This window comes from Crotalus tigris, unplaced genomic scaffold (assembly GCF_016545835.1).
Source record: "Crotalus tigris isolate CLP2741 ecotype Arizona unplaced genomic scaffold, ASM1654583v1 scf7180000017591.2836849, whole genome shotgun sequence".
Classification (NCBI taxonomy): domain Eukaryota; kingdom Metazoa; phylum Chordata; class Lepidosauria; order Squamata; family Viperidae; genus Crotalus; species Crotalus tigris.
In genome coordinates this window covers 821,701-965,879 of record NW_024096497.1, presented here as the reverse complement: position 1 = coordinate 965,879, position 144,179 = coordinate 821,701, and the positions used below count along the sequence as shown (strand labels likewise).

The window sequence follows — 144,179 nt, the reverse complement described above, 5'->3', positions numbered from 1 at the left end:
AAGCTTGGCCCTCCCCAAGCAATTCCATCAAGAGACACATTGACCTACAACCAGCCTATGGGCCCCTCAGAATCTAAATCAATTGCATAGCCAACCAGAGCCCCTCAACCAACCCACACAAGCCCCCCCCAGCACAACTCCCAATGACCCTCACCTGATGTAATCTCCGCATCTCAAGACCCATCACAAGACTTTCAGTGATGACTCACACCTGACCCATCACAAAACCCATTACAAGACCTTCACTTGACACAGCCATACTTGACCCTTCACATGACGCATCACAAGATCCTCACTTGACATACCCATACCTACTGACCACACAAAGCCCTTATAAACAGAAGAACATTGACAGTGACATCCCCTAAACTCCACTGAAGATGTTACCTAGTCTGGTAATGAAATGTTCAGAAACCAACCCAGAAGCTCAGAGAATGAACCTTCACTCTCATCCTACACCCAAGCTATAGATATTCGCTACTATTCCAAATAGATAATAGTCTTAGCTTTCCTGATAAAAATATCCCACCTTGTTCTATAAGACAAGAGGAGAATACTTTGTGGCCTCTTCTTCATGCAAAGTCATCTGACAGGGCCTGGAAAGCACACCTATCCCGGCACCTGCCCTTTAGAATAATCTTCTGAAGGTAGAGAGCAACCCAACTCTGCAAGCTTTGAAATAATAATTGAAAACGTATGGTGCACAGAACGCTGTTACCTTCCCCCTGAATGGCACCTATTTATCAACTCGCATTTACATGTTTTTGAAGTCTAGGTGGGCAGGAACTGAGATAGGAATGGGAACTCACCCCATTGTGTGGCACTAGAGTGTTGAACCCAGGCAGTCAGCTTTCCAACTGAGGAGGCTCAGCTGCTGAGGCATCACGTGCCCTTGAGTATCTTTTCGGTACTAATGGGTTTTTATTGCACACTGCTCAGAATCAGTGCTGAGTTGGTCCACTTTTAAAATCTAAATTATAAGCTGAAAAGAAAGGGATGGGTAAGAAGGATTGCACTCAGGCTTAGTCTAAAGATTAGTCTAGGTTCAGAAGGGACTGTTTGCCTGCTGAATTTAACCCCGGCAAACAGACTGATGTAACATGTTGCCGAATTGAATTTTGAGAGGAGATGCTTTGAGAGGAACATCAAATTTAATGTGTATCCAACAATGGGATTTGAATCAGTGATGTCTGGTACTAAAGATGATTAAGTTATCATATCTGATCCCAAGGAGGATTGTTGAAATTGCCCAATAATTAAAAAGACTGTCCTGAATCTTTCATCATATAATATTACAGGGTGACTCTCAATCATAGCAGGCAAGAAAATTATCTTCTCCATCCATATTGTCTATGTCAGGTCTACAAGTATTTACAGCAAGGGAGAAGGAAAGAAGGAAGGAAGGAAGGAAGGAAGGAAGGAAGGAAGGAAGGAAGGAAGGAAGGAAGGAAGGAAGGAAGAAGAAAGGAAGGAAGGGAAAGAAAGAGAAAGAGAAGGAAAGAAAGAAAGAAAGAAAGAAAGAAAGAAAGAAAGAAAGAAAGAAAGAAAGAAAGAAAGAAAGAAAGAGAAATGTAAATTTAGTAAAAGTAAATTCTGGAGGACTTTTGAGGCCATATGGACCAAGACTACTCCATAATACATATAATTTTGAGCACAACCTCCTCCTGGGCCTTTTAACAAAATGATTGGCAATAAATAGGCAATTATGCTTTAATGTATGAAAATAAACTGATTCTCCTGCTAATACTATTAAACTCAAGAAATGACCCCACAAATTTACCTATTCTCCTCTAACTCAAGTCCAACGTGAAAGGGTCCCGGTTCATACTTGTGCAGTGACTCAAATATTCCAGGTAGCTTGGCAAAGGCAGATGTTTGAGCTTAGGATAATTTTGGCTAAAAATTCCTGGCAGCGCAGATGGCCAGTGGAAATGATGAGATCATTGCTATCCATATTTCAGAGCACGCAAAGTCTCCTGCTAAGATATGAACCGATTACATACATGGCTTCATCTAGTTCCCATTGATGTCAAAGGAGAACCTTGCAGATGGCTTGCCAGTGTTTGTGCTCATTCAGCATGTTACTTCATGGCACTCAAATCTTTTTCCATTATACACTCTCATCTTTCATAGTTCATAACTTGGACACAAATATACCCTTGGCAAATACGCTCAAGCCTGAAGGCAAGAGGAGGGGATATGCTCTTGGATATTTTTTTTTCTATGCATAGTGAGAAAGTGCATAAGACTTTTTTTAAAAAAAATTAAAATTTGGATATTTACCAGTTCTTTGGGATTTTTTTAAAAGAAGTCTTATTCAGCTAAATAATGGATTCGCTTTTCCATTAATGTAAAAAAAGATCATGTTACTATTTAACAGAACATAGAAAAGCAGTATTTAAGAATGCAAAAAGAAGTCCTCCTTTTAATGAGCTGCCAATATATATTGGCCAAGATCCACAGTTCTAACCAAATTAAAATGCTCAGTGCTGTTTTCAGAATATGAAGAAGGACATCCTTTTAATCTTAATCTTGCCAAAAACTACATCTTTGGGTTCCCATGTAATATGCTTAGTAGAATCATCTCCACATAGCCACTTCCCCTTTTACTTTCTATATGAATAATATATAGTAATTTTGTTTTCAAAGGTAAGTTTCATTTCTGACTTTAAAGGGTGATGCAGATAGATAATTTCAGATTCTGGATTTAAATGCCTTAAAAGTCCACAAAATAACAATAGCACTTATACACCGCTCCACAGTGATTTGTAAGCGGTTTATAAATGTCAACATATTGCTCCCAACAATCTGGGTCTTCATTTTACTGACCTCGGAAGGATGGAAGGCTGAATTAACCTTGAGTTGGTGAGAATCGAACTGGCTATGGGCAGAGTTTGCCTGCAATACTGCATTTTAACTACCGTGCCACTATGGCTCCTGCAGATCTTCCCAATACAAGACCCAGGAAGTGTAGGTGCAACAATGTTCAATATGACCTGCTGATTAATATAATGGGAGCTCAAATCCTATTTTTTTTTTCAGAATTAGCACAGCTTGTCTAAAATGCAACATGACAATTTTCATCTGCAATCAATTGAAGTATATATACAGCCAGTCCTTGACTTACAACTATTTAATGACAGTTTGAAGTTATGACAACACTGAAAAAAATGATTTATAATTGGTTCTCATGCTTATGATTATCACAGTGTCCCCGTAGTCGTGTGATCAAAAATTGGTTGCTTGACAACCAGCATGCATTTACAGTGGTTGCAGCATCCTGGGTTTATATGATTGCCATTTCCAACCTTCCAAGGATGCTTATAATAAGCAAAAGTCGTAAAAGTATATGCAACTCACTTAATGACTGCATTGCTTAGTGACAGGTTCAGCTCTCAGTTGTGATTATAAGTCAAGGACAATCTGTAAAATCCACTGAAATCTGCTCCATCTAGACAACCATACGCTATCTGAAAAAAAAACCTAACATTTTATACCCCCATTGATGTCATCATACAGACCAAAAAGAAAGCACAACTACAATTTTTATTCATTGAGATCTGAAAAATCATTAAAAACATTCATATTCAAAGAGCTGCTTCTTAGCAAAATGATAAAAAGCAAACCAGCTTTGCTTTTCTCATACTTTTACATTTAAAGATGATATATAAAGATGGGCCTTGGGAAAGGCAGCCTAGGAAGCATCAGATTGTCAAAACCCTAAAATGCAATCTGGCAAACATTTATCTTTGTAATATCTCTTCCAAGAATCCACTGAAAAGTATGGCCCAATGCCTAGTGAACATTTTCTTTGTTCTCAGTCAAATTTTGCCCCCAGATAGACAGAGGATGAGTTCCAGCCACTGCAAACATTATATTCACCCCTTAGCAAATTGGAATGGTAAGAGTTGTCCAAATTTTCATACTTAATAATTATCTGCCCCTTAAGTCAGCAGAAAACCATGTAAATGGCACTCATTATCAACAGTGTTCCATTCACATCTCAAGACCATGGATAAAGAAACCATGAAACATGAAAACTTTAAAAAATATTTTATCCATTCATTAAAACCTTTCTGCTGTTTTGTTCCAGCATAAAATAACAAAATAACAAAAGAAGTTATATCAGAATCCATTCGTGTTGGGCAGCTATAATGAATTTGAATTACATGAACATCTTGACTGTCTATACCAAGGTATGGTCTCTTTTAAAGCAGATGTTGATTTACAAAACTGGATAATGGAACCATGGATAACAATGGTTACCTGCATCAGTTCCACAAAAGTTAGTCTTGAATCCTAAAGGATTGACCATATGATTGCATTGGTTTCCCAAGGTTATAAAATCAATGTTTAAATCAATGTTTCTCAACTTGGCCATTTGAAGAGGTGTGGAATTCAACTCCAAGAGTTTCCTAGCCAGCATGGGCATTGAATTCTACATCTCTTCAAATGGCCAAGATTGAAAAACACTGGTTTATAATCCTATTACCTATTGTTTGTATTATTCCACAAATCATGCATACACAAATTGTAGCTTGATGTCAACATGATCAATTTTTGGCCATTTAGATGCCACACTATTCTTTGCTTGTACTTTTTGACCACTGGAGATTTCTGGGAGGCAATACTAGTTGATGCACTATCACAGGTAGGTAGATTGTTATAGATTTAAGGCAATATTTCTCAACCTCAGCCACTTTAAGAAACGTGGACTTCAGCTTGCAGAATTTGCAGAGTCTCATGCTGGCTGACGAATTCGTAGTTGAAATCTATGCCTTAAATTGACTGAGGTTGAAAAACATTGACTTAGATTCTTTTGCTTAGCCTGTTAAGTTTTGAACTACTTGTGACCAGGCTATTTGCAGCTCTAGTGTGACTACTACAACAAGTAATTTGTTGCTACTCTTTGTTCTTCTGTTATCCATAGAGCTTTTATGCCTTAATTTGTTTTAAAACAGGAGTAAACAGCTTTTAGCATGAAGGGTAGCATTCCCTTAGGAGCCCTTGTTCAAGGTTGTACAGCGAGCAGGATTGAAGCAAGCTGTGGATGGAGATGCAGCCAAAAATAACTGGCTCTTTCCCCATCTAGCTTTCCTTTTCTCTTTCAGACACCCAATTTTGTCTTCTCCCAAACAAGCAGTAGGCTTCAACACAGAGTAATTGAATTCCCCCTGGAGGTGTGATCTGACTTTTAGCAGGAGAAGGGTTCAAATTAGACCAAGGGCACACAAAATTAATCTGAGGACCACAAGCTCTTTTACAGCTGCAAGTTGTTTTAAACAGCTGCTCTGAATGCTATGTTTCTGAAGAAACATTTCACAAACCTTAAAAAAAGAACACTCATTTACAAAAGCTGGAAGACTCTTCAGCACACATGCACAGGCTTGTCTTATCTTTTACAAACAAGGAGACCCATGTGAAATTGCATTGTGGTTTCAAGAAAACAGTTTGCTCAAAACATGACTGAATCCAAACGCAAGGATTTGCACAGCTCTACACAGGTCAAAATCTTGAGGATGGTAGACAGGGCACTGCAATTAAGACCTCTTCTTTTTCATTGGATGCAAGGGCAGAGCATCAATCATTGTGCCATCCCCATCATCTTGCTGAATGTGAGAGATACACTCAATGGACCCCATTATCTACTGTTTTTGTTGTTAAAGAATCAGCACAGGCAGATTTAGACTGATAGAGGCCTGTTGTTGCCAGCTTCAAAAGGTGGCACTTTTGAACGGGCCGTTAAGTCAGACACAAAGGCAATTAGGAATAGCGTAGTTCTAGCATTGAAGTTGCAAGAGCCTAAGAGCAGAAAAGAGATTGGAGAATTGGCTGCTTTCACAATAACTCTATTTCTACTATTCCTTCCCTGAAAGGATGCTGTAAAAGACTTGCAGGAGAATAGGAGTGGGGTGGATGAGTGGATGGAAGCATTGGTTGGAGAGATTTTAGAAAATGGATGAAAATTACAATCCTTGCCTTCTGCTGACAGAATATCAAAGCTCGGCTCTCTCTTCAAATCCCTTTTGTTCCTAGAAACACACCATTTTCCACACAATAGAAACATTATGGTGGTGAGGGGGAGGGGAGAGATACTGATGGGATGAGAATCATTTAAGAATTAGGATTTTGATGTGGACTTTGAGAGACTAATGGCTTTACCACAGAGATGAAGAAAGTCTGAGTATATAGGGACAATATCCTGAGGAGACACTTTGAATCCAGCTCCAATTACAGCCTTCTAGGAGAGGAGGAGAAAACAAAACAGCTCCCATTAAACTTCTCTCTTGCAAGTGACCCAGTTGTTTTAATAAGCTACAGAGTAGCCTTCCCCAACCAAGTGCCCTCCAAATTAATTGAAATTGCCTTTCTCTGCTAAGTGCCATCAAGCATTTTTGGAGGATACTACATTAGGCATGAAGTAAACCCCCTGCCCAACATTTCATATTAGAGAGGCATCAATAAAGTCAGAATGTGAATTTTGTTAATCTTAAATTTCAGGGGTAATTTATCATTTAAATCAAAAATGCCCTTGGCACATTCAGTGCCCCGAGCTCAGGAACATACTCAGGTATTAAACTATCTTTCAATATGTTCAATGTTAAAATATTTTACTTCATTCTGTATTAGTAGGTTGACTTTGAATGTTCTTTTCTTTTAATTGTAGTCTTTAGTTTCTTTTAATTACCTCTAATGTCCAAGTTTTCAAGGCTCTATCTTATGGTTTTTAAAGAATTCAAAACAAAAGTATTTTACTATAGGAAGGATTCTTTATAATTAATTCCAAAATCCTATTTCAAATTTAACTGGACACTTAGTCCGATTGTAACATTTTAAAGTCAAAGTTGTAATCAACCTTTTGCTGTTGAACACAAGGGGAAAAAATGTCCTTAAACTTGTATTTAAAGCTTTTTTCACTAAGGATTGAAGGAAACTTCCCTGGTGCTATAAAACGTGGCAATTCAAAGGTTCCTAATAGTTGAAAAACAGTTGACAAGCAACTTCTGAAAGTGATTTTTTTTAAAAAAGGTAGGTGAACCCAGTATTCTTTTAGACAAGGTGACCATGGTTTGAGTAAGATGGCTATTTCCTCATCTCCCAGAGATGAGACACTACACATCCTCTCCATGACCTGTTTTCCTTGTTACCTTCGGGGAGGAGGCTTCGTGGAATGTGAAGCAGAACATCCAGATTCAGCCAGAGTTTCATTCCATACAGCATTAACCTTGCAAATTCTCAAGCTTCCTCTTTCCGTTATATATTCAAAATGGACAATATTTAATATTTATTTGCTACGTATATGTAGAGATGTGGGTCTATACACATGTTGTTCATAGTATGTTTAGGTGTGTGCCATGTATGTGTTTTACTTTGAGAGCAGGCAACTAAATTTCATTTCTGATGTGTGCCATTGTGCCCACAGTATAAAAATGACAATAAAGGTTATCATCTTATCTTATCTTATCCCACCAGAAATTGCTTTAATGTAGTCTCTTTGTAAGGAGCAACTGCTTAGAATACTTGTTGGCAATCTCAAGTCTTGTCCTTGTTTGGAGAGGAATTATGAAGAGTCAGTTTTCCTGCCAGCTCTTCTATCCACTGTGGTCATTAGCTCTACTTTTAGTGGATCTGTCTTCTTTTGTCATTTCTTCCACAGAAGTTGAGATTGCTGCCTGTTTTCTATCCATACAATGTGTTGTAAGAATATCTAGATTCTTACATAATTATTTTCACACGAAACCACCTACATTTGTGTGATAAACTGGAATATTATATTCCATATTTATACCAATTCTGAAAAGTGCAGTCTAGAGAAAAACATTTGTATTTAAAGGTCTTCGATGCTTGCTTGGCTTTCAGATGATTCATTTGATGCTAGCTAAAGAAAACAAAACACAAACTTAGGAAAACACTGCACCTCACTAGAAGTGCTATTCAAAAAGATGGAATTATGATAATTTTGAAAGACGCAGATCAGGATGCAGATTAACTCATTAATAAGTTTCAACAGAAATCTTAGGAACTCTATTTATTCCTTTAACCTAAGACTTTCATCAATTTATTAACTCTGTTCTACCTCACTGTTGATTTTAATCCTATTTATATAGTTATTGATTGTGACAATGGTCTGAATTAAAGTTATATGATTCAGACAAACAAACAATATTTGCCTATTCTTGGAAAGAACTCAATAGATGGACAAAAATGTCAAATCCAATCTAAACACCTGGCTGACTATGCGACCAATCATAGTAATAGTTTACTAAACTTTTCTGGACAGTTTACAATTAAATAAATTACAATAAAATGACTAAAAAATAAAGCTAGCAAGCACAAGGGTCTCACTCTCCCTTCAGCCCAACTCATCCCAGGTTTAATTGCACATTACCCAAAGTAAAAGATTTGTTTCTGTATACAAATGTGAATGAATATTCCCCATCTATTAATTCAGTTCACCTCAAAGTATGTAGCCCCTGGATCCGTGGTGGCGAACCTATGGCACGCATTCTGCAGGTGGCACACCGCTGCCGTGTGCAAAAAAAAATAAAAAATTCAATCAATCAATCAATTTCAACTTCTCTCAAGAAAAAAAAAGTTCACGCAAAGTTGGAATTGATTGATTGAACTTTTTAGTCCCACCCAGGCTGCTGTTACCACCACAGCCACGCCCACTTAACAGGCCATGCCCACCCAATTGGCCACACCCACCTGGCACCCGACAATACATAAGTGGGTTTGGGGTTGCAGTTTGGGCACTTGGTCTCTAAAAGGTTCGCCATCACTGCCCTAGAGGCATGAAGAAATTTCCCCAGTCCACGTGGCCATGCTGAGAATTCTGGAAGTTGAAATCTGGGCATTTGGAGGACACTTAGAGAAGATTGTACCAGTTACAGAATAAACTATTCTTTTGTTACAGGGATCAGTTTATCTCCCATTGTACCACAGAACCACATTTAAAAGAAACAGGATTTGTTTACTGACCAAAACAAGCAGCTTTTGAAATCGACCAAAAGTTGTGACCTTGTTGCTGAAATGTGATTTTTCTCAGAGCTGCTGTCAGGAATCAAGCTAGAGTGCACATTAAATCCACTTTTGAAAATACAAGCTATGTTTCCCAGTGTGTTAATAACTTGACCTCATTGACAGGTCCTGCTGTGCGTGGTGAAACTGCGTATTAACTCTCTTTTCCACTGCTGTCTTTGGTATTTAATCTCCACCAGGAATTTTAGAAGGTCAAAGTGCCCTTCTTTGAGGAATGCCATACAAGCAATAAAACAAGAACTATCTGCCAACTTTTTTAAAAGGTATTTTAAGATGAGAGATAATGGCTTAGTTTTTAGTCATGAAAGGAACAAGAGATGTAAACAAAGCACAATAGATGTACTGGAATAAATGTGCCAAACTCCATCCAGAACTGATATATAACCTGAGTGTAATTTGTTCCTTTCCACCCAAATACCCAATTAATTGGGATGCAACAATGGATGCAGTAGAGTGTCACAAAGACTATTGGAAATAAAAATGACCTGCTTGGTGAACTTGTAAAAAACTAAAATAAAAAAGAACTCAAATACATACAATGATACAAAGAATTTAAAGAAATTCAACTGAAACCAGAAGTTTGATTGTTTTTTTTGGGGGGGGGGGCTGGGACTAAGGGACAGCCATGAAAGATTATACATATATATATATAAAATTACTGCTGCGAGGCTACTATATTTGTAAAAATGAAAGGCTTGAAATACCCCTAATGGAGGAATAGATGATGACAGAAATAGCAAAAATGGCAAAATTAATTTGTTTGCCTAGAGAAAAATCAACAATTATATTTTTAATAACTGGAAACTCCTTATGGACTTTTTGCTGAAGAAGGAAAAAAATGAACTGGTGATTTATGGAACTGATGAATAGAATGGGTAGATTATGGAAAGAAGGAAATTATGATGCAGCCTTAAAGAGAGAGGAAGGGTAAAATATTAACATATTTATAACTGCTGTTCAGAAGATTGGAAAACATTTCTTTATTACAGGTTGTCCTCAGCTTATGATGAGAATTTCCATTGCTAAGCAAGGTGATTGTAAAGTGAGTCATACCTGATTTTACAACCTTTTTTTGCCACGGTTATTAAATGAATCACTGAGGCTGTTAAACAAATCATGCAGTCGTTTAAGCAAAGCCACTTTTCCCCCATTGATTTTGCTTCTCAGAAATCTGGTAAGATCACAAATGGTGAATCATGTGTCCCCAGGATGTTGCAACCATTGTAAATACATACCTGCTTCCAAGCAACCAGATTTTGATTCTGTTACCATGAGGATGTTAATGACTGTTGCATTATGTTTTTCAGTAGTGCTGTAACTTCAAATGGTGTCTAAATGAATGCTTGCAAGCTGAGAATTGTAGAGTCCAGGCCATGGTTTTCCCAGTTGCAATGTATGGCTATGAAAGTTGGACCATAAGAAAGCCTGAGTGCAAAAGAATTGAGGCCTTTGAACTATGATGCTGGAGAAGACTTGCCAGTCCCCTGGACTGCAAGGCGATCAAACCATTCGGTCCTAGAGGAGATCAACCCTGATTGCTCTTCAGATCCTAAAGTTGAAACTCAAGTATTTTGGCCACCTAATGAGAAGGAAGGACTCACTGGAGAAGAGCCTAATGCTGGGAAGGATTGAGGGCAATAGAAGAAAGGGACAACAGAGAATGAGGTGGCTGGATGGAGTCACTGAAGCAGTAGGCGTGAGCTTAAATGGACTCCAGAAGATGGTAGAGGACAGGAAGGCCTCAAGGAAGCCAGTATTTTACAAGCCTGCACAGTGGAAATTTACATGTCAAAAAATGAAGGCAAGGTAATTTATATTTTTAAAAAACTTTATAGACAAATTTACATGAACAACTCTGTCTCTATATGCAAAAACATTTTCTATGTTTTATTAGGAAATCCTTTTTAAAAAATTGGGGAAGCGTTTTACTAACTAAAACTGTCATAATTTTATTAATCCATACTTACTTCCCTGCTCTCAACCAACTGAAATACTAAATCATCCCAAAACCTTTTGCTTTTGATGGATTTTGTGGGGCTTGTAGGAAGTCCCTGACTAGATTTATATAGTGTATGCTGTGTAAACATATGATTCCTGTGCAAAAGAACACAAGACCACAGTTCTCCTTGCCTCCTCCTTTTAGAGCTCTCTTGTTCCAAATATATTTCAAAATCCCGGATATTAAGTGATGTCATCATTTTCTGTGATTCATGCTTGCCCCTGGCAGCTTAAATTTCAATGTTATTTAAGGCAGATCATTGGAACATTTCGGTTACTCTAATTAATACCAGTAATGTTTTTTTGCTATTACTGCTTTAATCTTGGGGTGGGGTAGCTATGTGTCCTCTGATAGTTAGTATATTACTGTACTACATTATTTTTATTATGATTATTTCTGGAGTTTGTGCCCTGTGGTATTCAAGGCTAATAGATAAACATACACAAAGGCATAAGCAGAGACAAATAGCTTCAGGCCAGGTCAAAAGAAGTTAAGATGATGGCTTTACATGTGTCACAAGATTGCAGCTGCAGCCCTGCAGTTGAAGTCCTTCTCCCTTTTTTACATGTTATACCCTAAAAATGGGGCAAGTCACAGCCACCATTTTGATTTTGTTGACCATACTTTACAGTCACCCAAGGAATTAGGATACACGGGGTGGGGGGAGATGGCTTGTCATTAAAAGAAAGCAGTTAATATAAACTTCTTAAGAACTAATAGTTATCGGCCACCATGGAAAGTTCAAAGAGTGTGGCAGCCAAAGCTCAATAAGAATTGTGCCATCTTTCTCTAGCAGCAGCAGGAAATCAGGGACTGAGTTTAGCGCCACCTACAGACTAAATAAGCAAGCGGCAGTTCTTGGATAGCCTTGAACCTAAAAGCTAAGCAGGGTCAGAGTTGGTTCATACTTGCATGGGAGACCTTAAGGACTTCAGGCTCTATTAGGAAATTGAGAAACAACCAGAGAAGACAGTGTCAGAAAATCAGGAAATCCTTGAAATTCTTAAGAGTCAAACTTGACTGAAAAAGAAGATTTTGCAGGTCAACAGATGACCATTTATTTAGCAACCATTTGAAGTTACAACATTAGTGAAAAAAGTGATTTACAACTGGCCCTTGCACATACAATCATTGCTGCAACCCCCTGGTCACATGATCATGATCTGGCCATTTGGCAACCATTACTTCAGCACAATGTGGTCACATGGTTATCATTTCATTATGATCACTATCATTTCATTATGATCATTATTATAGGAGCCGTGGTGGCACAGTGGTTAAAGTGCAGAACTCCACAGCCAGGAGTTCGATCCTGATTGGCTCAAGGTTGACTCAACCTTCCATCCTTCCAAGGTCAGTAAAATGAGGACCCAGATGGTTGGGGGCAATATGCAGACATTTGTAAACCACTCAGAGAGTGCTGTAAAGCACTATGAAGCGGTATATACATCTAAGTGCTATTGTTATTTCCCAGTTGGCCTCCAACAAGCAACGGCAATGAGAAGCAACCAAGGAAAGTGTCAGGGCACAATCATATAATCTTGTAACTGCAGCAAAAAAGGTTGTAAAATCGGCTGCAGTCATATAATGCCTTACTTAGCAACCACACCACTTAATGATGAACTTTCTACTCTCTGTTGTGCTCCAGGGTTATCTGTACAATCATGCACCAAGATACTCATAGTTGTATCATTGACCACCATCTATGACACTAATTGCCATAGATCAGAGTAAGATGACTCTGAGGTTTATATCTCTCACTTAGTTCTTTAAAGCTACAGGTAATCCTCAACTTATGACCATTCATTTAGTCATCACTCAAAGTTAGAACAACCTTGAAAAAAGAGACTTATGACTATTTTTCACATGAATGACTGTGGCGGCATCACAGTCATTTGGTCATGTGATCAAATTTAGAGGCTAGGTAACTTGCTCATATTTATGACGGATGCAGTGTCCCGGGGTCATGTGATCACTTTTTTGTGACCTTCTGATAAGCAAAGTCAGTAGGGAAGCTGGATTCACTTAACAACCATGTTACTAATTTAACAATGCCAGTGAATACTTAACTGTGACAAGAAAATTCATAAAACGGGACAAAACTTACTTAACCACTGTCTTCCTTAGCAAGGGAAATTTTGGGCTCAGTTGTGATGGTAAGTTGAGAACTACCTATAGTTCCTTGTCTCTGATAAAACAGAGACGGTGGGGTGTCCTGTGCAATCCCTTTCTTCGATTGCTAGTACAATGAACCCCAGTGACAAGATGGATGAAATGCAGATTCTCTCTATTCTCCAATAGCAACTATAATATTTTTTCTAAATGTCAATGAATAAATGTGATAAGTTTCCTTTCCTTTATTTGGCTACTTGCAAATCTCCATTATGTTTTTTTAAGCAGTGCTTTTTTTGTAAAAAAAACAAAAAAAAGTGCCGGAACTCACACACGTCATACAATCCGCCTTGCCTACCTTACAAAGTTCCATCCAAAAAAGGTGCTGGAACTCCGTTCTGTGCATTCTATGAGAAAAAAAAAGCCCTGTTTTTAAGTATACCAATTTTCCTCCTTAGTCATTTTTTCATCATTTAAATCACTTTTGGAAGGTTGCAGCAAAGCAGCTGAGAGAGAAAGAGAGAGGGGGGGAGCAGAATAGGGCCTTAGCAGGAGTTGAGATCAACCTTCCCCATCCTGTGTTGGCCTCCTAATCCTATTATCTCTACCCCAAATGGTAACTGTTTCCAACACATGTGGAAAGCACAAAGGAAGGGGGAGATAATTAACCTCTTCCTTAGGCTCCTTCAGAAGCTCGTCAGAAATTAAAATAAATCACGTTCAGCTTTGGACTGCTGTTCTTTTTTTTATTCTGTTGAGACAGAATTTTGTTTTGCTAACATAATAATTAAAAAAGCTCTGCTCCCCCTTTTACAGTTTTGCTCTTCTCTCTCTCTGAATGCTCCAGATGTAGGGAGCAAGAGAGAGAGACAGAGAGACAGAAAGAGTAAGCCACATTTAACCTCTTTTCAAAAACTCCTGCCAGTTGCTATTTTATCTATAGCAAGATACCATCAAGGGCAAGTCCAGTGTTGGGAGACTTTTTTGACAGTCCTCCCAAACATCCAATTACCAGCGGACATCTTTTGTTCTCTACTTCAAAGGCACAGCCTCTCCCTGCCACCACATCTGCTCCCAGAGGGACTTCTATTCCAGCAATGGGAAGAGCACAGGAGACTGAGTTTCTCTAACTATCTGAAGAAGACACAATCCTTCTTCTTCTCATTGTACTAGCAGGACTCAACTTGATGTGGAATCTGGGCTAATGGCCTGACAAACAATCCTCCAAACTGGGCAGGTCTTGTGGAATCTTGTGGTTTTTGAAAATCCTTCAAATCCTTTTATTTTCATCTGCCAAGTTCATCAAAAGGAGTTCAAGTTCATGAACCTATTTTCCTCGTAAGTTGATACCCTGTTTTGTTTCTCCCCCAGTGTGATTCATTCTATTAGTAAGAATAGGAGGTGTTTTTTTTCCAACGAAAGGGGAGTCATGTGCTACTTTATATACTGCATGGCACTCAAAAGAGGAGAGAAAAAATTAAATGTTGCTTGCCAACATTCTAAACAATTTATTTGTTTTAATGGGCTTACTTAAAGGTATGTATTCATGCACTGCCTCAATTAGAGAAAACAATTCTAAAAAAACCTCCAATATATCTACTTTTAGTTTTAGAAGAGATTTTTTCTTCTCAGAAAGTTTTGAAATATTTTACTGGTAGAAAAGGCTAGTTTTGACATTCTTTAATGGTTTTGTCCATTTCTTTCACACTGGAGGCCTGACTGGACTGGCTGGGATTTGCCTCAGAGAGATGCTTTGTCCTGAAGTGACTTCATCTTGAGGAATATCAAGATGGACATGATTTACCTTGATTAAAGATGAGCTTCCTGCATGTTTACATTTATATTTTTAGTTCATTATAAGCTGTCCAAAATCACTTGGATAGTGAAATGGGCAGCAGATAAAGTTAATAAACAATCAATTAATACATTTAAAAATATGCAGTGAGCCCTTCGCTGATCAGAAGTTTCACTTTGCAAGGTTAATTTTAAATCTCTGATTAAGTAATGTATACCTTTGAAGATCCCCCACAGTCTTAGTAATACCACTTTATAAAGCCTTGGTAAGGCCACACTTGGAATACTGCATCCAGTTTTGGTCACCACGATGTAAAAAAGATGTTGAGACTCTAGAAAGAGTACAGAGAAGAGCAACAAAGATGATTAGGGGACTGGAGGCTAAAACATATAAGGAACGGTTGCGAGAATTGGGTATGTCTAGTTTAACGAAGAGAAGGACAAGGGGGGACATGATAGCAGTATTCCAATATCTCAGGGGCTGCCATAAAGAAGAGGGAATTAAGCTATTTTCCAAAGCACCTGAAGGCAGGACAAGAAGCAACGGGTGGAAACTAATCAAGGAGAGAAGCAACCTAGAACTAAGGAGAAACTTCCTGACAGTGAGAACAATTAATCAGTGGAACAGCCTGCCTCCAGAAGCAGTAAATGCTCCAACACTGGAAGTTTTTAAGAAGAGACTGGACAGCCATTTGTCCGAAATGGTATAGGGCGGGGGTAGGCAAACCAAAACACTCAAAGAGTCACTTGGACCTGTGTGTGTGTGTGTGTGTGTGTGTGTGTGTCCCCTCTCTCTTTCTCTCTTTCCTCTCCCTCTCTCTTTCCTCTCTCCCTCTTTCTCTTTCTTCTCCCTCTCTTTCCTCTCCCTCTTTCCTCTTTCCTCTCCCTCTCTTTCTCTTTCCTCTCTCTTTCCTGTCCCTCCCTTTCTTTTTCTCTTTCCTCTCTCTCTTTCCTCTCCCTCTTTCCTCTCCCTCTCTGTCTCCCTCTTTCCTCTCCCACTTTCTCTCTTTCTTTCCTCTCTCTCTTTCCTCTCTCTCTCCTCTCCCCCTCTCCCTGTCTTTCCTCTCCCTCTTTCTTTTCTCTTTCTACCTCTTTCCTCTCTCTTTCCTCTTTCTCTTTCCTCTCTCTCTTTCTCTTTCCTCTCTCTCTCCCTCTCTCTCTTTTTCTCTTCACCTTCCCCCCCTTTACTAACAGAACCAGTTCACCTACTAAATCATTTAACTTCCTCCCTTAGAGATGGGCAATCAGGGATTCACCACATTCTGACAAAGAGAAATGCCAACATCTCTCACTTAGCATTGATCCTGCTGCCGGGACCGCAAATGCTGTATGTTAGCAATATCTGGAGAGCTACAGTTCATCCGCACCCTCCTGAAAGGCTCTCCCATCCATTGCAATGTCATGCTTTGAAAGGCCCCTGACCTCCTCTGCTTCAGACCAATCACGCCTAGCAGGGAGCCTCAGTAACCAGTAAGGAAGGGAGAAGGGAAGGAAGAGAGACAGACCATCTCCTCGCCGGTCACTTCCAATCCCAATGTGGTGAATCTTGCTTGGGATTTGGGACTGAGAGGGGGAAGATCCTGGCTCCCAAGCCGCAGGGACTTCCAACCACAGAGCTTGCTTGGCTCTGTTCCCAGCCAGCGCCGCGCACAAAACAACAACAGTAACAAAATGCTGCGGTTGAGACTTGCCCGCCTGCCTGGTTCCCAGGCCTCGGTAGCCAATCATTTGAAGCGAGCAGCCTCGTCTGGAGAGAGAGGAGAGGAGAGTGAGGGCGGATGAGCCGAGTCTGTGGCAGGGATAACAATGGTTCGGGAGATGTTACTATGAAAGTTCCACATCTTTTGACTTACCTCACCTTGCCCCCACTGGTTCTTCACCAGAACAAGTCACCCTCCTTCTCTCTTTCCTCTGCCTCTCTCTCTCTCCGGATGAGGAGAGAGAGAGGGAATGAAAGGCAGAAGGCGGCGAAGGGGCAGGGAGGGGAGGGGGCAGGAGGCGCCCGGGACACCACGGACCAGACCAGGGAGAATGTGGCCAGCTCGGCTGCCCAGGGGATGGCCCGGGGATGGCACAGGAAGTGATGCTCTTGCCGCCCCGCCGCCCCAGGACTGCCACCCGGCCCAGCCCAGGGAGACGCGTAGCCAGCTCAGCTGCCCGGGGACAGCCCAGGAATCGATGTCCCCATCCCGTCCTGGGGAGATGCGTAGTCAGCTTGGCGACCCAGGCACAGCCCAGGAAGTGATGTCCTTGTTGCCACCACCCCAGCTGGAACTGCTGCCCAGCCCAGCCCATGGAGATGCATGGCTGACTCGGCTGCCCGGGGAACGGCCCAGGGCTGTCCCTGGAAGCAATGTCCCCGGCCCGGCCCAAGGAGACGCGTGGCTCACTTGGCGACCTGGGACGGCCCAGGAAGCAATGCTTCTGCTGCTGCCATCTGAGCTGGGACTGCCGCCCAGCCTGGGCCGCAGAGATGTGTGGCCGGCTCGGCTGCCCGGGGAGCAGCCCGGGTATGGCCCAGGAAGCGATGTCCCCGACCTGGGGAGACACGTGGCCAGCTTGGCAACCTGGGGACAGGCCAGGAAGTGATGCCCCTGCCGCCACTGCCCCAGACGGGACTGCTGTCCAGCCCAGCCCGCGGAGATGCATGGCCAGTTCGGCTGCTCAGGATGTGGCCCGGGGATGGCCCAGAAAGTGATGCTGCCATCCCAGCCAGGACTGCTGCCCAGCCCAGCCTGCAGAGATGCATGGCTGGCTCAGCTGCTTGATGAGTGTCCCAGGGATAGCCGAGGGAGTAATGTCCCCCACCGCCACTGCCCACCGGGACTGCCACATGGCCCGGGGAGACACATGGCCGGCTTGGCGGCCTGGGGACAGCCCAGGAAGCGATGCCCCCTGCCGCCGCAACCAGGACTGCAGCCTGGGGGAGCAGCAGGAGGACGAAGGGGAGGAGCAGGCTCTGGAGCCACAGGAGATGGCTCAAAGAGCCGCATACGGCTCTGGAGTTGCGGGTTGATGACCCGTATAGGGTTTCCTGTCTGAGCAGGGGGTTGGACTCGACGACCTCCAAGGTCCCTTCCAACTTTATTATTGATCATCGCACAGTCAGCCAGATGTTCAGACTGGATTTGGCATTTTGTCTACCTATCGAGTCCTTACCCAGGACCTGGGATAGGCAGATGTGGATGTTTGATGGTATTACAGATATCGTCGCAGGATGGAAGCAGTTCCTAATAAGGCCGCCTTTTGCAATTGACTAATAGCGAATTTGTCAATGCCAATGGTGTTCAAGTGGTGCTCCAGTTGTTTTGGGATTGCACCCAAGGAGCCTATGACTATTGGTACTACCCTTGCTTGCTTTTGCCACAGTCTTTCTATTTCTATTTGTAGGTCTTTGTATTTTGTTATCTTCTCCAGTTCTTTCTCTTCTATTCTGCTGTCTCCAGGCACTGCCACGTCCACTATCCAGACTTTTTTGTCTTTCTTATCGACAATTGTTAAGTCTGGGGTGTTATGTTGCAGGTGCTTGTCTGTTTGAATTCTGAAGTCCCAGAGCAGTTTAATTTTATCATTTTCTATGACTTTCTCTATTTTATGATCCCACCAGTTTTTGCTTACAGGCAAATGATATTTTTTGCAGATCTTCCAATGCACCATTGTTGCTACTTTGTCATGCCGCTGCTTGTAATCAGTCTGTGCAATCTTCTTGCAACAGCTTACCAAGTGGTCCACTGTTTCTTCAGCTTCTTTGCATAGGCGGCACTTACTGTCTGTTGCTGTCTTCTCAATTTTGACTTTGTATGCATTTGTCCTTAAAGCTTGGTCTTGTGCAGCCAGAATTAATCCCTCGGTCTCTTTCTTCAATTTTCCTGCTCTTAGCCATTGCCAGGTTTTATTATTATCTGCTTTCCCAGCTATTTTTTTCATGTATTGGCCATGTAGTGCTTTGTCTTCCCATGCCTCTATTCTGTTCTTCATTTGGTCTTTCTTGTAGGCCAGTTTGGTCTCTCCAGTAGTTAGTAAGCCTTCCTGATATACTAATTTCAGTGCATCTTCATCATTGTTCTTCAGATATTCTTCCAAAGCCATTTTTTCTTCTTCAACCATCTGATGTACTTGTAGCATTCCACGCCCACCTATTTGCCTTGGTAGATAAAGTCTATCAATGTCACTGCGTGGATGAAGGGCATGATTCATTGTCATTATTTTTCTGGTCTGCCTATCCATTGCTTTTAGTTCTGCTTGAGTCCAGTCCACTATTCCAGCTGTGTACCTAATGACTGGGATTGCCCAGGTGTTGATTGCCTTTATGGTATTTCCTCCATTGAGTTTGGACTTTAAGATCTTCTTCACTCTCTTGATGTATTCACCTCTAATCTTTTTCTTGACTTCAGTGTGCTTGATGTTGTCAGCTTGAAGGATACCCAAGTATTTGTAGTACTCTTCCTCATCCAGACTCTTAATGTTATTTTCGTGGGGCATCTTGATTCCTTCAGTTTTCATTATTTTTCCTTGTTTGATAGTAAGTGTGGCACATTTGTCCAAGCCAAACTCCATTACAATATCTTGGCTATATATACGGACAGTGTTGAGCAGCGATTCTATTTCAGATGATGTTTTTCCATACAGCTTCAGATCATCCATATAAAGGAGGTGGGATAGTCTGGCAGATGTTTTTGATGTTTGATAGCCATGTCCTGAGTTATTCAGTATTGTTGACAGAGGAAACAGTGCAATAACAAATAGTAATGGTGATAATGAATCTCCTTGAAATATTCCTCTCTTGATATTAACCTCTCCCAGCTTCTCACCATTGATCTGCAACTGTGTCTTCCATTGTGCCATCGATCTTTGCACAAATTTTCTGATGTTTCTACTGACTCCTGTTATTTCTAGGCACTTTATTATCCAATCATGTGGCAGAGAGTCAAATGCCTTTTTGTAGTCAATCCATGCCACATTCAGGTTGGTCTTCCTTCTCTTGCAGTTTTCCAAGATCATTTTGTCTATTAGGAGTTGATCTTTTGTTCCTCTGCTATTGGGGCGGTTTCCTTTCTGCTCAGGTGGAAAGAGATTGTTTTCAACTAGATGCTGTTGCACTGCATCAGCTACACACCAGTTAGTAATTTGAAAGTTGTTGGTAAGCAGGTAATTGGCCTGTAGTTACCTGGTGTTGCCCCTTTTGCTGGATTTTTCATTATTAGGTAGGTTTTCCCAGTTGTTAGCCACTTTTCAATTTCTCCTCCTTGTAGTATATTGTTGAACTGCTTGGCAATGAGTGGGTGTATAACAGTTAGATGTTTCAACCAAAACCCATGCAGTTCATCTTCACCTGGTGCTGACCAATTTTTGATTTTCTTTGCTCTTTTTTCTACCATTTTTGTTGTTATTACTAGTTCTTTCATTTCAACTTCTGTTTTATTTGCATCCACCTCTTTTAACCAAGCCGCATCCGTGTTGTATTTCTTTGGGTTATCCCATATCTGCTTCCAGAACTGCACTGTTTCTTCCTTGTCAGGTACTGACTGATTCCTTGCAGTTTCTCCATTGATGGATTGGTAGAAACGTTTCTGATTGGATTGAAATTGGAGGTTCTGCCTATAGTTTGCAATTCGAGCTTCATATCTACTGATTTTCCTGGCTATAGCTGTTATTTGTTGCTTTATTATTTCCAGTGCTTCCTTGATCTTCCTTGTTTCTAAGTGGTATTTCTTGATTAGGTATTCTTTGGTCTTCTTGTTCTTCAGCTTCTTTTCTTTCATCTGTTCTAGCTTGCTTGCATGTGATCTTAACTTGCTGATCTTATTTTCTAGTCTAACCTTCCATTTTTATGGTGCACTGTTTATTTGTTTTTCTTCTTTGTTGATTTTGCATCCCAGGTATTCAGTTATAACTGCAGCTGTGCTGTACATTAGTTGGTTTGTTTCTTGCAGTGAATTGGTGCTTATACTTGCTATTGCAGTATTTGCATCTTTTAATGCTTGTGCTAGCTGTTTCTTTGAAACAAGCTTCAATTCAGGCAGCCTTATTCTGTTGTTTTTGTGCTGTTCTAGATTATTATTATTATTATTATTATTATTATTATTATTATTACTACTACTACTACTACTACTATACTACTATTACTACTACTACTACTGTTAGCATATAGATCCCTGCCCAATGTTCTAATAATATCCCAAAATTAACTGTTGTTCCCACCCACCCCCAATGTGCTGCCTCTTTTAAACCTCTCCCCTGCTCCTAGCTTTAGCAGAGTTACGTAATGAAGGCTGTGCAGTGTGCCCTAAGCCACTGTTTTTCAAATTTGGCAATTTTTAAGATGTATGTACTACAACTCACAGAATTCCCCAGCCTGTATTCTAGCTGGGGAATTCTGGGAGTTGAAATCATGCATCTGAAAAATTGCCAAATTTGAAAAATAGCACCTGAAACCATATTTGATCCATGAAGCCACAGTTCAAAGGGCAGCTGGAATATCTCTGACATGTTTCAAATTAAGAGGGGCCAAGCTGATAATTTCTCTGTCTTCAAGCCACCAGGAAGAGTAGAAGAAGGAATGAAAAAGCATCTCTAGGATACAGCTTAGGCCCCGTCCCTGCAACTACTTGCCTTTGTTATGTGAAAGAGGTCTTTTTTTTTTCTCCTATGAAAACAGGTTAGAGGAAACTTAGAGGTATTTGGGTTAATGTACGTGAACAGGAGGGAGATTAAGAGGCCCAGTCAATTAAGGTGATCCCTTTAAGGATTTGCCCTTTCACCTTCCTGAGCTTGGATTTAATTTTGATTCAGACTGATGTGACCAAACTCATTCTAACCTGAAGGCTGACATAGGTCAAAAGTTAACTGTGCTCAAGCATTAAAATCCGAAATTCTCATGTTCTCAGAAGGATTGTAGAGGTAAATTATACTGACAAAAAGAAAGAAAGAAAGAAAGAAAGAAAGAAAGAAAGAAAGAAGGGAGGGAGGGAGGGAGGGAGGGAGGGAGGGAGGGAGGGAGGGAGGGAGGGAGAAGTGTGGTAAGGCCACACTTGGAATACTGCATCCAGTTTTGGTCACCACAATGTAAAAAAGATGCTGAGACTCTAGAAAGAGTACAGAGAGGAGCAGCAAAGATGATTAGGGGACTGAAGGCTAAACATATAAGGAACGGTTGCTGGAATTGGGTATATCTAGTTTAATGAAGAGAAGGATGAGGGGGGACATGATAGCAATATCATAGGGGCTGCCACAAAGAAGAGGGAGTCAAGCTATTCTCCAAGGCGCCTGATGGAAACTAATCAAGGAGAGAAACAACCTAGAACTAAGGAGAAACTTCATGACAGTTAGAACAATTAACCAGTGGAACAACCTGCCTCCAGAAGCGGTGAATGCTCCAACACTGGAAGTTTTTAAGAAGAGACTGGAGCCATTTGTCCAAAATGGTATAGGGTTTCCTGCCTGAGCAGGGGGTTGGACTCGATGACCTCCAAGGTCCCTTCCAACTTTATTATTATTATAAGAAAAGAAAGAAAGAAAGAAAGAAAGAAAGAAAGAAAGAAAGAGGAAGGGAGGGAGAGAAGGCAGGAAGGAAGGAAGAAAGAGAAGAATCAGAAAGAGAATCAGAAAAAAGAAAGAAAATCTACAGTAGCAGCAACCTTTGTGGCTGCAATACATTTGAGTTTGATTAAATCAGGGGTGTCAAATTGCTGGCCTACAGGCCAGTTGCATCATATGGAGGCCACGCCCACTCCAGTTCTGGCAATGCAAAAAAAAGTTGTGATATGTTGTGACACGTCACGTGACGCGGCAAGTTTGATAGCCATGATGTAGATGCTTACTGCCCAAGAAGAATGAGGCATACTCTTTGGAAATGGGTGTGCATTGAGAGGTTCCCCACTACAGTGGCAAAAATATAGGTAAATCTAGTTCAATAGTGCAGCTTTTCCAATCTGCGCATCATCCAGAGTAGGTTTCAATACCAAGGATTCCTAGCAAGCATTGACACTGCTGAAAACTCCCAGAATTGAAGTTTATAATTCTAGAGCAGCGGTTCTCAACCTATGGGTCGCGACCCCATTTGGGGTCGATTGACCATTTTACGGGGGTCGCCAAACAATGTGATCCGCCATTTTCCCCCCTCAGGGGCGGCGCCACGCATGCACACTGCAGATGGGGGCGCCGCCGCACATGCACGCCGCACATGGGAGCGCCGCCACGCATGCGCACGGTGCCACGCATGCACGGCACGTTCGTGTGACAGGGGTCGCCATCACACAAACATTGAGAAACGCTGTTCTAGAGGGTATCATAGTTGGAGAATCTGGACTGTTTGTCTTCAAGTTTCTCTAGAAATTGGCTTGCTCAGGCACGCTTCATTTATCTATAGGCCCCATTTGAGTTAACTCATCTGCAGAATTGCTCTCAGTTCAGAAAGGACACTTTGGCGACATATGTAGCAGTGGTGGGATTCAAATATGTGAACAACTGGTTCTCTGTGTGGATGCCGCTTCCGGAAGTACATTCTGGGCCTGGTCAACAAAAAATTAGCTACCGGTTCTACCAAACCGGTGCGAACTGGCTGAATCCCACCACTGATATGTAGTGAATTCCATGCTGGTTTCAATGAACAAGGATAGTGCAGTGAATTTTGTTCTATTTTTTCAGGTAGAAGTTTCCTCTAATATAAGGAGAGGATTGGGGAAAGAGGGTTGTTTTAAAATCGGCCCTTAATACCTCTCAATTTTAGTCATTCAGGCAAGTTTTACTGAGAGTTGGAATGTTCATCCCTGCTACCAAAGTTGTGTTCATGAAATAGCTTTACAAAGTATTTAGGACTTTTTTCCCCCTCCAATAACTTGCTAATTCTTTTGACTGCAGGAATTAGAAGGACGGCCCTTTGAAGAGAGAAGATGAATTTAAAAGCAACACTAAGCTTCAGAAGTAGACACTCTAGATTAACTCCCATTGGCCCCACCTCATGACTAATAGCAAGATAGTGCGTCAAGTGTAGTTCCCCCCTTATAGAAGGCAGCACATTATCTATCTTGCTCTAAATTATAGGAATGTAGGAGCTGTTTTGCTTTTTTTATGTGCATGGACATAAAAAACATAGTTATCACTGCCATCTTGACCTTTTCTTAACCACATCTTACAGACACCCTTGCTTAGAGACAAGTGTATGAATAATCAAGAGTAGAATGGAAGAGCTTTTATCTGCCTGGGCTGTTCTGTGGGCATCCCAAGGACAATTTATGCTAGGGCTGTGATCCACAGTCCACTTCTGATCATATTTCAACTACAGGTTTCTCAGCAGCTTAATAAGCAGAAACTTTGAGAGATTTCAACCCTGCAGAAGCAAGGCTCTACTCTTGAAGAATAAAATAAACAACATGATTTACAGATCATAAAAAGTTTGCAACACCAGGAACAAATCACTAGAACATTGAGCCTCTTAATCCATACTGGATGGTGCTAGATAAGATTCCCTTCCATTACCATGTACTGTTTTATTTCCAGTAGCCCTAAGCAAAGGCAGAATTGGCAACTCTGCAGAAAATGAGTTGCTTTAGAAATTAGTTGGCATTATGTTTCCTACAAAATCAGTACCTTAAATGAGATTCATTTTGTATCTGGCAACACTGAGCTTACATAAACACACACACACACACACACTTTTACTCCTGCATTCTCCAAAGGCTTTCTAGTCATTTTAATTCTAATATTTTATTAGCTTTGGGCTGTTAGCATTTTTTTCTGGTGTCTGAAAGTTTGCATTGTGTCTAGTCCTTGGAAGAGCACATAACAAAACCATTCAAAAACATTGGAGGTTTTTAACAAGAGATTGGACAGCCATTTGTCTGAAATGCTTTAGGGTTTCCTGATTAAGTAGGGGGTTGGACTAGAAGACCTCCAAGGTCCCTTCCAACTCTGTCATTCTGTTCTGTTATTCTGTTATTCTTGCTAGCTTCCAAACCCATCACTTCTGCAGCCAGTTGAGAAGTGATGGTTTACAAAAGGCAGACAGAATAATGGATTAATAATTCTAAAATATTCTAAATTCTAAATGTTCTAAAATGTTTCTAAAATTGTTGCTGTGAGCCATAGCCTGTTCCCCCTCACCTCTGCCCATTGTTGGTTCAGTTCCTGAACAGTTTTAACACAAACTGTATTTCTATGTGGTCATGCAAGACATAGCAACAGAACTGAGATCTCAAATATAGGTTGCCCTTTCTCTTAATTAGACATGGAAAGGACATTTGTTTAAATCATATTTGAATGTGAACTCCCAAGCTTTGCATTTTTGAAACTTCAAAATCTTCCCTTTTCTAGATTCTGCAATGCAATTAAGTGCTTAAAACATTTTAGGGAACATTTTGCTTAAATATGATATATCCATGAAAATTATGTATTAAAAAGGCATGCTATCAAAGAAAATTGTGTACTTTATTGAAAATTGAAATTACCTTGTTTGTTGGTTTCTTTGTTAATTTACATACCTCTCATGTTTCATAAATACAAGCAGAAATACAGGAAATTTTAGTATAATTATTTTTATTTTAAAAAGTAGGTTAAGTATAATACATTTTACAAAGTGACTTCCACAAAACTGAATTTAGAAAAGAAACTGAAGCTGACCACTCTATTTTGCATTGCAGAAACAACTTTAGTGAGTTGGAAGAAACAAAGATGATGCAAAAAGAATCCCCAGATACATTATCTTCAATGAGAGAGAGAGAGAGAGAGAGAGAGAGAGCATTGTTGGCTATTTAGTCTCCTAAATTAGTCTCCTTAGTTCTCCTAAAGGCCAGATAAGTTTACATGTTTGCAATATGGACATATGTTGACTCCTTCTGCACAAGGAAGAGCCTTGTATTTTATAGGCTCTTTAAACTATATTCACTATGCTGTAAGAGCATACAAGCTATACATGAACAATTACAATTTCAGTCTTTGGATGAACATGTAGAAGTGCTAATAACTGTGATATTCCTGATCTAAGCAGAGCTTATTCCAATACCAGGGGGTGGAATCAGCCAACCAAGCTGGAGCTTTGAGGTACTCTCAGTGTTACAGGTTGCATAACCCTTGTTCTGCAATGATGGATCTGGTCCAGGGTACAAATACTAAGCCAAGACTTATGGAAATTAAAAAAGGTATGTATGAAGAAACATTTGAATAGAAGGATTAACATCAGAAGAGTGGGTGAGGAATGAGATATCCAACTGAATTGGCAGAAGATATATAGTTAATTGAAGTGGGAAGGAGAAAAGGAAGTATTAGAGCAATACAACATTTAATCCCACAGTACAGAAGTTGAGAATACCTGATCATTCACATTATTTTAAGGGTCAACTGTAGGCTGCAGATTTTATTTTGACCCATTATTATTTCTCCTTCTCCTCTTCCTTTTCTCCCTCCTCCTTGGAAACTGGCAGGTATTTATAATGGTTGCAGTATTCCAAGGTCTTGTGATCACCATTTGTGACTTTCCCAGTCATTGTCTGAGAAGCAAAAAACATGGGGGAAACCAGATTGCCTTAACATCCATGCAATTCACTTAACAATTATAATGATTTACTTAACAATATTGGCAAAAATTTTGTAAAATTAGGTGGATGTCATTTAGTAACCACCTTGCTTAGCAACGGAAATTCTGGTCCCAGTTGTGGTTGTTAAGTTGGAGGCTCTCTGTATGGGGTAGGGCTTGGATCACATAGTCACAGCCACCATCTTAATTTTTTTAACATTCCACTTCCTTAAAACTAAAATCCCAAATTAAGAATTTTCCATTTGTAGCCATTACATAAGGAAAATGTGCAGTCCATATACCTGAAAGCCCAGGCAACTATTTTTCACACAACCATTGCAACCTCCCCATGGTCATATGATCACAATTTGGATGCTCGACAACTGGGCATATGTTTATAATGGTTGCAGTGTCCCGCAGTCCCCTTTTGTGACCTTCAGACAAGCAAAGTCAATGGGGAAACAAGATTCACTTAACATCCATGTTACTAACATAATAACTACAGTGATTCACTTAACAACTGTGGCAAGAACAGTTGTAAAATGGGGCAAAATTCACTTAACAAATATCTTGCTTAGCAACAAAAGTTTGGGCTGAATTATGTTGTAAATTGAATTAATTAGGTGCTTTGCCTATCACTATAATGCAAGCATATCAAACTGCCAGCCCACAGGCCGGATGCGTCACGCCAAAACCGCACCCACCCCATTGCTGGCAATGGGGGAAAAGTTCTGATACATCGCGCAACGTCACATAATGTTGCAAGTTTAACATGCCTGCTATAAGGCATTTCCTGAAAACAAAAATCTCCTTTCAGTTCATTATAAAGCCTACTTCACTAATCATTACCCAGGTCAGATTTCCACCCACAGGAACACTCTCACTCACCCAGAATACTTCAGTCTCCAACAGATTCATCTGTTACATTCACCTGTAGCAGGTGGTGAAGTGTGCAAGAATAACAGAGTTGGAAGACCCTTGGAGATCTCATAGTCCAACCCCTTGCCCAAGCAGGAAACCCTATATCATTTCAGACAAATGGTTATTCAATCTCTTTTTAAAAACTTACAACTGGAGCACTTACAACTTCTGGAGTGGTTTTCAGCTCAGAAGTACATAAATCAGCATTTATTCTCCACTGCTGATCATATTTTTCACTGTTTGCTTATTTGCCAAATGCAAAAATAAGCACAGACATTATTTTCTCTTTGATTCCACTTTGTTTTTGAGACGTTCTCTTGACAATCTCCTCAGTAGCAGAGTAAACAGAAGAGAGTCAGCTCTGCTTTGGCAGCTACCTTCAATTTGCCGTATCTCCCCCAAAAGTCTGGCTCTGAGTGCAATCTGTTAAAGAAAGCTCACAGTGCCCGGATAAGGGATGATTGCTGTTATTAAAAGCTTTTTGGGGATATTCCTAAAAAATACTCAGTCTGAAGAGGATGAATTGTGCAATATTTACACTGGCATTAAAATTCATATGACTGCCATTGCTGTGGTATTTGTGGCCTTCTGCCATTGTTTACATATTCCAGACATAATCAAACTGCTTTCAAATTATATTATTATTAATGTTATTGTTGTTATTATTTTGCTAGGATTCCCCCCCCCCAAAGAATCTAATCTAGAAAATTTTCTTAAGTCTGTAAATGAAGCGACTAAACATCTTTCTATCAAGCAAATCTGTTTTTCCAAATGCATGTTAAGAATAATATGAAATTTACCCTAATTCTTATGAATAGTTTTCCTTGGCACTTAAGTCACGCAGATGTCAATGGAATTTCCCAAGAAGTATAAGCACTGAGTTCATAAATTCCATGTATACAAATCTTCTGTAAAGACATTTCTGGAAATGTTGGGCTATCACGCACAGTCGATGCCCTTTGTGAGTAAGAATTATGGATACTTAGTCTATCACAGTTGGATAACAATTGGAAGGGGAAATATCTATAAGATAGATATTATATTAGAATCAATTCACATAGGTAAAATGATTATCACAGGCTAACCCTAGGTGACAAAAGTTGCTTATTTCTAACACCACAATGCTTTTTCCATACCCAAGTGAAAGTTTCCAAAACAATACAAGAAGGGTGGACCTTGATGAATCCAAGGCCTATGTTACTCAGCACTTGGGCTCACACAAATGATAGCCAGACATGTCTGGAAACTTCACAAACATGAACAGATGATAAGTTGTTTCCATTGCTTCTCTAGTTATCTGTTGTTAAGGTAGATTGGCTTTGATTCTGGAGATATATCATAGCTGTTGAGACTAGTAATTGCTAAACATCCTATTCAGTACAGTAGGATATATGTTTTGTGTTTAATTGCACAAAATATATTTTCCATTTATTTTCCAATATTTAAATTTTGTCTCAAAGATGCAGGATAGGTAACTTCAAATTGACATTATCTGCCCAAAATATAATTTTATTATGTGAAAATAACGACCAAGGTTTGTGATTTCTTCAAATGAGATGATGCTTTGAATCTTACACTGACATCTAAGAATTTTTTTTCCATGATCCATCTTTATTATTCACAGGGATAGTGTTATTATACAATTAAGAAATGATTATATGAAAGACATCCATAGCAGGAGATCAAAAATTCTAATGGAAACTGCAAGCGCACATAAACATACACTCATGGGACTGAAAGGCACCTTGGAGGTCTTCTAGTCCAACTTCCTGCTCAAGGTAGGAGTCTCGCACTACCCCAGACAATTGGTTATCCAGGCTTTTTTAAAAAACCTCTAGCACTGACAACTGCAAGTTATTCCGTTGATTAATTGCTCTCACTATCAAAAAAATCTCTCCTTCTTTCTAGATTGTATCTCTCTTTGACAAACTTCTTGTCCTATCATCTGGTGTCCTAGAAAATGTTTATCCCCCTTTTATGTGACAGCCCTTCTAGTACTGAAAGACTATTTTTATGTCCCCGCAATCCTTCTCTTCAAAAGGCTAGACCTAGTTCCCTCAACATTAGTCATACAATTTAACCTTCATCTTTGTTGCTCTTCTCTGCACATTTTCCAGGTTCTCAACTCAATCGAGCTCTGTTGCTTTTTTATGTGTGTTGTAATCCCAATTACACAAAGAACAGCCTTATAAAACCAACCCTGGAAGAAAAAAACAAAATGTGAGACTGAAACAAAGCATCCTGCAATGATATTGCCCCCAAGCAAGGCAAAACAGTAGCTAAATTACATTGCCCACCATCTTCATCATTGGCTTTACTAGCTTCGACTATTAGAGGTTGGGACACAATGGTCCCTTGAAGGCCCAAGATTCCCAGCCCTAGCACATAACATCTGAATCTGAAAGCAGAACAATTTCATGGTTTCAAAGACCCTTTAGGTCCGTATTTCTCAACCTTGGCAACTTTGACATGGACTCCCAGAATCCCCAATCAGCGTGCCTTAGGCTGAAAAGTACTTCAGAGTTCCACAGCTAAGCTTTTAAGTTGAAAAATGCCTCAAGTTAAATAATAATTCAGAGTTCCACATCTCAACATTTGTGTGGGGTCATTTGGAAGTCAAACCAGGTCAAGACATCTACAACAAGGAGTTAATATTTCCATTCTGGAATCCTAGGCATTGCAGTCCACCTGGCATTCCTCTTGAATCCCCGCACTTGCCTAGGATTTAACTTGGCCAAAATTTTGAATGACAGATCATTTATTAAAACTCAGCCAATCAAAACAGCCCTTTGGTATGGCTGGGAAAGTAGCACCCCTTTGCCAGAACTGCTCCTAGGCTGAACAGGGGAAAAAAACTGCATAAATATTCTGAACATATATCAAAATAAATATTACCAATTACAGGAAATATGTTTAAATTACTCCCATTAATATTTCAGGGTGGATTTGGCATTGTAGTGACTGTTATAAAATGCCCCCCTCTTATGTGGTTTGATTGATTCTAGAGCTGAACCTTTTCCACTTCGACCCAAAATTTGCAATGAGGCATCAATTTTCCATCTCTCCAATCTTGGCATTTCTCAGCCAGATTCCATCGTCATTTGATATGATCTTTGTCACCAGGTTCTTTTTACTGTGGTAATTCAACAGTTCTTGAAAATATAAGAAAGAAAAATAAAAGGAAAACTTTGAGGGTGGAGAAGGGTACAAATGACAGAGAGTGACAATCTCACCCTGAACCATAAACATCTTTTCTGCTTTTTCCTTTAACAGATTTGTGGGAACAGAGTCACTAAGATTTGTAAAACTTGCTTCACAGTTTAGATCAGTGTTCCTCAGCCTTAACAACTTTAAGTTGTGCTGACTCCAATTCCCACCCAGCATGAGAGTTGAACTCCACCCATCTTAAAGTTGCCCTAATTGAGAAACACCAAAGGTAGAAGCCAGGAGACTGTGAGTTCTAGATTTGCCTTGGGCATGAAAAACTGGTTGGGTGACTTATCTCTCAGCCCAGCTCACCTCACAGGGTTGTTGTAGGGAAAATGGAAGGAGGAAAGAGTATTAGGTACGTTTATAAAAATAATAAAGGTAGGATAAAAATGTTTAACATAGAAATTGGCTATACCTGGAGCAGCAGGTAGAGAGAGACTGGGCTTTTTTCTAATCTTCCATATGGTTTCCTGTGATGAGTAAGGAAAGCTAATGAGAATATGAGGATTAGTCTACAACAAAATTATATGCATTCAAGTAATATGTCATTCTATTAAATCTTTACATTTTTATCTTTTTCCTCCCAACATTTGTGATTGTCATTTTATCCAATAGAAATATTTTTGCTCATACCATTCCCTAATATCCATGAATATAAAATCACTCATTTCTGCTTCACCACCCCAAATTTTTGTTCTGAGAGATAGATCTGCTGTTGAAGTTCCATCTAAACATCCAGTCTAATAATTGTTGATAGATGCTCCTGGTCCATCTCTTTTGCCATTCATCTTATAAGAAATATAAGGCTGTTAGGCAAAAAGAAGAAAGCTTGTAGCTGAGAAGAGATGCTCTCCTTTACCTGCCATAAATGGCTTTTATCTAAGTAACCTATAACATCAGTAGGCAATAAGAGATCTTTGGATTTGTTTCCACATGCCATGAATGGCAAATCCATCACAAGTCCAGATCAAGCAATACGCTTTAGAACTAGGGAAATATTTGGACCAATTATTAGCTGTCCCTGTTAGATTCTTTATATATACATATTATTAATTTCAAATTTTACAATTATAAGTACTTAATAAACAACTCGGTGTCTGGGTTCCTTCATCATTCAGTGGTACATATTAACTTTCATACTACATCATCCAGTATTTCTCAGGACCTCTCTTCTTACAGTAATAATTATTTTTCCACATTATGCAAATATAGTTCTTGCTGCTATTACTACCTATACAATTAAATATGAACATCTTCATCACATATTTCTAATGTTATATATAGTCTCAATAATATCAGTTTATAATGTCTTCTATAGCCAAAACATATCTCAAATGTATTTGCAGTCAAAGTTCCCTTATTCAGTTCATATCCTGTTTTTTTTCTTTTTTTAATTTTAATTTCCCATCAATATTCAAAATAACTTTAACAATTGTCATTTTCCTCTTAATTAGTTGCATTTGGGTAACTAAAAGTTTCCCTTATATCAACCTCCTTAGGGTTTTCACATTTCCCATCTTATAAAAAATTATGTTATCCTAGTTATAAATCACATCCTTCTATTTTATAATGATCCTTTTATTTCTAACAGTTGTCTATTTCTTTTAATCATATTTAGATATCCATTAGATGGTATAATACCTCATCTAATTAGTCAGGACCTCTGTTTTCTTCAGTCTTACCTAGCTTTCTTCCTTTGTCAAATGACTTTGCAAATCAGTGCATTTAGGTCACCAAGTATTTCTTCCTCTGTTTCTGTATATATTATTTGGAATAAAAAAGACAATTTAGTTAAAGTATTTTTGTAGAAAAGCTTAATCCATTTATATTGTATTATATTAAAATTAAACAGTCTCCTTTTTCTTTCTCCTTCAGTTTCTCTTTTAGTTTCTTGTTCCCCAGTTTTCAGCATTTCTCCTAACAATGTCATCCATTCTGTCAATTCTTCTTCCTTGTCTGCAAGTATGTTCTGCAGTCTTGAAAACTAAAATGTCTTTCCATTTCCAATGTTATATCTGGGTCTTCCAAATTTTTATTTATCTTTGCCTATCTATTGGTTTCTTCTTTCAAATACTCTATCTTTATATCAGTTTCCTCTATTTTTTTCTTCTGGTTTCTGAGTTGTTAGTTCATTCTTTACGGTCATTGTCTGAACATTTTTTGCTTGTAGGTTTAAGTTGGAAAGTTGCTCATTTATGTTATTTAAATTATTTTTAGTCTCCTCATGATTTAAAGCAATTAAAGCAATTGTCTCTTGAATTGATTTCAACATGAAAATAATTTCTTTTTGAAGTCTATTTACATTTTCTTGTTGATTATCCATGTTTCTTCCAGAAAGAAATAGTCCAGAAGCAACTTTCTCACTATTTTTTTAATATTTCTTAATAATTCTTGAAACTAAAAGTCAGTCAATATTTGTAATCCAAGCTGCCAATTTAGAATGGTTTATTGGCTCCTTCACACAGATAAAACAGTGCTAGGATTTTTTAAAATCCTTTTTCCCAGCTGCAGTCTGCAAAAATGAAAGTTTCCAGGAACAACAAAGGGCCTTATCTATCTATATCTGGGCTTCGTGCCAAATTTTCTTTAAGCATAATAAATTGTAATGCCAAGGTTCACCATTAGATGTTGTTAACATCCATCTTCCAGATTTTAAATCCAAACCTATTTCACTAACTTTCCAAATAACTTTTTGAATATAAAGTCTTAAAAATACTTCTAGTCTCCAAGTTTGTCAAAGCTATGTCTCTATATTAAGTCCCAATTTAATCTTGTAGTTTTCTCTAAGAAAGAAGAAGAAAGTTATTTGCCACTTCTCTTTTCCTGAGAGAATTGGGTAGAATTTCCCCTTCTCTCTATCATCTGGGGGATTCCTTGCTTTGGGAGTTTTTTTTTCCAGAAGAAAGTTTTAAAGTTACAAAGAGAGGATCATTCTCACCCAGTTCCATCCGTCTTGTTCAGAAGCTGCTAATTAGTGCTTTTCTTGGGTTGTTGGTGGCTTCTGGCTGGCCACATAAATGTGGCCGGTCTTTATTCTGCCTCCTCAGATCAAACAGAAGGGTGCCATCCCTCCATGATCAATGAGAATCCCCTTCTTCTTTGTCACCTCTCTGGGGTGACTTTAGAGCCTTTTTAGGGTCCCCAGGCAGAGTTAAATTGGATGTGGAAAATGGAACCCCATTTTCCTGTGCCAATCATGCCATGATGTCTAGCTCAGAAGTTGGTATTTTTCACTGTTTAGATTCTTATAGCACACAGCAATACCACCTACCTTACCTTTTCCTCTGGATTATATTGGGAATAAATAAATTCAATAAATTAAAATAAATAATAATAAATAGAATGAGAAAAATAGAGACATCAGTGAGATACATGACACCTGTAAGAACTTGTCAGCACCTGCAAGCCTGCCAGCATTGTGCAGCAGCAACCAAAAAATCTAATACAATCCTGGGTTACATAAACAGAGGCATAGAATCAAGATCATGCGAAGTATTAGTACCGCTTTATAAAACCCTAGTAAGACTACACCTGGAATATTGCAACCAATTTTGGTCACCATACTACAGAAAAGATGGTGAGACTTTGGAAAAAGTTCAGAGAACAGCAACTAAAATGATCAAAGGCCTGAAGACTAAAACATATGAAGAATGGCTACAGGTCTTGGGTTTAGCTAGTCTAAAGAAAAGAAGAAACAGGGGTGACATGATAGCAGTATTCCAATATTTGAGGGGCTGCCACAAAGAAGATGGGGTCAAATTATTCACCAAAGCACCAGAGGGCAAGACAAGAAACAATGGTTGGAAACTGATCAAAGAGAGAAGCAACCTGGAATTAAGGAGAAACTTCCTAACCGTGAGGACAATCAACCAGTGGAACAGCTTGCCTTCAGAAATTGTGGGTGCTCCATCACTGGAGATTTTTAAAAAGAGACTAGACAGTCAATTGTCTGAAATGGTATAGGTTCCCCTCCATAGTCCCTTCCAGCTCTATTCTATTCTAAATTTTAAATATTCCAAACTCTGTGCCTGGGATGTCCGAGATAACAGAAATTGAAAAAATAAACATCTTTTTTTGAGGAAAAAAGTACCAGGTGGCTGGAAAACTAAATATAAAACAAAACAGAGAATAGGACATGGGATGATGCAAGCAGCAGTTAATACAAGAGTGTAGCAAACACAGCAAAAGATAAAAAGATGATTGCTTAGAATGAGATAAGAATGGCTCTCTGGGAATTCTAGGAGCTGAAGTCCACCATCTTAAAGTTGCTAAGGGTGAGAAACTCTGCACTAATCCAAACTGGTCAAAGTTATGATAGACCCTCCTCCCCCCCAAGCTACTTATGACCCAGTTCTGAAGTTATGACAGTGACACACCCCTGGTCACATGACCTCATTTTAGGTGCTTGGCAACTGGCTCATCTTTATGGCCAAGTCTTTGTGTTCAAGTGATTGATTTACCTCTTTTTTTCCCCCAGTTTCCAGTCTTTCCAGTCAGTTTCCAGCAAAAAAATGTCCATAGGAATGAATGGTTTTGCTTAATGACTACTGCAAGAAACTAGTCAGATTGGGCCTCAATTTACGACCATCATGGAAACTTAAAGTTCCATTTTGGTCATAAGTCAAGACTATATATATAAGATCATTTACATGGCATATTACAATATGATAGTATTGGCCCTAATAGCAGCAGCACCCAGCTGAACTTGGCTGTTTTAAGCTTGGCTGATTACTACTTGGATGGAAAACCATTAGAAAAATCCCAAGGCCATAGGCTAGACTGGAGTTGGGGGGAAATGTTGGAAAAAAACATAGCAAGACACTTCTATATTCTTGTCTAGACATTAAGGGGAAATATCCCTAAGGTCACCAAAAGCTATGCTTGATTCAAAGGAAACTTTATTTATTATGTAATATCGGTACCACCATATTGGTATACGATAACCTACTACATAGATGAAAAATCAATGTTGTTTCTTTTCAGTTTTCCTTAAACTTCTATTTAATGTGGATAAGCAATTTGATGCTCTACAAATGTGGATTAAAGTTGTCCTCTGGGTCAAGCTGGTTAAAGGAGTTGACTTCCAAAACATCTGAAAATTGCCAGCCTCTAATTTAAGACTTGCATCTAACCACATAAAGTGCTCCTTGCTTTAGATCAGCCTTTCCTATGCTTATCCAACTCATTTAAATAGACTAGCATTGATGATGGTATCTACTTTGCAAAATGAAAAATCTGCAGGAAAACAGTTGAGGTCAGCGAGCACCAAGGACCCCTCATTTCAACCCTGAGCTACAAATAATCTCCTTTATTGGTACATGTAAACATCATGGAATTCTAGGAGATGTAGTCCCAACCCAACTGGAGAGACTTGACCTAAAGCAATAACATCAACAATGAAGTTTAACAGATCAGCAAACAAGCATATATGGATAAATACACCCTCTCTTACTAGCCAAGCACCGAACATGCCCTAGTAATTTCTTTCTTGTCCCATGGTCCAAGGAGACAGCCTTGAATTCATCTTAAGCTGGTGGTGATAAACCTGTGTCACATATATCAACACATATAAACCTGTGTCACTTGTCACAACATTGTGGGAGTCATCAGGAGTCACCAACACCTAACAACTATTCTCACATGATTTTTGAAAGCTCTGGAAACTACACAAGAAAGAGATGTGCTCTTGCACAGCCTCCAGGCTCTTTGGAAGTCACGTGAGAAGAGGGTGTGCTTTTGCAATGATTTTTGCATTTGACTAGCTAAGATCATTGATATTAGAAGTATTTCCATGGGAATCTGCAGTAGCCATCACTGTCAAACAGATAAATGCATTTGTTTGTAACTATAAATCCTGCTTAAGTCACTGTTGTTACAAGGAATAAATCTATCAATTTTTGTCCAAACTGTACTAAATAAAACAATTGTTCTGCAATTTCAAAGGAAAAAGTACCCAGTTTTAACAAAATATGCATTATCTGTTTCTGCTTCCTTTGCATTTCTGACTCTCTCAGGCCAGAATAGTATATATTCAACTGCCATCTACTGGAAAGTAAAAAAAATAAAATAATTGTAGTTAGGGCAAGGCTAAAAAAATGCAGGCATCCAAAAAGCAATCTCTATTTGTATTGCAAATATCCCCCCACCACCACTTTTGATTCTACAATAACAATTGTTAATAGGAAGAATGTGAGTGAGACTCAGTAATGATTTAAACATCCCATGGAAGATATATTCTTAAAGACCAAACCATGCATGTTCCAAATATGGGCTAAGTAGTCTCTGATTTACAACCATCTATTTAGTGACTGTTTGAAGTGACATCATCATCATCATTGGTTCCTTTTGTGTGAAGTGCATAGGACAGTAAGCTTCTCCCAATGAATCTTATCCTGGCAGCGTCTTTGGTATCTTTCCATTTAATGTCCACTGTCCATAAGCTACTCAATACTCCCAATGCCCACTGCAGCTGTAATTTTTGAAGCAACAATGGCACTGAAAAAGTGACTTACAACCAAGTCTTACACTTATGTCCATCACAGTATCTCAATGGTCATGTGATCTAAATTTGGGCACTTGACAACTTACATGTATTTATGAGCTGTGGTGGCGCAGTGGTTAGAATGCAGTATGCAGGCTAATTCTGCAGACTGCCCGAGGACTACAGTTCGGCAGTTCGATTCTCACTAGCTCAAGGTTGACTCAGCTTTCCATCCTTCCGAGGTCAGTAAAATGAGGACCCAGATTGTTGGGGGCAACATGCTGACTCTGTAAACCGCTTAGAGAGGGCTGTAAAGCACTGTGAAGCGGTATATAAGTCTAAGTGCTAAGTGCTATAACAGCATCCTGGGATCACGTGATCACCATTTGCAGCCTTCTCAGCCCACTTCTGACAAGCTAAATCAATGGGGGGAGGCTGGATTTATTTAACAAACACATTAATCAGCAACTGCAATGATTTGTTTTACAACCATGGCAAAAAAGATGGTAGAATCAGGCAAGACGCACTTGACAATTGCCTTCTTTAGCAACAGAATGGTCTCAGTTGTGGACATAAGTTGAGGACTATCCTATACATTCAAGGCTTTTGTCTCTATCTTCCACCTGAGAGAACATTGAATGACCGGTCTGTTGTATGGCAGCCAGGAATCATAGAAAGTTACTCTCATTTTTACACATCATTTCTCATCAACCCACTAACTGGTTTCTGCTTCATCACAAAAAAAGTTGGGGTTTATTTTAAGGTCTTTGATTTTTCTGGGGGCACTGGACTAAAACTAAACCCCATCAAGACTGACACAGCCTGCTATGGTATATAAACAGAAAGCCTTCCAGCACTGAAAATACTACAGTACCCAGCTAGGTAATGAAATGTCTGCAAGCATACAACCAATCTCTGGGAGCAGCAAGGACTTTGTAGTTTAACCCTGAACTATGTATATTTGCTTCTATTGGTATGCAGGAAATATCACTTATACATACACATATGTACATGTTGGAGTTGGAGTGTGTGTGAATGGTAAAACAATGTTTTTTTTTAATTTTCCTTTGTGCTTATTGCCTAATCAATACATTATACTATGGTTTGCTTGCCTTAGATCTAGCATATGTATGAATCCAGCCATTTGATTGGACAACCAAGTTTTGTAGCTGTGAGCAGTGCATAATCCTAGTCAATTTTATTTTATGTTATTATCAAGCAAATTATGTCTTAGCCCAATAAGAGCCAAAGGAAACACTAAGCTATTTTCTGTCTCCCTATCTCCTCCCTCTAGATAATTTCTGTAAGGGCTGCTTATTCATGGCATAATCATTAATAAAAGCAGCTACTTCTAGACTAGAAAACAATATCTAACAGAGGACAGAGGCAGAACATCTAACAACCCATTAGGTCATTTTAGGAAACCGTGGACCCATTCTTTCAGGGATATCTAGGGCATGTGGGTTTGCATGGCTGGCTTAGCTGCTGTTGTGCTCAGCATGGATCAGCAGAAGGAACAGGAAAAATATGGAGAAGCAGCTCAGGTATTAATAAGAAACTGTACTAATAAACTCTCCTAGATGCTAGCCAAGACTCCAGTGGAGCAGATGTAGGTAGTAACCCCATTGTCAAGTCTTGTATATAGCTTTGAGGGAGAAACTCTCCATCTCAGCCTGGAGGAGATGTTGCCAATTTGACCTTGGAAGGCAAGGGAGAGAAGAGAAAATAGAGATATGACACTGTATTTTAGCAAATGTTGCCAAAAGTACTATTGACCACTAGATTCAGTTGATATGCTGAACATCAATTTGGTCTGCTGAAGCAACACTGCATACAGTAGATATACTCCGTGATATAGCCATAAATTCACAAGTCACTAGATGGCGCACAATCCTCAGGCGGGCTTATCCCAGGAAGTTTAGCTATTTTAACAAAGGACATTACTCCCCCCCCCCCCCGCGCTTTTGGAGTGGAGGTAGGGATTGTTGCTTGCCCACATGATTTTCTAAGCATTCTGTAGCAAAGAAATTACACTAAAAGTCGCTATTATGATAGTCACGTGAATGGGAAGCAGTTTAAAGAATTGATCATTTATAAAAATATTGAAAATGCAAGCTGGATTTTTAGCAATTGTATGGATACATTTGTATAACGATTTCAGTAGCAGGACAAAAGTGGTTGACCACTATTACATTCCAGGTATTGCCACCTGCTGAAGCACTTTGCAATTTAAAAGGATCCACTAGAGACCATCAAGAGCCCAGATTTAAATAACGCCTTGAGCTATAGACTATTTCCAATGACACTAATTTGCATATGCTGATTTTACAGGAATGTATGCAAAAGAGGATGCAATTAATCCTGCTTTCAAAAGATAGGTTTCACCCCTTATGAAAAATGGAGGGCCAGGCTGAAACATTGACCAGTGGGAGGAATGCCTGTTATGGCATATTTTAGAGTAAATTCATCATAGAGGAAGTTATTTGCTTGATTTTCAGGCTGTTAATTCCCAAGGCTGGCAGATGCTTTTGTCACATGCCATAAACATAATTAAACCTGCTTTTCCACATAGCTACACTCTCAGTTCTTCTGACTCATTGTTGTTGAATAAAAGTGAGCAGCTAAAAAAAAAATCAGAATGAAGTTTGCTGCTATCAAATGCACCAATAAGTTCAAGTTACTACAATCAAATTAAAAAACTGACAAATTGATCATCTTTAGAAAATAAGCCATATGAGAGAACTGCAAGATAGAAATGGGTTGATCATATTATTCCAATGGCCCTGGAAACCTGTCCTAGGAATTCCAGTGTTGATTTTCCTGGTCAGTTAAGCTAGAACGGCAGCTGTGTCTCCTCACACTTGTTGCTTTCATCAGAATGACCAAAATAGCATTGCAAAATTATACCACAAGCTCTGCCCTTACAGATGTGCAGGTGACATTGTGATACATGCAAAGAAGGGTGCAGGATTGTGACATTGCAATGCTGCTTGCATCACTTTGGCCCTCCTTGATTCCCTTGCAGACTTTTTGTAGAGAATGTGAATAGGAATGGAATTATGGTGTTTCCTTGAGCCCGCTTTTCTTCTTGCAAACATTTCATTCCCGATTTAGATAACATCATCAGGACTTTGGCACAAAGGAGTGCAGTTTGCATGGCAACATGTCCTATTGTTTTGATCAGGTTTGTTGCAGTTGGGAGGGGGGCTGTCTCTGGCTTCCCTGGCAAATTGCTGACAAGACCCCTCTTTGTGCAATCTGTCCCCTTGGTTTTTATTCTCTATTTAATTCTTGTTAATTTTAGCTAATTTTATTTTTATCTTTTTATCAATTTGTAAGTTGCCCTTTCCCCTATGCTGCCTTCATGTGTATGAGAGGGATGAGAGGGGAGGAAGGAGTAGGGAGGAAGTTAGAGGAGAAGGGGAGGGGAAGAGAGTAGGAGGGGAGGAGAGAAAGAGGAGGAAAGTGGGGAAGGATTAGAGAGGGTGGACGCAGCCTGGGGGGAATGAGCAGGCAGTACCAATGGTTTGGAATTTAATTGTATTTTGTATCAATAAATGGAAAATAAAAACCTTTAAAAAAAATAAAAAATAAAAAAATAATAAAAAATTTTAAAAAAATAAAAATAAAAAAATAAAAAAATAAAAATAATAATAATAAAAATTGTAAGTTGCCCAAAGTCACTCCAACAGTGAGATGGATAGCATATAATTTAATAAATAAATAAATAAATTGTTATATAGTTTGATAATGAAATATTTGCAAGAAGAAATGCCTAGAAAACATCAAATTCTCAACATTCCAACCCCGAGCTACAGCTATTCTCCAAAATATTCAGAGGATCATTTTTAACCCCAGACAAAACTGGGTTTATTTGGAGATCAATTAATTCACATCCATACATACCCACACACATCCATACTTATATACCAAGTTGTCCAAATTATTTCCAGAATGATTAGCTATCACTTTCAACATCCACAGTTGAAATAATGCCCTAGTGCAGTGGTTCTCAACCTTTCTAATGCCGTGACCCCATAATACAGTTCCCCATGTTGTGGTGACCCCCAAGTGGGTGTGGCCACCAATAAGAGGGAGTAGGACAGCTAGGGAAAAGGGAAAAAAATGGCGGACAGCGTGGTTTGGCGACCCCCGTGAAATGGTCATTCGACCCCAAATGGGGTCCCGACCCACAGGTTGAGAACTACTGCCCTAGTGTGACTCAAAAAAAAAAAAACCCCAACCAAGGTCTCTGTAAGCCTCTTGTTTCAATGGCTGTTTCATTTCTCATTTTTAAACTGTGCATTTGAGTTTAATATTATAAAATGCAATAAATAAATAAAATGTAATATACAACTAGATATATTACAAAAAATCTGGAGTATACATCATTACCTTTAAAGTTCTATATAGTTTAGAACTGGGATATTTACTGGACTTAAATTTTTTTTTCCCCCAGTTTCTACCCATCCTACGAATTTGGCAGGAAAGACCCATTCAGGAGCACCTTTGGCTAAGGAGCGTTGGCTGATGGGACTTCAAAGAAGAGTCTTTTCTGTTCTGATCCTCTGGAGCAGGGGGTCTTCAAACTTGGCCTTTTATGACTTGTGAACTTCAACTCCCAGAATTCCTCAGCCAGGCACCCTGCTCTGGAACATCTTCTCCCCTGAGATTATGTGCCCCTTCTGATTAGCTTTGAACAGCTCTGTGATTGGTGCCTGGATATGCGACAGAAATTATTTCCTGGTTATATTAAAGGCATTGTATGATTCTCCTGCTGCTATGTGTTTTTTAACTCCATTTTAGTAAGATTTTAAAGTTGTGTGCTGCCGAGAGTCATGTATATGAGATGACCATAAAAAATCAGATAGATTAGATATAGATAGATAATAGACGATAGAGACGATAGGTGATAGATGATAGATTAGACAGTCAGATGACAGATACAGGATAGATGATAAATGATAACGATAGAGAGATAGGGATGATAGATAGCATATACTAAGTTTGGACAGAGAAATAATAAACAGTAGACTAAGAAATGTAGAAAAATAAATATAAGTTTCTGGCTAGACCTCTCTATAAAGATAAAAGTATTTTTAAAGAGATGTTGACTCTGCTCTTCAGTGTACCTGGATTTCCTGGTGATGCCATATATGTTTCAGTCAGGGCCTCTTTGGGTAGATTGTACCTACCACTTGTTGTCCAGCCTCTGCCCAACAAATCAGCCTCATTTTAGCTGCAACAAAGAGGGGGAGCTCTGCATCTGGCCTAAAGAACAGGGATGTTTATTGAGATGTTAGAATCCCTGTGAATGACTGGGCCTGTCATTGGGAAGGAGCTTACATTCACAAGAGCCCTCAAGCAGCATATACTTGAATCATATTCCTTTCCCTCCCTCCCTCCCTCCCTCCCTCCCTCCCTCCCTCTCTCTCTCTCTCTCTCTCTCTCTCTCTCTCTCTCTGTGTGTGTGTCTGTCTGTCTGTCTCTGTCTCTCTCTCACACACACACATACACACACACACACACACACACACACACACCACAACCACATTCTATCCCTCTCAAAGGGACAAACAAAAAGGCAGGAAGTGGGAGGAAAATAATAACTATCCATACAGCCTCCTATTTGGTGGCTGGGTGGAGTAAAAGATGGTCACTGCTGAGTGTTCCCATCATTATGGATCGTGTGTGGATGACACGTGAACTTGGATGAATTGACTAAGGGATACTCACTGAGTGAGCCACAACTTGAAACAAAGCTACTGAAAGAGATTTTTGCAAGCTGCGTACAACTTATTTCACAAGGAGTTTTTTCAGGATTTTCATGCACACAACTTCGCATATTATCTATTCATGAATTATGCGGCCACAGGAGAATCAAAATGTTACTTCTTTTGTATTTCTCCAGTACTCTTAAATTAATATAGATAAGGAATCAAGTAGGATCTTAAAGCATTTTATTTTGGGCCCCTTGTGAATTCAATAGGATTCAAGATTAACATACTACATACATGCTTCCCAAATCTAGTGTCTTCCGGTTGTCTGGAGTCTGCTATAACTATAATTCAAAAAGATATAGATAGTTATAATTGAAAGACTGACCTGTATGATGCTCTGTTCTGAAAATACATTAGTGGCCAAAATTGTGGAAACCTTTTGGGAAAAGTGTACATTTGAGATTTGATGGCTAATAACACCACTTTTTTTTGAATAATACCATAAAATTATATATCAATGGAAAGATAATTTAATCAAGAATGTAATGCAATAATCTTTATGAAGGATTTGCTATTAGAATAGCAGTTATAAAGAAGAAAAGTGAAACACATAGAAAAAACAAGATATACAAAAATTATCACCATAGAAAAAATGAGATATACAAAAATTATCACCATAGAAAAAATGAGATATACAAAAATTATTACCATATCAGTTAATACTTAGTTGGGTAACCTTTAGCATGAATTATGGCCTTACTACGTCTTCCTATGGAGTGAACCAAGTCCTTTAGTTCTACAGCTGTTATAATGTGAAACTAAGATTGAATGATTGCCTCTATTAACTGGGTTTTATTGCTGGGTGGCTTCTGAGTAACAGGTTTCTTTAGTTGGCTCCATAGATTTTCAATTAGGTTAAGGTCTGGACTATTCCCAGGCCATTCCAGCAGTGGAATATGATTATCTTGAAACCATGTTTTGCACACAGCAGCAATATGACATGGAGCTGAATCCTTTTGAAATATAAATGCTTCATTGTCTTGGGAAAGATCATGTGCGGAAGGCTTCAGTTTGGGCTCAGGTATTTCATTAATGTATTTTTGGCCATTTATATTCCCATTAATCACACAAATTCTGCCCACACCTTTTGATGTCATACAACCCCAGATCATAACACTGATAGGGTGTTTCACGGTACATGTAATGCAATCAGGATGCAAATCTTCTCTGATTCTTCTTACGTATTTTTTGCCATTACTTGGTCTCCTCATTCCAAATAACACTATCCCACTATCCCCATGTCCAGGTAACATGGGTTGTAGCCCAGTTTAATCTTTTCAACCTTTGTTTGAGAGATAAAAGTGGCTTTTTTTGTGGAATTCTAGATTTTAGGACAATTGCTGCAGTCTGCGCCGAACAGTCCTTGCACTCAACTTCACACTGCATTGTGCCATTTCATCTTGTATACACCCAGATGATTTTCTTCTGTCACGTAGGCACAGTCTCTTAATTCTTCTATCGTCATTTGCTGTTGTGCACCTTTTCCTGCCTGTACCAGTATGGTTTTGTAGTGACTGAGTTTCCTTATACCTCTTCAAAAACTTAGAAATGCCACCTTTGGTTAAGTTTCCACCAATTTTTCTTCTAATTTCTTTATAACTGTAGTCTTGTTCACTTAATAATACTATTTTACATCACTTTCTGGGTGACCAGTCAACTCTTTGCACCATTACTTTACTTTTATTATGGTTTACAAGCTCACTAAATGAAAGAAGAAGAAAAAACCCCAACCGATTTGATAGCGATCGCATAACACACTGACAAATGTCCTCCTCTCAGCTTCAATATATGACATCAATAACTGAATCCTACTGTGATCTGATTAGCTCATGGCCAAAACAAGATGACACCTGATTGGCTCTCTAAACACTCACGCTCATTGGCTACAATCAGATGAAGGAAAGCTACCTGATATCAACCTAAACAATTTGTGATTCCTTTTTCTGGTTATTTGGTTATAACTTTTCATAGAATACAGTACAGATAATTGAACAAATTTTGTTGCATTACCTTCTTGATTAAATTATCTTTCCATTGATATATAATTTTATGGTACTACTCCAAAAAAGTGGTGTTATTAGCCATCAAATCTCAAATGTACATTTTTCCCAAAAGGTTTCCACAATTTTGGCCACTACTGTATATGCAAATATGTTTTAGTGTTTTCAAGTGCAGTAAATCATCTTAACATCCAGATTGTAATAGTAACTATCCTGAATTTTATATATTTTTTAAAGATAGGAAAATGTTATATCCTGAAAGATCAGATTCAAAAAAGATGGCAGGCCATAATCTCCAGCTTTTTTGCTAGATGTCTTTCTACACTTGCTGGAAACAATTGCTTCTTTTAATCTACAGCTTCTTTGCCAAACAAAACTAACATGCTTGGTCCCCATTAATGTCTAAGTCCTATTATGAGAATAAATTGTGGAGTCTCTTGTAAGAAGAAGGAAAATCAGAATTAAGAATGTATGCAGAATCCATTAGATCAAGCTTCATCTACTGTGGTAGAGGTAGTCTTCACTTATGACCATTTGTTTAGCAACTGTTCCAGTTAAGTGACTTACATATGGTTCTCACTCTTATGACCATTACAACTTCCCCATGGTCATAGGGGAGCACTTGTAACCATTACATATTTACAATGGTTTCTAGCATCCTGTGATCACATGGCTACTATTTGTGACCTTCCCAGCCATCTTCCAACAACAAAATCAATGGAGAAGCTGGAAGGAAGTTGCAAATCATGGTCATGTGATGTCTCAAATACCACAGATGATTCATTTAATAACTGTCAAAAAAGGTTGTAAAATCAGGTGTGGTCATTCAATGCCTCACTTAATGACCACATCACAATGATGAATTTTTTGTTTCCTATTTTGGCTGTAAACTAAGACTACTTGGGCAGCAGTGACATTTGATTATATAAATGTTTCTGAGGAGATCATATACTGAACATGAAAGCAATCAGTGCAGGGGCCAAAAAATTGAGCTTTCTTGATGTAGAACTACAGTGATATATATTTCTTTGGTTTTGGGGAAATAGAAAGACAAAACAAGACTCCTTAGACATTTAATCAGCAAGAAGGGTCACAATGCTTCCATATATTACTAAAAGTTGGATCACATTCTGGTCAGCAAGAGAAATCAAGTTCATTGTAGCTTTTTCTTTTCTGTGATAAATAAAACAATTTTATTTCTTTCTAGGTGGCAGGGAGTAAAGTCTCCTTGTGACTTATAGTCCCCCTGTTGGCTTCATTTTAATTTTATGCATTTAATCTATATAGTACATTCAAAAAGATGTCTAGAGGAAAAGGTCCAAATATCAAGATGGCAGCCACAATCATGTGATCAAAACCTTTCTCTCTTTTTTTATGTACATTGCTGGATGTAACATTGATTCAGCCAGCCAGCAAAGTATCCCTATGTTGCATATAATAATGTGCTTATTATAAAAATTTAATAAAGTCAGAGTCTTATTCAAAATAAGACCTTAAATTTTTATAATAATTTAGAATATAGTTTAAGTTTACAGCAAGTATGATCACTAATTTGCTGAGCACTAAATTATTTTTCTTCAAGTTGAAAAAAAAATCTTTTAAAATACTTTTAGCATTCTTGGTTTCTGTTCTCATTTGATCTTTCTATGAGGAACTTAGATGTGTTATATTTCTAAAACATTTGTAATTAAGGATATTGAAACTCTGCTTTTTAGCTATTGCAGAAAATTATGCTCAATTGTGGCAAACAAGTCCATCTAGGTTTGTTTTTAAAAATTAAATATTTATCCTTCATTATTACCTTGTCTTTGTAACTCAGCACTATTCAAAGAGGTCCATAATACATAAAACATAACGTTAGTTTCACTATGAAATACAACTAGACTGGGGAAAAAGTTTTAAATAATAGCAATTAGATTCTTTCAAATATTCAAATGTCTAATAGAATAAATAATTTGAGCCATTATTTTAAAAGCATATGGATTCTATGGTTTTCTAAAAGTTTTTCACTACAGATGATAGGATGCATGGCAATTAGATATAGGTTCTTCTTTGTGGTGGCCTCTGGCATAAAATTTGTTTTCGTTTCAGTACCAGGCTGAAAGATTTTGGACTTGTGGAGGTTTTTCATTCTATAATTTTTTTGGCTTTTTAAAAAATCTGGTCAAGCCATATGATTTGTTACCTTAGGTTAATTATTTAGCTTTGTATTAATTCAGTCTGAAAAATATTGCCCTGAAAAGTAAGATATTAATTACCACTCTCCTGAAATCCTTAGAAGAAAATAAGGAAGATTTTCCAGGATGACATTTTTTTGGAGCAGTACAGCTATGGAATATACAAAGATGAAGCCTGAGAAAGGATAGTGACAAGGAGATTAATGTATGCTTTTTAAGACTTCAAAAAGATTAGAATCAGAGCTAAATAATCCTTAGAAAATAATTAATGTATTCAGATAGGGACATCAGGCCTGTGATCCTGACAACCTAAGTATGGAAGACAGCAGTTAATGCAGTGGTGGGATTCAGCCAGTTCGCACCACTTCAGCAGAACCTGTAGCTAATTTTTTTGTTGCCCAGGCCCAAAATGGATTCCGGAAGCAGCACCCACACAAAGAACTGGTTGTTCACATATTTGAATCCCATCACTGAATTAACGTACCTTCCTCCTAAATATATTAATGGTGGGTCATATACTGATGGGTCATATACTCATTCACTGCTTCATTTGCTGAGTAATAAGACTGGCTTGACCACACTTGAATCTTGAATTCAGAAGCAAAGAGAAATCAAAAACACCCCAAACACTTCATCTGATCCTTGAAAACATGCACTCAATATGTACAACTTTTGACTAGGTTACACCAATATTCTATCAGCATCTTCATTTTATTTAGATTCATCTTCTGCTTGATAGCCTGCAGTCGTTCTGTGAATAGCTCCTTCTGATTGTTACAATAACTAATTAAATCATTGGGTTATTATGATAGATTACAGACATTACTCTGTTGCAAGTTTTCTTGCTTGGTTACTTGCAGGTAACTCTAAAGCTTTCAATGCATCTTTTGCTAGAAATAGTTCAGATACATAATGTCTAAGAATGTTAAAATGCTAAAGCTACCTTTGGATTGAATTTTGTATCTTTTTCTTTCACTTCCACTTGTATACCTAATTTTATTTTCAATACTTGTTCCTAAGTACTTGGAACATTTCCAAATTTGTAATCTTAGATTGATATACTTTTTCCACCATGAGTTATCCGAACATAAAACATTACCCTTTAGATAACTTCTAACATAGGAAACCAGCAATGCTTTTGTTTTTCCTGATGTAAAGAAGTAGAAAGGCTGGTTAGGCAGCTGTCTTTCATATACATTTGCTACCAGCTGTGCTATGTCACTAACAGAAACTGTGCTAATTTACTGTTGCATGTGCTGTGAACTGACCAATGTTATGAGGAACCAATTTTCAAAAGCAAGTTATGAATCAGGTCTCAAACATGAACATCAAGTAAAATAGGTGCTAAGCTAATTTTAGGATAACCCAGATCTTATCTCAGGAGAAGTATCAGGCTGGGGGAAAAAAAATTCCCCTGGATGGACAAAAACAATTGGTTGCATCACCAAAAGATTATAAAAATTGACTGGACCAGAAGTGAACAACCAGAACACAAACAACCTATGCAGACAATTGTTTCTGTAGGAAAGTTATCTAATTTTAGATCTTAGTGTTAATGAATCTACAACTGCATTCTTTGTTTAGGAGAACACTGTTGTGTGTGTAATTTTTTTTTCAATTTGGTTATGTGCCTTTGGGTTAATGTTGAATATTAGAGACCACGTAGATAAACTTATCTGGGATAATCAGTCCCAACTGACTCTTCAGATCTTCTAACCATGCACCCATTGTAGCTATAATTGAGCCATCCACTTTGATGATGGTTGTCCTCTTCTTTTCTTGTAGTTTTAGATTATCTCAAAATGAACACCTCTGGGCCATGTATAAAGCCATTAAAGGGTTTTACTAAAATAGGGAAAATGTACAAACCAAATACAGAAAACAATATAATAGAGATAGTATAATGAATAATAACAATTAGCAACACATCATAAGAATCACAATAAATAGCAACACAGCATAAGAATGACTATCATCAAGAAACATTCAGAACAGTCACCTTTTAGAAGCAACAAAATGGCTGTTCAAAATGCAGGGGAAATAAAGAGGGGGGGTCACTCCTTCCCATAAATATGGGAATGTTTTTGGGTTTCCTTCCACTGTTCTTGCTCAACACATTAAAAGAAGAAGAAGAGGCTGCTGTGACAAGCAATGTGCATGCCAATATTCTGAACATGATTATGGCAGCAAACAAGATGATATTAGGTCTGTTTAATATAGTCCCCATAATTTGCCACTCCAGGGAATTGGGGGCTGAACTATGAGTTCCTGAAATCCTTTGTTAGGCTCCTTGTTGAATCAGCTTCCAATAAACCAGGCTGTGAAATTATGGCGGATCATTCTTGGCTAGGCTCAGTATCCTCAAATCATAAAGAATTGTGATTATTTTATAAAAGAACAGCCCTCTGCAGAAGAAATCTCTCCCTATCCCAGAGGATATATTCCCTTGAAAGGACCAAAAATCAAAATACCTCTTATACAGGAATGCAGGTTCCTTTGTTAAGGCAGAGGCGCTCAATTAGTCAAGGGAGCAGCAGGTTAAGAAAGACCTTTAATTAGTCTAGTATATAATAATGGTTTTCCTTGTCTTGTCCCATGGAGGCAGAGTTTGCTCCACTATTTCCAAATTCTCATCTCATTTTTTGAGATGAAAAAGATGGAAGAGACACTGGGGCCCGGGCAAGCACTAAAGTAACTACAGGTCAACACCACCATGTGCAGATGCCACTCAAGATTCACTGGACATGTGTTCAACAACATTGCCACACTTCCTTTACATACTCATCTGTTCTGAAGCTGAAGGCTGTTTGCACAACTGTCCTCTGGATGATACAAAAATAGCCTACCTCAGGATCTTCTCAAGCTCAAGAGCAATATTCTGGAATAATCACAAGGAAAACTCGTGTTTTGCATCTGTCTTTACACAAAGGGAAAAAACAGACCAACCTATCAAAAATAGTGCCATAAAAAACAAAACAGAAACACAAGTTAAGATAGGCAAGAAAATGGTTAGGGAGCACCTGTCCAGCCTAGATGAGTTCAAATCGCCAGGACCAGATGGATTACACCCCAGAGTTCTCAAGGAACTGGCATATGTAATATCGGAGCCACTGAACTATATTTTTCAAAGATCCTGGAACACAGGGGAACTACCAGAGGACTGGAAAAGAGCTGATGTAGTTCCCATCTCAAAAAAGGAAAAAAAATGGATCCAGGAAATTACAGACCTATCAGCCTGACCTCAATACCTGGGAAGATCCTGGAAAAGATAATCAAACAACGAATCAATGAACACCTAGAGGCAAACAAAGTAATTACTAAAAGCCAACATGGGTTTGTCAAAAATAGATCATGCCAGACAAATCTTATTGCATTCTTTGACCAAGTGACAAAATTAGTGGATCAGAGGAATGCTGTGGACATAATTTACTTGACTTCAGTAAGGCATTTGATAAAGTAGATCACAACCTACTACTTGACAAGATAGAAAAATGTGGGGTAGACAGAACCACCACCAGATGGATCCGTAGCTGGCTGACAGGCCGTACTCAGCGAGTGGTCATCAATGGAACTGCATCTATATGGAGGGAAGTGTGTAGTGGGGTGCCCCAGTGCTCTGTTCTGGGCCCAGTACTCTTCAACATCTTCATCAACGATTTGGATGAAGGGATAGATGGGGAACTCATCAAATTTGCAGATGACACCAAGCTGGCAGGAATAGCCAACACTCCAGAAGACAGGCTTAAGATACAGAAGGATCTGGACAGACTCGAACACTGGGCACTAACTAACAAAATGAAATTCAATGGTGAAAAAAGCAAGGTTCTACATTTAGGCAAGAAAAACCAAATGCACAAGTACAGCATAGGTGGCACCATGCTCAATAGTAGTAACTGTGAGAGGGACCTCGGAGTCCTAGTAGACAATCACTTACATATGAGCCAGCAGTGTGCTGCAGCTGCCAAAAAGGCCAACACAGTGCTAGGCTGCATTAACAGAGGGATAGAATCAAGATCACATGAAGTATTAATACCACTCTTCAATGCCTTGGTAAGGCCACACTTGGAATACTGCATCCAGTTTTGGTCACCACGATGTAAAAAGATGTTGAGACTCTAGAAAGAGTACAGAGAAGAGCAACAAAGATGATTAGGGACTGGAGGCTAAAACATATAAGGAACGGTTGCTAGAATTGGGTATGTCTAGTTTAATGAAGAGAAGGACAAGGGGGGACATGATAGCAGTATTCCAATATCTCAGGGGCTGCCATAAAGAAGAGGGAATCAAGCTATTTTCCAAAGCACCTGAAGGCAGGACAAGAAGCAACGGGTGGAAATAATCAAGGAGAGAAGCAACCTAGAACTAAGGAGAAACTTCCTGACAGTGAGAACAATTAATCAGTGGAACAGCTTGCCTCCAGAAGCAGTAAATGCTCCAACACTGGAAGTTTTTAAGAAGAGACTGGAGAGCCATTTGTCCGAAATGGTGTAGGGTTTCCTGCCCAAGCAGGGGGTTGGACTAGATGACCTCCAAGGTCCCTTCCAACTTTACTATTATTATTATTATTATTATTATTATTATTATTATTATTATTATTATTATTATTATTATTATTATTAAAAGCATTTCATATTGTTGCATTTTACAAATTTTGTGAGCAAATCCTTCTTGCTAGCCAGAGGAATTTGTAAAGAAGGATTGATGCAAAGTCTGAACATGCAAAAATCTATGGGAATAAGGGTAGTCCTTGACTTACAGTACAACTGCAATTGAGCCTGTCCATTATGGTCATAAAATGTGACTGTCATAAAGCTGGTCATCATGTGATCAAACCCAATTTTACAACCTTATTTATTGTTGTTAAGCAAATATGGTGGTCATAAAGAAAATGTGGCAGTTGTTAAACAAATCCATTGGGTGGGGATTTTTTGGAAACCACAAGAAAATGCTGATTTCTAGAGAAATCCCAGTCACATGACAGCAGAGTGCTGCAAATAGCTCTAAGGGGCACAGACATTGTAACTCCGGAATTTAGTCATAACCAGCTTTTGAGAAACGTTTAACTTTACAGGACTACCTGTAAGGTTTTTTTTTTTAAAAAATAGGTAAATAAATAAACAGACACTTAATTACCCAACATAACATTATCAATTCTAGAAGAAAGTGGGGTTGGCTCTCTGTTTATATACTAATGACTTTTTGATGGGAGACCTTTGATTGAACTGTCTTTTGCTTCCTTTTTAACTTTTTTATTGTCTCTTTGAATGGTATGTAGATGTTGCTTATCTCTATGTGCCTGTTTGATTTGTCTGAGTGACAGGCTTCCAGGAATTCTATACTGTTTTGGGACTTAGCTTGGTCTAAGATGCTCAGTTTCCCAGTTGATTTTATATTGAGATTAAAGTCAGTTACATGGCCAACTTGCCATGGCCACCTCATTGTGGCCAATTTGCCATGGTCAACTCATCAGGGGACAACTTGCCATGGGACACGAATTACACTAATACACTGGTATTGAAGACATAGTGAAATAGAATCATTAAAGAAAGAATGCCAAAGGAGGGACAAAATGAAATGTGAATGATGAAAATTAAAATATTTTTAAAAATATTTTAAATAATTAAATTGAATTGTTGAATTATCTCACAGAGATTTATCCCATGACAAGTTGCCCATGCGGAATTGTCCTGAGGTGAGTTGGCTGTGATGGGTTGGCTGCAGTGAATTGGCTATGGCGAGGTGAGCACGGCTAGTTGGCCATGACAAGTTGACTGATGGGAATTATTCCATTTCACACTCCAATGTGACATTTTCAACAAATCCTACCATCTAAACTAGAGTACTGCATCATCATCATCATCATCATAATAATAATAATAATAATAATAATGTTGGAAGGGACCTTGGAGGTCATCTAGTCCAACCCCCTGCTCAGGCAGGAACCCTACACCATTTCAGACAAATGGCTGTCCAGTCTCTTCTTAAAAACATCCATTGTTGGAGCATTCACCACTTCTGGAGGCAGGTTGTTCCATTGGTTAATTGTTCTGTCAGGAAGTTTCTCCTTAGTTCTAAGTTGCTTCTCTCCTTGATCAGTTTCCATCCGTTGCTTCTCGTCCTGCCTTCAGGCACCTTGGAGAATAGCTTGACTCCCTTTTCTTTGTGGCAGCCCCTAAGATATTGGAACACTGCTATCATATCCCCCTTCATCCTTCTCTTCGTTAAATTAGACCAGGGGTAGGCAACCTCGGCTCTTTTATGACTCATGGACTTCAACTCCCAGAATTCCTGAGTCAGCATAGCTGACTCAAGCCGAGGTTGCCTACCCCTGAACTAGACATATGCAGTTCCAGCAACCGTTCCTTATATATTTTAGCCTCCAGTCCCCTAATCATCTTTGTTGCTCTTCTCTGTACTCTTTCTAGAGTCTCAGCATCTTTTTTACATCGTGGTGACCAAAACTGGATGCAGTATTCCAAGTGTGGCCTTACCAAGGCATTGTAAAGTGGTATTAATACTTCAGGTGATCTTGATTCTATCTCTCTGTTAATGCAGCCCAGCACTGTGTTGGCTTTTTTGGCAGCTGCAGCACACTGCTGGCTCATATTTAAGTGATTGTCTACTAGGACTCTGCTTGTTGAAAGTTGCATTGAAAGATATACATGTGACTCCCAAGTTTGTTTTATTATCCAGGGAGATCTATTGTTATTAAAAAAACCTCTGTACTTTAAATGTTAATTAAGTAATTTGTCACATGCTTTCATAGACTGCAATTTATTTCATCGGTATCCAGTCATCCAATTAGAGATATATACTTGTTTCTCAGAATAGTTCATGGATCTGGTAATGTAGTCAACAACATTTGTTAATCTTCATTGTGCCACAGGATTCTTGGCTCTCTGTATGTGGGAGGAAATTAACAAACCACTCTTGGAATGTCCTACATATAAAGAGTAAGCCAAACATATATAGCAAGAGAGTAGGCTATCTATCTATCTATCTATCTATCTATCTATCTATCTATCTATCTATCTATCTATCTATCTATCTATCTACCTACCTACCTACCTACCTACCTTTGCCTTTTGGATGAGGAATACCTGTTGGAGAAGGTGACAGAGACTTTACTGTTATATTATCACATTTAAGAGAGATTCTAAGGTATGAATGTTGAAGAATTGGCATAGAGATGTGAGAGCTAGCTAAATATTATAAAACAGCTTTTCCTAGTCTAGGAATTTTGACCAATTGAGAATATTAGGAGTTATATATCTTGACTCATTTGGAGTGTATCCCATGCTAGAAGAGGCTTTAGACCTATGACTTGCCTCTGCCCTATTTATGTATAACAAATCAAATATTATAAAAGCACATCTAATTCCCAGCACATTGCCTTCCTGGTAAATGTACTGCCACAGTGTAACATAGAAGAGTACATAATAATGCATTCTACAGTAAAGCTTTCATCAATTGCTTGGTTTCATAATGTTCTGATCCATAAAGCCTTGATTTTATCATGGCCTGATCCATATTCAATTAAGAAAGGGCAAAACATTATCTCAGGTATGATTGATTGATCTATCTACCCAGTACTTTTTATTCTGATTTGCACCTTCGAAGAACCAGAAGTCTTCCCTGGGTGTCTTCTGGACCATCTAATAAGACACTTTGCATCAAATAAAAGACAATTTAATATATTAAGAAACTGTACAAGCCAAATATGATAATGATAATCGTCTTCTACTGATGCTCTTCAATAGCTTGATTTTATATTCAGGCAGTACCATACAGCTATCAAAACTAGTAGCTACCGATAAGTCTCTAGTTCTTTTTTAAATCCACTAAATTGGTGACATCAAGTTTGATGCCAATAAAATATATAATTTAACTATGCATGCAAGGCATTGTTGCTCCCTTTCTCTTTGATGATAGGTATTATATTTCTATTTAAATGATAGTAATTGTTCCTAAATTTTTATTTGTATAGGACCAAATTGTATATCTATACAGTGGGTATAATTGGTCCTCCACCTTATTCCAGCTGTCCTTTGCCACAAAAATGCTGGATTCCAGTTTGAAGTAGGAATATGGTCATTGTAGGAATTCACACCAGAACCACACCACACACCACTCTAAATTGTGACCTGAGTGCCATGTTTCTTTCAGAATATGAGTGACGGATTTGAGCATGTTTTTAAAAAATGTGAATGAAAAATCTAATATAGACTATGATCACAAACCTCTACTCAGATATGTATTTCACGACACAAATAATATTTTCAGATCATCTTATGTTTGCTAATTAACATATAATAAACCTATGTATAAAAAATGCATAAGGCAATTAGCCTGAATGTTTGATAGATCAGATTTAAGAAAAATGCAAAATTTGTTTGCAACAAGCTAAATCAACTTGTAAATATAATTTACAATTACATTTGTTCACAAATGCCACCCAGAGTTTCTATGAGATAGGCAGTCAATAAATTTAATTTAGAACCAATTAAGTAATGCCTAATCTAAACTTCACTTGAGTCAAGTCTTATAGAGTGACTCTCTTGCCAATTTATCTGGACTTCCTTTTGACCTGTTACTTCCAAAGAAGTGGATACCACTTGGTAGATTGTCTTTGATCTTGGATCCTTGTCATTCTTAACTTCAGACATGTCTCTGTGTGTGTGCGTCTGCGCACGCGCACGGAATGGGACAACTCACTATGGCCAACTCACCATGGCCAACTTGCTGCTGGACAATTTAATAATTGAATTTATTTAAAATAATTAAACATTATTTTAATTTTTGTTATTCAGATTTCATTTTGTCCCTCCTTTGGCATTCTTTCTTTAATGATTCTATTCCACCACTTCATTGATGCTAGTATAGTTCTTGTCCTGCAACAAGTTGTCCTGTTGGCCCCTGTGAGTTGGCCATAGTGAGTTGTGCTGTAGACAAGGGGCCTTTACTTAGTATCAGCTTGTGATCTTACTTGTGAAGGGAGAATTGGACTCAAATGGCTCCCATCTTCATGACCACCAACTAGACTAATATTGTGGTGGGGAAAACAGGAGGCTGTTCTCATTTGGAGGGGATTAGGTGGCCTAAAGCCAAAAGCATTGATTTTCTGTAGTGGTCCACTTTTCTCCAACATATTAGCTTTCCTGAAAAACAGAACTTTTTAAGACTTTTGTGTATTGCTTTATATATTGCTTTAATGTATATTGTAATATTTTGGTCTGATTATTCTGCTTTATTATTGTGAACTGCCAAGAGTCATATAATTGCATTGAGATGTAGATTATGTGGATGGTAAATAGATAGATAGATAGACAGACAGACAGATAGATAGACAGAAAGACAGACAGACAGATGTGGAAGACAGAACTTGACCACCCTTTTTGTCACAAGAAGCTTCCCTGTGATTCTCTAGAAAATCCAGAAGTTAAGTAACAGTCTCTGAAAATTTGCCCTCCCAACAGCTTTGAAATAAACATGCTTAACAACAAAAGAGAAATGGAACAAAACAAACTAATAATTTCATATCACTTTCACAGTAAATATGTTTAATAGAAATTTATTATTTTTTACAATAGCTGATTCAGGAATTAGGACTTCAAGAAATTTATACAAATGCATTTTACATACAAAGACATTTAAATATAAAATCTAAACCATGATGTTATTAATCACTCTATTTATAACATACATAGTATGCCTCTTAAAAAATAGCTTAATAAACTACTAAACTGTTTTATAAAAGTTGATATATTCATCCCACAGGATGTACAAAGCTTTGTTCTTGAACCAGTTTTACTATCATTCAAAACACTGTTTTAAATGTACTCAAATCTTCAAAAACAAAAGGAGGTATTTTTCCCATAGGAAATAAAACAATCATAACACCTAACTACATGTCTATTTTTAACACATAGTTCTTAAATTAAATTAAGCTCACCCTCATGAGCATTATACAATGTATTAACATTCAAATAGCCTATGATTACAGTTACTAAGTCTTTGTGTAATTTACATTCACATGACAGAATTTATCTCAAGAATTGGCATAGTTCCCATTCATGCCAAAGAACTATTTTGATAGAAAATATTTGCAGCCAGCATGGGGAACAGGCATTTTGACAATTCTCTGTCTAGCAGCTTGATAATTAAAAATTTAAACAGGAGGTGCAAGTCACAATAGGGGTTTTCTTCCTCAAACCAGTAGATATACATGAATTAAACAATACATATTAATTAGGAAACTAGGTGATGTTGAATTCAGTCTTGTTCTCTTGGAAATGTTCTTAGCTTATGTACAGAATTCTTAAATTTGCCACACCCTCAGTCTGAAAAAAGGAGGTCATTGCAACAGCACTGAGAGTTAGGAAGTATGACAAAAAAGTCTCAAAATATTATTTAAAAAGGAGATGATTATTTCACTTGATAATCAAAGCAAACCAATCAGTGTAACCGTATTAAAAATCAGTTACCAGAGCACTGGGATGGGGGAGTGATTAGAAGTAGCAACGGAATTCATCCAGTACAGTACATTCATTAAACATTGTTAAGAGTTCAAAGAATCCAAGCACAGCCAATTAAAGCTTTTCTCTCTCTCCTATCCTTCTATATATATAGTATTCCTGTTCAATTCCACATGAGAGATCCTCAAATCTAGTCATAATCTAATGCTGTTGGTCCCCGGACAATATTAAAGTAGCCAGCTAATGCTCCAAGGTCTATATATAATGAACGCTGTCTCCTGAGCAAATCCGATTCCTCAGTAATCCCAAGACTTGAAGAATCTAACAAGGAAAAATTAAAGGACAAAATATATTATACACTAGAAAAGTAGTTTCAGAACAATTAACTATGTAGACTGGGGGTTCTCCATCTCTGGAGATTGGTCAATTACCGTTTCAGGATGCATTAATTGGTTTTCCTCCACATTGCAAAGAATTGGACTAATTTTGTGGTCCCTCCCAATTCCACAGTTCTGTGATTCTATGGTTTATGAGCTCCTCTCTTTCCTCTATAAATAAGTAGAGGAATTGTATACATAATGATGGCTCCCAATTAAGATAACTTCAAAGAGGAAGATAAAGTTTTACTCTTGTTAGCTAAACATTATCATCAACTAAATAGATGTTTGTTCCTTTAGCAAGCCTTAAAGTATTCTTCATTAAATCCCTCCTTGGCATCCACTAAATGTATAATGAGCATGAGAAATAATTAATTTTGTAAATTAATTACAAAATTAATTAGGGATGAGCACATTTCTAATGAAGTTTTATATCAAATATAAAATAGAGCTTTATGTGAGCTGATGCAGATTTGTCTTAGCTCTGTCAGAACAGGAATTATTTGACAAACGAATACAAGAAAATCAGGAATGAAGGCCACAATTATTAAATAAAAACCATATTGACCTTACATTGGCTAGGAGAAAAGTAACCTGATGAACTATGAAATTTACTTCTGACTGCACTGTTAAAAGACATTATTGACAAAAATAATGAAGTTCTAGGAAAATGAAGGCGACAGGCACCGCAACCAACTGCACTCAGGTTTGTCTTCTATTATGATTAATAATAATAATAATAATAGTAAAGTTGGAAGGGACCTTGGAGGTCATCTAGTCCAACCCCCTGCTCAGGCAGGTAACCCTATACCATTTCGGACAAATGGCTGTTTCTTCTTAAAAACTTCCAGTGTTGGAGCATTCACTGCTTCTGGAGGCAGGTTGTTCCACTGGTTAATTGTTCTCACTGTCAGGAAGTTTCTCCTTAGTTCTAGGTTGCTTCTCTCCTTGGTTAGTTTCCACCCGTTGCTTCTTGTCCTGCCCTCAGGCGCTTTGGAGAATAGCTTGACTCCCTCTTTTTTGTGGCAGCCCCTGAGATATTGGAACACTGCTATCATGTCCCCCCTCGTCCTTCTCTTCATTAAACTAGACATATCCAATTCCAGCAACCGTTCCTTATATGTTTTAGCCTCTATCTTTGTTGCTCTTCTCTGTACTCTTTCTAGAGTCTGAACATCTTTTTTTACATCATGGTGACCAAAACTGGATGCAGTATTCCAAGTGTGGCCTTACCAAGGCATTGTAAAGTGGTATTAACACTTCACGTGATCTTGATTCTATCCCTCTGTTAATGCAGCCTAGCACTGTGTTGGCCTTTTTGGCAGCTGCAGCACAACGCTGGCTCATATTTAGGTGATTGTCCACTACGACTCCGAGGTCCTTCTCACAGTTACTACTATTGAGCAGTTACTACTATTAACCATTTTTAGAAAATAATCTAATATTCCATATTCTGCAGAACATTATAGATAGTCCTTGGGTTATAATGGCAATCCAAGTATTAGGATTGCAAGCATATGACTGCAGGAACATTGCAATGACCAGAATTCTGAGGATCCAATATAAGTTCCCGTCATTCAGTCCTATGGCAAGTTTGAATAATTGCTGAATGAGTGATTGTAACCTGAGGACCACTTAGATTACACAATTTTGAAAGCTCCAAAATACTTGAGATTCCTAGATGCCAATGTGAACTGATTTTGCGGAATGACACACTTCATCTAAAGCCTTTTCAATTAAGAAGGATTCTGCCTTGCACTTAAATATTGGTCTTGCTGGCTCTCAGACTTTTATTACATGGCTAGGGAAGTGCGTGGGTCTTTGTTATAAGGACTGAAGTTGTCTGGAAGCAGCTGGAGATAAGAGCAGATTATACCTGAAATATTCTCAGAGAGTTCCGACTCATTTTTCTCCAGCAACTTCTTTCGTGCAAAAAGAGCTGAGTCCAAACTCTGACACCGAGGCTGTTCCTCCCGTGATGGGTGCAAGGCTTCATGTTTGAGCAATTCTGTAGCCGAAAGTCTCTGGTTGGGATTCCTTTCAAGAGCAGCTTCCAATAATTGTCTCATATTAGCACTGCAATCCTCAGCAATGTCCTCAAGTGGCGGAGCCTGTTTATGGATCTATCAAAAGAATGTTTAAAAAAGGAAGATTGAAACATGGTGCTTAAGAGGAGGCAGGAAAAAGTTCCCTAGAGTTGCACGAATATATGCGTGCTGTAAAGTTACCGCTTTAGGAATTTCCTTTCTCTGATTCACAGGTTGGAAAATGGTCATTCTACTCCTGAGACAAAAAGCCAGAAGAATTCTGGAAGCAGAGCTAGCTTCACATTAAAACTTGCCCCCAAAATAGGAACAAAGCACAACCTCCCAAGGCATAATTTGCCAGCTTTGCAACTGGAAATACTTAAATTGGTTTCAAAGTCAGGCAGGACTTGTATATGTGAAAGTCTATATAGAAATATTGAATATATTTTTAATGTTCTATTTCTGATTGTATAATTCTGCCTAATTTTAATCAACTAAGCTTTGAACCAATTTTCATTACATTCAAAAACAGTACTGATGAATTTTATAGTTCTGGCTGGTCAAGTTTAGATTCTGTAGAGCAGTGCTTCTCAACGTTTGTGTGACGGCGACCCCCGTCACACAAATGTGTCGCGCATGCGCCGCCCCATGCACGGCGCTGCCCCCATGCACGGGGCGGTGCCGCACGCATGCGCGGCGCCTCCATGCGCGGCGCGCATGCGCGGCGGCGCCCCCTCGAGGGGGAAAATGGCGGATTGCCTTGTTTGGCGACCCCCGAGAAATGGTCGATCAACCCCAAATGGGGTCGCAACCCATAGGTTGAGAACCGCTGCTGTAGAGAGACAAGTAAGCTGAATTGCTCAGAGCTGCTTTTTAAAAATTCATCTTTTGCTTGCAAATTTCTCAGCTTGTAGTTTTTATCTCCCTCCCATGCAGATCAACAAAACATCTTCATTCTCCAAATTGTTCCCATATCCACAATCCTGTTGAGGTTTGTGAAGTTTTACACAATGGGAATGCAAAAGGCCTGAAAGGTATCACAGCAGCATCCCAGCTTCCTTCATAGATTCATATCCACAATGTTTTGTTTTCACTATATTTCAGTAGTCAAACCTCCCAGGACTAAGTATACTTCTATTTTTTTCCCAAGCCAAATACCAAAAATCTCCCCTCTGACCTTAGTTTTCTGTGAATATGAATGTTAACTCTATGCTGCTTGGTACATAATTATGGGACCACCATCTCAGTTGTCTGGATTGAATACAACAGAATAGCTATGATTATCTCTAATACAATGGAAACATGGGAGTTCCCAATCAACCAGTTGGGGAAGGTTTTACACAGAAATTTAGATTGTAGTGGTGCTGAGAGGCCACTGCTTAATCCTTTTTCCTGTGCTACTTGACAACTGAAGTTGTCTCTTCCCCAGGGTTGGACTAGCGGGTAATCACACATTTGGAAGGAATTTTGGAAGCTTTCAAGTTTGACTCCTTGCATATTTAAAGAAACGCAAAGCAACAATCCTTTCCACCACACCCAAATGCACACATACATATGCATACAAACACATCCCACCAAGAAAAGCAGTGTTTAGATATCTATGAGAATAGAGGATGATAAGCATGAATATACTGCACGCAGAAGCATGGATTAGAATCCTTCTTTAAAGAAACAGGATGGGTACTTACCGTGTTTCCCTGAAAATAAGACCTACCCCAAAAATAAGCCCTAGCCTGATATTTTGGGGTGGGCCTTATATAAGCCTTATCCCCAAAATAAGCCCTACTTATTTGCTAAGGCATGAGGTGAGGCAAGGTGGGGGAAAGTGGGGAGCTGGTGGGGGAAGTGGGGAGCTACCCCACGTACCCTACACCCACTTACCATGCCACAGGGCTGTTGCTGCTGCCACAAGGTGTGTTCCGCTGCCATGGCTGCCACTGTGAGGCGTGTCCTGCTGTTGTTGCCACCATTGCAAGATGCATTGCACCACTGTGAGGTCCGTCCCGCTGTTGTTGCCACAGCCATGAGGTGTGTCGCGGCATGCACCTCGTGGCGGTGGCAATACCAACAGGATGCACCTCATGGCAGCGGCACCAGCAGCACCAGGATGCACTGGGTGCATATGTGGTACACAGAAGCAAAAGCATGGCTTTTCCAATGTGCCCTTGTGAACTGAGATTAGAATGAGAGAGACAAGTAGACCTTGACATATGACTGCGATTGAATCCAGAATTATATTTGTAAGTTGTTCTAGCTTTTAAGCAGATCACCATGTGACTGCGCCCAATTTCTTGCAGTGGTTGTAACATGAACATGATATTTTTAGGCAAATCCATTATCCCAATTAAGTGTTTTTTGTTTCTAGCAAAAAAGGTAATTAATCATAGTCACAGAACCAAACAATCTATAAATGCAGGCTGATCACTGAAAAACGATCATGTGATGAGTAACCCTGGCCATTTTAGCCTTGAACTGTTGCTGAACAGCCAGTCAAAAATTGAGGATCACCTGTACCCCAGAGCTTGGCATGAACCTATCAGTTGATTTGTATTATAAGGCATTGTATTTCAATGATTGGCATATGATTTAGATTAACTGCAGTTACTATTTGGTATACTTAAAATATTGATAATATGATGATTATTGTATGTTATTTATCATACCTTATTGTCTAAGCCCGTTCAGAGGTAATAAACATATAATAAACAATAAGCAATGTAGTTGCCAACTCACGTTGCCTCATATTTTGTTTGGGGTTAGGATTAATGAATGCAAAACTCTAATGCTGGAAAAGAAAGTAGATTTCCCAAATATACCCTAGATTTTCAACAAATCCTACCATACTATGGTTTTCTTCCAGTTCTGCTGCTAAACACACCCTGCATGATACTGAGAGCAAATCAACACAGTTCCATTTCTAAAAACCTCATCACGTTTACAAAACCAAAAGGTTTTACCCAATTATCTAACCCAGTGTTTTTCAACCTTGCTAAGTTTAAGATGAGTGGACTTCAACTCCCAGTCTGCACTACTATAAAGTCTATAGAAAGAGGTTGCCAATTGGCAGCTGAATATCTATTGGACAATCAATTAAATAAACTTACTATGTAGAGATAGGAGGGATAGGCTGCACGAGGATATCGACTGACCCATGGTGGAATGCCAGTTTGCATGTGGATGATGGTTGTTCCTAGGCTGTAGATGTCAGCTTTTGTATTGTGGCCTCGGCAGAGAATCACTTCTGGACTCATGTAAATCTGCAAATAAAATCCAAAAGAAAATTAGCTTCTGTGACAACTATACCCTGGAATCACCTTTAAAGCCAAGCAGTTTGACCTAGAAGGTTTTTTTAAAAAAATAATCTTTGCCTTTTTTGCTGATCTCACTAAAAAGCCATGCAAAATTTGAACATTTGCTCAGAGAAATAGGAGAATTGTTGGTGCCAAATTTGGCTGCCAATTTTGATGCAGTGATGCATGGTGAACAAAGGGCAAGAAATCATAACAGACTATCCTATTTAAGATTTAATAAAGATTTATATTGATAATAATGACCAAATGTGTAGGGCGGCTTGCTTCTGTTTGAACCTGTCTAGATCTGAAACACACTTCTGTAGTGTTTCACTGGTTTTCTTTTACCATTAGACAAAAGGATGCTGGTGCAATTCTATCCAATAGGAATGTTTAGCTAGTATCAATCTTGATAAATTCTAAATGTTATGTCTAAGCTGTTTAACCACACTATGGTGGTTATGCATAATAAACTGGAGAAGATGGATAGAGGGGGTTGGACTAGATGACCTCCAAGGTCCCTTCCAACTTTACTAATATGAATATTTCCATTATCCAGGGTTCCATCTCATTCTTCTGCAATTACTATGATACAGAGGGGGCAGCGATAAGGCTATCTTCTCATGGAGAATCATTACCTCTGTTCCTCGAAGTTCTTTGGGATAGTAAACATCTTCTGTCATTTGAACACTAAGCCCAAAATCCACTAAAACAGCTTTGGTAGACATGAAAACAATGTTGCTTGCTGGAAATTAAAGGAATAAATGAGGATTAGGCTATGGAGGGAACACATTTTCACTTTTAGTTTAACACAGAAAATAATGTACAGGCAGGAATTAAAAGGAAAGCAATTATTAAACAGGCACACAAAGCATGCAAAAATACACTTGAGACTTCTTCTACCAGTGATTCCTAACTGGATGGAAAAAAGTCATTATAGCTATTTTGCCCCATTTCCTGCACTTGGATCAGTTTGTAGATGGATTATTTGATGTTGAGCTGCATATTCCATACAGAATGGGGCTTCAAAATACATCAGAAAGAAGAGGTAACAGAGATATCTCGGTAGAGGTGGGCTTCTGACCTTGGTCTCATTGTCCCCTTATGTCACTGTCCCTCTGAGAACCGAATTATGGGTTTGAAGAAGCTCACAAGGACAATTCCAAGTTAAGAGACTTCCTGGGCATCCGGTGAGACCCAAGGTATGACATACTCGTCACAAACCCATTTTGGTGGACTTCAGCAACAACCTGAGCCATTGGTAGACATAATCCACTCTTCAAGAGTTTCACAACATTCCAAACTTTGTGGGGATTGTGGTCCTAAGGCAAATTAAAATTCTGAAATCTGAAATATCTATTTTTTAGATAGCCATAGCATTTCACATGGATAACCCATGACTGTCTTTGAAATTATCTAAGTTTAAAAGTAGCCCCAGTGGCAATGATGATGGGAGAACTTTATATGTTGATGAGAAAAAAGGGAGAAAGAGAAATATGATCACTCTCTTCCTCCCCATTCTCTCTTCAACTAAATCATGGGGAGATCAATTTAAACAGGAAATCCCAGTGGCAAGCAAGAGATAAAGGCTCATGTCAGGTAATGTATGTGTCTGTAATTCAGAAAGTTGAATAGTTGTTGCATTTACATTTGGGGACACTCAAACAACAAAGTATAAACAGGAAACTGGATCAACCAATCACCATACAGGACATGCATCTTCATACAACATGTAACTGAGATTTAGGAGGTCTGCATTTGCAACTACTCTTCCCTTATGCGTCAATGGCTACACTGTTTTGGACAAGCTAAATCAAGCTTAACTGTCACTTATTTTAGTCAAAAAGGAGAAGAATTTATTTAGTGATCAAAATCCTGTATCTTCCTCATCATGGGTGGTGTTCTTGGGGCGTCTCTGGTTCAAATACCAAAGTGGTTCTTTAGCAATCCCCTCATTGTTGTGTTAAGAGTAAGTCCTCTCTTAGTGCAGGATGATGAACGATTATGAGATAACATAAGCACAAGTGCATGACATATTTTGCATAGTCTACAGCTCAGATTTCTGATTCCCGCTTGCCGAATAGTAGCATTTCAATGCTATCACATTCCTCCAGCCTGCAATCCTTCAGATGCATTTAGGACTACAATTGGATTGAGAAATCTAGAAGGTACCAAATTGGGGAAAACTGACTGGCCTAAAATATATTTTTAGAATGAAGTAGACCTAAGGTAACAAGGAGCAGAACTTTTCTCAGAAGGATGGTGAATATTAGAACTTCCAAAGGTCTTTCCTCATGGCTGAATTCAAGTGCTATTTACTTCAGCCTCTACTGTTACGCAATTCTCTACCCAAATTGCCAAACTCTATCCTGCTTCTTCAGTAATGCATCTGTTCTAAGTCACTGCTACATGGCACTGTCCTAGTTTTGGATGGTACAGTGTGATAATCAAACCATTCGGTCAGTTCCTCCAGTTTTACTGCCTTCTTTTACTTGTCATCAGCCAGGAAATTAAAAAAAAAAAAAAACTTTTGTCATCTGTAGAGTTACAACAAGAAAGGGGCAGGTCTGGCAGTTCCTTCCTGTGTCTTTCTCTATGCCCCATTCTTTCCTAACTCAAGCTGAACAAAGTAAAAAATAAACAGAAAGGAAGCTGTGTTAGAAGCAGCTCCTTTACTTAGGAATTTTCTTCCTTTCTTTGTGTAGCAGGGAGTGTGTATAGTAGGGACAGTCGACAGTGGGGTGTAGTGCTAATCAGCTGAGCAGCTTGGCTGCGGGTGTCCCAGGGTCTGATCACCTTGCACCACTTCCAGAGGGATCTCAGGGAGATCCAGTTGGGGCAAGGGAGAGGCAGGAGAGCCCAGCTGATTGGCAGCCCCTATCACTGCAGGCACCTGGGTGATTGCCCGGCTGGAGATGTCCTGGGACTATGGCACTCAGTATGGCAGGACTTGGGACAGTTGCAGGAAGCGATGCTCAGCCAGTGGATGATCACTGGGCAGACAACCTGCCAGAAATTAGGAGGGAAGGGATGGCCCAGGGGACGAGGATATAAAAGGAACAGGCATGTGGCACAAAGGGGGAACAAAGGAAGAGAGAGGTAGAAAAGAAAGAGAGACACAGAGAGACAGACAAATGGAGAAATGGCAGGAGGCAAACAGAGATGGGTGCAAAGTAAACATAGGAAGAGGAGAAAGATGGGACCTGCCACCACCCCATCACACGATCCCTGCTTGGTGGGGCTGCACAGGAGGCAATGGGGGGAGAGGGGGGGAGGGAGGGAGGGAGAGAAGCCACCAGGCAAATGGCTGAACCAGTGCCTAGAAGGAGCACCAGATACACCAGGCAAGTAAGTGACCCAGTGAACAGAGAGGGTGCCAGATGTACCAAACAACAGCAGAAATGAGCTGATCCATATGAGTGGGTGAGTCAATGAACAGAGGAGGTGCCAGATGCAATGAAGGACAATGGAAGTGAACTGAGCCAGGTGAGTGAAGCTGCCTAGGTGAGCAACCAGATTGGGCTAAGGGACAGGGCAAGGGACAGAGCAAGAGACCTTGAGACGTCAGACCAGCAATTGGGAGTGGGGAAGACCTACTGTAATTGTCATGGGGAAAGGACAGAGGGATCCAGACTCTAGCAGTCCTTTCAGGAGTGGAATTACATGTATATGGGCAACAACTGCTATTCCAGAGTTTACCATGCTCTCTTAAAAGGGGGATGAGGAGAAGAGTTATGCTAAACCAGACATGTCAAACACAAGGCCCGGGGGCCAGATGCGGCCTGCGAAGTGGTTTCATGTGGCCTGCGAAGCCATCCTGGAAACAGTGAGGGAACGGCCCCCGCTGCCTTGACCCTGGCCCAGGCCAGCTGGGAGCCAAGGTACAATTTTGTGGTGGCCATCTTGGCACTTGCCCCAGTGGACCATGCCTTGGCACTTGCCCCAGTCCCACCCCCTTCTGCCAGAGACCCTCAGATCTGTCCCACTCCTGCCCAGGCCCCGACAGGCACCCTTGACGCGAATGTTGTAGAACTGGCCATGCCCACCAGTAGCCACACCCATTCCATCCACGCCCACTCAATAGGCTGCACCCACTCTGGCCACACCCACCTGCCCTCCCCAGGGCAACCACAATACTGATGCAGCCCTCAGTGAAATTGAGTTTGATACCCCTGTGCTAAACTAAGTGATCACCTTAATCCTGGCTGGGCAGTCAAGTGGAGTTCTGAAGATCTAAAAGAACCGCAGTGTAATGCTGTCCTGCAGAATGTTAAGGAGGGCACATAAGAGGAAAAGGAGCATGTCCATTATCAGTCTGAAATAGTCCCATTCTGATCCCAGCCTCTATTTGCCACCTGACTTTATCCTGGATATATACAGCAAATTTTGCACATTTGATGGCTGCTTTTGGATGTTCTTGGTTTTTAGATGCTCTTGGTTTATGAGGGAAAAACAGTACAGGTAAGAATAATTTAAGTCTGTCTCATTCATGAATTGGACATGACAGGAAGGCAACATCAGAGGAAAATGGCCCAAAAAACAGGGCATCTTTGTGTCTCAGTCAGATGTATGTGAAGAAAAATCTGGAGTTTCCATCTTTGAATACAAAAGAATAATAAAGTTGTGATGGGCTACAGGAGTAGGCATAGAGGCATAGAATCAAGATCACCCAAAGTAGTAGTACCGCTTTATAAAACCCTAGTAAGACTACACCTGGAATACTGCAGCCAATTTTGGTCACCATATCACAAAAAAGATGTTGAGAGTTTGGAAAAAATTCAGATAAGAGCAACTAAGATGATTAAATTCCTGGAGACTAAAACATACGAAGAATGGCTGCAGGACTTGGGTTTGGCTAGTCTAAAGAAAAGAAGAAATAGGGGAGACATGATAGCAGTATTCCAGTATTTGAGAGGCTGCCACCAAGAATTTCTTGTTTTTTATGCCTCCCTATCCCTTCAGAGGCTTCTCCCTCCCTCCCTCCCTCCCCCTTCCCCTCTCTTTTCCTCCCTCCCCCCTTACCCCTCCTCTCTTCCCTCCCTCCCCCTCTCTGTGTCTCCCTCCCTCCCCCTTCCCCCTCCCTCCCCCTTCCCCTCTCTGTCTCTCTCTCTCTCTCTCCCTTCCACTCTCTGTCCCTCCCTCCCTCCCTCTCCCCCTTCCCCCCTCTCTCTCCCCCTCCCTTTCCCTGTCTCTGTCTGTCTGTCTGTCTCTCTCTGCTGACATTCAAAAATCCAGTGGATGATGTTTATCTTGGCATGGAAAGCATCAGGAGACATTCCGGGGAGGAAAAATGTGGTAAAAATCCTTGCAATTGAAAGCATTTCATATCTAGCTTTTATGAAATGCTTTTTAGAGCAAGAAAAAAATCAATTCATACTAGAACAGAACAGAATAGAGCTGGAAGAGACCTTGGAGGTCTTCTAGTCCAGCCCCGTTTAAGCAGGAGGACCTATACCATCTCAGACAATTGGCTGTCTAGCCTCTTCTTAAAAATCTTCAGTGATGGAGCGCCCACGATTTCTGGAGGCAGGCTGTTCCACTGGTTAATTGTCCTCACTGTCAGGAAGTTTCTCCTTAATTCCAGGTAGCTTCTCTCTTTGATCAGTTTCCAACCATTGTTTCTTGTCCTACCCTCTGGTGCTTTGGTGAATAACGTGACCCCCTTTTCTCTTCAGAGACCTTTTCTTTTTCTGGGCCTGGAAATGCCCTTTTAAGTATAGATAATCCTCAATTTAAGACCAGTCACTTAATTATCTATTTTCAAAGTTATGATGGGTGAATACCCACCCCATGATTACATGATCACCATTTATGTGCTTGGCAATCAGTCAGCATTTGTGGCAATTTTCACATCTCATCATCATTCAATCTGCAATCTTTTTTTGCCGTTTTTCTGCTATTTACTTCCAGTTTCCAGCAATGCCAAAGGGAGAAAATGGATTAACTTAAATGACTAAAGCATTTGTTTAGCAGCTGCCTCAAAAAAAAGAGAGTTAAAAAAATAGATCTGGTCATGTGATGCCTCAGTTTACGACTACAATGATTTATGAACCTATTACAGTAAGAAGTCAAGGAAAACCTGTACTCTAAAGCAGAATTGTACATTTGGAGTTTTTGGATAAATTTCAGGAAATGAAGTTATTTGGGATAATCAACACTACAATGACAGATATCCCCTCCCACCCCATGCCAAATATTACTGAATTTTGAACAAAGGCCTTTCATGCAGTTAAACTCCTTTGCAAGTATCTGCCTAAACCAGCATGGCTGGCTCAGGAATTCTGGGAGTTGAAGTCCACGAGTCATAAAAGAGCCAAGGTTGCTTACCCCTGGCCTAAACCTTATGATCCAGAGCAACTCAATACCCTCCAGGAATGCTAGATGTTTGTAACTTTCAACCAGGGGGTCCAAAGGACAGAGAAAGTAATTCTTGCAGATGAGAGAAAGGAGAGATCAGTTCCAACTTCAGTGTTCCTGCTTTTGTCATCTGTCATTCATGAATAACAAAACTTCCACTGCACACTTTATGCTATGCCATAATGTGGTTTATTTGATTTTGGCCTACAGTATTCTGTGTAAAATTAGCCAATCGTGTTTGTAACATGTGGTTGTTGTCAGGTTAATAATAATAATAATAATAATAATAATAATAATAATAATAATCCCCCAGTGAGGCACTACCTTGACGTGGTTGTGGGGCTTGTGTACTCTGAGGAAGATGAGAGCTATGCCAGAGGTTCAACCATACTGGACAGGTCTCATCACAGGAGTCAGACAAAGAGTGTCTCTCCCATAAAAAATATGGTGAGACGTAAATTTCAGAATGCCATAACGGCTCGGACGTCGCCCGGGTTAACAAGGTCCGCACTAGATATTGGAGTTCCTGGATATCTGGTGAAAAATGGGTTACAGGACTCAGGACTGTTGGCTGAGCAACCAGGGCCAGCAGCTGCAGAACTACTGGAAGAAAAGGTGTTTACCCGTCGCAGATACACAGTGATGGAAAACAAAGAAATAATGATCTGTTACTACAGATCAAGTCCAACAAGCGAGGATATCTAAAACGAATGCACCATTCTGGAAAGAACAACATCCAGAATCAGAAATAACAGAACAGAGACTAGCAGATCAACGCCGATTTATAACACGAAATAAAGTATTCACAGAAACAGAATTGGACGAACTGCAAAGGTTTACCCAGGGCAAAGAAATCAAAGCCTTACCAGAAGTAATTCAGAATGTAGAGGCAAACCAGGGGGAGTTGGCAGTGAAGGAATCCAGCAGAGATATACAACTGTTCTCATTTGGAAACCAGGCACCTCTTCCTCAGGAAGAACAAAACCCTCTAACTAAAGAAATAAAAGAATTGAAACAAAGAATAACTGAGCATCTAGAACAGCACAAAAACAACAGAATAAGGCTGCCTGCATTGAAGCTTGTTCCAAAGAAACAGCTAGCACAAGCATTAAAAGATGCAAATACTGCAATAGCAAGTATAAGCACCAATTCACTGCAAGAAACAAACCAACTAATGTACAGCACAGCTGCAGTTATAACAGAATACCTGGGATGTAAAATCAACAAAAAAGAAAAACAAACAAACAGTGCACCACAAAAATGGAAGGTTAGACTAGAAAATAAGATCAGCAAGTTAAGATCACATGCAAGCAAGCTAGAACAGATGAAAGAAAAGAAGCTGAAGAACAAGAAGACCAAAGAATACCTAATCAAGAAATACCACTTAGAAACAAGGAAGATCAAGGAAGCACTGGAAATAATAAAGCAACAAATAACAGCTATAGCCAGGAAAATCAGTAGATATGAAGCTCGAATTGCAAACTATAGGCAGAACCTCCAATTTCAATCCAATCAGAAACGTTTCTACCAATCCATCAATGGAGAAACTGCAAGGAATCAGTCAGTACCTGACAAGGAAGAAACAGTGCAGTTCTGGAAGCAGATATGGGATAACCCAAAGAAATACAACAAGGATGCGGCTTGGTTAAAAGAGGTGGATGCAAATAAAACAGAAGTTGAAATGAAAGAACTAGTAATAACAACAAAAATGGTAGAAAAAAGAGCAAAGAAAATCAAAAATTGGTCAGCACCAGGTGAAGATGAACTGCATGGGTTTTGGTTGAAACATCTAACTGTTATACACCCACTCATTGCCAAGCAGTTCAACAATATACTACAAGGAGGAGAAATTGAAAAGTGGCTAACAACTGGGAAAACCTACCTAATAATGAAAAATCCAGCAAAAGGGGCAACACCAGGTAACTACAGGCCAATTACCTGCTTACCAACAACTTTCAAATTACTAACTGGTGTGGTAGCTGATGCAGTACAACAGCATCTAGTTGAAAACAATCTCTTTCCACCTGAGCAGAAAGGAAACCGCCCCAATAGCAGAGGAACAAAAGATCAACTCCTAATAGACAAAATGATCTTGGAAAACTGCAAGAGAAGGAAGACCAACCTGAATGTGGCATGGATTGACTACAAAAAGGCATTTGACTCTCTGCCACATGATTGGATAATAAAGTGCCTAGAAATAACAGGAGTCAGTAGAAACATCAGAAAATTTGTGCAAAGATCGATGGCACAATGGAAGACACAGTTGCAGATCAATGGTGAGAGGCTGGGAGAGGTTAATATCAAGAGAGGAATATTTCAAGGAGATTCATTATCACCATTACTATTTGTTATTGCACTGTTTCCTCTGTCAACAATACTGAATAACTCAGGACATGGCTATCAAACATCAAAAACATCTGCAGACTATCCCACCTCCTTTACATGGATGATCTGAAGCTGTATGGAAAAACATCATCTGAAATAGAATCGCTGCTCAACACTGTCCGTATATATAGCCAAGATATTGTAATGGAGTTTGGCTTGGACAAATGTGCCACACTTACTATCAAACAAGGAAAAATAGTGAAAACTGAAGGAATCAAGATGCCCCACGAAAATAACATTAAGAGTCTGGATGAGGAAGAGTACTACAAATACTTGGGTATCCTTCAAGCTGACAACATCAAGCACACTGAAGTCAAGAAAAAGATTAGAGGTGAATACATCAAGAGAGTGAAGAAGATCTTAAAGTCCAAACTCAATGGAGCAAATACCATAAAGGCAATCAACACCTGGGCAATTCCAGTAATTAGGTACACAGCTGGAATAGTGGACTGGACTCAAGCAGAACTAAAAGCAATGGATAGCAGACCAGAAAAATAATGACAATGAATCATGCCCTTCATCCACGCAGTGACATTGATAGACTTTATCTACCAAGGCAAATAGGTGGGCGTGGAATGCTACAAGTACATCAGATGGTTGAAGAAGAAAAAATGGCTTTGGAAGAATATCTGAAGAACAATGATGAAGATGCACTGAAATTAGTATATCAGGAAGGCTTACTAACTACTGGAGAGACCAAACTGGCCTACAAGAAAGACCAAATGAAGAACAGAATAGAGGCATGGGAAGACAAAGCACTACATGGCCAATACATGAAAAAAATAGCTGGGAAAGCAGATAATAATAAAACCTGGCAATGGCTAAGAGCAGGAAAATTGAAGAAAGAGACCGAGGGACTAATTCTGGCTGCACAAGACCAAGCCTTAAGGACAAATGCATACAAAGTCAAAATTGAGAAGACAGCAACAGACAGTAAGTGCCGCCTATGCAAAGAAGCTGAAGAAACAGTGGACCACTTGGTAAGCTGTTGCAAGAAGATTGCACAGACTGATTACAAGCAGCGGCATGACAAAGTAGCAACAATGGTGCATTGGAAGATCTGCAAAAAATATTCATTTGCCTGTAAGCAAAAACTGGTGGGATCATAAAATAGAGAAAGTCATAGAAAATGATAAAATTAAACTGCTCTGGGACTTCAGAATTCAAACAGACAAGCACCTGCAACATAACACCCCAGACTTAACAATTGTCGATAAGAAAGACAAAAAAGTCTGGATAGTGGACGTGGCAGTGCCTGGAGACAGCAGAATAGAAGAGAAAGAACTGGAGAAGATAACAAAATACAAAGACCTACAAATAGAAATAGAAAGACTGTGGCAAAAGCAAGCAAGGGTAGTACCAATAGTCATAGGCTCCTTGGGTGCAATCCCAAAACAACTGGAGCACCACTTGAACACCATTGGCATTGACAAATTGCTATTAGTCAATTGCAAAAGGCGGCCTTATTAGGAACTGCTTCCATCCTGCGACGATATCTGTAATACCATCAAACATCCACATCTGCCTATCCCAGGTCCTGGGTAAGGACTCGATAGGTAGACATAATGCCAAATCCAGTCTGAACATCTGGCTGACTGTGCGATGATTGATAATAATAATAATAGTAAAGTTGGAAGGGACCTTGGAGGTCATCTAGTCCAACCCCCTGCTCAGGCAGGAAACCCTACACCATTTCGGACAAATGGCTGTCCAGTCTCTTCTTAAAAACTTCCAGTGTTGGAGCATTTACTGCTTCTGGAGGCAGGCTGTTCCACTGATTAATTGTTCTCACTGTCAGGAAGTTTCTCCTTAGTTCTAGGTTGCTTCTCTCCTTGATTAGTTTCCACCCGTTGCTTCTTGTCCTGCCTTCAGGTGCTTTGGAAAATAGCTTAATTCCCTCTTCTTTATGGCAGCCCCTGAGATATTGGAATACTGCTATCATGTCCCCCCTTGTCCTTCTCTTCGTTAAACTAGACATACCCAATTCTAGCAACCGTTCCTTATATGTTTTAGCCTCCAGTCCCCTAATCATCTTTGTTGCTCTTCTCTGTACTCTTTCTAGAGTCTCAACATCTTTTTTACATCGTGGTGACCAAAACTGGATGCAGTATTCCAAGTGTGGCCTTACCAAGGCATTAAAGAGTGGTATTAATACTTCACGTGATCTTGATTCTATCCCTCTGTTAATGCAGCCTAGCACTGTGTTGGCCTTTTTGGCAGCTGCAGCACACTGCTGGCTCATATTTAAGTGATTGTCTACTAGGACTCCGAGGTCCCTCTCACAGTTACTACTATTGAGCATGGTGCCACCTATGCTGTACTTGTGCATTTGGTTTTTCTTGCCTAAATGTAGAACCTTGCTTTTTTCACCATTGAATTTCATTTTGTTAGTTAGTGCCCAGTGTTCAAGTGTGTCCAGATCCTTCTGTATCTGAAGCCTGTCTTCTGGAGTGTAAAATCATAGTTAAGTAAATATAAAATCATGGCTGGGCAAGACATGGCTTAGTGGTATGCATGAGTCCAGAATTTGTCTAATTAAAACAGAAGACATATGCCTCCAGTCTCAGAATGTTTAACCCTGACTGCATCACTCTATTCTTTTCAAGGGGTTACAACATAAATGTATGGGAAGGAAAAAAACTTCATAATGTTCTTTAATAGCAAACCTATATACCAGTGGGAACTTGCAGACCTCCAAAGTAACAGTAGGCTAGCAAGCTTCTGACTGCTGACTAAATCCAGTAAGAGTTTCAGCCACCCCAACTTTCCTATGCTTACTTATGTGAACAAGATTCCTGAATTTATTTATTTATTTATGGGACTTATATACCGCTTCAAGTGCAAGCACTCTCTAAGCGGTGTACACCAGTAAGTAATGTATATATATATATATATATTTACATTGCCCCCAACAATCTGGGTCCTCATTTTACCTACCTCGGAAGGATGGAAGGCTGAGTCAACCTTGAGCCGGTGAGATTTGAACCGCTGACCTGCTGAACACAGTCAGCTAAAGTGGCCTGCAGTACTACACTCGGCTCTTGTTAATTTAATGGGACTTGCTTTAGAGCAATCATGGTTAGGATTTGCAGTGCATGGAGCCCATCTAGCATTCACCTTATTTCATTTCCACATAACATATTGTCCTTAAAATATTCTCTACTTTACTATCTACTCACTGCAGATGAAAATGTATTAATAAAAGATAAATTGGATATCCTTTGTCCCTAGGGTGCAGAAATCCAAGTAATTTTCAGTAAATAAATAACCTCCCAATAACCTTAAAAGAAGCTGGGGTTATCCTGAATATAGTTTATATTGTACAGTATAAGGACTATGCAAACTTACGTTTGATATCCTGATGAATAACTCTCTTTGAGTGAAGAAACTCAAGTCCTTTGAGAATATGTTTTGCCAGCCAGATGACTTCAAATTCTCTCAAAGGCCCACAACTTTCTATCTTTTCTAGGACAGAGCCTCCTTCTCCTGCCTCCATAAAGAGATGGATTGTCTCATCCCATAAGACAGCTCCATAAAGTTCAGCAATATTTTCATGGCGAAAACAAGCTTGGATTTCAACATCTGATGGCTTGAACTGCTCCACTGGGACCTACAATGCCAAACATAAGCTGATTAATTTATACTGTCCAAGCAAAGACTGTTCTGCTAGAATGCCTGCAAAGCTTAATTTGATGATCTATATGGTGGAATACTACCCCATGTTCACATAATCATCTGGAAATCTAACTTGGAAAGAAAGCAGATCCAGAAAGCCATTCAATCTCAATCTTCCTCTCTCGAGTCCCAAGGAAAAGCTAGATCTTTTTTTGATGCTGGGGAGGCAAACTGACCCCAACCAATTCAGCATATTTAGCTAGAATGGGAGGGGGAATCTTCCTTTGTTCTCAATAATAGACAGAGAAAGCCCAGCTTTCTTTGATCTTCACCCATCTTCTTAACAACTTTTCCAGAGAATGATGGAGTATCTAGCAGGAAGAAGGGGATGACATCAGGATTGTGGACTATTGATAGAAATTACTGCTTTAATACAGCAACTCAGGCAAAGTATTAGAAATAAAAATCCTTCTATATATTTCTATTATAGAACTGAGGGATTAGTGGCAGAACTCATATTCTTTAGAAAACCTATATAGGAGGAGTTAATAGATATGTCTTTTTAAACCACATGAATGCCGTCATCACTATATAAGTTTACCTATGCAGAAGCTTCCTATCCTTTTTATGATAGAATGCTTAGAACATCCCATCCCATCCCATCCCAAAGGGCATAAGCTCTGGTTGACTCATTCTTCTAATGCTATTCTATCTTTCCTCCATGGATCTCTCATTGGCAAACCAAGACTATTCAAGTGATATTCTTTCTTATCCTGACCAGACTTAATTAGTTTCAGCATAGTTATCCACCTCCAGATGGTTGTTACCATAATTACATTTATCTATTAAATTTATATATCCACCCATCTCACATATGTGACGCTTCAGCATTTGCTGATGATATATACATGGAGTCTCTTCCAAAGAAGAAGAAAAATGGATATGTCCTACTTAGATAGAGTTTCAAAACTTGAGTCAACCATATGCATGTTGGAATAACTACATTTACAAAATGCTTGTTCCTATCATAAAGGGACAAATAGTCTCATCTATTTCAGCATTATAGAGAAGGCCCAACATGTCACAGGCATTACCAAATGTAATTAAGAAATCTTACCAGCTTGCAAGCCATCCGCTTTTTGGTTTCTGTATCTTGTGCCAAATATACTTTCCCAAAAGCACCCCGTGGAATGAAATCAGTCCCAATATTTCGGTAAGTTAGCTTCCAAGGAAATAGAAGCACATCTGAGTCAATCTTATAACGCCCATTTTTGGGTTTGATCTATTTAAAGATGTTTAAGATAAAGGAAAAAGTCAAAACACAATACTCCTTCACAACCTTTTTACAGTGAAATACAGATGTGTTTACTGGAATACACATACCTGAATTAGCCAATATGAACCATCTACCTTTACCTCGCAGTGCTTTTTCTGAGGTCTCACATTTTCCCCCAGATCTTTCTGTTGCAAATTACTAGGGCCTGAGTCTGTAATTGGTATGTGGGAAAGATCTTGGGAGACTGGGCAAACAGATGCTGCCAAGGGAATGGGCAGATAAGAGACATTATAGCCTGCAGCTGGATTCAGACTTGCAAGATATTGTCCGCACTGGGCAAACCAGGTAGGAATCTGACCTGATGAGCTAATTCTACTTTGTTATAAAGCTACATTGACAGAATCTTGCAAGTCTGAAAGTACAATCCTTCTCTACCTCCTTTATCATCTGAGAAACTAGGATGTCTCTTCTGAGTCTCTTGCCCTGCCCATTATCCTATTGCAGGTTATGCTGTGTCTTATCTGACTGTACCTGTGGCAGTGACCTTTTGCCCAATCTAAGGCCTTTCTCACTTACCTTTAGTAGTGTAGGTAACAGTTATTTTACCTTGGCTGATTTCACTTAACTAGTGTATCTAGTTAAAAGACCATTGGGACACCTATGGCTGACAGATGATTAGAGGAGAGATAAAGGAATACCAAAACGAGGCAGGAAGGAACTATTTCTGAAACACTGCCATGAAAAATGTATGGATATGTGCATGAAGTTACCAGAGTTGAAGCCTGATTTCAAAACAGTTTTACCTATATCTAGGACAGAATCTAGGTCTTCACAAACAAAACCTGTAAGATGATAGCAACTCTAAGCTACAGCTCTGTCTCTAACAGAACACTGCTGATGTTCTACTTTTCAGAACACAGCAGTTCCATGACCATAGCAGTCTTTATATAGAACAATAAAATGGGAACAGCATGTGAAGTATTCAATTCATCTTGGAAATATTTATAATTCCAAGTGGTGATTAGCCTTGCATAAAGCATACATTGCACTTAACTGTCTGGCAACAACAGCTTGATTAATAGCCTAATCAACAGGCTTACATAAGGAATCCTCTTGGTAGTTTGTTAGGCAATTCTGGCCATCTCCTAACCTTTTGCTCTACAGAGCTGCAAGTTTGGCTATGAGAGGTGAGCAAATGCAAGGTATTCTATCTTCAAAAGTTGTATTAGGAGGTTGGCAGAGAAGTAGAAACTAATTCTTTTTCTCAGAATAGATCATGCAGAAGAAATTTGAAATCTAATCATTCATATATTGCAAAGACTGACTGGTTCTTTGAAAGTACAAGAATTTTTTTTAACAAGGTAAAATTCTCCAAAGGAAAATTAATCAAGAGAAAGCTATCAAAATACCTGGGGGTGAGCTCAAGTATAGCAACTAGATCTCTATATTTAAGCTCTAAAATAGTGGGATTTCAACTGCCTCTACAGAGATTAATCTGTATTGTAGAAGTTTAATTAAGTTTGAAGCCATGATTGAATGGCACACAAGCAAAGCTAAAGTTGAAAAACAGAATGAGGAATGAGCTGGCAAGACATTGTTGATATGCTATCTGATTAGAAAACTTTGTGAAAAGTCCTGAATATATGAAAAACAAAACCAAAAAGTCAACTAGCTCCATCCAATAGTTTCTCACAGCTGTTGCTTACCATTGTTTTATAACCTAGACCAGGGGTAGTCATCCTTGGCTCTTTTATGACTCGTGGACTTCAACTCCCAGAATTCCTGAGCTAGCACAACTGGCTCAGGAATTCTGGGAGCTGAAGTCCACAAGTCATGAAAGAGCCAAGGTTGATTACCCCTGACCTAGACGTACTTTTTCTCATCTAAAAAAATTGACAGAAATCAAAGGGCAACCTGTCTTTATGAGAAGTGACAAGGAAGCTTGTTTTCCTGTCAACCTGTTATGGAAAATCCATCTTTAATTTGTTTCTGTCAAGAATACCTAATTTTCTAGTCCTCGGGGTTGCAAATAGCAACTGTGAGCAAGGATTGATAAAACAGCAACCATAAATAAGGGCTCACAAATATGCCGTCCTTGGAGACAAAGGAGAATGCTGCCACTATACCTGATAGATAACTGCATAATTTTAATAATTTAAACTCTTTTTATATTTTTACTATTTTGTATGCTGTCTACAGTCGTCTTTATTGGTGAAGATGAGTGGTATATTAACACATTTAATGCTCAGACTTTAGATATTTGTTTCAGTCTGTATTTTTACATGAGATTTTTAATTGCATCACTACTGAGATTTAAAGTTGGGGAATGTACAAAAGATGCCTTTGATGAGATAGGTGGCTATATAAATTAGACAGGCACACAGGCAGACAGACAGAATAACTGAAAGGCAGTTTCAATGTAATTTCATACAGGGTGTCACAGGGAGATAATTTTATACATCCTAGTAAGGGGCAAACTGTTTTAGTTTTATGTTCATAGATGCAATTCTCTTTTTAAGAAAATAAATCAACATACGATAAAGCCTCACACATCAAGCTCAATGCCTGGCAACTTCATTGACACATCCATGTCAAATTTTAGGCACTAAGTGGAAGGCTATGCAATTGCCTCCTTTTGACTGTTCAGCCTAACCTACAGCCTGGGGTTGACCTCCTAGCAGTATTAATCAAATCCAATCTTGCACCTATTTGAGAAAAGCCAAGCTCAGTTAGGTGCTAATCACAGTATTGCAATCCGAGATTTGTTCATTATAGTTGCAAAAGAAAACTTAAATCCAAGCTAAAGACTCCACTTGCAGAAACCATAGCTCAGTCCAGGATCCATTTTCCTGTACGATATAATTTTCTCCTGGAGCTTCAAGTGGTGCCTTGAGGACCTTCCCCTCCTTTTTCTCCACAGCAGTAACTCTGAGGCACACATGGAAATGAGAAAAAGCATGAGAGGCCCAAAGTCACTCAAATAAGGTGCAGTAATTGAGACTATTAGTCAAAGTTTACCATCTCACCACTTTGGAATTAAGTAATATCTAACTCCCATACTTAGATATAGGAATGTCTGTGGACAGCAATGGCTGATCAGCAAAATCTTATCAGCCAGACCTAAATTGTAGAGACTCCAAAATCCAGCTACAAAACCCACAGCTCTGAACCAAGATCCATGTGAAATACATTCATGCAGAATAGCTGGTGGAGGTTTCAGAAAACACATACCATGTTTAATATGATTCCAGATTCTTGTCTCCTGTGCTGGCATATTTGCTTTGCAGTGTTTGACACCTGATTGGCAAATGCAAGGAGATCGTCCACAGTCCCATACTTGACACAGGAAAGCAAAGAAACTTCTCTTCGGCTGAACAGCAAAGATTCGGTCCGTTCCTCATTTTTGTTCTTTTCCGGATGCAGAGCAATGAGGCTGTCTTTGTAAATTGTCAGGTCACCTTTGGGATAAAGGTTCTCCATGATGTCAATTACTTCCGACATATTTAAATCTGTCAGCAGTAAGTCAATTTCTTCCTTATTTTCGCTACCAGTACTCATATACTCCATTACTGTATGTTCTCTTCCTCTTATTCTACCTAAAAAAAAGGAATAATATTTTATGGTTGGTTAAGAAATTGCAACAGAGGAAATACTACAACAGAAATATATTAAGGGCAACTTACAAATCTCTACACTTAAGAAGGGGAAAAAGCAGAATTGTGAAGTCTACCTAATCATAAAATGCAAACCAGCACATTTTAAGGCCCTGTATAACTGGAAAAAGTCCACTGAAACCAGAGGTATGTCAAACAAGCTCCTCTGAAAAACTATCCTCCAGATGTGCTAAATGTTAACTATTATTCCTGGTCACCAAGGTCAAATATGACTGAAGACTAGGAGAACTAATATCTAACACATCTGGAGAGCAAAAGGTTGCTGAAAGCAGTGTGTGATCAGGGTATATGTCTGATTTACAGCAACCTGTGTTGGCAATAGGTCTGATCCAGAGTTGCATATGCTTAAGTACCTCTGAATTCAAGAAAATCTCCAAGTATTTTAGACAACCGTTGGTTTGGAAAGGAGTTTCACATGTCTTATGCCCTTTTGCAAAGATAATCAAAATACATTTAAGTGCCAATATTATCAACCATGCTGAAGCACAATGTACTCACTGAAATCTTTTGCAAATGTGGGGAACAGTGGCTGTTCTGTTGTTACAGAACTATACTTCCCAACGTCTATCACCTTAGCTTAGGTAATTCTGATTGGAACTGTTGGGAATTGCATTTTAAGCAAATGTTGTAGACCTATGATTCTTCTCTTTGGAATGGATGACCAGTGCTGCTTTCCAATATGATAGAAAATAGCAACTATTTTAATTAATTCTGAGACATCAAGTCGCTGTCAATTCCTGTCGCCCAAGAAGACTGATTATAGTCTTTAAGATTTTCCGGTGGTATTATCTGAACCCGTATTTTCAACAGCTCTTTGCATGTAGGTTACCACTCTGAGTGATCCAACTATCACCTACTAAATGAGGGTGGTGGAGGAGGGAGGAAAAAGTGCGACAGAACTTAATTCTGCAATTCTCTGTTCTTAATCTATCCTGCTGCTTCTGCAAAATAAGCAGCAACAACCTTTGCTTTGGTCTTCTCCATATCACATTTATTTCTCATGCTTGAACTTCATTCACCAATAGCTGCCATGGCTGATTGGAACAATAACTGCTCATGATCCAAGTAGTCCCAAAGAAATCCCAGGACTTCTTTCACACATAGGTTGAAATGTGCCTGTTGCAATCAATGAATTAACTCTCTCAGCTTATCCCCCCCAAAAAAGTGGACCCTGCAATTGCAGGAAAAACACCAGGAAGAAAAAGAGAGAAAGAGGCAGTTTGATCTAGTGGTTAAGACAACGGGCTAGAAACCAAGAGACTGTGAGTTTGAGTCCAAGTCAGGCATGAAAATTGCATGGGTGACTTTGAGCCAATATTCCTCAGCCCATAACAGCAGACTTGGGCAAATCAACTTCTATCATAACCAGTAGATCAACACTTTGCTAATCTGAAAAAAAATGGACCCTGCAACTTGGGGAAAAACTAGGAAGGAAAGACATTTTTTTACAGTAATTTAGTGCAGGAATTCTCTCCATGGGGAAAACTGGAAATACCGCATAAAATAGCAGAAACTGTAGGATAGGAGAGCTAGATATGATATGCCCCATTGCCGTAGGAAAGTTCCCAACATTTTCTACATTACTGTACAATGATATCATAGAGATAATTTTCCCTTTACATTGTTTCTAATTTACTTTTTTTTTCTGTGCAGATTTTTGACATAGTTCCAGTACAAAGCTGGGGAAGGGAAGGGAACTTACAGGAATCCCAAACTAACATGTCAACTAAAATCACTTCCCAGTGCTCAATCAGAAGAAGAAGCCTTCTTATTTATAAGAGGGCTTCCTTAAAAACCTGTAAAAACAAGGATTGCATTATTTTAGATAATTAGATCACTGGAAATCCCCCAACTGTTCCCTGTAGACAATGCTCCAGTATTTATTTTTTTTTAAAGAATGAGAACTGGCTTATAAAAATACATTTATTTTCAGATTTTATAATAAAAAGCACATATTAAGCAATGATTTCTCCAATCTACTGCTATTGAATTTGAAATTTTATGAAGATAGCAATTCTAAGAAAAGCCTCTTTTCTGGAGAATTGTACCATTATGCTAAAATTATTTGGCACTGAAATCTGAGAAGGAAAAAGAAAATTCAAGAGGAAAGGAGGGCTTCTGAAAGAAGCACAAATTCATCTTCCTACTTGGGACCTTTAGATCTGATGAAGAATAAAGGATCTTTCTCTGAAATCACTCTCCTTTTTGTTATTCTACCTATACCTAAACCTATCTAGACCGACAGGCAGGTCCTCCTTGACTCACCTGGCCCAGTGGACAGAATCAGGCCTATCTGCATCTGCAGATAGAAGGATGAAAAAGTGGACAGTGACACAAGAGACAGGAAATATGTGTCAACTCCTCCCAAGGTTAAGTGACATCTGATCTACTGAAGCTGCCTGGCAATGTAGCGTGGGTAGCTGTAGTTTTGGGTCCAAGATTTTTATCTTATTTCTCCTGGCCGGGAGCCTTTGGGCGAAAGCTCAGTGGAAAGCACACTTGCCATTTCTGTCTTAAGAATTCTGTCTCTTCTGTGGTGACTAAGAGCTGCCAACCAGCTTTGTCCAAAATGTGAAGAAGAGCAACTCAGGAAGCAAGCAGGAAATTTCAGGGACAGAAAAATGGAAGGGAGAGAGCTGAACAGACTCTCTGTGGTCACAGAGAAACTAAGGAAGGGGGATACTGCTCACAAACTTTCTTGGTGTGCTCAACCAGATTGTGTCAAGTTGAAACCAAGCAAGAAGTTCAGTAGTCTCACTTTCTCTGTGTGTGTAAGCCAAAGAACAGAAAACATTCCAACTTAATTTTTGTAAATTTAAGGCTCAGTTTTGGACAGGCCACATCACTGATGGTTTTATATAATGAAACAAAATAGATGAATAAGATTGTTTTTCAGTTTGTTTGGAGAGCTGCCTGAAATCTTCCCCAGGGGATTCCTCCAAATATTTAAATGTCCTCCATTGGTTTTTCCACATGGATGTTCTCTAGCTGTACACTGATGGACTTTGTGCCATTTTTAAAAAAAAACAACACACAACAACACCCTTTCAATCTTGCTGCAACTGGAATGTCATACTGGAATTCCTATTGCAGATTCAAACCCTAAACAAAATTAAATACATGAACCTACTGTCCTAATGAAGTCTGGTTTGGCACAGGAAGGATTAACTGAAAAAGAATAAGGAGGACAATTGGAAAGGACAAATAGGAGAAAAGGAAGACACATTAACTGTTTAAATTTCTTGGCATCCATGATCAACACTACTGTGAAACACTGCAAAAAAAAAAAAAACCAAAAAAAAACAACAAACCCTGACTTAGGCCTATAGGTATATGAAATTACTCTATCCACTATCATCCACATTCCCTAATAAAATAGTTTGGCGGGCTTTCTAACAAACGCCCAACCCTCTAAACTAACTGATACAATGACCTTGGTTCCCACGGGACACAGAATTGTTTAAACTAGCAAAGATACTCCGCACCCCATCCCATTCATGTAGCAATCTAGAATGAGCAAGGTGGCTGCAGCCAGGTTTGCTGTAGAGTTGACAATGCGTTTTTTCAACTGCAATATTTTTCCAATAAACCTTGATTTTCAAAAACATATGCTAGCAATAACACTGAATTGATCACAATAAAAAATTCCATTGTGAAAGGAGCCCAATTTTTTAAAGAAATCGCAAAAGCCCAAGATACTAAAAAAAGCTGATATTAATTTTGTCAATATTATATCTGCTGGACAAAGCACATGACAGGAAAAGGAGGTTTTGTCCTCGTTTTACTGGACATCTGGTAAGCCCACTCCCAGATATAATCAAGGTGGCTGCTATTCTCCAAGCTGAAACATACTTTTTCTAGTGTTGCATGTATTTTAAAATAATGTTATCACCACAGCTACCGTACTTATAATCCAACCTCAGCCTCATCAGACTACTTTAAAAAAAATACTTCTGTGCTAGCATTTAACTCTAGTGATATAAGCTTTGAAAGGTTTTCTCTTTCATCAGGAACAGTAATTATTTCCCCAATAATCAGAAAAAGTCCCTCAGTGTTGTAATTCCAACATATAATCTTTAGTCACAGTTTCAACGAATCAAAGGACTTTCAGCAGCAGTTCTCGGGATTTATTTTTCTTCCTAACGGATTTCCCAGGAAAGAAATACAATGGTAAATGATACGAAATGGTACGACACTTGCAAATAGAAGAAAAAGATCAACTGGGACTCTAATAAAATAGCAAGGCAATTATGCAAAAAAAAAATCTGACAAGAGGAAACAGGAAATTACATTTGTTATAAGTTGAAGGGGCAGGGCAAATCTTTTACAATTTTAATGTCTATTAAGAACTACTAGATTTTTACAGGACATCTGGACCGACCAAACCCCAAACTGCTATCTCAGTACAGGGCTTGAAGTCTTGTTAATTACCAAAAGCCTAAAAACGTTAAAACTCCAAAAAAACATAACATCATTATCATAGTTTAACAATGTATGTGCACTGTTTGAATCTACCCTTTTATATGTACATTACATTGGATTTCTCTGGTCAAAAATATCCCATGCTGTTGATTCATTAATCAGTGATCCACGGCTTGACAGGTGGATGATCACAGGAGGCATCCTACATGCTGCCATCAAATCAGATCACCTTCTGAGCACCTTTGCAGAGAACTCCAAACACTAACCATACAGTCCAGAGAAGATAAACATAGCATTGTTTATGCTTCCATGTGGTCTTTAAATATTTCTGCCTGAACCTTCTTGTAATTTCAGGATAATAATGAATACTTGCAGCCTCTGAAGATGAGAGTTTTACCATAGTTGACACCATTCGAAAAGCTCTAAATGGGTGAGGCTTTATTTTAGAATTAGTCTTCGGTTAGCACAAGAGAGAACCGTGGATCACGCTTGTGTCAGAATAGAAAGCGATGGGTTGGATTCTAAGAGCAAGGAATGGAATCTACCTAAGAAGTCTTGTGCCATTTCTCCTTCCTGGGCTTTGTAAACCACCTCCCTCTGATGACTGGCATCTTTTTAGGAATGGGGTGGAAAAGTGGGACAAGGAAACTTGGTTGTTAAGTGAAACAATAGTTAAGTAAAATAGCAATTGTGCTTATAGTCTTACTTCAGCTTTCTTTTGCTGTAAAGGTTGTATCACCTCACAAATTTAATGAACAAAAAAACAAACAAATATGAGGATTGGTCACAAAATTTATTTAAGAAAACCTATATGGTTGCTACAACTCACTCTCAATGACTCCAGGCGATTTACAAGAATAGTTTTTCATAATTATCGTACTTGCAAAGGGTCCCTAAATAAGGCAATCACTAGATAAGGACTATCTCTGTCTCCCACCAAGAAACTACAGAGAATCACCACTTAACAATGTAAGTTGGACCTATCCTAAGGGATGGTGATAAAACACAATGTTATGCGACTGGGCTAACCTTCAAACACAGTTCTGGCAGTTCCACAGTCACACAATTGCCAGTTTCCCAATTGACCTGCTTGTTGGAAGCTGGTAGGAAAGGATACAAATAGTGTTCACATAACTAAAGGACACTACAATGTTGTAAATACAAGCCAGTTGTCAAACACCCAAATCACGATTATGCAATTGCTACGACACTATAATAGTCACAATTACAAGGACCCATTGCAAGTCCTCCTCATTCAATGTTGGTTGTAACCTCAAACAGTCACTGAATGAGTGGTCATTTGATAAAGGCTACATGTACTTGCTGCAATTCCACAGGGAAGTTAAAACTGTTTCCTTTCAAAGCATTTTGGAAACTGACTGTACAGGGATCTTTTTTCGATTTTATTAGGGGTTTTATCTTTGCCTTCTAGGGTTATTTTAGGTTTGGATTTTGTTCTGATATAGTGGCTTATTTGGGGGACGGGAGCTTGTTGCACAGAGTCTTTTGAGATTGTGTCAGGTTTATAAGCCCTGTAAATCAAGCAAGCAAGCAATAAACATTTTTTTGTAGAAGTTCTTAGATTTCTAGCTTCTGCATCCCAAGTTACAGTGCTTAGAATTCTAGTAAAAATGACTGGCAAGATTAAGAGAGTAGATTAAGGCATTCTAAGATACTTTGGAATACTTACGATGTAAATTGTGTGTTAATACCATATTTAGCACTCTACTGTTTACCATATTGCCTCAGGATCACAAGGACATTAAATGAAGAGTGGAATATCATCACCAGGAAATAAAGTCATAGAATTGTCTTTTCCAAACATTTTCTTCTTCTCACTCTTTGAATGCATTGTGTACAACGTATCTTCCTAGAAAAAGAGGTTTGCTAGGAGGTAAAGAGGATATTATAAGGCAGGGATAGGCAACCTTGGCTCTTTTATGACTCATGGACTTCAACTCTCAGAATTCCTGAGCCAGCATGGCTCAGCTTGGAAACCTTTCCCTTCCGCTTCAGTGTGGCTGGCTCAGGAATTCTGGTAGTTGAAGTCCAAAAGTCATAAAAGAGCCAAGGTTGCCTACCCCTACTATAAGGCCTATTCTAGAGAAAAAGGAGGGCCTGCGATCCCTTAAAATGATATGCACACCAAAGCACTGAACAAAAGCCCATTGCAAGGATTCTAGTTGATTAGCATCTGCACAGAATACTTCCCTGATTAAGTATCCACTTGATAGTTGGATTACAATTCCAATAATATCTACGAGTAGGATGATACTAAATTAGGCAAATTTAAAAAAAATTAGATGAGGCAAGTCTGCTTTACAGTTTGGAATAGTGAAGAAGACATTGCCAAATTATACTAAAATGCTTACCACAAAGAATACTTTTAAAATATAGCGAGCGACAAAAATCTCAAGATCTATAAAAGTGGCACCCAATTAAATTTCCACTAACAGGCCTGAAAAGTCATTAAGAAAGGCGTAAACCAAAATTCCTTGGGAGAGGGACACCCCATGTGTTTTTATGTCCCCACTGAGTTGAAACATGACCTAATTTTGAAGCAAGTATTTTTCAGGGACATTTCTCCATAAGCTTGATTCATGCAATCCACGCCTATCAGATCAACATGGTAGGTGATTCAGGACTGCAGCATCCAGACAAACTTGATGCTGAAGTCTCAGGCTAGCAGCCTGCTTTTGCCCACTCCACCCAAGATGCCAGGATGAGGGTTTTCACAGGATGCCTTTCGTCTTTCTTGCCTGGGATTATGAATACAGGAAACCAGCTGTCCACTTTTCTTGTCTCATTATTGCTAGGGAAAAACCACTAAAGTGGTTGGGTGGCTGCTAAATTACATGATCAGTAAAACTCAACTCAGCTTCTCTCTTCGGAGATTCAGGGTTCTTCATTCCATAAATGAAAATGCAAACGATAATGCAAAACAAGTCAATGCCATTCATCAGCTTCTTATCTCAGTTACCCAAAACTTCCACTTTTAAATATTTAAGACTGCCCAAATAGCGTTAGATAGATGCTTTTGGCTTTTCTATTGGAGAACAGCTGTTGAATTGCCTATTTTTATTTATTTATTTAAATTACTTACTTACCGTACCTATCTTCCTACCTACCTACTTACTTACTGCCTAAATGACATGGACACTGAGTGGCATAAAAATCCCCAAACTGTAAAAACAATTAAACCATAAAACCACATAGATAGCCCAAACTGAAATAATCTTAATGGTAACGCACATCACAACAGAGCCCCCAAAATGCATTAAATGTATTAAACATTAACCTGTCAGGGACCAAAGTCAGGTTTTAAGGCCTCCCAGGGACCCCGGTATGCTGGCTGTGAAATTCTGAGAACTGTAGAACTTCTTAAATTTAACTAGGTTGAGGCACACTGCTCTAGTCTGACCTCAGTTAGCAACATGAAGAGAAGCAATGCATTACATTTCATTTCAATAAAATGCTTTTAATTGTTGTTAACCACCCAGAGTCAGGAATTTGAGATGGACAACCATATAAATGAAACCAAATGAAGATCAATTATAGGTTTGTCTTAGATCAGTGTTTCTCAACCTTGACAATTTTAAGGCGTGTGGACTTCAACTCCCAGAATTCCACAGCCAGCAATGCTGGCTGTGGAATTCTGGGAGTTGAAGTCCACATGCCTTAAAATTGTCAAGGTTGAGAAACACTGTCTTAGATTAACAATGTCACAGAGGAAGAATGCCGTATGATGCTAGAATAAAGTCCTCAGGATATGGGCAATGGGGTTTGAACTATCATTACAGTATTACCCTGAAGTACCTATGACTTCAATGGTATGATTCAGTGTGGCCCCCATTGTTTTCTTCCCTAGATTCAACAACATTGTCAACAGAATGCCAGTGAGTTTTGCCCCTTTTACAACCTTTCTTGACACAGTTGTTAAGTGAATCATTACAGCTGTTAAAATTAGTGACAAGTTTGTTAAATGAATCTGACTTCTCCATCGACTTTGCTTGTCAGAAGGTCGCAAAAACTGATCACATGACCCTGGGCCACTGCAGCTGTCATAAATGCATGCTAGTTGCCAAGTATCCAAATATTGATCACATGACCATGGAGATGCTGTAACGATCGTAACTATGAAAAACAGTCATAAATCACTTTTTTTAGTGCTGTTGTAGCTTAGAATAGTTACTAAACATATGGTTCTAAGTGGAGAACTCCCTGTGTAGTGTAAAAATCAGGCCCATAGGCCATTCACAGTAGATTTATTTTTTTTCCCCCAGAGAAAATATTACTGCAATTGGGGAAGTTCAAAAGTCACGTATCAAAAGCATGAGGAAATATGTAGAAGAAAATGGTAACCAATTCAAACACTTAAGCTAATGTTTATAATGAACTGTTGTATAGACCTGACCTTTGCTACACTCTATATTTTAGCAAATAGAGTGTTTCCTATTTGAAATGGAGAAAAAAGATCTTTTTTTTTTTAAAAAAAAAGGTGAATAACTTTTTCCCTTGTCTCTTGCTTTGCACTAATCAAATATAATTTCTGCATAGGCAAATCCAGAATAATCTCAATTAAAAACAATAGGCAGACACTCAGGATGTCAGGAACATTCTTTGAATTTTTCATGCATTTGTACAGGAAAGAAATTAACAAAAAATGAATGTCTCAGTTCCAAGCAAAGTATTATTATAAATAAGCATTCTTTCTTAATTCAGTGAGTTAGGGCATAATACTTAGGAAACTAAACAAGTACCCTCCAGAGAATATTATTGCTATGGTCTTACTGAAAACTTTGGAAACTGAAATTCCATTGCACCTGGAAGGCTAAACTGGAGAAAGAACATTGAAAATACTTTCTAGCACAGATCTATCTTAACCTTTGCAACAGTCCTATTAAATAGAATAAAGTTGCTACTCTTACATTGCAAAGCAAGGAAGAAGGGTCCTGAGCTCATTGCAAACTTGAAAAGGGAATTTCCTAGCCGATTCACCTTCCTCTCCAAGGACAAATATATTCCACTGAGCTTCTCCCACACTAGTAATGGGAACATTTGGTGGTTCCTGACAAGAAAGACAAGGAGACTCTTGTATTCCAAGCTTAATAAGATCCATTTCCAACCGACTGATACAAGAATCCGAGATTCCATTGTTAAATACTAAGTTCAACAGTTTTAAGTTTGTGCATGTAACATTTATAGCTTAAAATACAAGTTCATATCCATAGTATTCCGAAGTTATTTTTAAGTAGATGTTCATAATTGCTTAGCTGAGCCCAGTAAACTAACCAACCAGATTTAAGCAAGCAAACTGATGTGAAACCAGTTAAAGAAGAGTGACAAAATTATTTTTATCGCCTTTCCCAACTTGATGTTCTCTAGGATGGAAATAATGGGTGTAGATGGGTCCAGGTAGGACACATTGCAGCATAAACTGTTTGGTTTTAAAAAATGGCTTAGATTTCCATTATAGAAAAGAGTATATCAAGCAAAAACTGAGAGGACAATCAATATGTAAAGACACCTACGAAGATCACGCTATTTAATGCCTAAATTCGTATAAATGGTTCCTAGTTTTTAGCTTCCCAGCTGTATAAATGCGATGCATAAAATACTTCCTACATGCCCAAGCAGCACGCTTACAAAAGCACAAATAAAAGCACATTTTCCAAACACAAGTTGTGACCGAGTCGAAATCCCCATGTCATCTTTACCCGTACACAGCCGAAAGATCTCGCCAGAGTTACATTAATTCCAAAAGAAAGAAGTAATTTTATCATGTTCAAACCCGTCCTTTTCTTCGTAGAAAATAGGCAATTGGTTTACTTACACTCGGGAGCGCGAATGCGTTTGCCCCACTGGTCCTCTTCTCTTCTCACCTTCCCTCTTCCCTATAGCTGACCGGGCCAAGGGAGAGTTGCCTCCCCTCTAATCCTGTCACGCGCACGGTAAAAAGGATCCCCGCGAGAATGAGGAGGCGAGCAACAGGTGAGCGCGCTGGCTCCCTCCGGCCGCCACGCTCGGTACCTGGGCAGGCTGAGCGCTTGGCTCCCTTGCTGGAACGGGAAAAGCCGGGCGGAGGAGGAGGAGGAGAGGAGGAGGGCCGAGTGGAAAATCCAGCCTCCGCAGTGGCGGAGCTCGCCTGGGTGGGAGGAAGGTCCAGTTTTGCGCCGCTTTCGATTTCGCTTTCCAAAGCAATGCGGAAGGCGATCGTGGTCTGCGGCGTGGCGGGTTTAGCGCGGGGTGGTCAGGGGAAGAGGTCTAGTAGGGCCGCCTTTCCCTTAGAACCGGGCAGTGTCCTGAAGAAGAGGTGAAGTGAGAAAAAAATAGAAAAAAAGAAAAGAGTTTTATTTATTTTAGATATTTTATCCCGCCCTTATTACTTTATAAATAACGGGGGAGGGGGGCGCGGGGGATGGAGAAACAAAACAATTTGGAGAAACAAATTAACGGGGGCCAGGGGAGAATGAAAAAACAAAAATGGTGAGTTCTTGCAATAGGGAGGACCTAAATCTAAAATTTGACACAGCAGGGTTTATTTTTTTTAAATAAAAATGTAACATGCAAGCATTGTCTAACCATGAGCAAACTGCTACTGTATTGTCTGGACTAAGGTAACATGCGAAAAATAAACAATGACATCATCGCCAAATCATTGACCAGTATGGGCACCTATAGAAATTGAATGAATGAACGAATAAATAAAAGGGAAACTAGTCCAGGTGAACAGTTGCAAAATCTTAGATTTCATACAAGAGATCTAGAGACTAGTTGAATGCAGGTGGTCCTTGACTTACAACAGTTCATTTAGTGACCAGAGTTACAACAGCACTGGAAAAAGTGTCTTACGACTGTTTTTCACAGTTACGACCTTTGCAGCTTTCCCCTTGATCATGTGCTCAAAATTCAGATGCTTGGCAACTGGTTCATCTTTAGGACCCATGCTGTGTTCCAAGATCATGCAATCTCCTTTTGTGATCTTCTGACAAGCAAAGTCAATGGAAAAGCCAGATTCACTTAACAACCGGTTAGTAACTTATCAATTGCAGTGATTCATTTAACAACTGTGGCAAGAAAAGTCATAAAATGGGGCAAAACTCGCTTAAAAATGTCTCACTAAACAACAAAAATTTTGGGCTCATTTGTGGTTGTAAGTTGAGGACTACCTGTCTTCTTCAGTAGTAGATATCCCAAAACCATAGGGAGATAGATGCCTTGAGGTTATCCAGCAATTCTGATGATGTTACCTAGTTTGGATAATGAAACATCTGCAAGAAAACAAACAAGCTCAAGGGGCTGTTTCAACCCTGAGCTACAAATATTCTCCTTTATTAATCCTAGTTTCTTCAGTGAATCTTGGCTAAACAAGGCTTAGCGAGACATCTGAAGCCAGCCATATAGATGTTCTTCTTTGTTCATCTTAGCAGCTTCTTGGTTTTATTCTTATGTTGTCTTCAGATTTGGTGGTCCAAAAGAGAATTGCCAATAATGTTACAAACATTATATGCTAGAACAGTGTTTCTCACCCACAGAAACTTTTAAGAGGTCTAGACTTCAACTCCCAGAATTACCCATCCAGCATGTAAACCATAATAAAACAAACTGTAATGTTATGTCTTCACAAAACAAGCTAGGTCACGAGTAGGCAACCTTGGCTCTTTTATGACCCATGGACTTCAATTCCCAGAATTCTTTTTTTTTGTAAAAAAAATATTATTTTCAATTTTACATTACATTCATAAAAAATACTTCAGATAAAGAGTAAAATAAATTTATACACACAACTTTTGGTATTGCTCACCCATTTTCCCCCAAACTGCATCCACCCTCTAACCTCTTCTCTCACTTCCCTCTTTCCCTCTTCTTCCTCACTCTCCCCCTCTCCTCCTCAACCTTCCTACTTACTTCTCCCCTTCCACCTATCTTCTCACTCCGGATGCAGTCCAGGGGAGATGCCCGAGCAATTCCTCTCTCCAAATTAAAACATCAATATTATATACAATAAAACTATTTCTACTTATCTAACCTATTTAACCTCCAACCCATCCTCCCCCCTCCCCCCCACTTCCCAGAGCCAAGTACAGGGTTATACAAACATATTAAACATAATCTATTTAAGTTTACTAATTATACAATAACCAAAATCATACTAACCCTTAACTCTCTTCAAACTTTAACATCATAATTTTATAAACAAATCCATTACTCATAAAATAAATGAAACTTTGTAGTTCCATATTTCTTCTGAACATATTCTATCCATCTTCTCCATACAATAACATATCTCTCTTGTGAATGTCCTTTAAATAAGCAGAAATTTTAGCCATTTCTGCTAAATTAGAAACCTTAAATACCCATTCTTCTAAAGAAGGCAGAGAGTCTTTCTTCCAATATTGACCCACCAATAATCTTGCTGCTGTTATTAAATTCAACATTAAAATAGTTTCTTTAGCATCAAAATCCACAAAAATACCCAAAAGAAATAACTGGGGAGTAAACTTAATCTTCCTTTTAAAAACCTTTTGAATGTTCCACCAAATCATAATCCAAAAGGCTTTAATATTTTTACAAGTCCACCAAACATGAAAATAGGTTGCATCCAAGCAACCACATCTCCAACATTTAGGTTGCAGGTTCGGGTACATACAAGACAACTTTTTAGGATCCAGATGCCATCTATAAAACATTTTATAAAAATTTTCCCTCAAATTTTGAGCCTGCGTAAATTTAACATTTCTAATCCAAATTACCTCCCATAAATCCAATGAAATCGGTTCCTGAATATTCTGGGCCCATTTAATCATACAATCTTTTACTAACTCTGTTTCCGAATCCAATTTTATTAACTCATTGTAAATTCTTTTAATAATGAGCATATTTCTGATCTTTAATCTGAATTACCAAATTTTCATCTGCTAAAGTAATTCCCACTTTCTTATCTAAGGTCCACCTCTCCACTATTTGCAAATATTGAGACCAAGATTGTAAAATATTTTCTTGCCTTAGCACATCTGAAGACTTTAGTTGCCAATCAGTACCTGACCAAATAAGTAATTCTTTATACGAAATATTATCAAAATTCACCCCCTTAGAAACCCCCTGAATTGCTTGTCCAGGAATCCCCCAAATATAAGGTGACCAACCGTCCTCCTTTAGGGAGGACAGTCCTCCTTTTGTAAGTTCTGTCCTCCCTCGAAAAGTGTCCTCCTACATGTCCTTCTTTTTGATATTTGAAGACTAATCTGCAGGGCTTTTTTTTCTCATAGAACGCTTAGAACCTTTTTTTGATGTTTTTTTTTCATCTTTTGCATGAGCTGTGCTACTCCCCCTATTGGCTTTTGAAAGCCAATAGGAATTGCTGCTGAGTGCGCCAAAACACCTGGCCCGCAAACTTTGCATATGCAAGTTGTCTGTAGCGAAGGCGAATTGGCAGGAACTTTGCATCCCTCCCTGCTACCCAACTACACCATCTCCTAGTTAGTCCTGAAGATACCTGGAGGAGACTGGAGCGGCGATGCCATGGTAAGTTTCTCTTGATCTTCAGTCCTGCTAGGGCAATAATGGCTGTGGGCGCAAGAGGCAGGGGCGGCGGGGCTACTGTGGGCAGGGGTGTGATGGGCGGCAGCGGCCGGCTGCCCCCATGCTGTGGGAGCCGCGGGGCCTGCTCTACACGGGGCTGTGCAGGGTGGGCGGTGATGCTGGTGGGGTGGCTGCAGGCGGGGTGTGTCGATGGCAGGCTGTCCCCCAGGGCCAGAGTCAGCACAGCTGGTGCTTTGGAAGCCACGGGGCCTGCTCTACACGGTGGGGCACTAGTGCTAGCAGGATGGCTGCGGGCGGGGGCGTGGCATGTAAGCATAATTACAATATAAAATGTTATTGTTACAAATGTTTTTTATTATGCATTTATCATATTATAGTGTATTTTGTATTATTGTTGCAATGAATAAAATGTTTTTTTATTTACAATATTTTTTTTTCAATTTATTTGTGTCCTCCTTTTCATTGTAAAAAAGTTGGTCACCTTACCAAATAGGTATTTTATAATTTAACTTATAATAATACTTCTTCCAAACTCGAAGTAAAGCATTTCTTAAAATGTGTGACTTAAAAACCAGATCTACTTTCTTATCAAAAATTAAATATGCATGCCAACCATATAATAAATCCCAACCTTCAAGAGCAAGAATATTTTTATTTGTTAAATTAAGCCAGTCACTTACTAAAGTTAAAGTGGCCACATCATAATATAATTTCAAATTAGGTGCTTTAAGTCCACCTCTTTCTCGAGCGTCTTGTAAAATCTTAAACTTTACCCTTGATTTCTTCCCACCCCAGATTGATACCCTTCTGCCACTCATCCAAGTTAGCATCCTTTTTTAAAATAGGTATCATCTGAAACAAAAAAAGAAACTTTGGTAGAACATTCATCTTTACTACTGAAATTCTCCCCAGTAACGATAGTTGTAATTTTTGCCAATCATTTAAATCTTTTTGTACTTTTACCCATAAGCGTTCATAATTATTCTTATACAATTTTCCATTAGATGTTGTAATATATATTCCTAAATACTTAACCTTATTAACTACTTCATAACCTGTTGCTTCAACTATAATATCTTTTCCCTTCATAGACATATTTTTCAATAATATTTTAGTTTTATTCTTATTCACCTTAAAATCAGAGACCTGTCCATACTGTGCTCAAATTTCAACCAAGTCTCTGACTGAATCTGTTGGATGGCATAATGTCACAACCAAATCATCAGCAAAAGCTCTCAGCCTATAATCAATCTTACTTATTTTTATTCCTTTTAATCTAGATGAATCTCGAATTTTAATAAGTAAAATCTCCATTGTTAATACAAATAGCAAGGGGGATAAGGGACAACCCTGTTTCGTACCCTTTTCTATTTTAAATACATCTGTTAATCCCCCATTAATTATAATTTGTGCCGATTGTTGCTGATATATGGCCTTGAGAGCACACAAAAATTTGTCTCCAAAGTTCATTTCCTCTACGACTTTCAATAAAAATTTCCAGTCTAATTGATCAAAAGCTTTCTCAGCATCTATAAATATTAAAGCAGCAGGGATTTGGTTGTTCGTATCCAAATACTCTATTAAATTAACAATTTGTCTTACATTATTTTTCATATATCTTCCCATTATAAATCCAGATTGGTCAGTATGAATCAATTGTTTCAAAACCTACATTAATCTATTTGCCAGTATCTTTGCAAAAATCTTATAATCTGTATTTAAAAGAGATATAGGCCTATAATTTCTAGGTTGGGACAGATCCTGGTCTTCCTTTGGAATCAATGATATGAAGGCTCTTCTCCAAGATGGAGGTAGCTCTGCTCCCAACAAAATGTCATTAAAAAGTTCCTTTAATGGTTCTATCATTTCTTCAGATAGCATCTTATAATAAATTGCTGTTAGTCCATCAGTACCTGGAGCCTTGCCAACCTTCACTTGTTTAATTGCAGAAATAATCTCTTCAGAAGTAATTAAACCATTAATTCTATCACGTTGGTCAATCGTACATCTAGGAAAATGTGCTTCCTGTAAATATTTTTCTATGTCTGAAATTTGTATAGTTTCACTAGGGTATAACTTTGAGTAAAAATCTAAAAAAGTCTTTTTAATCAAATTTTGTTCATACACTTCTTTACTTTTATAAATTATTTTATCTATAGTCCTCGATTTCTGTTTCTTACGTAATTGATAAGCCAACCATCTACCAGGTTTATTTGCATTACAAAATGTATTGTGTTTCATATACCTCAAATTAGTTGCCATCTGATCCGCTATTAACATATTAAATTGCTCCTTAAGCAGAGTTATAGAAACCTTTAAGTTATTATCCATTGGGTTTGATATTCAAATCTTTTCCTTACATTTAATCTCATCTTCCAACTCTTTATGTTTCTGAGTCTGTTTACATCTATGAGCATTATTCATAGAAATCAAAATCCCTCTCATATATGCTTTACTAGAATCCCATACCATTGGCATCGAGGTACCCTTATTCATGCTCCAAGCAAAAAATTCCTTTAAATAACCTCTACATCTCTGTATATTCTCCATATCTAAATAAATTCTCGTTCAACCTCCAAGACCTTCTAGTCCCTTCTTCCAGCGAAATTTCCAACCATACAGGACTATGATCTGAAATTATTCTAGGAAATATCTTGGTATTCTTCACCCTAGAAAAGAAATCATTAGTAACTAAAAAAAGTCAATTCTAGAATAAGATTGGTGCCTATCTGAGAAAAAGGTAAAATCTTTTTCCTCAATGTTCCGTTCTCTCCAAATGTCTCTAAGTTCTAAATCATCCTTTAAATCAAAAAAAGCTTTAGGAAGTCTTGCATGATTAGAGACTTTAGAACAGTGGTTCTCAACCTGTGGGTCGGGACCCCATTTGAGGTCGAACGACCATTTCACGGGGGTCGCCAAATAAGGTTGTCTGCCATTTTTTCCCCCTTTTATTTGGCCATGCCCCTGGCACCTGGTGATGTATAAGTGGTTGGGGGTCACCACAACATGGGGAACTGTATTATGGGGTCGCAGCATTAGAAAGGTTGAGAACCACTGCTTTAGAAGAACCCTTCTTATCTTTACTTGAATCTAAAACACCATTCCAATCTCCCATCATAATAACTAACTTGTAATCCAAAGAAATTAATTTCTGGTGAATCATCTTGTAAAAATATTTTTGTTGTTGATTGGGAGCGTATAATCCAACAAGAACAGTTCTTTTATCATTTATTAATAAATCAATAATGACATATCCTCCTTGTGGATCAAAATCAATTAGTTTTGGTGAAAGCTCCTTTCTCACATAAATAACTACACCTCCTTTTTTCTGCAAAGCAGGAGCTATGAAATGTACCCCCAGCTGGGGGTTAAACAAATATTTTTGATCTTTAGAAATAATATGAGTCTCTTGTAAACAAATAATATCATTTCTGTGTTGTTTCAAATAATGAAAGACTTTCTTTCTTTTCTGTGGTAAATTGAGACCGTTAATATTCCAGGTTAGAAGCTTTGCCATTCTTGGCTGGTTGAAGCCTTTGGAACAAAACCTCTAAATTTGCAGTCGATGACCTCTTTGGCCTTGCTCCTCCCACCGGCTCCGAAGTAGACTGTGATGAAACTCCATCATCTACCTTTTGTTGTTGTTGCTGTTGTTGTTGTTGTTCTCTTTCTCTACGTTTATGAGCAGCACGTGTAATTCTCTGTTCCCTTGGGTCTTCCGCTATTTGCAAACTCTGTTGCATAGATTCAACCAATAATTCTTCTCCCAAAAATGATATTGAACCTACAGCCAACTGTGCTTCTGCCTTGCTCTCATCCTTTTTTGATCTTGGAGATGGTGGTAGACCTCCTTTTAAAACAGTAACATAGAAATCTCTTGCTTTTGAAATTGTATTAAGACGATATTGTGTGCCAACATAGGTCACCACTATCCCCACAGGTATATCCCATCTAAATTGAATTTGTCATTTCTTAAGTTTTTCAGCCAAAAAAGCAAAGTCTTTTCTTTTTCTGAGAATTTTGGAAGGTATTTCCTTTAAAACTATCACATCCTGAGCTGCAATCTGAAATCTTTGCTTATAGAAAGCCTGTATAATTTCATTACGAAGTGATTTTCTAGCAAAATAAACCACCACATCTCTTGGTAATTTTCTCTGTTTTGCAACCCATGAATTAACTCTGAAGATCTTTTCTATATCTCTCAACATTCCTTCAGGATCACATTCCAAAATAGAAGCCAGTTCTGCGGCAATTTCTTCTTTCAAATTCTCCTGAACATTCTCCTTCAAGCCTCTTATTCTCAAAACATACTCCATTTCTCTATATTGTGACATTATAATTTCATTCTGTGCAACATCCACATTATCTTCTATTTTTTCAACTCTGTCTTGTAATATTTCAACATTACCAACCATTCCCAGAATTCTTGAGCCAGCTTGGCTGGCTCAGGAATTCTGGGAGTTGAAGTCCATGAGTCATAAAAGAGCCAAGGTTGCTTACCCCTGAGCTCGGTCAAAGCCTAACTTTCACTCACAACTAAGTTAAACCTTTTGTCTCTTTGATAAACATTACAACCCATATAATTTATTGTACTCATCTATTTCTATTTGAAAAGACTGGAAAAAAATTGATACTTCACCTGTCATACACAAAATTGGTGAAATGTATGGAAAATAACTACTTTATATATTTTGAGAACATTACAGAGATCCATTGAAAAAAGCAGATGATCTGTTAAAAATTTCCTCCAGTCACACTATTTACCGCAACTGATGTAATGCAGAACTTAATTTGAAATAAGGGCCAGAATAGTGATGAACCAAAGCCTTTACCCTGGCATACTTTTAGTTTACAGCAGCAGTGTTCATTTTAAAAAATAGCTCTGGAATGTAACATGCAAACCATTGTCTAACCATGGTTTGTTGAACAAACCATGACTAGGCTCAGGTACCTTGGCAAACCAGAAACAATCATATCACTTCTGAATATATTGCAATAAGCCAACCTATATTTAATTCAGTTAAAGTCTTAAGATTTAGTACTATATAAGAGATACAGAGACTGCTTCATGGGCTAAATTATAGATTTATACATTGGCTGCAAAACTCTGGATGGTTACTAGGTGGCAGCCCTGGCATACTAAACACCCCACTTTGTTTCCTTCCACAGCAGTTCCAATTTTTCTAGCCCAGACCTGAAAGTTATATTTCAGCAGCATCACAGAACAGGACAATGAGCCCCTATGTTTATGAAGTGTAGATTAAAAATAAGTTAGGGCAGTGCTTTCCATTCTTGGCAACTTTATATGGACTTCAACTCCCAGAATTCCCCAGCCAGTGTGGGTTAAGCATGAGTGGCTAGAGAATTCTAGAGGTGTCTTGAAAATTGCCAAGGTTGGGAAATCCTGAATTTAATTAACATTCTGCTGATGATAATGGGATGCAACAGAGGAAATTTTTTCCTCTTAATATACACAGCCAGCCTACAAATTTACTGTGGAGGTTTGGGAAAATCCTTGAAAAGATATGTAATGTATGTAAGATTCAGGAAGATAGAAACTGAAAGTGAACCAAAGCTTTAAGCTAGTGGATATAGTATCTGCTCACAGGTTCACATTGAATATATCCCATGCTATCCATCTTGATTTAAAAAAAAAAAAAAAAACATAGATTTGTACAGATGCAGTGCACTACAATATTCTATGTTGAAATGTACAGATTTGAAGAAAACTGAACATTGTTCCTTTTATGCATGTTTTCTGATTTTCACAATATAAACAGAATTAAAGAAAAAGGAGAAGAGCTAAGTGGCACCATATGAACTCAGTTAACATGGTTTAAGTCAGTGGTTCTCAACCTGTGGGTCGGGACCCCATTTGGGGTTGAACGACCATTTCACGGGGGTCGCCAAACAACGCAGTCCGCCATTTTTTCCCCCTTTTCCTTAGCTGTGCTACTCCTTTTTATTCTATTGGCTTTTGAAAGCCAATAGAATAGACTCTTTTGAATAGAGTCTAATTCTATTGGCTTTCAAAAGCCAATAGGAATTGTCCAGGTTGTCTCTGCCCTGCTTAGCCCGCCAAAAGTCCCATTCTGCAAATGGTGCTGCACCAGTTGAGTAGTTCTTGAGTTACGACCAGTTGATTAATCCTCAACTTACAACCGGTTGGGGGTCGCGGCATTAAAAAGGTTGAGAACCACTGGTCTAAGTGTTAATACACTTATATTATCATACGAAGGATCATCATCATCATCATCATTTTAACCATTGTCTACTCTATCCACTGCAGGATAAAGGCCACTTTTGCATGTTTCCAACCAATACGGTCCTGAGCTTTCTTTTGCCAATTGGACCCGCAATATGTGCTAATATCATAGATCCATCTTGTTTTAGGTTTCTTTCAAGACAGATTCCTTGGGTGTATCTGATCTCACTTGGCCAAGAAATAATGCTTTTTATCAAGTAGGATCCATCCTATGACTGCCTTGGTCCATTTGCCGTCAGTTCTTCTTGCTACGTGACCAGCCCATTTCTATTTCAATTCTTTTACTCTCATGATGATATCGTATACTTTCGTTTGTTCTTTAGTGATCCACATGAAGGTCTTTCCATCTTGTCTTGTAATGCCAAGCATATATCTTTCCATGGCTCTTTGCCCCAATTGTAGCTTCCACATGCCAATATGAAGGATATCTGATATAAATTGGCAAATGTGTGTGTATATCAACAAAGCAAAGATGGGCCTGGCTAGTCCTTAGGAAGATTAGGGTTGTGTACTAGAATGGATAGTCAAAAAAAGTTTGAAAAAGGCACTGGTTTCTGAATCATAGCTAAGAAATATACATGGAGACATCCAGAAAGTCAGCAAGAGCTGAGCTTGACTTAAAGGACGTTTCACTTTTTGTATATTGGCATAGACACACTCAATTATAGCAAGTCTGAAATTCTGGATTCCTGAATTGCGTTTATAGAATAGCAATTCCTTCCCTCCAAACAATTATTTCCCTCAAACCAACAGAAAAAATAAATTCAGTTGCCATGATTAAATTTTCCAGACAACTTTACTTAGATGAACAAAAATCTTGATCAACATATTTTTCCTCCGAAGTTTTTTTTTTTAAAGAAACCTTCCATTCTGTAAAAAATTAATCATGAAATTCCTTCTCCAGACTAGGAATTGTTTTTGTATAATTGTTCATTCATTGTCTAAATGAACATCTTCTTTTTGGAAAACAAAACAGCAGAATAGGAGGCAAACATGGTCAGGTTTTACTTCCTGAATGAATGGAGCTAGCTCACAAGACATCTAAGAACTTCTGAATAAGAATATTTATTGAAAAAAGGAAGCCATATCAAATGAATTTCAGCAATTGTCTTGGATCAAGAACAAACTCTCACATGGACATGTACAATAGTGGCCAAAATTGTGGAAACCTTTTTGGAAAAGTGGACAGTAGAAATGCCACCTTTGGTTAAGTTTCCATCAATTTTGTTCTCATTTCTTTATAACTGTAGCTTTGTTTACTTAATAATACAAAATAATACTAAAAATACTATTTTACATTGCTTTCTAAGCAACTCTTTGCACCATTATTTTAATTTTATTACGTTTTACAAGCTCACTAAATGAAAGAACACACACACAAAAAAACCAACCAACTTGATAGCAATCACATAACAAACTGACAAATGTCCTCCTCTCAGCTTCAATACATGACATCAATTATTGAATCCTATTCTGATCTGATTGGCTCATTGCCAAAACAAGATGACACTCATGCACATTGGCTACAATCAGATGAAGGAAAGCTACCTGATATTAACCTAAGCAAGTTGTGCTTCCTTTTTCTGGTTATTTGGCTATACCTTTTCATAGAATACAGTACAGATAATTGAACAAACTTTGTTGCATTACATTCTTGATTAAATTATCTTTCCATTGATATATAATTTTATGGTACTACTCCCAAAAAAGTGGTGTTATTAGCCATCAAACCTCAGAAATACACTTTTCCCAAAAGGCTTCCACAATTTTGGCCACTACTGTAAATTTTTATACAGGTGGCCCTCAACTTATAATCACAATTAAGCCCAAAAGTTCCATTGCTAAGCAAGACACTTGTTAAGTAAGTTTTGCCCCATTTTGTGACTTTTCTTGCCAGAGTTTCTAAGTGAATCACTGCAGTTGTTAAGTTAGTAATATACTTGCCAGTTGCCAAGTATATGAATTTTGATAATGTGACCATGGGGATGCTGCAACAGTTGTGTGAAAAACAATCACTTTTTTCAGTGCTGTTGTAACTTTGGTCACTAAATGAATGGTTGTAAATTGAGGATTACCTGTAGTTTTCCTTCCTACCCCAGTTAATGAATCACCTGATTCCCTCTTTGGATCTTCCCGTAAATTTGCAGTTATGTTGTTTCTTACCGACAGTGGGAGAACTGTCAGCTTGGCTCAGCTCCAGGACTTCCAATGGAATCAGCCCAGTCATATAGAGAGAAAATGCTTTGAATCCCAATCCAACAAGAAATCAAGGATAAGGGCCTTGCGGCAATCGTTTTTCACATTTGTCCCCATAGATATCCGCGATATGCCTCTCTCTTGGTCTACATATGTCTCTGTGTGTAGTCCAGGGGTAGGCAACCTTGGCTCTTTTATGACTCATGGACTTCAGCTCCCAGAATGGCTGGCTCAGGAATTCTAGGAGTTGGAGTCCAAGAGTCATAAAAGAACCAAGGTTGCCTACCCTGGTATAGTCTATAAGGCAGTTGGACAATATTTTTGGTGTGGGCATGTGGAGGTTAAGTGATGTGAAAGGTTGGTTGGGTAGCTATTTTAATTACTGTTTTATGTTATTGCAAATTAGAATTGTTTGAACTGGGCAGTAGGGAAAGGGAGGGAGGGGAGAGGGAGGGAGGGAAGGAAGGAAGGAAGGAAGGAAGGAAGGAAGGAAGGAAGGAAGGAAGGAAGGAAGGAAGGAAGGAAGGGCATTTTGGTTTCTAAAGTGATTATTTTATGAATCTGAGGATAGGTGTGGGATTCAACTGCATCTTCTGTCCCATCTTGTGGATGCTCACAGAAATTAGAAAGATAGATCAAGCCAATGTCCATTATAGAGCAGAATTTACTTCTCCTAATAGCTAGCTAGGCAGCTTTTGGGTGCTCACAAGTTGATAGAGACATGGTTGTTTTGTCATTATTTCTCTGCAATAGTATTAGGAGCCAAGCTACACCAATAGAGATATCTATATTGAAACACGATGATGAAGAAATACTGAGAATGAGGGGGAAAAATGTGTGTGTAGAAGATGAGGATAAGTGTCATCTCCTCCAGTGATGGTGATAAAAGTCGCTGCTTTAAATGTAGACAATGAGAATCTTGAATGCATCATGATTTTGGGGAAACGGAGACCAAGATTAAAATCTCATTTCCTGTCTGCTAAAACCATGACTTTAGTGAACTGATGGCTTTCCCCATATCCATAGATAGCTGAACACTGATCACTTGATAGCAGAATGGGAAGGTTTCTCCAGAAACCTGTGGGTTACCCAGGAAGTGGTATTGAGCTTCTTGCCAGCTGCAAATGTCCCACCTTTGTTGTATATGCTTTTCCAGTCAGCTCTATCCCAATTTACTGGGGCTCACTTCACAGGATTTAACCTCTAGTTAACGAAGCTAAAATAACTCCCAAGTGAAGATTTAAACTCAAATCTTTTTGAGTCTAGCCCTTTGCCGACTTGTAAGATTATTTTAGCATCAATCATCCATGAAAATGCTACATGAGAATTGATATGATATGGACCTCTTATGAGTTAAAGACTGTGATATAGGAGATTGAAATAGAACCTAATATCTGGGCAGATCATAATCCAATTTACATGATTTGGAAAGGAACTAAGAAAAAACTAAGATGGGTGTTGAATAAATCCATACTGAAAGAAAAAGAATTTTTACAACTAGCAGTGAAAGAAATTGAATATTTTTTTAAAATTAATAAGAATGTCATCTTTAGATCAGCAACTAAGGACTGGGGAGAAGGGGGCAAATAAAATTGCTCCAGTAAGGATTATTAATCAGACATAAATGAATTGACTTCCTCTGGAAATAGACCTAGCACCTTATGTACTGTCATCTCAGCACTACATTAAAGCATTTATCTGACATCACTATTTCTTTATAGAAATAAAATGACTTTTTATGAAGGCCTTTTATTATAGGTCTATGTATTACATCTTCCTATACAAAAGATCGGTTTCAAACAATTGTATAATCATTTATATAATGTCCATGCAGCAAGGGAGCAAAATCTACTTGTTGTTTGTTGTTGTTGAAAAACTAACCAGGGTTAATGCTTGGATAAGGATACCATTGAGAAACATTAGGGCTGTAGACTAGATCCTCAAAGAAGGTAATGACAAGCCATTCCCATATTGGTTCTTTTTAAATGCACATTGGCATCATAAGGAGTTGAGTTCAAGCCAAAGGTAAATTAAGCATTATCTTTATGTAATATATATCATCCTGGAACCCTTCTATATATAACAGAAAGCAGAATTGGAAGGGACCTTGGACGTCTCCTAGTTCAATCCCCTCTTCAAGCAGGAGACCCTAAACCATTTTAGACAAGCAGCTGTCCAGTCTCTTCTTAAAAGCCTCCAGTGATGGATGATTATGTTCATATATAATGATTATATAATAGTCATATATTATTACACATAATGATTATATTTAAGTATATTGAAGTGGTATAGAAATGTTTACAACAAAATAATATGAGTTAAAATGAGTTTACTTTTCCAGCATGAACATCTAAAGTCAGCTCTGTTTGAGATAACATTTTATTGCTTTCTTGAACACATCATTGTCTACCTTGTTGAACGCTGAGCTAATTAATTGATCTGGTTAATCTCTCACAGACTCCGTTTCAGCAAGTTTCTTTCTAAAACTCTATTTTTGATGCGAACCTAGTACAAGTGAGGAACAGAGAGTGGAGGACATCAAAGGAAGAGAATTAAGGAGCATGATTGTGAAGGTGAAACCAGGAGACATGCAGATTCTCCCCAGCAGGCCTCAAGATGTCATTATTTTTTTTTTAAAAAAAAAAACCCTGCCAGAATCATTAGTATGTTTAAGCTTATAATTAATTGTAATGAAGACTTTGTCTTTTAAAGTTGGCTTCACAGGAAAGAGAGGCATCAAGGGCAAGTCACGAGAGTCTATTAGAAAAACAGTATAATTAATGGGGCAGGGGCACTGAAAATAATTTTTCACATATCACGTGTATGGAAAGGACACACCTCTGGCTCTGTTGTCATTTGGCTCATTCGTTATCAGGGTGGAGAAAAAGAAACCTGAAATTTTACATTTCATTAAATGTAAAGGCATCCTAAGGACTCTGGACAACTTATACCTTTAAAAGATGATAAAATTGAGAACGCAAATTCAGAAAAAAGCATCCGTAGCATATCAAAGAAGGAACATATAATGTACTCTAAAACTTGCAGGTTTTCAGTGACTTTTGAAATAGCATCAGGGTGGGAGTCATACAGGAGTTTTTTTTGGGGGGGAAGAGAAGGTTCTGTTCTAGAGGGAAAGCATCATGACAAAAATGGTGAGTCTAAGTCTCAATAGATGATACTGTTTAATTGTAAGATTCTGGAGCACATCCATTCTACCCAATCTCTCTGGATGGTCAGAAGCTATCAAGAGATCCCTCAAATAGTTCTGGGTCCCTCAAATATCCTTGAAGTATTTTATACGTAGTAACCAGCACTCAAGTACTTTGGCCACCTAATGAGAAGGAAAGACTCACTGGAGAAGAGCCAGATGCTGGGAAAGATGGAGGGCAATAGAAGAAGGGGATGACAGAGAATGAGGTGGCTGGATGGAGTCACTGAAGCAGTAGGCGTGAGCTTAAATGGACTCCAGAAGATGGTAGAAGACAGGAAGACCTGGAGGAATGTTGTCCATGGGGTCGCGATGGGTCAGATACGACTTTGCAACTAACAACAACAACAACCAGCACCTTAAATTGTATTTGGAAACCAACTGGCAATCAATGCAGCTCAGAGAGCAGCAGACACATGAACACACCCCAAATGCCCATCATTACCTAGGCTACCACATTCTGGATCAGCAGTAACTTCTGAGTGATCTTCAAGGGCAGCCTCATGAAGCTGCATTCTAATAGTCCATTTGTGAGTTGAATAGGACATGACTAGAAATGGGACTAGCACATCAGATAACTGCAAAGCCTTCTTGGTCAAGCTATCATGTGTATCTTGGTTCAATACCTATTAGCCTTAATGGCAATGCTGAGAGACTAGTAGTGTTCCTTGTGCATCAGGGGTTTGATCCAGTAAGGACTGTTTATATTCTTATGCTACTTCCTCCAAGACTAAAGATGGAAAGCTCCCAGATCCAAGGATCCAAATATCTATAGCTATTCAGTCTGATCAGAATTGAAGCTGAACTGCTTCCAGACATGGACAAGAGACTGACAACATAACCTGGATGACCCAGGGTTGAGATGCATAACTGAGTATAATCCTCATACTGATAGTATCAGACCTTTAACCCAGCAAGGTTGGGATTTTTTCACAAAACTATGATGTATTTTTTATTGTAGTACATTCTGCAACCTACATGCTAATGTTACAATCTATATTTTTCCATATGCAGTCAACAAAACAGACAATAACCCAAATAGCAAGTGAAGATGAAACTTTGTCATATAAATGTAAAGTTTTGTAGTATTTCTGAAAATGGTTACAAGTGCAACTGAAGAATACTTATAGTACTATACTACCATTTATGCTGGGATATCAATTCCAAATTCATTGCAATCCCTGCAAATTTGTTTGCAAATTTAATTCACAGGTTGACAGCCTAAAGCCACCAGCAGAATCAGATTTTAACCATAGAATAAGTAAACAGAGAGCTCCTAGCCCACACAGGTGGAAATCACAATTCATGGCTTATCTCAAAATAGAACAAAGGTGTGGTTGAAACCTTTCACAAGTACCTTTGTATTACAGAAGCTAGATCAAGGTTTACTGGCAGATATTGGGTGATACCTATAGTGGAACACAAAGGATTCCTAATTCCCAACTTTGAACAGTAGCAGCTGCAAATTAGGCCTCTGCCCTAAATTATATCACTTCAGGTTTGCGTAACTGGCCATAGGCCTCGTGTTAAAAGAGCTGTAACTGATTTTTGGCAGCCCTAGAGCCTTCTCCCATCAGAATTGCCAAAGATCAATAAGACCAACCAATTTGTCCCATCTTGAGGACCAATACAAAAATGAACTGAACTTTAAAACAAGCTAGTTTAGTTTAAACATACATCCCTATTGATACACACACCCCTATTGAAAATACAAAGGAAAAACAAAGAACAGACAAAATCATCCCAAATAATGGAATAAAGGGACAGATTACAAATTACAAATTAACCTGTAAACTTAACCAATTGTAAAAAAAAAAAAAAAGTAATTTCACAGAAGCAGGGTGATCTCTCTCTCTCTCTCTCTCTCTCTCTCTCTCTCTCTCTCTCTCTCTTTCTCCTCCCTCCCTCCCTTGTGTTGGATGTAGCACATATTTAGTTATCAGGAGATTTACTAATTTTTCCAATCTTAAAAATGAAGGCTGTAAAAAAAATGTGAAAAGAAAGAAAACAGACAAGTACAATTATGGTGACTTTGTGTCCCTGGGATCCCACAGTATGATATCTACAGATGAAAGAATCTTCCATTAATTCAGATCATGGAGAGCAAAAACAGCGGTGTCTTTGGTGATCTCTGAGTTTGGTTATTTGCTTGCAGATGTTTAATTATCCAACTAGATAACATCATCAGAGCTAACAGGGAGTGTGAGCTTTGCTGCCTATTTATATAGAGTAGCTTGCCCTGCCAGTTTTGGTTGAGGTGTAATTTTGTCAAAGAAACCTGAGGAAATATAAATAGGTAGCACACACCTTCCCCCACAGTAATGATGTCACCTAGATGGGTACAGATAGACTTCACTTAATGACTGTCCTGTTTAATGATTGTTCAAAGTTACTATGGTAGTGAGAAAATTAAGTTTATCCCTGTGTTCTGATGGCCAAATCTGGCCTAGGTGACATGGGGATACTTTGCAACTGATGGGCATTTACAACCATTGCTTAACATCTGCAGCAGAACTGGCATAAGTCTGTTACAGTTAGTGGAGTTACTGTTCACAATTGTGCCAAAGTGAGGATTACATGTGATGAAATGCTGCAAGCAAACAGCCAAGCTCAGAGAGCACCATGAACCACAGTTTAAACCTGAGCTACAGGTGTTTTATTCTATTGAAGCAGAGAACTTCCTGCTGTGTCATTTCTGACAATTGTTTACTGCAGGTGTCTTCAAACTTAGCCCTTTTATGACTTGTGGACTTCAACTTCCAGAATTCCTCAGCCAGGCATGCTGGTTGAGGAATTCTGGGAGTTGAAGTCCACAAGTCATAAAAGGGCCCAAATTTAAAGACCCCCTGGTTTTCCATATAGGCCTGTTGGTCTGTAAGAAATATCAAATAATGGACATGTACAAAGTAAGTATTTTACACTGGATAATATTCTGTTCTTACAATATGGCAAAAATTTCCATTTGTTGCAAATGGAAACCCCCTCTAAGAGTTACCAATAATCCCTTTTTTTAGGTATTCATGACATTGCCTTCCTCTGATCATCAGCTTAGGAGTGAGATAGGCATAAAGCTGCTCTTACCTTTGGCAATGTTGAAGTAGTACAGTATATTTCCTTTATGTAGGGCAGGGTTCCCCAACCTTTCCAGGTTGACAGCCCAGGGCAGGGGAGAAAGAGGGATGGTTTTGTGCAAGGGCTAGGTGCACCTGTGCACAGTTTCATTTGTGTGAGTGGTGGGTGTGAGTGCCAGTGCCTGCCGCTCATGTAAGGCTGCGAGCACCGGTGACCACCGCTTGTGTGAGTGTGACTGCAAGCAGCAGTGCCCATCACTCGTATGAATGGGGCTGGGAGTGCCAGTGCTTGCCACTCACACAGCCTGGTTACCAATAGGCCACAGCCCGATAGTGGGCCATGGCCCACAGGATGGGGACCTCTGATGTTGCGTTTTGCTATGGGTTCAGTTTGATACATTTTCTAGACGGTGGGATCAATCCAGCACCTGGTCTTTAGCATGGTGCAATTATATCCTCCAGCACTGTTCTGTACATTCAAAAGTAGCCCAGCTATGTAAGTATCTGAAATCAGCAAAACACTTGTGACAAATCAGAGCAAGTTTTGACAGATGGCTAAACAGCCAGTCAACTCACTTCTTTCCCCAGTCCCTGCTCACATTAGTTAATGAGGCGGGGGAGTGAATGGTAAATGAAGTTGGGGGAATCTTGCAATCTCTGCTTTTACCACGACAACACATTTAACAGTATCTCTCATCTGGCAATATTTGGATCACAAGTTGGGTCAGCAAATTGTATGCTGGAGTCAACATCTGTTCTATTGGCTGAAATCTGTGGATAACACTTTAAGTGGGCTGTGGGGAATGCTCTTTTTCCTATTTGTACGTAAAGGTGACTTGAACACACAGTTGCCTGTCTATGACATTACATTTATTTCCTTTCCAGGTGACAGATGAAACACCCTTAAATTAATTTTAGCCACAATAACACAAAGAAAATTAATTTCTATCACCCTCCCCCCCAGAACCTCAGTTCCAATGCAACCACAAGACGTGAAAAATTTGCAAAAATTGGTTACTAAGATGATTGTAGGAGCGCAAATTGACCCTTAGTCAGTAGTAGCAGGATAGGATTCGGCAATGGAAATAGCTACTTTTATATGGTTTGGTTTTGTGGATAACTTCTCAATAGTGGGGAAAGACTCTAAGAAAATTTAGAGCATCAAATAAACTGGGAATTTCTTCAGACTGTATTCTGAGTATGGCTAACTCAGAAGCCTTGTCGCGTCTTTCCTCTCCCAGCCATGGCTGACATTCTGTCTTCCCTGATTTTGAAGTAAGTTTCCAAGTAAATTTAAAACAGTTTACACTGCAGGCATTTTAAGAGACCAAGGCTGTTTTCACCTTCTCCACCCTTTTCCTCTGACATGTTGCAGTTAATGCCTGCTTACTCAGCATCCTGCCCAGGCAGAAACTAAATGCCATCTTTGCCTGGTCTTTCCCAGTGAACATTTACTAGCCTCCCTAATGCTTTTAAATAGATTTAATTTCTATTAAAATCATAAAGCTGCCTCCTCCCGTGAATGGACTCTATTTTTTCATATATTTAACCAACCCCATTCATAATGACATCAAATTATATTATTGTTGCTATACTGAAGCACACAGTACATTTAATACAAATCCTAGTTGCTTTGAATAGTCAGTTTTAAGGGCAAAGAAGAAACAGGATGGGTGGTTATCTACATATCTGGGTGTGAAAACTGAAAGCATGTCATCACTTCAAGCACACGTGCGCACACTCATCTGTCAGCCCTGCCCACTTTAATAACCCTTGCCTTCTCAGTGGAATTGATGCATTGTTTTTGGAGGTATCAAAATGAGACAGGTGGTGAGTATTTTTCCAAAGATCCTAACTGCTGCCTTTTATGAAACAGCAGACAACAGGTTTGTCATTATGGGCCACCTTGAGTAATAAATATAGGGCTGGTGTTATGAAAAATATACGTTGGGAGGGGTTAAATCTATTCTAGGTGATGCCTGCAAATTTTCCACTGACCCAGTTGTAGAGGGAGGATCTGCTGAAGGGTCCTCAGCGTGGGGATGAAGCAGCAGACCTTTCTCTGATGGAATACTTTCTCCCCAAGCCAGTTTCTTAAAATGGCTAAGTTTAGGGAACATTGCCTTAGAAAGCCTAAGTAGCACTTACTTTGCTGCAACAGGCAAAAATTGCTTTATTTGTATGTCCTTTCCATCCCATGAATTTTATGCAGGACCTTTAGCATTACTACCTATAGTTATGCTTTGTTTTGAGATATATATATATATATATATATATATATATATATATATATATATATATATATATATATATATATAGCAAAATAGAAATATAATAACTTAAGGCAGAGAACATACCTAATTCTGCTTCCTACTTCCCAATTTCTGTGAGGTGAGAAAGTATAACTGGCCGAAAGTCATACAGGTGGTTTATATGCCTGAAACTAGAACTCAAAGTGTTCTAGTTTCTAGGCCAACCCCTTAACCCTTACCCCAGTTGTTTTCAAACTTGGCAATTTTAAGATGTGTGAAGTCGACTCCCAAGATGCCCCAGATAGCATATTGTAAGTTGAAATCCACACATCTTAAAGTTGCCAAGTTTGAAAAACACTGTGCTACAAACTATCTCTTTTTGTTCTGGTTTTGCTATTTATTATATTGTTCTTTTTGTTGCTTTCCTTCTGTTATGCAACCTAGAATTTTTTCAGATTTGATCTAAGTAGCATAAAATATAAAGAAATATCAGAGATTTATTCCTGGTGACTTGGTGGCCATGTTCATGTAATTTTCTTGGCAGCAATACTGTATGGCAGTGCTTTTGATTCTTTTAGGATGCTTTCCAGCATCCCATCTAGCCTAAAATCCTGTACCAATCAGGTCCACCTTTCTTAAGTTTTTTTTTTTGAGAAGAGCCAATGGGAGCTAGATTTACAGCTATTTGGTAAAAAGTGCAAAGATATGAAAATAACGAAATACACAATCAACTTCCCAACCTTGGACATATAGTTACTCTTTTTCATCTTCTTTTCCACCTTCTTTCACATTTTGCTGTTTTCCACCTTCTTCTACGTCGATTTAGGGAAACACAGATTATTGTTAGGTTAACACAGTCATTGTTAGTTCCTTTTCCGAATGGACGCTCTCTGTTCAAAATCCGCCATATATCACTGTCATTGAATAGATTTGTAATATCAATTACAAGAAATAATTCCAGCATGATCTCTTATGGAGCAAAAAAATAATTCAGTGCAGTAAAACAAACAGGTTAGTCTTTCTTCCTCCAATAATCCTTCGAGCGAAGCCGAATAGATTTTATACGTAGTACATATATTCTTTGACTAGAAACGCATTTTGTCACCTGAGGAATATTGACCCTCGTACGCTTTCCGTCACGGTGCGCAGGCGTATCAGGCTCCTTCCTTTCGGTAGTAATGGCTGCCCCCACAGGGACCTTGCTTCTGTTACTTCAATGGCGAGGATTGATTTTATCCCGCCTGGATGTGGCAAAGAGGCGGGTCGGTGCGATTCGATTCAGCTCCGCGGAAGCCGCTGCGGTATCCCTGGGAGAGCTGCAGGCTGCTGGCGGCATGGCGCAGACGAAGGGTAAAACGGGAGTCTTTTATTTTTCGGAAGGTAGACTGGAATCGGCTAGGGAAGAGGCGAACTCCTTTCGTTAGGCCTTTCCTCGAGATCGGCTAGTGTAGATTTTCGAAATAGCGTGGGTAGGGGAGGAATGCCGTTACTCTTTACGGTCCGTAGGTTTTACCTACGAAGAATAGCACTATGCAAAAAATTAGAGGGGCCTATCCGAGAGGGTGGCATTGGAGAAAGCGGCTCGGGAGACAGGAGGGCTTCGAGGAGATGCCTAGGCTGTAGGAGGAGATATACGGAGCATTTTGCTTTCATGACAACCTCGTCAACTGTACCTTATTTGAACAGACAACGAACGAACCGTAAGAGTTAAAATATTGGATTGAAACCTAGCAGCATAGCGAAAGATTTGAAATAATCCCGAAGGTGCTTTTTCAAAAGGAAACTGGACTCTTTGTTTTTCCTTCCATGTCTTCAAGGAAAAACAAAGACAGTCCAGTTGCCTTTTGAAAAAGCACCTTTGGGACAACCCTGGCCTGGATGACTGAGAATTTCCATAGACTTTAAACCAAATAAAATTCTATAAACGGAACAACTCGCCTTAAATAAAATTTAAAATATTTTTTAAATTTTTTTTTTTTTAAAAAAGGGTGATTGTTTTCCCCAAATACAAGTGTTGATATTTTAGAATCACCATAGCAGTGCACTGCAATCACATTAAGGTGTTGTTTGTTTAGCTGACAATAGTTAATGTGGTGGCTACTTTATTTATTTTTATTCTTTATTTGTATCCCACTTTTATTATTTGTATAAATAATTCATGGCAGCAAACATATCCAGCACATCATCTTCCTATTATTCATAATTAATATTAATAACCACTATTATATAGTGGTTTATTTCAGTATTAAGAATGTATCCTTTTTAGCTTCCTGGGTTTCACTAAAAAAGGTTCAGAAACACCTCTGATAATTTTCAGACCCATAAACACAAAGTCAGAGATGCCATAAAATTGGCTGACCTTCACTCTAATATCCATATCAATAAAATGCAGGTAAGTCAAAATTTTCAGATGCTTCATTCTGTTACTGCATATTAGATATATTTCCATTTCAACTGCAACTGTTGACAGTACAGCTGTTTTGATGTGAGCACTTACATCTAAAGCTTTCTTTACAACATATTCTTTAAGCATTACCCAGAATATTGAATACAAATAGTTCTCAACAATCATTCATTTACTCACTGAAGTTATAATGGCACTGAAAAAAGTAACTTATGACATAATCATTGCAACATTCTTATGGTCATGCAACCAAAATTCAGATGCTAGGCAACTGGCATATATTTAAGATGATTGTAATGTCTCAGGATCATGTGATCACTTTTTATAATCTTTTCCAAGCAAAGTCAATGGGGAAGACAGATTCATTTAACAACTATGTTACTAACTTAATAACTATAATGATTCACTTAACAAATGATAAGAAAGGTCATTAAAAAGGGGTAAAACTCATTGAGCTTGCTTAGCAACAGAAAATTTTGGTTCGATTTGAGCTCAGTTAAGACTACCTATAATAAAAAAAATCTACAATTAGATTCATAACATTTCCAAAGCCATGGGTTTTCACCGGCCTTCCTATTCTGTTCTGCAAAAGAAGCACATATGTGATTGACCCAATAAATAGTCTCAGGTCTAAATTTAGCTCTGACATAATGTATGCTTTGCTACAAAAATTAGCATATACCCAAAGTCTGCCTTCAACTGACAAAGTATTGGTAAAACTGCATATTTCTGTGTTATAAGTCAATGTTGGAATAGTCTTAACCTTGAAAACTTTTTAAACTGGATATGTTGAGGCTGGGTATTTCCAAATTAAAAGCTTATTCAGTAACTAGCAATATGCTACAAATCTCAGTATGCATCTCTCTTGTTCAGTTCCCAAGTATGCTGAGTGTGGAATTCTGGAATTTGAAGTGCACATACCTTAAAATTGGAAAATTGAAAAACACAGCTTTAGTTTCATAACCAAGAATTTGTAGGAAAAAAGGCCATCCAAGATAACATTTAATGGTCTGCATCCTTGTTATTCTGATATTATTTATATAAAATAATATATTTTTTTCCTTTTAACCAAGAATATTATTAGATTAAGCATATTTCATACCAGATTATTCTCCAATCTTTCTGAAGTTCCTCTTAAAACATTTTAATAAATAACATTGAGATCAATATTATCCATATAAATCTGTCCAGCCAGCCTAGAGAAACTTGAATCGTGCAGAGTGACATGGTGTCATTTGCATAAGTGCTAAATTAAAAATAAAACTAAAAATACAATTTTGTTTGAAATGACCTGAGTTCTTTGATTTCCTTTTTACAACTGCTTTCTCGTGATTTTATAGTCCTTATCAAATTATACTGAGATTCTTTATTTTATATTAGGTGGTTTTAATTCAAAGATTCATTTAAAAAAAATTAGATAATGACAAAACCATACATTGACAAAATAACGTGTAGAGTTTATGTCATGTTGAACTATCTCTGCATTTTTCTCCATTTTAATCTCTTTTCATGAGGCTTGCAGTGGATATGAGTCTTGCATCAGAATCCCTCATTAGGTTTATTGATACTGATTGATGATCACTATCCTCTTGCGTCTTGTTTTATAAACCTAGAAGAATAATAACTTTTTCCTTCTTATTTCAGTCAGTTTGGGAGGGGGCAGGCAGACAGTATATCGAGTCAATTCTTTCAAAATATCTGCTCTTTTTTGAGGCTAGCCACTCATATGCTCACTTCATCTGTTCAAACTACATTCAGGTTTGGTTCCTAACCTCTCTAGTTCACATTGCCTCTTAATCCCTCTGGAAATTTGTTATGTAGTGATAAAATGTTATTTTAGCTATTGTAAATGCTAACAAACATACCAAACATATGTGCACCTGATCAACCCAATCTACTTCTCTTAATAAATTTGCTATGTTATCTGTGAAATATTTTATAAAGAACAAGTCAGAGAAGTCGTATAAGAGGGGTTCAGGAGAAGTACCACCCTAGTGCTATGCTTCCCAAACCTTTTCTTCAAGTACCCAAAACTGCTTACAGGTAATCCTCAACTTAAAATCATTCTTTTAGTGACCATTCAAAATTAAAACGGCACTGAAAAAAGTGACTTATGGCTATTTTTCACACTTACAATCATTGCATCATTCTTATGGTCACATGATCAAAATTCAGATGCCTGGCAACTAGCATGTATTTATAACGGTTGCCATGTTTCAGAGTTATGTGATCACATTTTGTGATCTCCTAACAAGCAGAGTCAATTAAGATATCAGCTTCACTTAACAACCTTGTTACTAACCTGACAACTGCAGTGATTCAATTAACAATTGTGGCAAGGAAGTTTGTAAAATGTGACAAAATTCACCTAACAAATGCCTTGCTTAGCAATGGATATTTTGGTCTTAATTGTGGTCGGTCATAAGTCAAGGACTACATGTATTCATTCAATTTCTGTAGCCTCCCATCTCAACTAATGACTGAGGGCTTACAATTCCCAAACTAACAATTTAAACAATAAAACCCAAAATAAAGATATACAGAAATAAAGATAATTAACCAGTTAACAGCAATGCCAGGAACTAGAGCCTTTACTACATTTAGAACTCCAGGCTTTTATCAAAAGTCCTTTTTACCCAATGTAGATAAAACACTTTAAGTCAATTTAAATGTTCACGGTGTTGTGTTTGGGTAGTAGGTTCACATTATTACCAAACATTTTTACTCAGCTTTGGGTAATTTACTCCTGTATGGGAAGTACTGATCTAGTGTCTACTTTTTGTATTTTAAAAATAAGGATTATGTCTGATGCCAGACTGCTCCCCTGAAAAAACAAAGCACCCTTTTTGATATCTCATCTAAGTTTCTCACATTAGTCTCTTGTTCTCCAAATCTAGATAACAAAAGTGACTCCAGGAAAAAGACATTCAGTGAAATTCTTGCAGAAAGACAAGAACAAGCACAGAGGACTGTGTTAATAAATTGTCCCCCCAATTTCAATGCCAAGGCTTTTCTCAAATACTTACAACATCATGGAAATATTAAGAATCATTTCTTCTATAAAAGTAAAGTAAGTATTTGAAAGGTTAGCAACTGAAATCTAAATATTTAAGGTGTATGTACTTCAGATAGAAAAGGCCTCAATGGATGAGTTTAAGAAAATCCATTATTCTGCTTTGTTGTTGTTGTGGATGGGCACAGTAATTATTTTTTGACATTCTTTCCCCCCCCCCCAAAGGGTCTTAAAAGAAGTTAACTAAGTATATCAATCTAATAGACATAATTGTCTGAGTTGCAGGTCAATTTAACTGTTAAATCTTAATCCTTTAAATCAGGGATGTCAAACTCGCAACGTCACCTGACATGTCATGATGTATCACAATTTTTTTGCCATTGTCGGCAATGGGGTGGGTGCGGTTTCGCTATGATGCATCTGGCCTGCAGCCCAGCAGTTTGACACCCCTGCTTTAAATAGTTCATCTGTGTTCTCAAATTTAAGCTCTTATTCCTAATTTTTTTTCCTGTTTCTTCTCTCATATTGCTTCAGGCTATGTATGCAGTCATAGAATTTTCTGAGAAACAAAGCATAACTTCATTGCAGGATGTCATTACAATTCCAGAATTTAAGGATGAACACCCTGTTCCATTTAAATCTAGAATCCTTACCTTGATGCTGAAAAAACAATCAGATCCCGTTTCTGAACAAACCCCAATTCTTTGTCATAGACAAACCTATATTCCAGTTGAAACGCTGGTGAAGAAACTTTGTGATGCAGAGAGTGTAAGTTCATGCTCATAGTTCGTGCAGTTATTGTTTTGCAATTCTTTGATAGCAAATAAGCAGGCTTATTTTTGCATTGAATATGTAACTGGAAAACAGGTAGCTTAATATGGCTGAGTGATCAATATTGATCAGATAACTTTCTAAAAGTGCAAGTGTTTTTAACAGATACTATAAATGATTCATACTTGATTAATCTTGAAAAAAACCCTTTAGCTTTCTGCAGAACTCTATATTTTTGGGCTTTCCTTGCTTGCCAAGCAAAATAATATGAACGTTGGATTTCTTTCTGTTGCTTCCTCCCAATACACAAGAATTCCCATCCCTAGCTTTTCTTGCAGGGAAGGGTGCCGGGATTGGACAAGATTCATACCCATTTTCACAAGGCCTCTCCAGCCTTCAAAAATTATGAGAACAAAGTGTGCTTTCGAGGATAGAGGTTGTCAACTATGGGTGGATGCTGGTGTTATCACCCAAAATGTTGTGGCATGTCACCATTAACACACGTATCACTGCCTTAGAAGAAAAATAATATTAAGATATTAAATACACTAGTTAGCATGGTAAGGTAGAAGTTTATTTTTTGCTTCCATTTTTCTACCCAACAAAAAAGTGACACGGGGACCTGGGTTCCTACATTGTATTAACCATGGTACTTTAACCATTCTTGATTAAATAAGCCACAGATGGCTGGTTTAGATCCAAGCAAAGAGAACCGACTTGTACTACAAATTTATCCAGTTTCACCACTGATCCAGATAAATATTTTCAGGAATACTTCCAGCAATCTTTGAAGTTGCATTTTGAAAAAAAATATTATTCTTGTTGGAATTCAACTTTTCACGCACTACCTTCCTGTACCTATACACCTTCTGAGCAATAAATATTGGGATAGAGAACCTTTTATCTTCTTTCCTACTCTAAAAGATTCACTTTGTATGTCTCAATATAACATGTCTTCTATTGATTAGTCTGATGTTTTAAGGCTTTCGTTATTCTTTCTGTCTCGGTTCTCTTTTTCTTCTGAGTAACCTATGCCAGAGGTCGCCAACCTTTTGGGCATCAGGGACCGGTTCCATGGAGAGAGGTGGGGGCGTGGTTTTGTGTGCAGCCTGCATCTTGCGGATGGGGCTTTGCTTGTTTGTGTGGCCCAGTTGCTGACATGCTGCGGCCCGAACTGGTCCACGGACCTGGGGTTGGGGACCCCTGATCTATGCAGTTCAAGTACCTGACTTGCATGATCTTCTTAACATATCCTAGTCTCATAACTATAGATAGACTTAAGAAACCGTGGCTTCCAGTCACCGTATTATTTCTCCATACCAAAACCAGCCTCAAAAATACTTTGTAATAAAAGTTATACCCATAACTTTAGTGTTTGTCTCTCTGTGCTTTCGTTCCAGATATAAAACTATTTACTGTACAACAGCTCTAGGAACCAATTTGAGGAAGCTTGTGCCACACAGCCAAATTAACTTGGATTGTCTTACTTCTGTAAACTTAGTATATTTCTGGTACATAATCATGTGGTGCCCTTTTCTCAGTAACTCAGAAATTTAGCCATTTTATCTTTTAAAAAATACACAATGTTCTTAGCAAACAGCAGGAACAATAAAATTGTAATAAAAGAACTGTAAGGACCCACCCCACTTTGCATCTTAAGAAGACAGAACTCTTGGAATAGTTCTTCCAACAGGAATCCTTTATTAAGAGAAAATGGTTGCAGGCATGCTAGACAGGACTTGGGGTCCAAGCTCTCCCATTCAAGGTTTTAAGGGGTTCCCCAGTAGTCCCACCCAATCAACCCCCCTTCCAGTGATAGTTTCAAGTATCACAATTCCACCTCCTTTCTTCTTTCTTCCGTCTGGATGGAGACTTCAGATACTACATGAAAGGCAATTACCCTTCTTTGATATGTTAACGCTTAGAGGTTACAATAAACACACATTCAGCTCTTTGAAGTGTAAAGAAGGAAGTGAGGGCCATAAAGCCCCTTTGCTCTCCCCCTTCTCTCCCTCTTATGGCAGAATCCAGAGAAGGCAGAATTGGGAGTTTCTATATTTGATAATTTAAAGATGAAATATAATTGGATTCTGACATCCGGCCCCTCTTAACAATAAGAGAGATCCACCTGAAAGAAAACGCAAGTAAAAATTTTAGTTAGGCTTGTTAGGATACTCTGTGTGAAACTTCTTCAATAGCTTCGGGGCTCTGACATGACGTTTATGGACCCACTCATTTTGTGAGGGAGGGAGGTGTTTCCAGGCAACTAGGTACTGAGTTGCTCCATGATATCTCCTAGAGTCAAGGACTTCCTTTATTTCGAAGTGTTGTTCACCCTCCACCATGATTGGAGGTGGTGGGGGGGGGATTTTTGGCCGTAGAGGTGACTGATGCTCTCTTTTCAGCAAGCTGCAATGAAAAATTGGGTGTATTTGCCTGAGATTTTTGGGTAACTCTAATTCTACTGTTACTGGATTTATGATTCTTTTAATTGGAAAAGGTCCTATGTATTTTGGTCCAAGTTTTTTACAGGGCTGTAGGGACTTTAGGTATTTTGTAGATAAGTACACCATTTCTCCTATAATGAATGGTGTAGGCTCAACCCTTTTTTTATCGGCTTGTGTTTTGTAAGCCTGCCTAGCTTCATCTAGTGCTTTTCTGACTATTGGCCAGGTGTTTTGTAATTTTTCCATCCATTCTTTCAGCGAGGGGATCGTTGGTTCGTTTGGGGTTAATTCTGGCATGGGGTTGAAACTTTGACCGGTGGCTATTTGAAAAGGAGTGTAACCTGTGCTGGAGTGGACTGCATTATTGTAGGCAACTTCTGCAAAGGGGAGTAAGTCCGCCCACTCGGTCTGCTGGAAACTAAGAAAACATCTTAAATATTGCTTAAGTACTGAGTTCATTTTTTCAGCCCCCCCATTTCCTTGAGGGTGGTGGCTAGATGTCAGTCCCTGAGTGGTTCCTAAGAGGGATAAAAATTCCTTCCAAAATGCAGACGTAAATTGCACCCCCCTGTCAGAGATGATGCGTTGGGGTGCCCCATGCAATCTGTAAATGTGTTGGATGAAAAGTTTTGCTAAGGCTTTTGCAGTGGGAATCTTTTGGCAAGGGATAAAGTGCACCTGTTTGGAAAACAAGTCCGTGACCGTCCAGACCACAGTATTCCCATTGCTTTCTGGCAATTCCACTATAAAATCCATGGCTATTTCTCTCCAGGGGGCTGAGGGACTTGCCACTGTTTGCAATAGTCCTGGCACTTTCCCTTGCAACCTCTTTGCCGTGGCACATTTTGGACAACTGGCTATATAACTTTCAATGTCCTTTTTCATGGATGGCCACCAAAATTGCCGTTTAATTAAATGTAAAGTTTTTACAAATCCAAAATGCCCTGCTGATTTTGTGTCATGGCAAAGGTGCATGAAAGTTACTCTTTGAGTTGTTGGTATATATAACTTTTCCCCTATCCAAGGCAACCCGTCTTTCATTGTGCACACATTTTTGTTTTTCTGGAACCAATCATCTGTTTCCAAACTTTTTCTGAATTCAATTCCAGTTTGGCTGTCCAGTTGTGGTTTTAATTTGGCTTGGGTTCTTGTGGTTACTGGTGCTGCCAGTTGTGACTCTGCCATTATTGGTCTAGAGTCTGTGGTTCGTGCGCTGTTATATTGGGCATGCGAGATAGTGCATCTGCCAGGAAGTTCTTTCTTCCTGGTAAATGTTTGAGCTTAAATTGGAATTGGTGAAAATGCTGGGACCAGCGGGCTTGTTTGGGATTGAGTTTCCTGGAAGTTTTCAGGGCTTCCAAATTTTTGTGATCAGTCCACACCTGGAAGGGGATTTTGTTGCCTTCCAGGAACTGTCGCCACGTGAGTAATGCCCAACGTATCCCATAAGCCTCCTTCTCCCATACGGGCCAGCGCTGTTCTGTTTCCGTGAGTTTCTTGGATGTATATGCACAGGGTTGCAATACTGCATCATCATTTTCTTGTAATAGCACAGCCCCCACTGCCACATCACTTGCATCTGCCTGTATTATGAAGGGTTTGTCCATGTCTGGGTGCCTTAGTACTGGTTCGGCAGAAAAAAGTCTCTTTAGTCTCTCAAACGCTGCTTGGCACTCCATTGTCCATGTTAGTGGCTGGCTAGGTTTTACTGAGGATGTTCCCTTCGTTTTTAGTAAGTTAGTGAGGGGCAAGGCTATCTGTGCAAATGAGGGGATGAATTGGCGGTAAAAATTTGCAAAGCCCAGGAAACTTTGTAGTTGCTTTCTTGTGCGGGGTGGTGCCCATTCTAATACTGCTCTGACCTTCTCTGGGTCCATTTCAATGCCCTGTGGGGATATGCGATAGCCTAGGTAGTCTATCCTTTCCTGGTGGAATTCGCATTTTGAGAGTTTGGCATATAGGTGGGCGGCTCGCAGCTTCTTTAAAACCGCTCTGACAAGTTTGACGTGTTCTTCTTTTGTTTCGGTAAAGATAAGAATGTCGTCCAAGTAAACAAGGACCCCCTTAAACAGGTGCTCCCTTAGAACGTCATTGATTAATTGCATAAAGACTGCAGGGCCCCCTTGTAATCCAAATGGCAAGACTTTGAATTGATAGCACCCCATGGGGCAGTTAAATGCAGTCTTCCATTCGTCCCCTTCCTTGATTCTCACTCGATAGTAAGCTTCCCTTAAGTCTAGTTTAGAAAAAATTTTCCCTTTCGATAGGTGTGACAGCATGTCTTTCATGAGGGGCAGCGGGTATAGGTTGCTTTCACTGATTGTATTCAGGGCCCTATAATCCACGCATAAACGTAAAGAGCCATCCTTCTTCTCTCTAAAAAGGACCGGGGCAGCCACTTTAGGCTTGGCTGGCTCAATGAAACCCTCTCTCCAGGTTTTTTTTTATAAATCTTTCCATTTCCTCCTTCTCCTTTGGGCTCATGGAGTATAATCTGGGCTTCGGGAGTTTTGCCCCAGGCTTGAATTCAATGGTACAGTCTGTGGGTCGGTGGGGGGGAAGCTCATTCGCCCTCTCCTCACTGAAGACTTCAGCAAGGTCCCTATATTCCTCTGGTATTTCTGTTAATCTTTTTTCCTCTCCTATGGATGCTTTTTCTATTCTTGATTCTGGTAGCCTCTCTTGGGGTTTTAAGTCCATAGGGTCCCCCTTCGGGAATTTGATTTCTGTCGTCCTCCAATTTACCCAGGGGTTCCATTTTTTCAACCATTCCATCCCTAGAATCATTGGGCATTCCATACCTGGGGTCACCACAAACGTTAAGTCCTCTTCATGGTTGCCCAGGGAGAGGTGTATTGGCAGAGTGGCTAGGGTAGCTGGCACCCCCCCTGCTATGGATCCATCTAGCTGGCCAAATGAGATTGGTTGTTCCAGTCTCCTGGATGGGATGCCCAGATTCCCCACTAGTGTTGGGCTAATGAGGCAGCGGGTGCAGCCAGAGTCTATTAAGGCTTTCACCTTCACAGCTTCGGGCATGGGGGGGATTAATATAGTCACTGTTTTGAAGATGGGTGTGATGCGTCCACTTACCAGGGGTTCGCCTTCCGAGCTGTCATCTGAGGCATCCACCGTCCCTGTGGTGTAGGCTGGAGTTCTTTCCCCTTGGTGAGCAGAGGTGGGGTTTTCTGCAATTTCCATCATTTTCATGGCTGTTTCTTTTGGCTTAGCTGAATACCCTCTGGGTTTGTTGATTGGGGATCTGTCTGGGTTGTGCTGGGGGGCCTTTGAGCGGCATTCTACAGCTCGATGCCCTTCTCTTCCGCACTTGAAACACCCCATCTGCTTCTTGGCTGTATCCGATGATTTCACCGGTTGGTGTGTCAGCTCAGGCGGGGGGCGGCTCCATTGTTTTCCTCGGCGATGCCTCTTCAATATGTCGATCTCTGCTTCCTCTGCCAAGACGTACCATTCCTCAAGTCGATGTGGGTCTCCTCGGGGCAGGCAAGCATCATATAGATCATAGTTTAGTCCGTCTTTGAAACGGCCAAGGAGGATGTCTTCTGGCCAATTCAGTTTGCTGGCAATGGCTCGGAATTCTTGTGTATACTCAGCCACTGGGCGTTTGCCCTGCCTCATCGTTGTTATTCTTTCACGGGCTTTGCGATCAGCCAGGGGGTCTTCAAATCGTCTTCTCAACGAGGACATGAAACGGTTGAAGTTACTGAGTTCTGGGGCATTGGAGTCATGCAGGTTCACCACCCAATCTGCAGCTGGTCCATCCAGGGCAGATTGCACGATCCGGATGCGGGCTTTGTCGCTGGGGATGTCCTGCCCATATTCCTCCATGTAGCTGAGGACTTGGGTTAGGAAAAACCCCAAGCGTGTTGGCTCCCCTTTGAATTTCACCTCCAACGGTGGACGTCTTGGAATGGATCGGTGCCTCCATTGTGGGTGGTAGTGTCTTCCGTCCAGATTTCCATCTGTGGTCCGGTAGGGGGTGGGAGCTCCTGGATCAGTAAATGTCCCTGGGGTTGCAGGTTCCACGTCCCCCTCGGTGTCTCTCCCTTTGTGGCTCCAGGAACTGGGGCGGGCGTAGGGCTCAGGAATCTCCTCTCCTAGGGAGCTGAGAGTTCTCTTCATCAGGTCAATAGCTCTCTCTAGGATCCAGTCTGAGTACGGCATACAGCTTCCTCCCTCTTCACTTGCGTGCAGGGATTTCTCCATCTCCTGCTTCCATTCTGGTTGCTTGGTCCCTCGTCTCAGGGTCACTTTTCTTGATTCCTTTCCCCACTCGCTTTTCTTTCCAACGCCCATCGACCAGCGAGGCTTGTGGTCCTGTGTCTCCACCACTTCTTCTTCTGAGAAATCTGGCCTCTCGGATCCCAACATCTGGCAAGGTTCCAACTGGGTCAGCGGCTCTCTTTCCAGGGAGTTTTCTCCCTCTCTTGCTTCGTTGTCTGACATGGTAAATTTTTGCAAAATCCCCCGGCAAGGGTCTACCTTCCAGGTGGATTAATTTTGCAAGTCCTGTCTAATGTAAGGACCCACCCCACTTTGCATCTTAAGAAGACAGAACTCTTGGAATAGTTCTTCCAACAGGAATCCTTTATTAAGAGAAAATGGTTGCAGGCATGCTAGACAGGACTTGGGGTCCAAGCTCTCCCATTCAAGGTTTTAAGGGGTTCCCCAGTAGTCCCACCCAATCAACCCCCCTTCCAGTGATAGTTTCAAGTATCACAATTCCACCTCCTTTCTTCTTTCTTCCGTCTGGATGGAGACTTCAGATACTACATGAAAGGCAATTACCCTTCTTTGATATGTTAACGCTTAGAGGTTACAATAAACACACATTCAGCTCTTTGAAGTGTAAAGAAGGAAGTGAGGGCCATAAAGCCCCTTTGCTCTCCCCCTTCTCTCCCTCTTATGGCAGAATCCAGAGAAGGCAGAATTGGGAGTTTCTATATTTGATAATTTAAAGATGAAATATAATTGGATTCTGACAAGAACAATGCCAGCAGGGTGCCAAAGCAGTGTATCTGAAAAAAAACTCTGCAACTAAAAATTATTTGCTGCATTTTTTAAATTGTTGCTCTTAATAGAATCAACAGCCGTTTATCTCAATGCAGACTTGAGGATTATTTCCCAGGAGACTTGTCTATATAGGGGTTGTATCATCTGTTAATGTTTTTATTCTTCTAAGATTCTTTAAGGGCATATTCTGAAAAGGTTAAACTTGATGCTGTTTCTTACAAGAATATGGTTGTAAAAGATTAGGCTATGTCCTTGAGTGTCCGATACTTAAAATCTGAGATGTTTCCTCTTTTTGTTATTGTTGTTGCTATTCAGGTGAGCGACCAGTTGTACACGCTGACAAATGAATGTCAGTTGACCGAAGAAAATACCAAGCTCCGATTTTTAGCCTGTTCCTTGATTCAAGACATCGCAAGGGCTTATTTCCCAGACTGTATTGTGAAGCCCTTTGGTTCTTCTGTGAATACCTTTGGCAAACTTGGATGTGACCTAGACATGTTCCTGGAACTGAACAAAGTTGGGAAAAATACTGTCAAAAGGGTAAAATATTTCTCAAATGGTTATTGTAAAATGACTTAAATGTGTTGAGATGAAAATGAGGCCATGACAATAGCATTGTCCTCTGCAGTTAGTCTAATTTCCTGATTGATTCCCAGATTCATTTCCCATTATTCTTAGCTTTTTTTTTTTTTAGGCTTTTACTTCTGAATAGGCTAAATATTATTCTTAATACATTTGAAATAGTTCTGTTCCTATATTTTAAAAGAAGCGGCTGCAGCAGGAAAGAGCAATATTATTTTAAACTATTAGACTTTAGAACAGTGTTTTGCAAACTTGGCAACTTAAACATGGGTGGACGAATTCCCCACATGCTTCTCCAGTTTCACTAAGTAATCTCACTAAGCAGATCATTTTTATGGCAACTCCTTCCTGTGGGGGGGGGGGTCGCTCAGATTTCTGGCAAAAAATGAAGCTCTGACTTTTTCCTACCATTTTTCATTAATTTTTTTTTCATTGACTTTCCTCATTGGAAAAGGATCTTTGAAATATATCTGTTGTATTTTTAATGGTTTTTAAAAAATTATGTAGTTATTTTTATTTATTTATATTTTTAATCATATTTATAGCTTTGTTTGTTATAGTACTTTGAGTGCTTTTAAGCCTTAAGGCTCAAGCATGAGCTGAACAGTAAGAAACTTGGCCTGGGAAAACCTGGAGTTTCCCCCTTGATTTTTCTACAGTCAGCTTTGAAACTTTACTGCATTAGTCAACAAAGGCATATTTCACAACAGGAGGAAGCTGTGCTTTCCTTTAAGCTTATGCACTTTCTGCTGCAGCTTTTGTTCCATGGCTATAAGAAAATGTAAACCCAAAGCATAAAATAATGCTTTGTGTTCACGGTCTTTGCATGCAGGAAATGAATGAGGCATTGCAACTGCTTCTTAGAGCAGTTCTACTAAGATCCCTGCCTCCTTTCTGGGCTTATTCATCAATACTGATTGATTGAGCCTTCAAAACAGCATTGACTGTCTGGATTACAGTAGTCCCTGCAGGTTTCTTGGCAAGGGTTTTTCCAGAAGTGTTTGACCTTGCCTGCTTCTTAGAGTTGAGAGAATTATTGCCCAAGGTCACCTGCATGGCTTTGTGCCTAAGGCAGGACTACAGGTTGTCCTCAATTCATAACCATTCATTTAGTGACCGTTAAAGTTACAGCCATGCTGAAAAACAGTGACTTATCAGTCCTTGCTCTTAAAACTGTTGCAGTATCTCCATGACCAAAATCCAGTTATGTAATTAAGATGGTTGCACCATTTGGGGGTAACGTGATCACCATTTGCAACTTTCCTAACTGACTTCCAACAGTCAGAGTCACCAGGGAAAGCCAGATTCATTCAACAACCATGCAGTTCACTTAATGTCTGATGTTTCAGTTAATGAACAAAGCAAAAAAAGTAAAATTGGGCACAACTCATTTAACAACTGCCTTGCTCAGCAACAAACATTCCAGTCCCAGTTGTGGTTATAAATCAAGGATACTTCTGGCTGTACAAGATGTCAAAATTCTGAGTGCTTAATAGCTGCATTGATACATCTTGAGTTTGCAAGTAAAGGCTTGGAGATTATAGAAATCCTGTCTTGAGATTCAATCTGCTTTTACCCTGCCTCTACCATCACCTCTCAAAAACTCTTCAGTTGTCAACTGGTTAAAACAAAACTTGTCTGTGTTGCTCTTTCTGCTATAATTGGCAATGGATGGCACATGAATTTAAATCTTAGCTGTTAGTGGTTTTTTTCCCCCTGTAGTGCTGTTTAAATGGATAGTATTTTATAAAGAACAGGTTTGATAGGTCTCTGGCCCCATGTGCTTAAGTGTATCTCTGAAGTTAATGCACGGGTTCTCCTAAATTTGGTTATTGCTACTTAAATGGAAAAAGGGGCTTATTCTAGGGATTTTTTAAATGGCAAGAAACACTGTTTCTCCCCGTGTAAATAGGTTACAAATCACTTGTAACTACTATTATCTAATTACATATTAGGAATGTGAATAGAAATTGAAATGTTTATATGCAAATCAAACTATAGTGTAATTCTCCAGTGTCAAAAAAGGCTGCAGAATCTGTAGTTCTCCAGATGTAGAACTACACCTCCCATCGTCCCTTGCCATTATTCCTGTTAGCTGGGGCTGCTGTGACTTACAGTTTAACACAGTGTGTTTTTGAAATTTAGCAGCTTTAAGGTAGATAGGCTTCACATACTTCACTGCTGGCTGGAGAATGCTGGGAGCTGAAGTCCACGTATCTTAAAGTTGCCAAGATTAGCAGCATCAGTAAAATCAAATTCCCCAGCGGTGATACACTGGTTGTCGTGGCATCTGTGGATCCTTCTCCAATCATGAGCACACTGCATTACAAAAAGGCAGATTCTGATTGAATCTGGAGTGTAAAGTGGGTCATCAGGGTAACCATTGCACAAAAAAGTAGTGAATTTGTTTTCTGTGTTGTACCAAAGCAGAGACCTGCAGTTATTTGCCAGGGATCATTTACTTTGGATTTTTGCTGAGCAGGGAGATGGACTCAGTAGGCTAAATGAGGCCTTCTGAGTTTAAATTTCGAGAATTCGAGATGTTAGATTCTCAAGTAACTTGTATGCACAGATAGTCCTTGACAACAATTCATTTAGTGACCATTCAAAGTTACAACAGCACTGGAAAAAGTGACTTACGACCATTTTTCACAATTACAACCTTTGCAGCATCCCCATGCGTCGTGCTCTCAAAATTCAGATGCCTGGCAACTGACACATATTTATGACGGTTGCTATGCTCCAGGGTCACATGACCACCTTATGCGTCCTCCTGACAAACTCAATGGGGAAAACAGATTCACTTAACAACTGTGTTACTTTAACAACTGTAGTGATTCACTTAACAACTGTGGCAAGAAGGGTCATAAAATGGGGCAAAACTCACCTAACAAATTTTTCACTTAGCAACAGAAATGTTGGGCTCAATTGTGGTCGTAAATTGAGGACCCTGGTGTGAGCTCAACCCTGATCTCAAAGGAATTGAGTTCAGCACATCTGGAGGGCACTAAATTGAAGAGAGAGCTGATGTGGATCAATATTCTCTCTCTGAGCCAGAAGTCTTGTATTGTTTGAGAAGTTTAATATATATTCACATTAGAGAAGGTTTAAGGTGAATTTTAAGAATTTAAGAAGCTCAGAGATGTGCACAGAATAGCAAATCAAGAAGGCTTTAGTTGCTATGTAACTTGAATTTGTATGCCAGGAAAAATGGCCATTATCTGGAAACATTTGTTTTTATTATGGTTAACTGTATGCTGCCTTTTGCCTAATGTGGAAAGTCTCTCGTTACTTTCTAGTGCTGCCTCTCCTTGTTTCAGCTTTGGGAACGGGACACCTAATTTGTGAATTAATTCTTTGTGTGGTTTTCTTTTGTGTTAGAAAACAAGCTCCTTTAACATAATTTACCAAATGAAGAAAGCTCCTTCTGAAAGAATAGCATCCCAAAGGATCCTTAATGTGCTTGGTGAATTTCTTGATAGTTTTGGACCAGGTTGCGAGAGTGTCCAGAAGATACTCAACGCTCGTTGTCCATTGGTGAGATTTTCCCATCAGCCTTCTGGGCTTCAGTGTGATTTGACACTAAACAACCGGTGAGCATTTTGACAAGATTTTAAAATTACATTTTCCCTTTTGCTATTGTTACTGCTTAGTTTTATAGTCTGTCTTTCCTCCAGGGAAAGTATATTTTTTACTCACAACAGTAGCTGGTCATGATCAATTGGTTGGGTTAAGGAAAGATGCCACAGCTACCGTCTCAACTTCCATAGCTAACGGTGGACATGAACCTGAGTTTCCCGTTTCCTAATACATCCCCCTAACCACACCTTGGTAACCACATCTTGTCTGAGAAAAGCCAAAATGGCTACCAGAATCATGTGATCAAAACCTCACTCTTTATGTAGGTATCACAGATTACTTACATAAAGGCGGAATTTCTGTCACATGATTGTGAATAACATCGTGACTTTTCTGACATTCCCCCTCTCCCAGAGGTAACCCTTGGCAAGTACAATTCATCTGGAGTGCTTTAGGATGAAAGTGGTGAACTAACAGTAAACTTAATGGCTGAGAGGAACCCAGGTTTCACCACCTGAGGATTGTATGTCTCACATGGTCCTTCTAGAAATAGCCACATGGTTCGGGATTCAGGATTTAATTCTTCGTTATTTATTTTATAAATGATTAAGATAAAACATGGATTTTTGTCTAGACTTGGATTATTCAGAAAGAATATTTTCTTAGAATGGCCACTAGGAGGAAGCAAATCTCTTTAGAATGATCGATTCATTTTCTCTTTGATTTTTTTTTTTCATTCTATTAATGACTCCATCATGAATTGCCAAGAGAGAAAAAGAGAAGTACCTTCATTCTTTTGAATGTCTTGGCTAAGACATTCAGTGTCATATCTTAGCTAAGGATTCATGGGTCTTGTTATATCATTGCTCTTTGCATGTATGGTGATGTTCCTTTGTTCCCAGTGAAATCAAGTCCTTTCATTCTCACTCAAGAATTCTGTTCCTTTTTTTTATTATTATTCCTGTTCTGAAACTAACTAACTAAACCAAACTTTCCCCAAAGAAACAGGGAAAGAAAGCAACATCATTTGCCATTTACAATGTCCCATTGCAACCTATTTGTGAAAGATAATTCTGTATTGTCAAATTATGTTCAAAATATAAAAGCAACCTTATAAAAGCCACTTCCTTCTCCTAATATGGGGCCCATCAGCTTTAGCACATAACGCCATTATGTTGTGGTGTGGTTTTTCAGCCCAAAGCTAGTAAGGATTCTGGTTTGGCTCATTTGAGGACACTTATTCTGGTTAACAGACTATTTAAGACATCACTGTTGCCTGTTGAACTGGCTCACCAGGCTCATATGTCCAGGATTCCTGAGCTGTCTTAAACTCATTATTGTTACTGCTATACAGAAAAAACAATCTTGTTTTTAAAATATGTTGGCAATTTTAAACAGTTTGTTGAAAAAATAAAAGACTAAAAACTTGCCTGCCACCAAATAGAAAACGTAGTCCTAGCGTAGGGCAATAAATAATTATGTGTTAAAATGCAATATGCAATCTAAATTATTTTTCAAGGAAAGCAACTTTTAAGATGTGTGGGCTTCATCTCTCAAAATTCCCCAGCCGGTAAATTTGATTGTTAAAGTCCACACACCTTAAAAAGTTGCCAAGTTTAAGAAACATTGATCTAAATAGAATGTTCCAAATGTTCTTTTCAAATCAAATATACATTAACACATTTAAATTGGTAACTTGTGCAACATATTCTTACTGTTTGTATAGTGTGTTCTCAATTTAATGTGCTTTCAAGTTTTCTTCTTAGAAATGGCTTTCCTTATTAGAGTTCCATTTTCGTATGCACTTACATTAGCTGTTGTGTGAAAGCTACAGTATTAATGTAGAAGAGAACCTCTGTAGTTCAGGGTTGAACTGTGGAGTCCTTGACGCTCTCTGGGCTTGGTTGTTTTTTTGCATATGTTTCATTATTTAACTAGGTATACTAATAATGTTATCTAACCAGGTAATGAAACATTTGCAAGCAAACAACGAAGCTTAGAGAGAACCAAGGACTCACACTCAAAATATTGTTAGCTTTTAATAAAGTTACTACAGTATATTATCACTGCTGCTGTAATTTCTCCTTCCATTTTTGATCATTTTATGTTCTGACAGAATTGCCTTGAAAAGTTCAGAACTCCTTTATGTCTACGGCAGCCTTGACCCACGTGTGAGAGCTCTAGCATTCAGCATACGATACTGGGCATGGAACCATGGGCTTACAAGTAGCATCCCTGGTGCTTGGATTACCAATTTCTCTCTAACCATGATGGTCTTGTTTTTCCTACAACAAAGGCAGCCACCCATTGTTCCCACCTTGGATCAGCTGAAGAAACTGGCTGGTAAAAGAATGATTAATTTACTTTTTGTTCGAGAATTACTGGTCATGAAATGTTGTTTTCCTTAGCTCAGTGTTTCTCAACCTCAACAACTTTAAGACAATTGAACTTCAACTCCCAGAATTCCCCAGTCAGCAATTCTGAATTCCATAATTTTGTATAACCCTTCACAGAAATGCTAACTTGTTTGTCGAAGGTGAATTAATGAAACTTGTAAAATTACTTCTTTATTCAGATGCAGAAGACAAGGAAATAATTGAAGGGTTTGACTGTACATTTGTTAGTAACTTGAATAAAATAACTCCAACAAGCAACACAGAAACATTAGGTAAAGAGAGACATTTTCAATATTCCCACCAATTAATTGAGAACCCTGGTTTGGTTTTTTCCTTCCTTCTAACTTCACTTCTTTTTCATGTTTCAGATGTACTAATTGGAGACTTCTTTGAATTCTATGGAAACTTTGCCTTCAATAAAAATTCACTAAACATCCGAAAGGTAACTGCATTAAGTAATTTTGTAGAGCGGGGGTCTCCAATCTTCTTGGGTTGGCGGACCGGTGGGAGAGGGAGGGGCAGGCGCCTTACATGCATATGCACAAATGTGAATGTGGCAACACGTGCTCACGCATGTACAAACAGGCTGTGAGCATGCGCACCATGCAAAAGGCTGTGAGCACGTGCGCAAGGATTGTGCTGCAGCCCACACTGATGCTGTCCCGGTGCGAGGCTCGCGCTGTCATCCCTGCGCAAGGATTGTGCTGCAGCCCACCTGCCACCACTCATACAAGGTTTGTGGCAATGTTGCCACCTATGTGTGGCGCGCTACTGCCCACCTGCCACTTGCAGTGCTGCCACCCCCTGCGCAAGGTTCATGGCAACAACGATGCCTGTGCAACAGTAGTGGCGCTGCCATTGCCTGCACAACACTCATGTCAATGGTGGAACGAGGGGGGGTGAGCATGTGCACACACGTTTGCACTGCCCAGCGACTCATGCAGCCCAGCACCCAAGAGGACGTGGACCAGTAATGTTGAGAAGTCTTTGGCATCTCTTGAAAAACAACATCTTGTCATTAAAAGCAGGATGAAAAGCTGTGATACTGAGCAAAGCACCACCTTTGGTGCTGATAATTGGAACTTTCTAACTGATTATTCCATCCAGCGCTCCTCCAAAGCTCTTTTAGGGGCAGGAGAGCACCATCTCAAAATTTGAAATGTATCTACTGTCTAGAAAGACTGGAGACCTCTGGTTAAATGTTTGTTCGTAGTGCAGTACGGTAGCTAATTAGACCACTTGAAAATGGGTTGATGAGGGAAATGAACTGCAAACCATTTGGCAAGTGGAAAAATTGTTCCATTAGAAAGCAGTTGCTAAAGGGTGGATGATCAGGTTTGCGTTCTGATCATCGCTGGATGTTCCTGCTAATGTTTTGAATCGACAGTCCGGTGTAAATGAAAGCCATAAGGGGAAGAGAAATAAGAGGACAGAATAAAACAAAGTGCAGTCTTTATTTATTTGTTTATTGTTTTATTAGATTTTTATCCTGCTTTCGTTTTATAGACCCAAAGTCCCACAACAACAGTTCTGTGAGATGGGTCAGGCTGAGAAAGAGTGACTGTCCCAAAATCATTCAGCTAGTGTTCATACCTAGTGTTCATGACCAGAATTAATAATCTTTCAGCGTCCAGCACCACAACCTATTCAGTATAACAAACTGTTGCTCTTGAACTCTTTTTTTAAAGAGACCGGATGGTGTAAGATTGCATATACTGCAGTTCAGCAGTAAGCCACCAGAGGTGCACTTACTAAAGGAAGGAAATGAATTCAGTCCCCAAAGATATTACTACAAATAGTCCTTGATTTATAATCATTTGTTTAACGACATTTTAAAGTTATAATGGCACTGAAAAAATGACTTAAGACCTCGCACTTGGACTCTTGCAGCATCTCAGTGGTTAGGTCACATGATCAAAATTCAGGTGCTAGGCAAGCAACATTTAATGCAAGCTACAGCATCCCAAGTTCCAGATTGTTGGGGGCAATGTAAATATATATATACATTGCTTACTGGTGTACACCGCTTAGAGAGTGCTTGCACTTAAAGCGGTATATAAGTCTCATAAATAAATAAATAAATAAATAAATAAATAAATAAATAAATAAATAAATAAAGTTCACATGATTTCCCTTTGTGACTTTCTTAGATGGCTTCCAATAAGCAAAATCATTGGGGAAGCTGGATTCCCTTAATGATCATGCAATTTACCTAATAATTGCAATCATTTGCTTAACAACCAAACCAAAAAAGATTATAAAATCCAGCACAATAACAATCTTCTTGCTTATCAACGGAAATTGTGATTATACATTGAAGACTAACTGTACTACTGCTTTAGTGTCCTTGCAAAGCCAAGGTATTTCCTCCCTCTATAGTAACTCAGTTCATTACTTTTATTTGTTGTCTCCCAAAACAATATAAATTTGCTTCTATGCTTTGTAGAATATCACTTTTGTATGTTGTACAGTCCTTCACATACAAGAAAGATTGTTGAAAGATTGTTCAGAGAGCAAGCCGAAGTTCAAATATCTAAGGATTTTGCTTTTTTTCTGTTCAAAATCTGCAGGGGAAGGAGCAGAACAAGCCAGAAGCCTCTGCCCTCCATATACAGAATCCCTTTGAAGAGAATCTTAACATTAGCAAGAATGTAAATGCAGCCCAGCTTCAGCGATTTGTTAGCCTGGCCAGGGACAGTGCCTGGATTTTACAGCAAGTGGAGAAACGTCCTTCAGACAACTCCAAGCCTTGGGGCTTGGCTGCCCTTCTACAAGCATCTGAAGCAGGACGTGTCAGCAAAGGCTTCAAACGACTGAGTGTGTTAAACAGTGACAGAGTGAAAGACTTGCTGAACTCCTTAAAGATGTAGGCCAAAGCCCAGAAAAGGCTCAGAAGCCGCTACAGGACCCTCCAGATTCATTCTTGAAGAGCCCAGCTTCTTCCTGGGCTAAAATGGAAGGGATGTGCTGCAATTGGACTGGTCAGAATATATTTCTTATTGGGTCCTTTGGTAAAATCTCCATTCACCCTTTACTCATCGTGTTTGATACCGGCCAGGAAAAAAGAACACACTACTGGACATGGGAAAAAAGATTCTAGGGGACTCTGAATTGGTTAACTAAGAAGAAATTATTTAAAAGTGTCCTCTTGGAAAATCAGATTCGCCAACATACTGATGTACTGCAGCCTTTTTTATTGAAGTACTTGCATTTATTTCTGCAAACTATTTTTCATAGCCATAATGGAGAAATAAAAAGCAAAGCAAAGTGATTGAGCTCTTATTGTGAGGCATCTTAATTGCTAAAAAACTGTCTGAGGAGTGATAATTATCTGGTTATACAGTAAGGACTAATTACAAATGGCATTTCCATGCTGCAGAGAAAAATGCCTTTTTAAAAAATAGAGTACACTTACCTTTTGGATCATACTGAACCTTTGTTTTCAAAATCAACTTTAATTATATTTCCAGATAAGAGGAGAAGTTGAAATAAGCTGCAGCCTCGCTTCTTGATATCTCCTGGAATTTTATTAATCTAATTCAGAGCCTTCCATGCAGGCTATGACCAGCCTTCTTGTGAGTCTGAAACATTTTAAAGTCAGAGTCATTTCGGGATTCTGTACTTCTGTGGGAGTTTAAAGTGTAATATGGGTCTACAGCTCCTGTCAAGGGAAAAAATCTTTCTTTTGATTTCGGGGGGAGGGGGAGAAAGGCACACCACACATGTACCCCCAGTTTTGCACTCAGTGGGCAAAAAGGATTTGTTTATATATTTTTTTATTTTGGGTTTCATCTTTAGGCATGCAGTTGCTGCACTTAATACAAAGGGATTGTTGCCATTGGATTTCTGAATGCTCCTTTCTGTTACTATCGTCCCCTCTCCTCCCCTCTCCTCTTCTATTCTCTTTTCTCTTTATCAGTACCTTTGCAACCATCTTGGCATAGAACTGTAAAGGGGTAAGCAAGTAAGTATTTTTGCTTACCTAAATAAAAAGATAGCAGATGGCCTTGCAAATTTTGATAGGCTGTTTAATAAGTTATGAAAAATCCTTAGTATGAAGCAATATGTGTATATATGTTTTTGTATTGCTTTAAATGTTTTTAAGATTTACAAACCGTAAACATTTTAAAACAATACAGAAACAGCACATAAGTATAAAACAGTTTCCTGAATTAAAATTTGATCTTCAACCAAAGATTGCCTCTTTAGCTAATATTTCTCTATTCCTTACATTTATTGCTATTTTTAGTCTGTGGCTATACCCATTGTATATCACAAGAGAGAATTATGTCTTTCGTTGATTTTTGTTTCATCTCAATTGTTTTTGGCTTGTCCTGAACTTATAGGCAATTTCATGGGATGATTTTGATTACAGTTGTGAAGGAAAAAAAAATCTGATGAATCTACTTCCTGCTTGGGTAAGCCATTCTGGTAAGTCAAGTGTAAGGTGGGACTGTAGGCTCATACAAGTTTTAAATCAGTGTTTTTCAAACTTGGGCTATTTACAATGTATGGACTTCAATTCCCAGGCACATTTCCCATGCTGGCTGGGGAATTCTGGGAGTTGAAGTCCACTCATCTTAAAAGTGTCCAAGTTTAAAAAGCACTGCTTTAAATTAGTATGGTGACAGAAAATAAAACACACTCTTGCTGTCTGGTATATGAGTTATCATTTCAGTTTCACAGTACTCCATCTACCATTAAATCTGAACACAAGACTCCATGCACTTAAACCAGCTCTCCTCCCTGCGTCTGTGTTAGAAGGATTGCTGCGCCTAAAATTCCTAGCTAGCAAGAAGACTAGGAGCGGCAATCCCAGTGGAAGCAGAAGGTTACCAAAGCAGAAAAGATTGGCTGAAATCCTTCTCCCTGTTGCTCCGCCCCTTACACATTGTTTTGTCATTTGTAGCTTCAGCTGAATACCTCTGCATGGCTTAGATCCCATCGTTTCAGCTTGATCTTCAGATATAAAACAGAATCCTGCTTTACTCAAGTGATCTATTTTCCCGAGAACTATTTTAACTCGGCTGCTGTAGTAAAATCTTCAGCACTGAATAGAGGAGGAAGCTGTTTTTTTCTATTATGCTTTTTAAGAGCAGCTTTCCCACCGTTTAATGTTTTGCGTAAACCCGGTGTGTCAACTGGAAAGAACAGGAACCTGCAATGGCCAGAGCAGACTGTTTCATCTGGTGTGTTTCCTCAACCACAAAGAGTTAATTCGTGCTTCTTTTGGAGTTTTTGAAAATATTGTTATAACTGGGGAAAAAAGGCATTCATGAACACTGCATTTATGTATTAATTCCAGTCAGGTTCTGGTTAATAACTTCATTCTATATGCAAAACTATGAACAGGCAGGAAATAATCTGTGTTCAAATCACTTCTCCTTATCCTGCCTTGCAAGAGAGGAAATTGACTCCCTGTTCTGTATAATTTAAATTCTATTGTCTATATATCTGAAGTTTGATGCCACATTTAAGCAGAAGTGATGTAATTTTATGCTCCAAATAACAGTCAGAGTTGCAGCCAACCTCATTGGTCAAAGCTGACTAGATTCAGAGGCACCTAAACAGTTCTGAATCTCCTGGATGGCTTCAAACCTTTCCACTTGTTCCATCTGAAATCCATAAATGTTAACAAGTGCCAGCTGTTTAGTGTGCTAGTGTTTCTTGCTTGTTATAACCCTATCATAAGCATTTGGAAGGCGTTCTTTAAAATGATGAGAAAAGGGGATTGATTTATGCTAGGCTGCTAATTCCCAAGAAAATAAAATATGTTTTCGCATGTATGTGGCATAGACAGGAGTTTTATAGCATTGGCTCACATTTCAAATGTTGAAAGCTTCTGAAAATGCTCATCCTGAACTTGCCTAATTGAAATGTGGAATGATTTGCCAACTAGTATTATATTCACTTAGTGAAATCCTATTCATCTGTGGCTATGGGAAGACTTGCTTTCTGCATGACCAATAAGAGTAGGAAAGGTTCCATCAGATGCCACCAATGGAACCCAAGATATTTTACTGAGAAATGACTCTGTGAAACAGTCTTCTTTTCTCCTTGAAACAACCTAAATGGCCATGAATATTTTTCCACCTACAAATCAGAGTCAAGCACCAAATGATGTAGAACCTCAACACAAATCCTCAAATCCCAGCAGAGCTAGGAAACAGGCTTAAGGTTGCTCACTATTTTAAGCAGACCTAATGATATTTATGAATTAAGTCAATCATCTCAAACTCTTCTGGACAGTTAAGATCCCATATCCCAGCTGAATTCATGCTTCATTCTTAGCCATATTATGGCTTAATTAGCTAGCAATAGCACTTACACTTATATATGTTTCACAGTGCTTTACAGCCCTCTCTAAGTGGTTTACAGGGTCAGCCTATTGCCCCTAACAATCTGGGTCCTCATTTTACTGACCTCAAGGATGGATGGCTGAGTCAGTCTTGAGCTGGTTAGGATCAAACTACTAGCAGTAGGCAATACTGTATTCCAAACACTGCGCCACCATGGCTCTTTAGATGTAGCTTAATGTATTGTGCAAATGCACCATTGCTATATATAAACCTTGGTTTATGGTTTAGCATAAGAAATAAAGCAAATTATTTAGTCAGTAAACCATTCTTAGACTATTGTATAAATATGTAAACTACGATATGCAGAATACATACACAAACCATTATGTAGTTATGGTTTGTATGAATTCAATAATTTCTGGTTGATTCAACAAACAAAATTGTGCCTTTAGAAATAGAAATATTCTCCATGACAACTTATGGAAATCTCAGATAATCCTGACAGATAGATTGGATCTTGCTTATAAGTCAGAATGGATGTTATATTATCTGGGGAAAGATAAAATAATTGTCATCACCTATTGGCATGATCAGGTCATCCAGATGGGCTTGTTAACCAACCACCTCCTTGGAGCCAGGGATCTATTCAGATTGTCTGTGTCACTCAGCTGATGTAGCCATTGGTTTCCAAGTGTGTTTGGACAATGTCCAGCAATCTGCCAAGAACTTCTGTGAGGTCAATGTCTGATGAACAGGTAGCAATGGGATGTAAACCGTGGCCTGTTTTGGATATTTCTCAAGTGGCTTCTTTCTGGGGTCTGATCTTGGTTTGTGACTCAGTTTACTAAGGCTCTGAACAATATGAAGGGCTCCTAAAAAGTAAAACCAACAAAATGCAAGAACGTATCTGTGTGATATGATGGACAGAGGTAGTACACCTGAATGGAATACAATAAGCTTAATTTCTACATAGGCCCAGTTTCAGTTGGAGAGCCAATTATGATTTAATCTGGTGCTAGAGGACTTTGCTACAGTAACTCAGTTCTCATCCCCACCTGGTTGAACTACTGCAATGTGCTTTGCAGGAAATTGCAAAACAAACAAACAAACACAGCAGCCTGCATTTCTTTGGACTAGCCTCTTGATGGAAATCAGACATTCCCTTCTTTGTGGGCCTTGAAAATGGACCTTCATCACTTGGGAATGTGGGTCTAAAAAGCTATTCTTCTAAACCAGTGTTTCTTAATCTTAAGGTATATGGATTTTGATTTACTTGGGAACATTCTCCTAGTTAAAGAAAAATTCCAAGTATTCTTTCTTCTAGTTTTGTACTCTCATTTCTTGCTATTTCTCTTACTTTCCGAGCTTTAGGATGTTATCTTTTAGTCATGCCATGGGTGTTTTAAAGTTTTTGTTACATTATAGACTGAGAAGCTATTAAGAATTGTCAGGTTGTGCTAGGTCCAAGTCCGCCCCTTCTCCTGTGTGTGTGTGTGTGTGTGTGTGTGTGTGTGTGTGTGTGTGTGTGTGTGTGTGTGTTAGCTCTATCTCACTAACCAGCTTGAAACTAGTTTAGTCCCAAATCCTTTTTGCCTTTCTGCTTCATATTCTTCCCAAAAGAAAAGTATGTCTGCAATTTTGTCCACTCCCCTATTATAATTGTCTTGCTTGTCCAGAATAGTCCACACGGAAACATGTAGCTTCAAAACACAGATCAAAGTGGGGTTTCATCTCAGATCTTTGAAACAAACAAACAAAAAATATAGGCAGTTTTTCCTGGATTGAGTTAGTAGCCAGCCTGTTTTTCTACAGTATTGGCAAAATAAATAAAAATCTCCAAAGCTGAGACTTGTAGTTGTATAATCAGCCTGCTTTTCTTGGCACCTTTAATTATGAGCGAGTCTGTGCTCTGAGGCACAATTGTATTGCAAAATGTGCCTTAAAAGAGGCAATGAGAACTGTGGGATGTTAACAATGAACAGATCTTAATTTACCTGCTTCTTAAAAGGGAATTTTCTTATCCAAGAACATCACCATGAGAAAAATATAGGGTGTCTGAAGATAGGTTGGGTTTCTGTGATAATCTGATAGATAATGGACTTAAAGCTGTGAATTAAAGCACCTGGTGATGAAAAGTTAAAACAGACAAACAACATTCACTTTTTTTCTGATGTGCTGTGCTTCGGTGTTGAGGTTTCAGGCATAAGGATGCTTCTTGTACAAGAGCCTTTTTAGTGGTGGCCCCAATGTGGAAATTTCCTTTGAGGCAGGCAAAAAAAAAAAGACAAAAGAGGAAGAAAACTCATTTGACTGGGCCCTTGGTTCAAAGGAGAAGGCCATTACTTTCTTTTAAAAAGTGCTCAGATTGCCTTACTTGGGTTTAGATGTATCTGCATGTTTGAACTGACTGAAAGTTGTTTTTTTGACTATGCTATTTTTTTTTTTTTTTTTTTGGCTATGGGTAAAGCCTGGAAATTGCCCCAACTCCTCTGAATTTTTTAAGAGCCTAGTGTTTTTCACAATATACTAGAGCAGTGGTTCTCAACCTGTGGGTTGGGACCCCATTTGGGGTCGAACGACCATTTCACAGGGGTCGCCAAACAACACAGTCCGCCATTTTTTTCCCCTTTTCCTTAGCTGTGCTACTCCCTTTTATTCTATTGGCTTTTGAAAGCCAATAGAATAGACTCTCTTGAATAGAGTCTAATTCTATTGGCTTTCAAAAGCCAATAGGAATTGTCCAGGCTGTCTCTGCCCTGCTGAGCCTGCCAAAAGTCCCATTCTGCAAACGGTGCTGCACCAGTTGAGTAGTCCTCGATGTACGACCGGTTGAGTAGTCCTCGACTTATGACCGGTTGGGGGTCGCAGCATTAAAAAGGTTGAGAACCACTGAACTAGAGCAAAGTTCCCCAATGTTTTCAGCTTTGCAGACCGGGGGGGAGGAGGGGATGGTTCATGCAAGTGACTGGCAAGGGTGCACTCATGCATGCAGCTCCATGTATGCAAGCGGCATGCATGTATGCCTGCTCCTCACACAGATGAAGTGCATGCACACACGCTTACCTGCTGCTTGCACAAGTGAGGGTGTGTGCTTGTGCACTCGCTGACCATTTCCACGGCCCAGTTGCAAACCCCTAATGGCCACTAGTGGGCTGTGGCCCAGGTTGGGGACCTCTGAACTAGAGGCTTAAATTCTCTAAGGCATTTTAGGAAACTTTTCATGCTTTATAGATGCTTTCATAGTTTTATTTTGTTGTTGAGAATCATTTTTTTTATCTTCGATTGCTTTTATCATTTATTGTTTAACTCACTTATTTTACTTCAGTGCAACTGTGGTTAAAGAGATTATACTGGTTATATTTAATTGTGAGACCTTAAAATACTAATTGGCCCAACTGGAAATAGAAACTGAGTGATCTTAGCTGATTTTGAAAAAATAAGCATGATTGGTTACTAATTGGATGGGGAAACCACCAAGGCATGGAGACCATGGCTAGAAAAAGGGAATGATCAACAACCTCAATGAAGTTATTGCCAAGAAAATTCTACTGAAATATCTATGACAGTGGTGGTGAACCTATGGCACGAGTGTCAGAGGCGGCACTCAGAGCCCTCTCTGTGGGCACGTGCGCCGTCGCCCCAGTCCTAGGTCTTCAGCTGAGTTTTATAAAACCTTTTCGCTTTAGGCCTCCACCACTGTGTACAAAAAAAAGGTACAATCAATCAGTCAATTTCAACTTCTCACGGGAAAAAAAAAGATCTTGCAAAGTTGGAATTGATTGATTGAACTTTTTAGTCCCACCCAGTCTGCTGTTACCACCACAGCCACGCCCACCCAATGGGCCACATCCACCCAATGGGCCACACCCACGCGGCACCCGATGATGCATAAGTGGGTTTTGGATTGCAGTTTGGGCACTTGGTCTCTAAAAGGTTCGCCATCACTGATCTATGAGGTCTAGATCAATTTGAAAATGACTTCTTAAAATCCTAAGTGCAAGTATCAGGATAGCAAAACATTATTTTCATATAATTGGGTTTTTTTATATCATTGTTAGATCTAACCCATCACATAATCTTCTTTCTTTTGATTGGTGCTTTAATTATAGAATGTTCTCCCACAAAGTAATGATTATAAAATTATTTGTGTTATATCACCCTTTCCATTTTTCAATCCATGCAGACATTTTTCCCCAAATACCCTGAAAACACTCTTTATTGAATTGCCAGCATAATGACCTAAACGTACAAGTTGTCTAACCATGACTAGACATACTTCACACTCTAATTTTGCTATGCAATCTTTCTGTCTGTAAATCCTTTTTTTTTCAGTTATGAGTGACATGTCTTGAAGATAATGATTGGGTCCCTGCAACTGTACTTATGATACAAACACCTCAGAATATTTCATGTTATTTAAAAAATATTATTTTAGCCCTTGGATATTGTAGTTGTCTTCAGAGGCTGGAAATGGCCAATATTGATTTTCAGAAAGCTTTGAAGATGATTTTTTTTAAAGGTTATCTTTCTCATTGGATTTTAATTGCTTCTTCATTATAGATTTTTACAAGATTTAATATTTCAAAAATGTGGAAAATTTATCTGATCAGACTTGCTATAGAAACTTTTTTCAAGCAACTTTCTCTTTGTCTGTTTGTTCTCCAAGTATTAATGAGGAGCTATTATTATTTGACGTGGATCACTTTGAAAAAATAGGCTAAATATACAGCTTTTTTAAAAAAAAAATTAGCATGATCTAACTATTTTTAGGTCATTAACATGTATGAAATTATGGTTTCTGGTCAGCTCAGCAAGAGGATTTGTTTGTGATTTCCTAATTTATTCCCCATTTGTTTTTATACCCCACTGAAGCTTTATAAAATGTGAGGCAAATCAGCTAAGAAGAGAAAAGAAGGTTAGGGACACAAGCTAAAAATTGTCCAGGAAATCTCAAACCATCTATGCAATGTTAATTTGTTTGTAGACTAGCTTGGCTTGTTTGGAGTTTGTTCAATAAACCATATTCAGAATAAGCTACCCTTTAGCATGGTTTAAGAATTAGCACTTCAAATTTTCGTCTTGTATTATTTGGATATAAAAATATCATTCCAAGAACCCAGCCAAGTTGCCCTGCCCCACCCTATTCTAGAGGCGGGGCTTTTTTTCTCATAGAACGCCCAGAACAGAGTTCCGGCACCTTTTTTGGATGGAACCTTGTAGGGTAGGCAAGGCGGGTGGTATGACATGTGTGAGTTCCGGCACCTTTTCTTTTTTCTTTTTTTATAAAAAAAGCACTGGCTAGAGGGATTAGGTGGATATTATCTCATCAGCAGGCAACACATGGCGGGAGGGAAGCCAAGTCGGGGAAACCCACCAACTTTACCTAACTTGTCCCATATTAAAATAGTCAGGACCATCAGCTGTTCTTCTGGCAAAATAAGTTTGGATAATTGGGATAACCAATTGTTTGCCTGCAAACTTTTAGTTTATGGTATAGTTCATGAATTCTCAAACTAAAATTTCATGATCCCCAAAAAAGTTTAAATAAATTTATATGAATTCCCCCTATTCCCTTGTGATCAAACTAATGGCCCTGGGATTAGTTCAGCATAGAATTGCTCCTTCAGGGAGATGGGCAATTTAGGAGCACAAAATATAAATACATAAATATATACATTTTACTTCTGGTCAGGGCTATGTTGAATATTTTTAGTTTCCAGCCCAAAACAGGGCTTTTAAGTCATGAGATTGGAAAAAACAATAATGTTATACTTACCAGTGAAAGCTGCTTAGAGTCATGAGACTGAAACAGTACTAAAGTCTAACTAATAAAATAATAAATTAACAAAACTATGGCAAGAGACTAAACATAGAAAGGACCTTATGCTGCTGGTGATTATAGTTGCATGACTATAATTGCATTCCTATTTTTTGCAGTGAAAGACCTAAGCATGTTTTAAGATTGAATTCATCAGGATTTCAAAATACTACTGAATTTTCTGCATATAATATCTAGCCCTTTCGTTAAATGTGAAATAGGCCTCTTAGTATTAATAGGGGATGACTAGGCTTATACTGTGAACTCATGCAGGAAATACTTAAAATTTCCTCTTATCCTCCCTCTGGAGAAAAATCCATTTCCAGCATATTTAGAATTATACTTGCTTGACTCAGCAATCTAAAGCAAAATAATTTAAGT

At 39.0% G+C, this 144,179-nt stretch overlaps 2 protein-coding genes across 3 annotated transcripts; one reads left to right on the top strand and one right to left on the bottom strand.

Moving 5' to 3' along the window:
• Positions 1 to 56,557: 56,557 nt before the first annotated feature.
• MAP3K8 (mitogen-activated protein kinase kinase kinase 8) lies at positions 56,558 to 112,517 on the bottom strand. Of its 2 annotated transcripts, XM_039363808.1 has the most exons (10): positions 112,199 to 112,517; positions 90,757 to 91,225; positions 89,852 to 89,991; positions 80,059 to 80,423; positions 76,669 to 76,833; positions 75,285 to 75,546; positions 63,833 to 63,939; positions 63,009 to 63,161; positions 59,754 to 60,000; positions 56,558 to 57,821 (listed from the first exon to the last, which is right to left on the bottom strand). In XM_039363808.1, the coding sequence occupies exons 3-10, from the start codon at positions 89,979 to 89,981 to the stop codon at positions 57,691 to 57,693; spliced, it is 1,560 nt and encodes a 519-aa protein (XP_039219742.1). In that variant the 5' UTR covers positions 89,982 to 89,991; positions 90,757 to 91,225; positions 112,199 to 112,517; the 3' UTR covers positions 56,558 to 57,690. The 2 variants fall into 2 exon arrangements, with proteins under 2 accessions (XP_039219742.1, XP_039219751.1); XM_039363817.1 differs by lacking the exons at positions 89,852 to 89,991; positions 112,199 to 112,517 and having other exon boundaries at positions 90,954 to 91,149.
• A 109-nt stretch (positions 112,518 to 112,626) lies between these two features.
• On the top strand, positions 112,627 to 134,963 carry LOC120317303 (mitochondrial poly(A) polymerase). The gene is made up of 9 exons (XM_039363796.1): positions 112,627 to 112,808; positions 116,760 to 116,932; positions 117,410 to 117,643; positions 125,440 to 125,664; positions 129,088 to 129,299; positions 131,402 to 131,628; positions 131,861 to 131,953; positions 132,050 to 132,123; positions 134,252 to 134,963. The coding sequence occupies exons 1-9, from the start codon at positions 112,637 to 112,639 to the stop codon at positions 134,549 to 134,551; spliced, it is 1,710 nt and encodes a 569-aa protein (XP_039219730.1). The 5' UTR covers positions 112,627 to 112,636; the 3' UTR covers positions 134,552 to 134,963.
• The last annotated feature ends 9,216 nt before the right edge of the window (positions 134,964 to 144,179 follow it).

Bases quoted from the DNA above. Each gene is read 5' to 3' on its own strand.
- MAP3K8 (XM_039363808.1), bottom strand. From the start codon at position 89,981: ATGTTCCCATTACTAGTGTGGGAGAAGCTCAGTGGAATATATTTGTCC. The intron at 60,001-63,008 runs GTAAGTTTATTT...TTCTTTTGATAG, and splicing joins ATCCCTCCTATCTCTACATA to ATCCATAAACAGGCTCCGCC. The intron at 57,822-59,753 runs GTATAATCTGCT...TTTCCTTGTTAG, and splicing joins ACTCTCTGAGAATATTTCAG to ATTCTTCAAGTCTTGGGATT.
- LOC120317303 (XM_039363796.1), top strand. From the start codon at position 112,637: ATGGCTGCCCCCACAGGGACCTTGCTTCTGTTACTTCAATGGCGAGGA. The intron at 112,809-116,759 runs GTAAAACGGGAG...CTCCAAATCTAG, and splicing joins CGGCATGGCGCAGACGAAGG to ATAACAAAAGTGACTCCAGG. The intron at 131,629-131,860 runs GTAAAAGAATGA...TTCTTTATTCAG, and splicing joins TCAGCTGAAGAAACTGGCTG to ATGCAGAAGACAAGGAAATA.